General features: G+C 51.0%; 4 protein-coding genes across 6 annotated transcripts; 2 read left to right on the plus strand and 2 right to left on the minus strand.

The window, feature by feature from the left end:
• Positions 1 to 5,900: 5,900 nt before the first annotated feature.
• On the plus strand, positions 5,901 to 39,451 carry ncam3 (neural cell adhesion molecule 3). Of its 3 annotated transcripts, none has more exons than XM_067975404.1 (14): positions 5,901 to 6,057; positions 15,181 to 15,255; positions 16,904 to 17,119; positions 20,410 to 20,553; positions 21,489 to 21,626; positions 23,786 to 23,976; positions 25,768 to 25,864; positions 27,523 to 27,687; positions 29,207 to 29,326; positions 32,231 to 32,355; positions 34,445 to 34,622; positions 35,871 to 36,084; positions 37,156 to 37,266; positions 38,436 to 39,451. In XM_067975404.1, the coding sequence occupies exons 1-14, from the start codon at positions 6,003 to 6,005 to the stop codon at positions 38,491 to 38,493; spliced, it is 1,887 nt and encodes a 628-aa protein (XP_067831505.1). In that variant the 5' UTR covers positions 5,901 to 6,002; the 3' UTR covers positions 38,494 to 39,451. The 3 variants fall into 3 exon arrangements, with proteins under 3 accessions (XP_067831505.1, XP_067831507.1, XP_067831508.1); XM_067975407.1 differs by having other exon boundaries at positions 5,905 to 6,057; positions 37,156 to 37,272; XM_067975406.1 differs by lacking the exon at positions 37,156 to 37,266 and having other exon boundaries at positions 5,902 to 6,057; positions 38,436 to 39,446.
• Positions 39,452 to 49,190: 9,739 nt separating this feature from the next.
• On the minus strand, positions 49,191 to 87,426 carry LOC137306255 (uncharacterized). Its single transcript, XM_067975409.1, has 10 exons — positions 87,250 to 87,426; positions 69,166 to 69,276; positions 66,998 to 67,108; positions 62,496 to 62,606; positions 59,533 to 59,643; positions 58,260 to 58,397; positions 54,651 to 54,773; positions 52,824 to 52,940; positions 52,213 to 52,338; positions 49,191 to 49,876 (listed from the first exon to the last, which is right to left on the minus strand). Coding segments are annotated over exons 1-10 (1,008 nt in total). The 5' UTR covers positions 87,308 to 87,426; the 3' UTR covers positions 49,191 to 49,874.
• A 6,859-nt stretch (positions 87,427 to 94,285) lies between these two features.
• gapdhs (glyceraldehyde-3-phosphate dehydrogenase, spermatogenic) lies at positions 94,286 to 114,634 on the plus strand. The gene is made up of 11 exons (XM_067975408.1): positions 94,286 to 94,370; positions 98,906 to 98,962; positions 100,828 to 100,924; positions 102,435 to 102,541; positions 105,247 to 105,337; positions 107,550 to 107,668; positions 108,807 to 108,888; positions 111,155 to 111,306; positions 112,129 to 112,291; positions 113,700 to 113,797; positions 114,233 to 114,634. Exons 2-11 carry the CDS (start codon positions 98,934 to 98,936, stop codon positions 114,303 to 114,305), a joined length of 1,011 nt encoding a protein of 336 aa, XP_067831509.1. The 5' UTR covers positions 94,286 to 94,370; positions 98,906 to 98,933; the 3' UTR covers positions 114,306 to 114,634.
• Positions 114,635 to 123,070: 8,436 nt separating this feature from the next.
• LOC137306256 (TYRO protein tyrosine kinase-binding protein-like) lies at positions 123,071 to 139,696 on the minus strand. Its single transcript, XM_067975410.1, has 5 exons — positions 139,495 to 139,696; positions 135,894 to 135,914; positions 133,410 to 133,541; positions 131,793 to 131,863; positions 123,071 to 124,249 (listed from the first exon to the last, which is right to left on the minus strand). Exons 1-5 carry the CDS (start codon positions 139,547 to 139,549, stop codon positions 124,193 to 124,195), a joined length of 336 nt encoding a protein of 111 aa, XP_067831511.1. The 5' UTR covers positions 139,550 to 139,696; the 3' UTR covers positions 123,071 to 124,192.
• Between the last annotated feature and the right edge of the window lie 3,394 nt (positions 139,697 to 143,090).

Below are 143,090 nucleotides of genomic sequence, written 5' to 3' on the forward strand. Positions count from 1 at the left end.
AATACGTGGGGATTTCAGTCGCATATCCAGCTTTGGTTTGAAGCCTTATTTACCAGACAAACAGCAACTTCGAAATGATCTGTTCAGATGGGTGGCGAGGCAGGGTGAGGTGGAGAGGGAGACCCTCTGCACTGATCTCCTCCCTCTGGTCCCCTGCCTCCCTGCAAGTATTGTCTGTGTGACGTTTGGGGGAACGTACTCTCCTCGTGCTCGGCTCCACCCTGTAACTGCAAACTGCGGACAGAGCCCGGCTCTGTTGTGTCTGCCTCCAGCTCCCCATGCCCTTTCCGTGTTCCCGTTCGCACGTGACCAGGAGCGAGGAGATACCATCGGACCCTCCCCGCTCCGCTGATTAATTAGAGAAAAGCTGAAAGGGGAAAAGGTCTGTGAACTGCCCACGTTTCCAGATCACGTCACGGAGACTGTCGACTGCAGTGAGGAGTCTGCTTCCTCTGTCACGTCCCTTGCAACCCTCGGAAGAATTCTCTGTTAATCACACATTCCTTCCCAACCCGTGGAATTTGCTTCTTTAGGGGCGGGGGAGGGAATTCTGATGGTCAGTTTAAACTCCTCCACTACGAAAAAACGTTCACGTATTTCTTCCAGAAATATGGTCATCTCTCCCCTCGAATTTCCCTCCCCGCCTTTCCCGAAGGGACTGACCCTTATAACAAGGTCTGTTATTCTATATATAAACCCCCCGAACCCCTCGATTAGATTCCAGCCTGTAACTCACTCCCGGGTATCTGTTATTCTATATATAAACCCCCCGAACCCCTCGATTAGATTCCAGCCTGTAACTCACTCCCGGGTATCTGTTATTCTATATATAAACCCCCCGAACCCCTCGATTAGATTCCAGTCTGTAACTCACTCCCGGGTATCTGTTATTCTATATATAAACCCCCCCGAACCCCTCGATTAGATTCCAGTCTGTAACTCACTCCCGGGTATCTGTTATTCTATATATAAACCCCCCCGAACCCCTCGATTAGATTCCAGTCTGTAACTCACTCCCGGGTATCTGTTATTCTATATATAAACCCCCCCCCGCCGAACCCCTCGATTAGATTCCAGTCTGTAACTCACTCCCGGGTATCTGTTATTCTATATATAAACCCCCCGAACCCCTCGATTAGATTCCTGTCTGTAACTCACTCCCGGGTATCTGTTATTCTATATATAAACCCCCCGAACCCCTCGATTAGATTCCAGCCTGTAACTCACTCCCGGGTATCTGTTATTCTATATATAAACCCCCCGAACCCCTCGATTAGATTCCAGCCTGTAACTCACTCCCGGGTATCTGTTATTCTATATATAAACCCCCCCGAACCCCTCGATTAGATTCCAGCCTGTAACTCACTCCCGGGTATCTGTTATTCTATATATAAACCCCCCCGAACCCCTCGATTAGATTCCAGCCTGTAACTCACTCCCGGGTATCTGTTATTCTATATATAAACCCCCCGAACCCCTCGATTAGATTCCAGCCTGTAACTCACTCCCAGATATCTGTTATTCTATATATAAACCCCCCGAACCCCTCGATTAGATTCCAGCCTGTAACTCACTCCGGGGTATCTGTTATTCTATGTATAAACCCCCCGAACCCCTCGATTAGATTCCAGTCTGTAACTCACTCCCGGGGTATCTGTTATTCTATATATAAACCCCCCGAACCCCTCGATTAGATTCCAGCCTGTAACTCACTCCCGGGTATCTGTTATTCTATATATAAACCCCCCGAACCCCTCGATTAGATTCCAGCCTGTAACTCACTCCCGGGTATCTGTTATTCTATATATAAACCCCCCCGAACCCCTCGATTAGATTCCAGCCTGCAACTCACTCCCGGGTATCCGTTATTCTATATATAAACCCCCCCGAACCCCTCGATTAGATTCCAGCCTGCAACTCACTCCCGGGTATCTGTTATTCTATATATAAACCCCCCCGAACCCCTCGATTAGATTCCAGCCTGTAACTCACTCCCGGGTATCTGTTATTCGATATATAAACCCCCCGAACCCCTCGATTAGATTCCAGTCTGTAACTCACTCCCGGGTATCTGTTATTCTATGTATAAACCCCCCGAACCCCTCGATTAGATTCCAGCCTGTAACTCACTCCCGGGTATCTGTTATTCTGTATATAAACCCCCCCGAACCCCTCGATTAGATTCCAGTCTGTAACTCACTCCTGGGTATCTGTTATTCTATGTATAGAGTAATTGTTAGCAAAATGAAAGCCTATTGGATTAAAGGGACAGTGGCAGCGTGGATTCAAAATTGGCTAAGGGGCAGAAAGCAGAGAGTAGTGGTGAACGGTTGTTTTTCAGACTGGAGAGAACTATACAGTGGTGTCCCCCAGGGGTCAGTATTCGGACCACTGCTCTTTTTGATATATATTAATGACCTGGACTTGGGTATAGAGGGTATAATTTCAAAGCTTGCAGATGACACGAAACTGAGAAATGTAATAAACAGTGAGGAGGATAGTAACAGACTTCAGGAGGGCATAGACAGACTGGTGAAATGGGCAGACACATGGCAGATAAAATTTAACACAGAGAAGTGTGAAGTGATACTTTTTGGCAAATAGAATGAGGAGAGGCAATATAAACTAAATGGTACAATTTTAAAGGGAGTGCAGGAACAGAGGGACCCGGGGGTGGGGGAACAGAGAGACCCGGGGGTGCGGGAACAGAGAGACCCGGGGGGTGCGGGGAACATAGAGACCCGGGGGGTGCGGGAACAGAGAGACCCGGGGGTGGGGAACAGAGAGACCCGGGGGGTGGGGGAACATAGAGACCCGGGGGGTGCGGGAACAGAGAGACCCGGGGGTGGGGAACAGAGAGACCCGGGGGGTGGGGGAACATAGAGACCCGGGGGTGTGGGAACAGAGAGACCCGGGGGTGTGGGAACAGAGAGACCCGGGGGTGGGGGTACAGAGAGACCCGGGGGTGGGGGAACAGAGAGACCCGGGGGGTGGGGGAACAGAGAGACCCGGGGGGTGGGGGAACAGAGAGACCCGGGGGGTGGGGGAACAGAGAGACCCGGGGGGTGGGGGAACAGAGAGACCCGGGGGTGCGGGAACAGAGAGACCCAGGGGGTGGGGGAACAGAGAGACCCGGGGGGTGGGGGAACAGAGAGACCCGGGGGGGTGCAGAAACAGAGAGACCCGGGGGTGGGAGAACAGAGAGACCCGGGCGTGGGGGAACAGAGAGACTCGGGGGTGGGGGAACAGAGAGACCCGGGGGGTGGGGGAACAGAGAGACCCGGGGGTGGGGGAACAGAGAGACCCGGGGGGTGGGGGAACAGAGAGACCCGGGGGTGCGGGAACAGAGAGACCTGGGGGTGGGGAACAGAGAGACCCGGGGGTGCAGAAACAGAGAGACCTGGGGGTGGGGAACAGAGAGACCCGGGGGTGGGGGAACAGAGAAACCCGGGGGGTGGGGGAACAGAGAGACCCGGGGGGTGGGGGAACAGAGAGACCTGGGGGTGAATTTACACAAATCCTTGACGGTGGCAGGACAGGTTTATAGCGCTGATCAACCATGGAAATTACAGCAACTGATTGGAGAATCTCGGAGGAAATACCTGTCTCTGGTGTGTCCCTCTCCCCATCAGTGTGTGTCTCTGTGTCAATCTCTGTATATCGGTATATCTGTGAGTCTCTGTATGTGTCTGTATGTCTGAGTTTGTCTCTCTTCTGTCTGTATATCTGTGCCTGTGTCTGTCTCTGTCTCTGTATCTGGATATCTGTGTCTGTGTGTCTCTGTTCGTCTGTGTGTGTCTCTCACTATGTGTCTGTCTCTGTGTGTGCGTTTCTGAGTGTCTGTCTCTGTCCGTCTCTGTGTGTCTGTGTGTGTGTCTCTGTGTTTCTCTCTGTGTTTCTCTCTGTGTGTTTCTGTCTCTGTTTCTGTCTGTGCTTCTCTCTCTGTGTTTCTGTCTGTGTTTCTCTCTCTCTGTGTTTCTCTCTGTGTTTCTCTCTGTGTTTCTGTCTCTGTTTCTCTCTGCGTTTCTGTGTGTGTGTGTGTGTGTGTGTGTTTGTCTGTGTGTGTCTCTGTGTTTTTCTCTCTGTGTTTCTCTGTGTTTTTCTCTGTGTTTCTCTCTGTGTTTCTGTGTGTCTCTCTGTGTGTCTCTCTGTGTTTCTGTCTGTGTTTCTGTGTTTCTCTCTGTGTTTCTGTCTGTGTTTCTGTGTGTCTCTCTGTGTTTCTCTCTTTGTGTTTCTGTCTCTGTGTTTTTCTCTCTGTGTTTCTCTCTCTGTGTTTGTGTGTGTGTGTTTCTCTCTGTGTTTCTCTCTGTGTTTCTGTCTCTGTTTCTCTCTGCGTTTCTGTCTCTGTTTCTCTCTGCGTTTCTGTGTGTGTGTGTGTGTGTTTGTCTGTGTGTGTCTCTGTGTTTTTCTCTCTGTGTTTCTCTGTGTTTCTCTCTGTGTTTCTGTGTGTCTCTCTGTGTGTCTCTCTGTGTTTCTGTCTGTGTTTCTCTCTGTGTTTCTCTCTGTGTTTCTGTCTGTGTTTCTGTGTGTCTCTCTGTGTTTCTCTCTTTGTGTTTCTGTCTCTGTGTTTTTCTCTCTGTGTTTCTCTCTCTGTGTTTGTGTGTGTGTGTTTCTCTCTGTGTTTCTCTCTGTGTTTCTGTCTCTGTTTCTCTCTGCGTTTCTGTCTCTGTTTCTCTCTGCGTTTCTGTGTGTGTGTGTGTGTGTGTTTGTCTGTGTGTGTCTCTGTGTTTTTCTCTCTGTGTTTCTCTGTGTTTTTCTCTGTGTTTCTCTCTGTGTTTCTGTGTGTCTCTGTGTGTGTGTCTCTCTGTGTTTCTGTCTGTGTTTCTGTGTTTCTCTCTGTGTTTCTGTCTGTGTTTCTGTGTGTCTCTCTGTGTTTCTCTCTTTGTGTTTCTGTCTCTGTGTTTTTCTCTCTGTGTTTCTCTCTCTGTGTTTGTGTGTGTGTGTTTCTCTCTGTGTTTCTCTCTGTGTTTCTGTCTCTGTTTCTCTCTGCGTTTCTGTCTCTGTTTCTCTCTGCGTTTCTGTGTGTGTGTGTGTGTGTTTGTCTGTGTGTGTCTCTGTGTTTTTCTCTCTGTGTTTCTCTGTGTTTCTCTCTGTGTTTCTGTGTGTCTCTCTGTGTGTCTCTCTGTGTTTCTGTCTGTGTTTCTCTCTGTGTTTCTCTCTGTGTTTCTGTCTGTGTTTCTGTGTGTCTCTCTGTGTTTCTCTCTTTGTGTTTCTGTCTCTGTGTTTTTCTCTCTGTGTTTCTCTCTCTGTGTTTGTGTGTGTGTGTTTCTCTCTGTGTTTCTCTCTGTGTTTCTGTCTCTGTTTCTCTCTGCGTTTCTGTCTCTGTTTCTCTCTGCGTTTCTGTGTGTGTGTGTGTTTGTCTGTGTGTGTCTCTGTGTTTCTCTCTCTGTGTTTCTCTCTGTTTTTCTCTGTGTGTCTCTCTGTGTTTCTGTGTGTCTCTCTGTGTTTCTGTCTGTGTTTCTGTGTTTCTCTCTGTGTTTCTGTCTGTGTTTCTGTGTGTCTCTCTGTGTTTCTCTCTCTGTGTTTGTGTGTGTGTTTCTCTCTGTGTTTTTCTCTCTGTGTTTGTGTGTGTGTGTGTGTGTGTGTCTGTATCCACCTTTACCTTAACTGTTATGAGTGTTTCTGTTGTCCAGTGTTTCATTCCCTGCACTGTTTGAGACACTGAACATCTGTTTCATTGCATGCTGCTTGCTTTGTGTAAATACCAGGTCCTTTGTGGCTCGGGAGGAGGTCTGCCTGGCGCCTGCCAGGGGCAGACAGCTGGGGATGATTTGAAAGAAATGGTCCTAATGGGGGGGAGGTGGACGTGCAAGAGATGGGGAGATAAGACTGGTCCAGGATGGGCCAAGGAAGGAAATGTCATTGTCACAGGCCAGGACTGAGAGGATAAATAGAGAGGGGCTCAAATCACATCTGACACACACTCAGAACCTTTCAGTTTTGTGAAGCTTGCGCTGGAACCTGTTTCCAGGAAGACTGAGCAAGAGAAAAGAGAGACGAGCATGCTTCAAGTCAGCATCTGCACGTGTGTCCTGTTTCTGGCCAGTACCGGGACAGGTAAGATGACAATCCTGTACGATACAGAATGATGGGGATTGCATTCAAATTAATCACTTTTTTACTGGGACTCTGGTGGGAACGTCTCAGTCCTGAGCTGTTAGCCTTTGCTTAGTGGGTCTCTCCCTCTCTCTCGCCTCTGAGTCAGAAGGCCGTGGGTTCGAGACCCCACTCCAGAGACTTGAGCCCCAAAATCCAGGCTGACGCTCCCAGTGTCAGCACTGAGGGAGCGCCGCACTGTCGGAGGGTCAGTACTGAGGGAGCGCCGCACTGTCGGAGGGTCAGTACTGAGGGAGCGCTGTACTGTCGGAGGCTCAGTATTGAGGGAGCGCTGCACTGTCGGAGGGTCAGTACTGAGGGAGCGCTGCACTGTCGGAGGGTCAGTACTGAGGGAGCGCTGCACTGTCGGAGGGTCAGTACTGAGGGAGCGCTGCACTGTCGGAGGGTCAGTACTGAGGGAGTGCCGCACTGTCGGAGGGTCAGTACTAAGGGAGCGCTGCACTGTCGGAGGGTCAGTACTGAGGGAGCGCTGCACTGTCGGAGGGTCAGTACTGAGGGAGTGCTGCACTGGCAGAGGGTCAGTACTGAGGGAGCGCTGCACTGTCGGAGGTGCTGTCTTTCGGATGAGACGTTAAACCGAGGCCCCGTCTGCCCCCTCAGGTGGACGTAAAAGATCCCATGGCCAATATTTCGAAGAAGAGCAGGGGGGAGTTCTCCCCAGTGTCCTGGGGCCACTATTCATCCCTCAACCAACAGCACTAAAAAACAGATGATCTGGTCATTATCCCATTGCTGTTTGTGAGATCTTGCTGTGCGAAAATTGGCTGCCGCGTTTCCTACATTACAACAGTGACTAGACTTCAAAATAGTACTTTGGGACGTGGTGAAAGGTGTTTGTATAAATGCAAGTCTCTTTGATTTGAAGCATCTCAGGTGAGCTGTGAGCACCGTATTAACGAGCCGCCACCTCAGAGGTGAGGGTTTGGGAATCGGAAAGTCCTCACAGCTGTCAGACACGAGAGCGCTGCTTTGTGATTCGAAATGTAATTTCCCTGTTGCAGGGCGAGATTTATTTTGAATTGTAACTCAGGCGTTGGTCAAACTGTGCGTGCAGTGAATTAATGGTTCAGAATTCAGGCGGTGAACCTGGCAGTGTGGATCAGACTAAAGCGCAGTCTTGTCCTTAGCAGCAGGGAAATGCATCCCATAAACATTTTTGGTGCTCGTTGGGTGAGCCTTGGGACAGAACAACAACCTCTGGCAATCCAGTACTCGACCAGTACAGGGCTACGGGGGAAGAGCAGGGTCGGAGGGCAGAGTGGGACTAATTGGATAGTTCTACCAAAGAGCCGGCACAGGTGCGATGGGCAGAATGGCCTCCTTCCGTGCGGTTTCATTCTATGATTCTAAGCCCCCAGTGAGACTCATTCTCCAATCGCACCTCTAGCCCAGAGTCTTCACTGAGGAAGATTTCGAAGGCTCATTGCTAGCCTGCAGGAGGCCGCAAGCGCTCCTGTCCTGCGGAGCACTGCTGTCTGCTCCAGGAGGCCGTGCGCAGGAGACAGTGCGGAGCGAGTATGGAGACGTGATAGAGGGGGGCGTAAAATGGATGGTAGTGGATTGGCTGCTGGTTATACACACCCGCCCTTTGTACACACCGCCCATTGTACACACCGCCCGTTGTACACTGCCCGTTATACAGCCCGCCCGTTGTACACACCGCCCATTGTACACACCGCCCATTGTACACTGCCCACTATACAGCCCGCCCGTTGTACACACCGCCCATTGTACACACCGCCCGTTGTACACTGCCCGTTATACAGCCCATTATACACACTGCACGTTATTCTGCCCATTATACACACTGCACGTTATTCTGCCCATTATACACACTGCCCGTTATTCTGCCCATTATATACACTGCACGTTATTCTGCCCATTATACACACTGCACGTTATTCTGCCCATTATACACACTGCCCGTTATTCTGCCCATTATACACACTGCCCGTTATTCTGCCCATTATACACACTGCACGTTATTCTGCCCATTATATACACTGCCCGTTATATGCCCTGCCCGTTGAACACCCGCCCGTTATACACCCGCCTGTTACACACTCGCTCATTATACACCCCGCCCGTTGAACACCTGTCCATTTTACACCCACCTGTTACGCGCTTGTTATACACCCATTATATATCTGCCCATTATACACCCGCCCGTTGTACACCCGCCCATTGTACACCCGCCCGTTATACACCCGCCCATTGTACACCCCGCCCGTTGTACACCCGCCTGATATACACTTGTCCGTTTTACACCCTGCCCGTTATACACCCTGCCCGTTATACACTGGCCTGTTACACACTTGCCCATTATACACCTGCCTGTTACACACCCGCCCGTTAAACACTCCCCTGATCTTTCCCATTGAAGTCAACGGAAAGGTAAATCTCAGCAATAAAGACCTCAGCGGAACAAGGGGTTAAGACTCAGGTTCAACAATACAGGAAGATATTGCCACAATACGCAGGAAAAGTGCAGAGAAAGTCAACGTGCCGTTTCCTCCCTCGGGGATTGAAACTCTGTCTATTGTTGTTCCCTTGGCTTTCTGATTGCAACACAACCTTCACCAAAAGGCAGCTCCCACCTATCCTCAGCCCCACTATTTCGGGATTCACCGATGATGGACAATGTAAACAGCTTGATCCTGAAACAATGGCATGGCATTCCCCATGAAATCTGTCCTCAGTAGAGTTTGTCCCGAGTGGCACCTGCTTATTCCCATGTATCGGATGTGTTCTTTCTATATCGAGCCTATTGTATTCTGTGCGTGAGTTTGGGGGGAGGGGTTATTGCTACGAAGGGAGGCCAAGGAGGAAACACTCTCTCCTAATTGGGCTATTTTTAGTCACTCGTCGTCTTGCTCGTTGGTGAGGGATGTTTCACAGACAAAACAATGGTTCGAATCTCATTATTAAAGAAGACCCCATTTAAAGAGGGAGTCTCACCATCAGGGACCCCGTTTAAAGAGGGAGTCTCACCATCGGGGACCCCTTTTAAAGAGGGAGTCTCACCATTGGGGACCCCATTTAAAGAGAGAGTTTCACCATCAGGGACCTCTTTTAAAGAGGGAGTCTCACCATCGGGGACCCCTTTTAAAGAGGGAGTCTCACCATTGAGGACCCCATTTAAAGAGGGAGTCTCACCATCGGGGACCCCTTTTAAAGAGGGAGTCTTTCGGTCAGGGACCCCATTTAAAGAGGGAGTCTCACCATCGGGGACCTCTTTTAAAGAGGGAGTCTCACCATCAGGGACCCCTTTTAAAGAGGGAGTCTCACCATCAGTGGCCCCATTTAAAGAGGGAGTCTCACCATCGGGGACCCCTTTTAAAGAGGGAGTCTCACCATCGGGGACCCCTTTTAAAGAGGGAGTCTCACCATTGGGGACCCCTTTTAAAGAGGGAGTCTCACCATCGGGGACCCCTTTAAAAGAGGGAGTCTCACCAACAGGGACCCCATAAAGAGGGAGTCTCACCATCAAGGACCCCATTTAAAGAGGGAGTCTCACCATCGGGGACCTCTTTTAAAGAGGGAGTCTCACCATCGGGGACCCCTTTTAAAGAGGGAGTCTCACCATCAGGGACCTCTTTTAAAGAGGGAGTCTCACCATCGGGGACCCCTTTTAAAGAGGGAGTCTCACCATCAAGGACCCCATTTAAAGAGGGAGTCTCACCATCGGGGACCTCTTTTAAAGAGGGAGTCTCACCATCGGGGACCCCTTTTAAAGAGGGAGTCTCACCATCAGGGACCCCATTTAAAGAGGGAGTCTCACCATCAGGGACCCCATTTAAAGAGGGAGTCTCACCATCGGGGACCTCTTTTAAAGAGGGAGTCTCACCATCGGGGACCTCTTTTAAAGAGGGAGTCTCACCATCGGGGACCCCTTTTAAAGAGGGAGTCTCACCATCGGGGACCCCTTTTAAAGAGGGAGTCTCACCATCGGGGACCCCTTTTAAAGAGGGAGTCTCTCGGTCAGGGACCCCATTTAAAGAGGGAGTCTCACCATTGGGGACCCCATTTAAAGAGGGAGTCTCACCATCGGGGACCCCTTTTAAAGAGGGAGTCTCTCGGTCAGGGACCCCATTTAAAGAGGGAGTCTCACCATCAGGGGCCCCATTTAAAGAGGGAGTCTCACCATCGGGGACCCCTTTTAAAGAGGGAGTCTCACCATCAGGGACCTCTTTTAAAGAGGGAGTCTCACCATCAGGGACCTCTTTTAAAGAGGGAGTCTCACCATCAGGGACCTCTTTAAAAGAGGGAGTCTCACCATCGGGGACCCCTTTTAAAGAGGGAGTCTCACCATCGGGGACCCCTTTTAAAGAGGGAGTCTCACCATCAGGGACCCCTTTTAAAGAGGGAGTCTCTCGGTCAGGGACCCCATTTAAAGAGGGAGTCTCACCATCGGGGACCCCTTTTAAAGAGGGAGTCTCACCATTGGGGACCCCATTTAAAGAGGGAGTTTCACCATCAGGGACCTCTTTTAAAGAGGGAGTCTCACCATCGGGGACCCCTTTTAAAGAGGGAGTCTCACCATCAGCGACCCCATTTAAAGAGGGAGTCACACCATCGGGGACCCCTTTTAAAGAGAGAGTCTCTCGGTCAGGGACCCCATTTAAAGAGGGAGTCTCACCATCAGGGGCCCCATGTAAAGAGGGAGTCTCACCATCGGGGACCCCTTTTAAAGAGGGAGTCTCACCATTGGGGACCCCTTTTAAAGAGGGAGTCTCACCATCGGGGACCCCTTTTAAAGAGGGAGTCTCTCGGTCAGGGACTCCATTTAAAGAGGGAGTCTCACCATCAGGGGCCCCATGTAAAGAGGGAGTCTCACCATCGGGGACCCCTTTTAAAGAGGGAGTCTCACCATTGGGGACCCCTTTTAAAGAGGGAGTCTCACCATCGGGGACCCCATTTAAAGAGGGAGTCTCACCATCAGGGACCCCTTTTAAAGAGGGAGTCTCACCATCAGGGACCCCATTTAAAGAGGGAGTCTCACCATCAGGGACCCCATTTAAAGAGGGAGTCTCACCATCAGGGACCTCTTTTAAAGAGGGAGTCTCACCATCGGGGACCCCTTTTAAAGAGGGAGTCTCACCATTGGGGACCCCTTTTAAAGAGGGAGTCTCACCATCGGGGACCCCATTTAAAGAGGGAGTCTCACCATCGGGGACCCCTTTTAAAGAGGGAGTCTCACCATTGGGGACCCCATTTAAAGAGGGAGTCTCACCATCGGGGACCCCTTTTAAAGAGGGAGTCTCACCATCAGGGACCCCATTTAAAGAGGGAGTCTCACCATCAGGGACCCCATTTAAAGAGGGAGTCTCACCATCGGGGACCCCTTTTAAAGAGGGAGTCTCACCATCAGGGACCTCTTTTAAAGAGGGAGTCTCACCATCAGGGACCTCTTTAAAAGAGGGAGTCTCACCATCGGGGACCCCTTTTAAAGAGGGAGTCTCACCATCGGGGACCCCTTTTAAAGAGGGAGTCTCACCATCAGGGATCCCTTTTAAAGAGGGAGTCTCTCGGTCAGGGACCCCATTTAAAGAGGGAGTCTCACCATCAGTGGCCCCATTTAAAGAGGGAGTCTCACCATCGGGGACCCCTTTTAAAGAGGGAGTCTCACCATTGGGGACCCCTTTTAAAGAGGGAGTCTCACCATCGGGGACCCCTTTTAAAGAGGGAGTCTCACCATCAGGGACCCCATTTAAAGAGGCAGTCTCACCATCGGGGACCCCTTTTAAAGAGGGAGTCTCACCATCAGGGACCCCATTTAAAGAGGGAGTCTCACCATCGGGGACCCCTTTTAAAGAGGGAGTCTCACCATCAGGGACCCCATTTAAAGAGGGAGTCTCACCATCGGGGACCCCTTTTAAAGAGGGAGTCTCACCATCAGGGACCTCTTTTAAAGAGGGAGTCTCACCATCGGGGACCCCTTTTAAAGAGGGAGTCTCACCATCAGGGACCTCTTTTAAAGAGGGAGTCTCACCATCAGGGACCTCTTTAAAAGAGGGAGTCTCACCATCGGGGACCCCTTTTAAAGAGGGAGTCTCACCATCAGGGCCCTTTTAAAGAGGGAGTCTCACCATCAGGGACCCCTTTTAAAGAGGGAGTCTCACCATCAGGGACCCCATTTAAAGAGAGAGTCTCACCATCAGGGACGTCTTTTAAAGAGGGAGTCTCACCATCAGGGACCCCTTTTAAAGAGGGAGTCTCATCATCGGGGACCCCTTTTAAAGAGGGAGTCTCACCATCAGGGACCTCTTTTAAAGAGAGAGTCTCACCATCAGGGACCTCTTTTAAAGAGAGAGTCTCTGTTCCCTCTCTTACATCATTTTCTCTTTTGCATTTCCCTCCTCGCTCTGCTCCCCATCCTTTCCCTTCCTTCTCTCCCTCATTATCTCTCTCTCTCTCTCTCACATTTCCCTCCCTCTCTCCAACTCCAACTCTCACAATTTCAACTGCACTTTCCTGGTTCAATCTCTATCATTGTTTCAGAGTGGTTCCCGAAGGTACCTGGTACGATGAGGAGATTCACTTTCTGGACGTACTTTGGTTTTATCCTCAGCGAGTTGATTGCGCGGCTATCAGGAATCAGCAACATTTTAATGAGTTTGGAGAACTTTTACCCGCATATCCGCTGCTCCCAGTGGCTGTTCAAAGTTTATCAGGCCCAGGGGAGGCTGCAGTACAGGACATATCATGCCTGAGTTGATGGAGTATTTCCTGCCTTAATTTCCTAAGAAGTGTTCTGTATGCCAGGCGTGCTCCCTGTTTGGAACTGTTCCTGGTAACAGAGTAAGAATTGGGAGACAGCTCCACTCTCTGTCCGCGCGACTAAACACGCAGCAAGTCTGAGAGATTGATTCAATTGAGCAGAATCACCTTGTAGGAGGTTTTACTATGTAAACATAACAGCAACTCGCATTTCTACAGTGTCTTTAATGCAGTAAAACATCCCAAGGGGCTTCACAGGAGCGATTATCGGACAAAATTTGACACCGAGCCACATAAGGAGATATTAGGACAGGTGACCAAAAGCTTGGTCAAAGAGGTAGGTTTTAAGGAGCGTCTTAAAGGGGGAGAGAGAGGCGGAGAGGTTCAGGGAGGGAATTCCGGAGCTCAGGGCCCAGGCAGCTGAAGGCACGGCCGCCAATGGTGGAGCGATTAAAATCGGGGATGCGCAAGAGGCCAGAATTGGAGGAGCGCAGAGATCTCGGAGGGTTGTAGGGCTGGAGGAGGTCACAGAGATAGGGAGGGGGGCGAGGGCCATGGAGGGATTTGAACACGAGGATGAAAATTTAGTACAGAACTTCTAACTCAGCCTAACGACCGAACAATTACCCTTGTAAAATAATTCTATTGCTCAAAATAACTGGTGTATGTGGGGTATAGTAGTGTAGTAGTTTCACTAATGTCCTTTAGGGAAGGAAACCTGCCGTCCTTACCCGGTCTGGGCCTATATGTGACTCCAGTCCCCGCATCAACGTGGTTGACTCCTAACTGCCCTCTGAAGTGGGTCCTGGCAAATTACTCAGTTTGTGACAATCCACTACCAGCGGTTCAAGAAGGCGGCTCACCACCACCTTCTCAGGGGATGGGCAATAAATTCCGTCCTTGCCAGCGACGCCCACATCCCCGAGAATGAATTAAAATGAAAGAACCCTTGGGGTACAGCAGTTCAACAACACCCATTAACCCCAACTCTGTTTCCCACAATTTGACCAACTTTCTATCCAGGCGACTACGTTCCCTCTTATACCAGATGCCTGAATTTTTGTAAGAAGCCTCTTGTGAGACACCTAATCAAACACCTTCAGGAGATCCATAATCACTGCATCGACTGCATTCCTTATTAACGCAGGTTAATAAGGCCATAATAAAAGCAAACAAAGCGCTGAGGTTCGTTTCTAGAGGGATAGAATTGAAAAGCAGAGAACTTGTATCGAATTTTGGTTGGACCACACTTGGAGCACTGTGCACAGTTCTGGTCTCCATATACCTTGGTTAGACCACACTTGGAGCACTGTGCACAGTTCTGGTCTCCATATACCTTGGTTAGACCACACTTGGAGCACTGTGCACAGTTCTGGTCTCCATATACCTTGGTTAGACCCCACTTGGAGCACTGTGCACAGTTCTGGTCTCCATATACCTTGGTTAGACCACACTTGGAGCACTGTGTACAGTTCTGGTCTCCATATACCTTGGTTAGACCACACTTGGAGCACTGTGCACAGTTCTGGTCTCCATATACCTTGGTTAGACCACACTTGGAGCACTGTGCACAGTTCTGGTCTCCATATACCTTGGTTAGACCACACTTGGAGCACTGTGCACAGTTCTGGTCTCCATATACCGTGGTTAGACCACACTTGGAGCACTGTGCACAGTTCTGGTCTCTATTAGTAAAAGGATATAGAGGCACTGGAGAAGGTGGAAAAAAGAGTCACAAGGATGATACCAGAACTGAGAGGTTATAACTATCAGGAAAGACTGAACAGGCTGGGGCTCCTTTCTCTAGAAAAGAGAAGGCTGAGGGGTGACCTGATAGAGGTCTTCAAAATTATAAAAGGGTTTCGACAGGGTAGACGTAGAGAAGATGTTTCCACTTGTGGGGGAGACCAGAACTAGGGGGCATAAATATAAGATAGTCACTAATAAATCCAATAGGGAATTCAGGAGAAACTTCTTCACCCAGAGAGTGGTGAGAATGTGGAACTCGCTCCCACAAGGAGTAGTTGAGGTGAATAGTGTAGATGGATTTAAGGGGAAGCTGGATAAACACATGAGGGAGAAAGGAATAGAAGGATATGGTGATAGGGTGAGATGGAGTAGGGAGGGAGGAGGCTCGTGTGGAGCATAAACACTGGGATAGACCAGTTGGGCCGAGTGGCCTGTTTCTGTGCTGTACATTCTATTTAATTCCCTTTATCTATCTAATCAATCACTTCTTTAAAAAAAAACTCTGTCAGATGTGAAAAGCCAATGGGTTTATAGTCATGTCAAGTAAATTTGTGGGCTCAAAATATTTACATTTTGATCTTTATAATCTGACAGCTAAAGTTAAATTGAGCATCGCACCCCAATCTGGTTACATCGAGCTGGGAGACACCAAAGGGTTCATCTGTAAAGGTCAGTATTCAAACCAGAGATCGGGACACACAGACACACACCACACGTAGACACACACACACGTAGACACAGGCACACACACACAGACACACACACACGTAGACACACACACACGTAGACACACACCACACGTAGACACACACACACGTAGACACACACACACGTAGACACAGGCACACACACACAGACACACATGCGCGTAGACACAAACACACTCGCGCGCACACAGACACACACACGCGCGCACACACACACACAGACGTAGACACGCGCGTAGACACAGACACACACACATGAACATGCACACTGACACAGACACACACACACACCACACACACACAGGTGCACACAGACACACACCCACGTAGACACAGGCACATACACACACACACACACACACACACACACACGTAGACGTAGATACAGACACAGACACACACACGCACGTAGACGTAGACAGACACACACACATGAACATGCACACTGACACAGACACAGACACACACACACCCCGACACAGACACACACACACCCCGACACAGACACAGACACACAGACACAGACACACACACACAGACACAGACACACACACAGACACACACACATGTACACACAGAAACACACAAACACAAACACAAACACACACAGACACACACACACATTCAGACGCAGACACACACACAGACGCAGACACACACACAGACGCAGACACACACACAGACACAGAAACACACACGGACACACACACACGTACACACACACATGCGCACACAGACACACACGCGCGCAGACATAGACACACACACACACATGAAAATGCACACTGACACACACACAGACAGACACACACAGACACAAACACACGTACACACAGAAACACTCATAGACACACACACATACACACAGAAACACACAGACACAAACACACACACACAGAAACACAGACACAAACACACACAGACACACACAGACATGCACAGACACACACACCACATACTCACAGACACACATATACACACAGACACACACACACAGACACAAAGACACAGACACAGACCAACATACACAGACACTCACATACAAACACGTACACACAGACACACATATATACACATACACCACACACACATACACAGACAAACACACAGACAAACATACAGACACTCACACACAGACACATACACAGACACACACACTCACAAGCACAGACACACATACACAGACACACACGCATGCACAGACCACACACACACAGACACACACATGCCCACACACAAACAGACTCACATACGCAGACAGACACACAGACACTCATACACACACAAAAAGACATAGACACACACGCACACGTGTACAGATGCACACAGACAGACACACACACAATCACAGACACACATACACGCACATGCATGTACACATAGACATTAAACTCATTGTGGAACTGTGTAATGTAGCACTAAATGTTTTGATTGTAACTGATGTTGGGGCTCGGCTTCTTTCAGTCTGGGCGGGGGTGGGAGTGGTGGGGACAATGGACCTTGCCCCAGATAATTCCCCTTCCCGGAACCCTGGCCACCAAAGGACGCGGATTATAATCGAGCTGCTCCCTGGCTGCCATTCAAACCGAAGCATTGTTCTCTGCTCTTAGTGGACGGAGGTGAGGTTGACGACTTTCACTGGTACAGACCAAATGGTGAAGAGATTGAGGAAGGTGAAGATGCTGACTTTAGCGTGAAGCATTCGGAATACGATTCCCACCTGCACATCAAGGAAGCACAAACAGCAGTTGATGGAACTTATACGTGTGAGGCTCAAGCAGACGACGACGAACAAATTACCAGCAATATTAGGGTCAAGGTTATACGTAAGATTCTATCATCTGTTATTATCATTTTCTTCCCCCTTGAAGCCCCGACACAGACGAGTACCATCAATATCACCTTTTCTTTGATCGCGAGTTGGGAAAACTGTACCAACAGCAGCACTCCCGCTGAGAATTTAACTCGATTTTAAATTTCTCATCCTCGTTTTCAAATCCCTCCTCGCCCACCTCCCTATCTCTGTAACCTCCTCCAGCCCTACAACCCTCCGAGATCTCTGCGCTCCTCCAATTCTGGCCTCTTGCCCATCCCCCGATTCCCATCGCTCCACCATTGGCGGCCGTGCCTTCAGTTGCCTGGGCCCTGAGCTCTGGAATTCCCTCCCAAAACCTCTCCGCCTCTCTCTCTCCTCCTTTAAGACGCTCCTTAAAACCTACCTCTTTGACCGAGCTTTTGGTCACCTGTCCTAATATCTCCTTATGTGGCTCGGTGTCAAATTTTGTTTGATAATCGCTCCTGTGAAGTGCCTCAGGACGTTTTACTCCGTTAAAGGTGCTGTCTGCTCTGACAACCCTGCCCTTCTTAGTATTAATGCCATGGGATCTTTTACATCCACCTGAGAGGGGCAGACGGGGCTTTGGTTTAACGTCTCATCCAAAAGACGGCACCTCCGACAGTACAGCGCTCCCTCAGTACTGACCCTCCGACAGTGCGGCGCTCCCTCAGTACTGACCCTCCGACAGTACAGCGCTCCCTCAGTACTGACCCTCCGACAGTGCGGCGCTCCCTCAGTACTGACCCTCCGACAGTGCAGCGCTCCCTCAGTACCGACCCTCCGACAGTGCAGCGCTCCCTCAGTACTGACCCTCCGACAGTGCAGCGCTCCCTCAGTACCGACCCTCCGACAGTGCGGCTCTCTCTCAGTACTGACCCTCCGACAATGCGGCGCTCCCTCAGTACTGACCCTCCGACAGTGCAGCGCTCCCTCAGTACTGACCCTTCGACAGTGCAGCGCTCCCTCAGCACTGACCCTCCGACAGTGCAGCGCTCCCTCAGTACTGACCCTCCGACAGTGCAGCGATCCCTCAGCAGTGACCCTCCGACAGTGCAGCGCTCCCTCAGCACTGACCCTCCGACAGTGCAGCGCTCCCTCAGTACTGACCCTCCGACAGTGCGGCGCTCCCTCAGTACTGACCCTCCGACAGTGCGGCGCTCCCTCAGTACTGACCCTCCGACAGTGCGGCGCTCCCTCAGTACTGACCCTCCGACAGTGCGGCGCTCCCTCAGTACTGACCCTCCGACAGCGCGGTGCTCCCTCAGTACTGACCCTCCGACAGCGCTGTGCTCCCTCAGTACTGACCCTCCAACAGTGCGGCGCTCCCTCAGTACTGACCCTCCGACAGTGCAGCGCTCCCTCAGTACTGACCCTCCGATAGTGCGGCGCTCCCTCAGTACTGACCCTCTGACAGCGCGGCGCCCCCTCAGTACTGACCCTCCGACAGTGCAGCGCTCCCTCAGTACTGACCCTCCGACAGTGCGGCGCTCCCTCAGTACTGACCCTCCGACAGAGCGGCGCTCCCTCAGTACTGACCCTCCGACAGCGCAGTGCTCCCTCAGTACTGACCCTCCGACAGTGCAGCGCTCCCTCAGCACTGACCCTCCGACAGTGCAGCGCTCCCTCAGTACTGACCCTCTGACAGTGCAGCGCTCCCTCAGTACTTACCCTCCGACAGTGCGGCGCTCCCTCAGTACTGACCCTCCAACAGTGCGGCGCTCCCTCAGTACTGACCCTCCGACAGTGCAGCGCTCCCTCAGTACTGACCCTCCGATAGTGCAGCGCTCCCTCAGTACTGACCCTCTGACAGCGCGGCGCCCCCTCAGTACTGACCCTCCGACAGTGCAGCGCTCCCTCAGTACTGACCCTCCGAAAGTGCGGTGCTCCCTCAGTACTGACCCTCCAACAGTGCGGCGCTCCCTCAGTACTGACCCTCCGACAGTGCAGCGCTCCCTCAGTACTGACCCTCCGACAGTGCAGCGCTCCCTCAGTACTGACCCTCTGACAGCGCGGTGTCCCCTCAGTACTGACCCTCCGACAGTGCAGCGCTCCCTCATTACTAACCCTCCGACAGTGCGGCGCTCCCTCAGTACTGACCCTCCGACAGTGCGGCGCTCCCTCAGTACTGACCCTCCGACAGTGCGGCGCTCCCTCAGTACTGACCCTCCGACAGCGCAGTGCTCCCTCAGTACTGACCCTCCGACAGTGCAGCGCTCCCTCAGCACTGACCCTCCAACAGTGCAGCGCTCCCTCAGTACTGACCCTCTGACAGTGCAGCGCTCCCTCAGTACTTACCCTCCGACAGTGCAGCGCTCTCTCAGTATTGACCCTCTGACAGCGCAGCATTCCCTCAGTACTGACCCTCCGACAGCGCAGTGCTCCCTCAGTACTGACCCTCCGACAGCGCAGTGCTCCCTCAGTACTGACCCTCCAACAGTGCGGCGCTCCCTCAGTACTGACCCTCCAACAGTGCGGCGCTCCCTCAGTACTGACCCTCCGACAGTGCAGCGCTCCCTCAGTACTGACCCTCCGATAGTGCAGCGCTCCCTCAGTACTGACCCTCCGACAGCGCGGCGCCCCCTCAGTACTGACCCTCCGACAGTGCAGCGCTCCCTCAGTACTGACCCTCCGAAAGTGCGGTGCTCCCTCAGTACTGACCCTCCAACAGTGCGGCGCTCCCTCAGTACTGACCCTCCGACAGTGCAGCGCTCCCTCAGTACTGACCCTCCGACAGTGCAGCGCTCCCTCAGTACTGACCCTCTGACAGCGCGGTGTCCCCTCAGTACTGACCCTCCGACAGTGCAGCGCTCCCTCATTACTAACCCTCCGACAGTGCGGCGCTCCCTCAGTACTGACCCTCCGACAGTGCGGCGCTCCCTCAGTACTGACCCTCCGACAGTGCGGCGCTCCCTCAGTACTGACCCTCCGACAGTGCGGCGCTCCCTCAGTTCTGACCCTCCGACAGTGTGGCGCTCCCTCAGTACTGACCCTCCGACAGTGCGGCGCTCCCTCAGTACTGACCCTCCGACAGTGCGGCGCTCCCTCAGTACTGAAACTGGGGGAGTGTCGCCCTGGGATTTTGGGGCTCGAGTCTCTGGAGTGGCGGCTCGAACCCACGACCTTCTGACTCAGAGGCGAGAGAGAGAGAGAGAGAGAGAGACACTGAGTCAGGGCTGAGCTCTATCTCTGCAGTACGCCCATGTAGAGAAAGGAATATTAATGAAAATAAGTTATTTTTCTAATAATAACACATTTGTTCTGAATATATTTTTTCCGCAGAGAAGGCCATTTTCAAGGATGTCAACTTAATCCAGGAGTTTGATGAAGGGACAGATGCAGCTGTCCAGTGTGATGTTGTTGGCATTCCTACGCCCACAGTGTCCTGGACAAAAGATGGTAACGATGTTGCCCAGAAAGCTAATGGTAAGTCTGAGGAGATACATCAACGGCGGACCACCGAAACAGCCCGGTCCCCGCCTCCAGCCACCTTCTTCCTATCTTCGCAGCCTGTGGCTCGGTTGCTCTTTCGGGGTCTCTGGGGGTTTGTGGTGGACCTGCCATCTTGGCGGGAGAGGTATCATGACACTTTTGGCACTTATTAGCCAATTGGATCAGAATGATCAGGAGTCAGGACTGATTCGCCCCAATGGTCTCCATGGAGCAAGTGCAGATCCCGAGGTCCTTGGTGATCAAAGCTTGAGCTGTGATAGGTTCATCACTTTGTACAATCGATGTTCTGGGATTCCTCCACAACCAATGACTTTAGAGCACTGTACGGTGATGTACTGAATTGTGGTCGTTAATTGGTGTGTGCAGCCTGGATCCCGTCCAATCACACGTCAGCAATCTCACAGGAACAGGAGGAGGCCATTCAGCCCCCTCGAGCCTGCTCCACCATTCAATCAGATCATGGCTGATCTGTACCTCAACTCCATTTACCCGCCTTTGCTCCTTATCCCTCGATACCCAACAAAAATCTATCGCTCTCAGTCTTGAAAGCTCCAATTGACCCCCAGTCTCAACAGCTTTTTGGGGGAGAGAGTTCCAGATTCCCACTCCCCTTTGTGTGAGGAAGTGCTTCCCGACATCACCCCTGAACGGCCTGGCTCTAATTTTAAGGTTATGCCCCCTTGTTCTGGACTCCCCCCACCAGAGGAAATAGTTTCTCTCTATCGACCCTATCGAATCCTTTAATCATGTTAAACCCCTCGATTAGATCACCCCTTAATCTTCTACACTCGAGGGAACACAAGCCTGGCTTATTCACACTGAGACGTTGATTTGTGACTTGTGTTAGTGACTGGGATTGCAAATGTCACATCTTTTACATTCAGTCTACGTCCCGTATCTCTCCCAAGGTCTCATTGGAAGCAAGTCCAGAAACTACCTTTGGATTCCTGACATCAAGGCATCCGATGCAGGGGAGTACCAATGTGTCAGCAAAATCAGCGAGAGGAACGAGATAAATAATATCACCATCGTAGTCACAGTCAAGTGTAAGTGTCGGTCAGTTAATCTCATTTCACCTCCTTCCTCATGAAAAAGTGTTGCTTTGGTTCAATATCTCGCTTCACAGACTGAGATTAGAAAGAAAGAACGAATGTGCATTTCTACAGTGCCTTTCACCATCTCAGGACGTCCCAATGCGCTTTACACTCAATGACGTACTTTCAAAGTGTGGTCACTGTTGGAATGCAGGAAATGCAGCGGTCAATTTACGCACAGCAGGATCCCACAAGTATCGAAGAAAAGTCATAGAAGGGTTACAGCGCGGAAGGAGGCCATTCGGCCCATCGAGTCCGTGCCGTAGCCCTGCAAATTTTTTCCTTTCAAGTACTTATCCAGTTCCCTTTTGAAGGCCATGATTGAATCTGCCTCCACCCACCCCCTCGGGCAGTGCATTCCAGATCATAACCACTCGCTGCGTAAAAAAGTTTTTCCTCATGTCACCTTTGGTTCTTTTGCCAATAACCTTAAATCTGTGTCCTCTGGTTCTTGACCCTTCCGCCAATGGGAACAGTTTCTCTCTATCTACTCTGTCTAGACCCTTCATGATTTTGAACACCTCGATCAAATCTCCTCGCAACCATCTCTGTTCCAAGGAGAACAATCCCAGCTTCTCCAGTCTATCCATGTAACTAAAGTCCCTCATCCCTGGAATCATTCGAGTAAATCTCCTCTGCACCCTCTCCAAGGCCTTCACATCCTTCCTAAAGTGCGGAGCCCAGAACTGGACACAATACTCCAGTTGTGGACGAACCAGTGTTTTATAAAGGTTCATCATAACTTCCATACTTTTGTACTCTATGCCTCTATTTATAAAGCCCAGGATCCCGTATGCTTTTTTACCCTCTTTCTCAACCTGCCCTGCCACCTTCAACGATTTGTGTACATGTACCCCCAGATCTCTCTGTTCCTGTACTCCTTTTAGAATTGTGCCCTCTAGTTTATATTGCCTCTCCTCATTCTTCCTACCAAAATGTGTCACTTCACATTTTTCTGCGTTAAATTTCTGCCACGTGTCTGCCCATTCCACCAGCCTGTCTATACCCTCTTGAAGTCTATCACTATCCTGCTCACTGTTCACTACACTTCCAAGTTTTGTATCATCTGCAAATTTTGAAATTGTGCCCTGTACACCCAAGTCCAAGTCATTAATATATATCAAGAAAAGCAGTGGTCCCAGCACCGACCCCTGGGGAACACCACTGTACACCTCCCTCCAGTCCGAAAAACAACCGGTCACCACTACTCTCTGTTTCCTGTCTCTTAGCCAATTTCGTATCCATGCTGCCACTGCCCCTCTTATTCCATGGGCTTTAAATTTGATGACAAGCCTATTATGCGGCACTTTATCAAACGCCTTTTGACAGTCCATATACACAACATCAACCACATTGCCCTCATCGACCCTCTCTGTTACCTCATCAAAAAACTTATAAGTACAAGTTCTTTCTTTCTGTCTTTCTTTGTCTTTCTGTCTTTTCCCCTTTCTTTCTTTCTTTCTGTCTGTCTGTAGATCTTTCTGTCTTCGTTTAAACCATAGTTTGGTTCTGTCGCGATTGATTTCAATCTGCCTAGCACGGATCGGCCCTGGTACCAGAGGGGCACACTCTGACCCATTCAGGAACGGGTCAGTGCGGATCGGCCCTGGTACCAGAGGGGCACACTCTGACCCATTCAGGAACGGGTCAGTGCGGATCGGCCCTGGTACCAGAGGGGCACACTCTGACCCATTCAGGAACGGGTCAGTGCAGATCGGCCCTGGTGCCAGAGGGGCACACTCCGGCCCATTCAGGAACGGGTCAGTGCGGATCGGCCCTGGTACCAGAGGGGCACACTCTGGCCCATTCAGGAACGGGTCAGTGCGGATCGGCCCTGGTACCAGAGGGGCACACTCTGACCCATTCAGGAACGGGTCAGTGCGGATCGGCCCTGGTACCAGAGGGGCACACTCTGACCCATTCAGGAACGGGTCAGTGCGGATCAGCCCTGGTACCAGAGGGGCACACTCTGGCCCATTCAGGAACGCAGACTTCAGATTCTGAACGATAGACGTGCAGCCTGAAACAATGACTATCAGGTCTGGATTAAGTGCCATTTAGCGGCACCTGTCCACATCTCAATCTGTGATGCTCTTCCGTTTTTGTCTCAGATCGCCCAAGGTTTGTTTCCGCTGACCCTGGACCTCTCTACACCTGGCTGGGGAACCCCATCAATGTCTCGTGTCCAATCGAGTCTCTTCCTAAAGCGACAATCACTTGGACTCGCGATGACCTGGAGTTTCGAGGAGAACTTAACACATTCACCGTCGACAACGCACCAGAATTAACCAGCATCTTGGAGGTCAGTTTGTGGAAAAGCGGTGGGGGGGGCTGGGCGGGGGGTGCGGGGAGATTGTGTCTTTCCGACCCGACAGAAACCGTCGTTCCACTGAGAGACTAAGGATGTGATCGCTTTGGAGAGGGTGCAGAGGAGATTCACCAGGATGTTACCAGGGCTGGAGCGCTTCAGCTATGAAGAGAGACTGGGAAGATTGGGTTTGTTTTCCTTGGAGCAGAGGAGGCTGAGGGGGGACATGATTGAGGTGTACAAAATTATGAGGGGCACAGATAGGATGGATACTAAGGAGCTTTTTCCCTTCGTTGAGGGTTCTATAACAAGGGGACATAGATTCAAGGTAAAAGGCGGGAGGTTTAGAGGGGATTTGAGAAAGAACTTTTTCACCCAGAGGGTGGTTGGAGTCTGGAACTCACTGCCTGAAAGGGTTGTGGAGGCAGGAACCCTCACAACATTCAAGAAGCATTTGGATGAGCACTTGAAATGCCATAGCATACAAGGCTACGGACCAAATGCTGGAATATGGGATTAGAGTAGACAGGGCTGATGGCCGGCGCGGACACGATGGGCCGAAGGGCCTCTATCCGTGCTGTATGACTCTATGACTCTATGAGACGGGAGCAGATGTTTTCGAACCCTCCAGCGCAGAGCTGAGAAACATCTGTAAATCCCTCACCTAATGGAACGGCGACTTTCTGACACTGACTGCACAATTTACCAGACGGATAAATATAGTTTGTACGGATGCCAGTCAGACGATAGGGACAACTTTCACTCCCCCCACCGAGAGCTAGTGGTTAAAAACTTTTCTGCGAGACTCTTAGGCGCACAGACCATTTTTAAAACTTGTTCTTGGCATGTGGGCCACACTGGTAAGGCAGTAGTTATTTCCCATCTGTGGTTGCCCTGAGGGGAACGAAGAACACAGGAACAGGAGGAGGCCATTCAGCCCCTCAAGCCTGTTACGCAGGAACAGGAAGAGGCCATTCAGCCCCTCGAGTCTATCCGACCTTCAGTTCGATCCTGGCTGATCTGTATCTTAACTCCCTCTACCCGCCTTGGTTCCGTAACCCTTAATCCCCTCACCCAACAAAAATCCATCAATCTCAGTTTTGACATTTCCAATTGACCCCCGGCCTCAACAGCTTTTTGGGGGGAGAGAGTTCCAGATTCCCACTCCCCTTTGTGTGAGGAAGTGCTTCCCGACATCACCCCTGAACGGCCTGGCTCTAATTTTAAGGTTCTGCCCCCTTGTTCTGGACTCCCCCCACCAGAGGAAATAGTTTCTCTCTATCTACACTATCGAATCCTTTAAATCATGTTAAACCCCTCGATTAGATCACCCCTTAATCTTCTACACTCGAGGGAATACAAGCCCAGTCTGTGCAACCTGTCCTCGTAATTTAACCCTTTTAGCCCCGGTTATCATTCTGGTGAATCTGCGCTGCGCCCCCTCCAAGGCCGATATATCCTTCCTGAGGTGCGGTGCCCAGAACTGAACGCAGTCTCTCCATGTGGGGGTCTGACCGAGGCTCTGTACAAGAATCTTCCTAGGTGCCAGTCAGAAGGTAACAGAGCTGAAATCTGTCAGACGAACCGTAACCAATTTGCGCTTAGTGTGACTGCAAGTGTTCGGAGTAAACAAAACGCAGCAAACTATTTCCAGGCATGGTGCTAACACTCTGGAGTTTCTGTCTCTCATTACTCGGCCTCCCCTTTATTCTGAAGCCCGGCGTCACTCGTTCCAGATAATGATCCTTTGTCCAGGATTGACCTGTGACCCTTTCAATCTGATAGGTGACGGTGAACGGAGAGGCAGATTTTGCCGCCTACACGTGCGTCGCGAGCAACGAGCTGGGGAATGTGACCAGGACCATTTTGGTCAAAGAGGGAGGTAAGTTCAGAGATCAAAGCAACGACAGCAGCAACTTACGTTACCGTGCGAGAAAGAACTCCCATTTCCACAGCGCCTTTCACCACCTCAGGACGTCCCAAAGCGCTTTACAGCCGAAGAAGTACTTTTTTTTTTGAAGTGTGGTCACTGTTGTAATGTGGGAAACGCGGCAGCCAATTTGCGCACAGCAAGATCCCACAAACAGCAACGTGATAAATGACCAGATCGTCTGTTTTTTTTAGTGATGTTGGTTGAGGGATAAATATCGGCCCCAGGACACCGGGGAGAACTCCCCCCTCCTCTTCTTTGAAATAGTGGCCGTGGGATCTTTTACATCCCACCTGAGAGGGGCAGACGGGGCCTCAGCTTAACATCTCATCTGAAGGACAGCACCTCCGACAGTGCAGCACTCCCTCAGTACTGGCCCTGTGACAGTGCAGCACTCCCTCAGTACTGGCCCTGTGACAGTGCAGCACTCCCTCAGTACTGACCCTCCAACAATGCGCCACTCCCTCAGTACTGACACTCCGACAGTGCAGCGCTCCCTCAGTACTGACCCTCCGACAGTGCAGCGCTCCCTCAGTACTGACCCTCCGACAGTGCAGCGCTCCCTCAGTACTGACCCTCCGACAGTGCAGCGCTCCCTCAGTACTGACCCTCCGACAGTGCAGCGCTCCCTCAGTACTGACCCTCCGACAGTGCAGTGCTCCTGTCGAAAACTTAATTACCTACTATACACAATGCATTAACTCCAAACACTTATTTTCAGACAAGTAAGAATTTATTAAGAAACTTGTACAAGTTAGAAGGTAGCTCAAGCAACGGTTGAGACTACGCCTTCGAAAGACAAAGGAATTAACTTTCTTTTATTCACTTAATTCAGTAATGTCTGTCTATCATTGAATATGGGCGTACACGTACACTCTCAGTGGTCAAGTGGTTAGTCAATCAAAAATAGGGAACCTGCCTCCTCTGGACTCCATAGCTCATTCCTGTTTTGGCACGTCGGCTTTGCAGGCATGAGAGAACCCTGCCTCCCTAAATTCCGAAGCTAGTTGATCACAGGGATGAAGTCAGTATCAAGGCTACATGGCCTCTTCAAGAACTGTATTCTCATTATTTTATAAGCCAGCATGTCCTTATCTACAGGGGGGGAGGGAGGGAAGGCCAGACGGTACCAAGCACCTGCACAGCCAACTTAATTATCAACATACTAAGGACAATTGTGTCTTTCTGTGAGTGTGTATGAAATTGTAACTACCCCGTGTATGGGAGTCAAGGAGTTAACATTGGTCAAATCCCCATCATGCTGTTCTCTTTTATGGTCAAGTAACTGTTCACGTATTTCTACATTAATGTGGTCTTTATAGTTTTCCACATTTATAGTTTTCCACACTCCCTCAGTACTGGGCACTGGGAGTGTCGGCCTGATTTACGGGGCTCGAGCCTCTGGAGTGGGGGCTCGAACCCACGACCTTCTGACTCAGAGGCGAGAGAGAGAGAGAGAGAGAGCTCCCCACTGACCCACGGCTGACACCTAGAAAATTGGAAGGAAGAGTCACTGGTCTGTGAAGTATAAACCCCCCAAAGCTCGGAGACAGTGAACGCTGCTAAAGTACATGTGTTGCATTTTCAAACGCCTCCCTCCTCCTTTGCAGATGTTCCGACAGCCCCACAGAACATGACAGCAGTTCCACACTCCACCACCGTCAGGGTGTTCATGGACCAGCCAGCGAACAATGGGGGTATTCCCGTCCTCGGATACCATCTGGAATGGAAGAAGAACACTTCGACTGAATGGGCGACAAGCAGGACAGAATCTGGTACCCAGGGGGCAACATGCCCGTCTTCCGCTGAATTATCTTTTCATTTTGTGTTCCGTCTCTGCCACCTCCTCTCTTGGGGACAGAGGAGTCGCCAACTCCGGTTGGATGTACTCTTCACACGACCTCCTGACCCCGACAGCTCCGCTCCCCCCCCCCTCCCCACGCTCCCATCATTGGCCGCCCGACATCGTAGTATCGTAGAATCTTACAGCACAGGAGGAGGCCATTCGGCCCATCGTGCCCGTGCCGGCTCTTTGAAAGAGCTATCCGATTAGTCCCACTCCCCCACCCCCCCCCCCGCCCTTTCCCCAGAGCCCCTGAAAATTTTTTCCCTTCAAGTATTTATCCAATTCCCTTTTGAAAGTTATTATTGAATCTGCTTCCACCGCCCTTTCAGGCAGCGCATTCCAGATCAGAACAACTCGCTGCGTAAAAAAACATTCCCCTCATCTCCCCCTCTGGTTCTTTTGCCAATTACCTTAAATCTGTGACCTCTGGTTACCGACCCTCCTGCCACTGGAAACAGTTTCTCCTTATTTACTCTATCAAAACCCCTCATGATTTTGAACACCTCGATTAAATCTCCCCTTAACCTTCTCTGCTCCGAGGAGAACAATCCCAGCTTCTCCAGTCTCTCCACATAACTGAAGTCCCTCATCCCTGGTCCCATTCTGGTAAATCTCCTCCGCACCCTCTCTAAGGTCTTCACATCTTTCCTGAAGTGCGGTGCCCAGAATTGGACACAATACTCCAGCTGAGGCCCAACCAGTGTTTTATAAAGGTTCATGTCCGTCATCAAGAGGCTCCGCCTTCCAGCAATCAAAAGCCAATCGGAAAGCCAACAGACTCTTTGTGAACCCGATTGGGTGATTCTTGACTCTCAGTCAAATGGCCTTTCCCCCACCGTCTCCAATAGTTTAATAACCAATGAACGAAAGCGTTCAAAGAAACCGAAAAACAAAATGCACCATTTTTTTTGTCGCGCCCGCAGAGAGTGGTGGGAATGTGGAACTCGCTCCCACAAGGAGTGGTTGAGGTGAATAGTGTAGATGGATTTAAGGGGAAGCTGGATAAACACATGAGGGAGAAAGGAATAGAAGGATATGGTGATAGGGTGAGAGGGAGTAGGGAGGGAGGAGGCTCGTGTGGAGCATAAACACCGGGATAGACCAGTTGGGCCGAATGGCCTGTTTCTATGCTGTACATTCGTTGTAATTCTATGTAAATATTAATCTTTGCCGCACCTATGAGAGAGCATTTTAGCTGGTTGTTCCTCTCCAGATTGGCCATACTGGCATCTAACTGTGTGCCAGGTTTAACGTCTATGAATTGAGGCGATCGTGGCGAAGGCATTAGTCCGTTCGAACCCCCTCGTCACACGCGGAATGATCCAGCTCGCTCAAATGGCGGCCTTTCTGGCGTCGTTTTGGCAACAGCGAGCGATATGTCACGGCATCACCATCTTGACGTGAACCCCTCCTCGAGTTGCTAACTCGCCGTCTGCCCCTTTCTCCAGGAACCTCGCTGGTCAGCGGTCTGGAACCCTACACCTCGTACCAATTCCGCGCCGCCGCTGTCAACGGGAAAGGCCTCGGGAGTTACTCCGACCCCGTTACCGTCAGCACGCTCTCAATCCGTGAGTACAGGTTCCACTCACATCTCGCACCTCATCAGCGCTGTCGCGGTGGTTAATGTCCGGGGGTGGGGGTGGGGTGGGGGGAGGAGAGGGTTTGGGGTGGGTAGGGAGGGGTGAGTAATTCAGGTAACGGTCCAGGGTCACAAACAAATGGGAAAGGGCCCATCCAGTGACAACGGCGGTGTCAATGGCGAGCTCTTAAATGCTAACCCTAACCTTTAACCCCAAACCTTTAACCCCCAACACCAAACACTGACATAACCCTCTCCCTAACCTCGAACACTAACACCAAAATACTAACCCTAACCATTAACTCTAACACTACATACTAACTCCAACACCCTAACACTAACCCTAACCCTAACCCTAACCCTAACCCAACACACTAACCCCAACACCCTAACCCCAACACCCTAACCCCAACACCCTAACCCCAACACCCTAACCCCAACACCCTAACCCCAACACCCTAACCCCAACACCCTAACCCTAACCCCAACACCCTAACCCCAACACCCTAACCCCAACACCCTAACCCCAACACCCTAACCCCAACACCCTAACCCCAACACCCTAACCCCAACACCCTAACCCCAACACCCTAACCCCAACACCCTAACCCCAACACCCTAACCCAACACCCTAACCCCAACACCCTAACCCCAACACCCTAACCCTAACTCTAACACCCTAACCCTAACCTTAACCCTAACACACGCACCCTAACCCCAACACTCTAACCCAAAACACAGACCCCCTAATCCCAACACCCTAACCCTAACACAGACCCCTAACCCCAACCCCCTAACCCTAAAACAAACCCCAACACCGAACATTAACCCTAATCCCTGCTGCTAACCTTAAAACTAACCCCTAAATCACACGCTGTCAACCGCGAACGTGAAGTGAAGAATTTCGGGATAACAAAGATTCCCAGTTTTGCGAAACTGAAAGAAAGTCGGAGCCTCTGTCTGGACGGGTTTCTATATTCCTGGATTCTGTGACTCAGAAACGAGCTTTGTCTCTGCTTCTGGGGGGGTTCCTCGTGACAGAATCGTGGCGCTGGGTGGTATATGTAGAAATTCCCTGGGTTCGGCGGAGACCCTCGTACTGCCCCAGCTCACCTGTCTCAGCTGGGGAATTCCCCCTCGCTCCAGCTCCGCCTGGTCCTCCGGCCCCCACGTGAGAGGCCGTTTCATGCATCCCAGGGAATGCCGACCTGCTCCTCCAGCTCCCCGGCCCCCACGTGAGAGAGACTCGCTCATCTCCTGCTGGTCGATGGCAGCAGGAGGAGGCCCATTCAGCCCCTCGAGCCTGTTACGCAGGAACAGGAGGAGGCCCATTCAGCCCCTCGAGCCTGTTCCACCATTCAATTAGATCATGGCTGATCTGTATCTTAACTCCATTTACCCGCCTTGTGTGAAGTCGGTCGATCTGAGGTGAAAATGGGAAAGATGTTGGGGAATATCGGAAAAGATGGGAGCGAGGAAGGTCACTGTTTACTGATCGTAATTAATCTTTGTGATTGCAATGTAATTTAACTGTTTCATTAACATTTCCTTCTCCATGAATCATCTCCATCCTCCAATCAATGCAACCATTCCATGATCATGCGACTGATGATTTCACCTGCACCTTTCCATAGGAGGTAATGCTTTGTTCCATTCTCCGAGACAGCTTTGACCAATGCCCTTTCGCCTATCGCGAGAGATCGCGGTCCGCATTCCTTCACGGCACTCTCTTAGAAACTTGTTTTTTAACGCAGCGAGTTGTTCTGATCCGGAACGCGCTGCCCGAGAGGGCGGTGGGAGCAGATTCAATGCTAACTTTCGAAAGGGGGATCAGTGTGCTCGAAAAAGGAAAAAAAAAATTTGCAGGGCTACGGGGAAAGGGTAGGGGAGCGGGGCTAATTGGACAGCTCTTTCAAAGAGCCGGCACAGGCACGACGGGCCGAATGGCCTCCTTCTGTGCTGCACTTACGATGATAAGGAAACTGTGCTGTAACCTTTCTACACTTGCTACGACCGGTGAGCTGAGGCAGAGTGTGTGTCGTGGGCAGGAATAGGTTTTAATTGCCTCAATCAGAGGCGTTTCTGGGGGGCCTTGTATCTAATTAAACCACAGAGTGTCGATTGACGCCACTGTGTCAGCTAATGAGTTGGAGGCGGGGCGGGACTTAGGGCAGGACTCACAGCAAGCAGTCTATTTTACGCCAAACACAGTCTATTTACACAGCAAGCAGAGTCCATTTAAACAGCGCACGACAGCAAACAGTCCACAGAGTCTATTTAAAAATACTCCCTATGAACCACAGCAAACAGAACTCACGACCGAAACTACAGCAGCCTCTCCCGATAAAAGCAGGATTATTTCTCTGGCGGAATGCAGTGAGCGGAGGATTGTTGCATGATACAAATGATGTGGGTAAAATCGATCCCAGTCGCTTGCAGCAGAGTGGTCTCTAGGCGTGATTGATGGGGGAATTACCCTGTCATCCCCAGGAACTGCGGGGCCACTCAATGCAGCCCAGGTTATACAAAGCTTCTCGCAAAGTCATCGGGGGTTAATTTAACCAAACCTGCCCGGCAGGAAGCTGATGGGATCAGATTGGGCGCTTGTTTTGGGCCTCGGCCACGATTTAACTCTCCGTTGACCTCACTGGAAAGTAAAATCGGGGCTGGATGCAAAAAAAAAGCAGGTGGCCAATCCCGATCCCATCAGCTTCCCGCTGGGAGAATTGGATTAAAATGACCCCCCCCTCCCCCGTCATCCCACCGTCCATTCGCAACACATCATCGAAGGACTCAACTTAGGTCCTGCAACCCGAGTAAGGGGGCAACCAGGAATTGGAAATGGCAGAAGGTGACAAGAAGGGAAAATGTGATATTGTCATTTCCCTTTCAGGGGAGCCCGATAGTCCCACGGTGTCTGCAAGGAGCCTAAACGAAGGCAATTCATTCCGGATTTATTTTGACGATGAGGAGAGTGGAGGCAGCCCGATTACTCAGTACAACATCAAATACAAAGAGGTGGGCGCCTGCACGTCTCACACACGTAATCACGAGTCTCAAGCATTGCAGCAACGTAATGGGATCTTAGCCCGTATCTGGCTGGTAACAGAATGAATAGCCCTGTCTGCTGCTAACTCTGCTGCCCCGTATCCTAACTCACACCGAGTCCCGTTCACCCATCACCCCCTGTGCTCGCTGACCCACATCGGCTCCCGGTCCGGCAACCCCTCGATTTTAAAATTCTCATCCTCGTGTTCAAATCCCTCCGTGGACTCCTCGCCCCCCTCCCTATCTCTGTAACCTCCTCCAGCCCCACAACTCTCCGAGATCTCTGTGTTCCCTCAACTCTTGTGGATTCCCCAATTCCTTCCCGGATTCCCATCGCTCCACCATTGGCGGCCGTGCCTTCAGCTGCCTGGGCCCTAAGCTCTGGAATTCCCTCCCTAAACCTCTCCGCCTCTCTCTCTCCTCCTTTAAGACGCTCCTTAAAACCTACCTCTTTGGCCTAGCCTTTGGTCACCTGTCCTAATATCTCCTGATGTGGCTCGGTGTCAAATTCTGTCTGATTTACGCTCCTGTGATCGGCCTTGGGACGATTTACTACATTAAAGGCGCTATATAAATGCAAGCCAAGCCACATCGTGTCTCTCCCATCTCCCTCTCGTTTATCTCCCATCTCTCTCGTGTCTCTCCCATCTCTCCCTCGTGTCTCTCCCATCTCTCTCTCGTTTATCTCCCATCTCTCCCTCGCTTCTCCCTCTTCTCTCCCTCGTGTCTCTCCCATCTCTCTCTCGTTTATCTCCCATCTCTCCCTCGCTTCTCCCTCTTCTCTCCCTCGTGTCTCTCCTATCTCTCTCTCGTGCCTCTCCCATCTCTCTCTCGTGTCTCTCCCATCTCTCTCTCGTTTATCTCCCATCTCTCTCTCGTGTCTCTCCCATCTCTCTCTCGTGTCTCTCCCATCTCTCTCTCGTGTCTCTCCCATCTCTCTCTCGTGTCTCTCCCATCTCTCTCTCGTGTCTCTCCCATCTCTCTCTCGTTTATCTCCCATCTCTCTCTCGTGTCTCTCCCATCTCTCTCTCGTGCCTCTCGCATCTCTCTCTCGTGTCTCTCCCATCTCTCTCTCGTGCCTCTCCCATCTCTCTCTCGTGTCTCTCCCATCTCTCTCTCTCGTGTCTCTCCCATCTCTCCCTCGTTTCCCATCTCTCTCTCGTGCCTCTCCCATCTCTCTCTTGTGCCTCTCCCATCTCTCTCTCGTGTCTCTCCCATCTCTCTCTCGTGTCTCTCCCATCTCTCTCTCGTGTCTCTCCCATCTCTCGCTCTTGTGTCTGTCCCGTCTCTCCCATCTCTCGCTCTTGTGTCTGTCCCGTCTCTCCCTCGTGTCTCTCCCATCTCTCTCTCTCGTGTATCTTCCATCTCTCCCTCGCTTCTCCCTCTTCTCTCCCTCGTGTCTCTTCCATCTCTCCGAGCTTATCTCATTCATAAGAGTCACCTCCTGCCCCTTTGACCCCATTTCCATGAAACTGCTGACCACCCAACTACCCTTCCCGGCCCCCATGCTAACTGACATTTTAAACGGTTCTCTCTCCTCAGTTACTGACCTCCTTCCCTTTACTCTGTATCTAACCCTGTACCTGCCCTGGGAGTGTTTGATGGGACAGTGTAGAGGGAGCTTTACTCTGTATCTAACCCTGTACCTGCCCTGGGAGTGTTTGATGGGACAGTGTAGAGGGAGCTTTACTCTGTATCTAACCCTGTACCTGGCCTGGGAGTGTTTGATGGGACAGTGTAGAGGGAGCTTTACTCTGTATCTAACCCTGTACCTGCCCTGGGAGTGTTTGATGGGATATTGTAGAGGGAGCTTTACTCTGTATCTAACCCTGTACCTGCCCTGGGAGTGTTTGATGGGACAGTGTAGAGGGAGCTTTACTCTGTATCTAACGCTGTACCTGCCCTGGGAGTGTTTGATGGGACAGTGTAGGGGGAGCTTTACTCTGTATCTGCCCCATTACAAAGAAGAAATATTCACTTCTTCCTAAAGTCTAAGCTAAGTTTGTAATCGCAATGAATGTCTGTCTTGTATATTTAAATATCCTCCCCTGCTCCACAGGAAGAAGCTAAACGGTGGATTAATGACAGCGTCAATGGTACAAATTCCTACTTGCTGCAGGATCTGAAATGGGCCACTACATACAACGTCCAGGTGAAAGCAGAGAATCAGATTGATCAATCTCTGCCAACATTTTTAGATTTCAGTACCCCACAGAAACCTTCCCCCCCGGCCACTGGTGAGTTAATGAGTCAAACCAAATGATATAATCGCACTGCAACAAAGATTATTATTAGGAAGGATGTCAAGGCCTTGGAGAGGGTGCAGAGGAGATTTACCAGAATGGGACCGGGGATGAGGGACTTCAGTTATGTGGAGAGACTGGAGAAGCTGGGATTGTTCTCCTTGGAGCAGAGAAGGTTAAGGGGAGATTTAATCGAGGCGTTCGAAATCATGAGGGGTTTTGATGGAGTAAATAAGGAGAAACTGTTTCCAGTGGCAGGAGGGTCGGTAACCAGAGGACACAGATTTAAGGTAATTGGTAAAAGAACCAGAGGGGGAGATGAGGAGAATGTTTTTTTACGCAGCGAGTTGTTCTGATCTGGAATGCGCTGCCTGAAAGGGCGGTGGAAGCAGATTCAATAATAACTTTCAAAAGGGGAATTGGATAAATACTTGAAAAGGAAAAAATTACAGGGCTCTGGGGAAAGAGCAGGGGGAGTGGGACTAATTGGATAGCTCTTTCAAAGAGCCAGCACGGGAATAATGGCCTCCTCCTGTGCTGTACTATTCACCAGAATGATACCGGGGCTAAAAGGGTTAAATTACGAGGACAAGTTGCACAGACTGGGCTTGTATTCCCTCGAGTTTAGAAGATTAAGGGGTGATCTAATCGAGGGGTTTGAGATGATCCTATGACCTTGTGATCCTATGATCCTATGATCCTATGATTCTATGATCCGGTGATCCTATGATCCTGTGATCCTATGATCATGTGATCCTATGATTCTTTGATTCTTTGGTCCTGTGATCCTATGATTCTATGATCATGTGATTCTATGATCCTGTGATCTTGTGATTCTGTGATCCTGTGATCCAATGATTCTGTGATCTTGTGATTCTGTGATCCTGTGATCCTATGATTCTTTGATCCTGTGATCCTATGATCATGTGATTCTATGATCCTGTGATCCTATGATCCTGTGATTCTTTGATCCTGTGATCTTGTGATTCTGTGATCATGTGATTCTATGATCATGTGATCCTATGATTCTTTGATTCTTTGGTCCTGTGATCCTATGATTCTATGATCATGTGATTCTATGATCCTGTGATCATGTGATTCTATGATCATGTGATCCTATGATCCTGTGATCCTATGATTATTGCCACAGTGGATTTCTGTTTGCTTGGACTCTAAATATTCGGGTCCCTCCGTGACGTCCAGTAGTTGGGCCGCCCTTAACTCCGCCCTCCTGATTTACAGCGAACTCCGCCACCGGTGATAAAGCCAAGGTTGGCACAGGCGGCATCATTGGAATCATCATGGTGATCTTTCTGGTGCTCCTTATAGCAGTGGACGTCAGCTGCTACTACACCAACAGGTGTGGGATGCTCATGTGTATCGCAGTCAACCTCTTGGGCAAGCAGGAGCCAGCAGCCAAGAGACTGGACCAGGAAACGGGACTGGTCAGGGTCAGGTGAGTCAGCAACTGGGCTTCCCGTCTGGGAATTGGCGTCTTGCCGTGACTTTCTGCCGCTCCGTGAAAGACGCCAGCACAACCTGACTGGCGTCAGCCCCGGCACAGTGGGTCTCACTCTCTCTCCCGCCTCTGCGTCAGAGGTCGTGGGTTCGAGCCCCCACTCCAGAGACCCGAGCCCCTTAATCCAGGCCGACACTCCCCCAGTGACAGTACTGAGGGAGCGCCGCACTGTCGGAGGGTCAGTACTGAGGGAGTGCCGATCTGTCGGAGGGTCAGTACTGAGGGAGCGCCGCACTGTCGGAGGGTCGGTACTGAGGGAGCGCCGCACTGTCGGAGGGTCAGTACTGAGGGAGCGCCGCACTGTCGGAGGGTCAGTACTGAGGGAGCGCCGCACTGTCGGAGGGTCGGTACTGAGGGAGCGCCGCACTGTCGGAGGGTCAGTACTGAGGGAGCGCCGCACTGTCGGAGGGTCGGTACTGAGGGAGCGCCGCACTGTCAGAGGGTCAGTACTGAGGGAGCGCCGCACTGTCGGAGGGTCAGTACTGAGGGAGCGCTGCACTGTCGGAGGGTCAGTACTGAGGGAGCGCCACACTGTCGGAGGTGCCGTCTTTCGGATGAGATATTAAACCGAGGCCCCCGTCTGCCCCTCTCAGGTGGACGTAAAAGATCCCACGGCCACTATTTCGAAGAAGAGCAGAGGGAGTTCTCCCCGGTGTCCTGGGGCCGATATTTATCCCTCAACCAACCTCACTAAAAAAGAACTGATGATCTGGTCATTGTCACATTGCTGTTTGTGGGATCTTGCTGTGCGCAAATTGGTTGCCGCGTTTCCTACATTACAACAGTGACCACATTTTAAAAAAAAGTACTTGATTGGCTGTAAAGTGCGTTGTATCTCGACGCTCGATTTCCAAATCCCTCCTGAAATCTCGAATCACGACGTACAGAATCTAGTTTCAGGCGGGCACGAGGAGAAGTAAATTTGACCGAGTGGTAGGTGGGGCTGTGTGCGCCTGTGTTGAGGTTTTAACGGTCTAAGACTCTCGCTGTTCCTTTCATTTGTTAAAGTCGCAATGAGCTTAACCCAGGCATCAAAGAGGTACGTTCTGGGGAGCCAACATGGGAATCCAACGGGGCCAAGCGCTCGGGAGCATCGACTGACAAAGTAGCACTCACCAGGTCTGAGTAGGTGTGAGCCTTGTCGCTGTGTTCCCTCTGATCACTGACACAGTCTCTCTCTCTCTCTCGCTGCACCCAATCCAATCCCCCACCCCCCCGCCCTCAAAAAAAATAATCAAAGCTTGTTTGCACCAAACCCTTTTTTTTGATAAATGCACGCTCCAAAAGCTTCCTTCTCCTGCATCTCAATCGTCTCGGTGTCAGTTTGGTTAGTGTTTGTCTCGCCTCTGTGTCAGCAGGTTCAAGCAGACATGACCTGTTAGATACTTTTCTATCTGATCCTTGTATCAGATTCACCGGGATGATACCTGAACTGAGAGATTATAACTATCGGGAAAGACTGAGCAGGCTGGGGCTGTTTTCTCTGGAAAAGAGGAGGCTGAGGGGTGACCTGATCGAGGTCTTTAAAATTATGGAAGGGGTTCGATAGGGTAGACATAGAGAAGATGTTTTCACTTGTGGGGGGAGACCAGAACTAGGGGGCCATAAATATAAGATAGTCACTAATAAATCCAATAGGGAATTCAGGAGAAACTTCTTTACCCAGAGAGTGGTGAGAATGTGGAACTCGCTCCCACAAGGAGTGGTTGAGGTGAATAGTGTAGATGGATTTAAGGGGAAGCTGGATAAACACATGAGGGAGAAAGGAATAGAAGGATATGGTGATAGGGTGAGAGGAAGTAGGGAGGGAGGAGGCTCGTGTGGAGCATAAACACCGGGATAGACCAGTCGGGCCGAATGGCCTGTTTCTGTGCTGTACATTCTACGTAATCAATGATCTGTTGATGACCTTCGTTAATTGGTGCCTGATTAATCACATGGTCACGCCCATCCACTTTACCTGAGCTGGTTTGCTGCACATCACTTACTCACTCTCCTGCGTATTCTCTATCTCCTCAAATAATTTTCACCTGCTCTCTGTGTTCTGTCCATTCGGAGAGTAAAGCCTGTATGCGAGTCCGGGTGTGACCACCACAGTGGCCAGTTTAAGCCGACCCAGGCCAGAGTGCCGGGTTTTTTTGCCCCGGTGGAATTACTCAGGGGACCCAGCAAGGTTGGCGTCCCGTTTCAATCAAAGTTGCACCAAGGCCTGCCTCTGGTGCGGCCCAGCCGCGATTGACAGGCCGCCTTCCGCCAAGTAATAAGACGACTTTTGTTTTTGAAAACAGGACGGTGTCTGCACAGGACAAAGACCCACCCGGGACCGTGACTCCAAACTACCGCTAAGGTCCCCCACCAACGAGACCTCAGCGACTGGGAGATGTCAGAACATCCCACTGACAAACTGGGAAACACTGCTCAATTTCTCTCTCTCACTTTTCCTACAACTGGTTCATCCTCCCTCAAAAACCTTTGATCACCAAGGAGCCTTGGACCCTCTTGGCAGAGGGTCGTTGAGGAAAGAACTTGCCATAAAAGGACATTGGAAGCATTGGGCCTGGTCCATCCGCGGTGGCCATTTTGTTTGGGTTACTACCGACTGTCAGAAGAATTGATCTCCATCTTGCTAATTTGGAGATCAGCAGCTTGCATTTATACAGCACCTTTAACATGGTAAAAACGTCCCATGGAAATCGGGGGGATGCGCAAGAGGCCAGAATTGGAGGAGCGCAGAGATCTCGGAGGGTTGTAGGGCTGCAGGAGGTTACAGAGATAGGGAGGGGGGAGTGAGGCCGTGGAGGGATTTGAACAGGAGGTTGAGAATTTTAAATTCGAGGCGTTCCCGGACCGGGATCCAATGTAGGTCAGCGAGCACAGGGGGTAATGGATCAGTGGGCAGGACTCTCCCTCTGAGTCAGAAGGTCGTGGGTTTGAGCCCCCACTCCAGAGACTAGAACACAAAATCCAGGCCAACACTCCCACTGCAGTACTGAGGGAGTGCCGCACTGTCGGGGGGTCAGTACTGAGGGAGCGCCGCACTGTCGGGGGGTCAGTACTGAGGGAGCGCCGCACTGTCGGGGGGTCAGTACTGAGGGAGCGCCGCACTGTCGGGGGGTCAGTACTGAGGGAGCGCCGCACTGTCGGAGGGTCAGTACTGAGGGAGCGCCGCACTGTCGGAGGGTCAGTACTGAGGGAGCGCCGCACTGTCGGGGGGTCAGTACTGAGGGAGCGCCGCACTGTCGGGGGGTCAGTACTGAGGGAGCGCCGCACTGTCGGAGGGTCAGTACTGAGGGAGCGCCGCACTGTCGGAGGGTCAGTACTGAGGGAGCGCCGCACTGTCGGAGGGTCAGTACTGAGGGAGCGCCGCACTGTCGGAGGGTCAGTACTGAGGGAGCGCCGCACTGTCGGAGGGTCAGTACTGAGGGAGCGCCGCACTGTCGGAGGGTCAGTACTGAGGGAGCGCCGCACTGTCGGAGGGTCAGTACTGAGGGAGCGCCGCACTGTCGGAGGGTCAGTACTGAGGGAGCGCCGCAGTGTCGGAGGGTCAGTACTGAGGGAGCGCTGCACTGTTGGAGGTGCCGTCTTTCAGATGAGACATTAAACCGAGGTCCCCGTCTCCCCTTTCAGGTGGATGTAAAAGGTCTCCCAGCCACTATTTCGAGGAAGAGCAGGGGGAGTTCTCCCCGGTGCCCTGCGGCCGATATTTAATCCCTTAAACCAACACCACTAAAAAAACAGATGATCTGGGTCATTATCACCTCGCTGTTTGTGGGATCTTGCTGTGCGCAAATTGGCTGCTGCGTTTCCTACATTACAACAGTCCAAAAAAGTAATTCACTGGCCGTAAAGCGCTTTGGGATGTCCTGAGGTTGTGAAAGGCGTTGTAGAAATGGGAGTTCATTTTCCTCACTGGCATTTCCTTCTGTAAGTTTTAGCAAATCTGTAAACACACATTTTCAAACACACATTTTCAAACAAAGTGCAGAAGGACTATTACAAATGGCTTCTAGGACAGTATGATGTTGAGAGGATGTACAGAGAAATCTGTACCTTGATCTAAACTGGAGTTTATATATAGCTGTTATTAAACTACTGATGTATTTATTTTTTCGCTTTTTGTTTTGAAGACTAAAACGCTTTATAAATCAGATTCGCGTGAGATATATATATATATATTTTTTGGTCAGGATTTTCCTGAATTGGAATAAATCGGCCTGGATTGGCTGCTGGGACCGTCGCTTTCCGCACTTGTCCGAAATAATCAGTGCGTTTCGATCTGCAGTCACCGGGGTCTCCTCCTGGGACCGGGAGCCGGAGGGGGAGGCCTGGGAATTAATGAGCAGCTCCTCCTGACTGAGGGGGGAAATGTCCTGGACAAATTCCAGGGAACAGAGATGCCAGAAGGCGGCCATGGTGTTGCTCTCAATGGACCAGCCTAAGCTTCTGACCAAGAGTGATCCCACACCCAAAGATGTTGATGGTGATTTTGTTGTGGGTTGGAGTGAGAAAGCTGGACTTTCTCGCAGAATCATACAGCGCAGAAGGAGGCCATTCGTGCCTGGGCCGGCTCTTTGAAAGAGCTATCCAGTTAGTCCCACACCCCCCCTGCCCTGTCCCCCCTGCTAATTCTCACCCCTTCAAGTATTTAATGGTCAATGCACGGGCCAATTAACTTGGCACAAATATTACCTGTCACTGGTCAGCCCGAGTCTGGCCGTCGTCCAGATCCTGCTTTAGGCGGCCCTCACACTTGAAGGGGCGGGGGGGGGGGGGGGGAAAAGAGCTGGACCGTTCGGTGGGTGATGTCGGGAAGCACTTCTTCACACAAAGGGGAGTGGGAATCTGGAACTCTCTTCCCCCCAGAAAAGCTACGGAGGCTGGGGGTCAATTGGAAATTTCAAGACTGAGATCGATAGATTTTTGTTGGGTGAGGGGATTAAGGGTTACAGAACCAAGGCGGGTAGAGGGAGTTAAGTTACAGATCAGCCAGGATTTAATTGAATGGCGGAACTGGCTCGAGGGGATGCTTCTGTTCCTGTGAAAGGGTCCAATAAATAAATTGGGAAGAATGCCTTTATAACAATTCGGAAACCAGCAAATAGGATGTAAGAGTTCGAATGTGTTTGCTGCGGTCTGTGCCTGCCTTTTGTAATATGCACTGTGTCGGGACTGCAATTATCTCTATTTGTATAAATGAGGTATCAACACATGCATTTTGTAAGATTTATAGTCTCTCTGGTTGGCTGATGTTTAACACCGAACTTTGCCCTGACCGTACAGGGTGGACAGAATCCCCTTTGCGTTATCAGAATGTTGTAACTGGTTGACTTTGTTAAAGTGGAGACTGCACAGGATGGACTGGTGGGGGTTAAAGGCCAGGAGTTGTCCATCTCCACAATGACCAGAACAAACCACAACGTGGAGATGGATTGCGCTCAGGATTGGGAGAGACTCCCGGACAGGACCCACAGTCAGGGTCGGCCGACTCTGGTTGGGACGTGTTCCTGGAGGTTTCATCACATGACCTCCCGCCCCCTCCCCCGACACTCTCCCGCCATCGGTCGCCCAACACGTCCATCTCACGCCAACTGGCAGGAGAACAGACTCTTCGTTACCTGATTTGGATGATTTCTTGACCATCGGTCAAACAGCCATTTTCTTCCCTCCCATTTGCAATAATTTTATAAAAATGTCCAAAGGAAATGAAAAAAAACGCCATTTTCTTTAACGCCCCAGTGATTTTTTCCCCCCCTGGAGTTTAATCTTTAATTCCTGGGGATAATCCTGGATGGTTGGGCAACCCTTACGTTCATCGGCTGGCTCGTAGAATGCTTCCCGGTGCCCCCTTTGGGATTGGAGTGGATTTGTTCTGGCTCTTCCTCCGAGGCCGGGAAATTCCGGGATGTTCAGGGTTTTGAACTGTGTGCCTGTAATCTTAAAATCGTGCCGTCATATCTCCCACTGGATATATTCGCACCTGTATCTGTAAATAGATGCCCTCTGTCCCAGATTGCATGTCGTCTTTGTAAAATATTGTCCCATTTAACCTTTATATAATAAAGTACGTGAGACTGACAGTCCATGCCGAGTTATATGCACCTTGCTCCACGGTGACTGGGAACCTTCTTATTTACGATTCGTTCTCAGGATGTGGGCATCGCTGGCGAGGCTGGCATTCATCGCCCCGCCCCCTAGTTGCCCTGAGAAGGTGGTGGCGAGCCGCCTTCTTGAACCGCTGGTAGTGGGTTTGCTACAACTGAGGGACTTGCTGGACCCACTTCAGGGGGCAGTAAAAGAGTCAACCACAACAGTGTGGGGACTGGAGTCACATATAGGCCCAGACCGGGTAAGGACGGCAGGTCTCCTTCCCGAAAGGGACATCAGTGAACCCAGCTGGGTTTTCATGACAATCCGACGGTCACTTTTACTGAGACCTACTTTCCATTAAAAACTGAATTCACACTCTCAAACTGCCCACAGTGGAATATGAACTCACACAGTCTCTGGATTATGAGTCCAGCAGCAGAGCCACTACATTATCAACTGGGTTTGTCTGCCTTAACCTCACTGCACTTTTACAGCTGACGGACTTTACAGTCTTGAGTTGGATTTGAACCGACATCCCAGAAATGGAAAGTCAGCTGAACGCAGTCCCCAAGGCCTCTGCTGTTGTTCATTGATACGGTCAGCCGTGGCTCAGCTCTCTCCCTCTCTCTCTCTCTCGCCTCAGAAGGGCATGGGTTAGAGTCTCCCACTCCAGAGACTTGAGCCCCATAATCCAGGCCGACATTCCCAATGCCAGTACTGAGGGAGCGCCGCACTGTCGGAGGGTCAGTACCGAGGGAGCGCCGCGCTGTCGGAGGGTCAGTACTGAGGGAGCGCCGCACTGTCGGAGGGTCAGTACTGAGGGAGCGCTGCACTGTCGGAGGGTCAGTACTGAGGGAGCGCCGCACTGTCGGAGGGTCGGTACTGAGGGAGCGCCGCACTGTCGGAGGGTCGGTACTGAGGGAGCGCCGCGCTGTCGGAGGGTCGGTACTGAGGGAGCGCCGCACTGTCGGAGGGTCGGTACTGAGGGAGCGCCGCACTGTCGGAGGGTCGGTACTGAGGGAGCGCCGCACTGTCGGAGGGTCGGTACTGAGGGAGCGCCGCACTGTCGGAGGGTCGGTACTGAGGGAGCGCCGCACTATCGGAGGTCAGTACTGAGGGAGCGCCGCGCTGTCGGAGGGTCAGTACTGAGGGAGCGCCGCACTGTCGGAGGGTCGGTACTGAGGGAGCGCCGCACTGTCGGAGGGTCAGTACTGAGGGAGCGCCGCACTGTCGGAGGGTCAGTACCGAGGGAGCGCCGCACTGTCGGAGGGTCAGTACTGAGGGAGCGCCGCACTGTCGGAGGGTCAGTACTGAGGGAGCGCCGCACTGTTGGAGGTGCCGTCTTTCAGATGAATCGTTAAACCGAGGCCCCGTCTGCCCCTCTCAAGCGGATGTAAAAGATCCCACGGCCACCATTGGAAGAAGAGCAGGGGGGAGTTCTCCCCGGGTCCAATATTTATCCCTGAACCAACATCACTAAATCAAATGACCTGCTCATTCTCACATTGCTGTTTGTGGGATCTTGCTGTGCGCAAATTGGCTGCCGCGTTTCCTACATTACAACAGTGAGCACACTTCCAAAAAAAAAGTGCTTCGTTGGCTGTAAAGCGCTTTGGGACGTCCTGAGGTGGTGAAAGACGCTGTAGAAATGGGAGTTCTTTCTTTCGTTGGGACGGCTGCAGTACTTGGTGTCTCCCAACAGATGTTGCTGTTGCCGAGCAGAAAAACTTTCGACGCAGCATCAACTGTTGGAAGAGGAAGTGTGGTGACGAGAGGAGCAGTGGACCTGCCACGAGGTTCGATAAGGACAGGAATTTGAATGAAACCACTTGATCTCTCGCAGTGTCGCGAATGGATAAAAGTTTTTAAAAAAAGATTCCTCCTGTAATTTTCTCTATCTGCATTTATATATCGCCTTTAACACTGTAAAACGTCCCAAGGCCCTTCACAGGAGCGTAAATCAGACATAATTTGACGCCGAGCCACATGAGGAGATATTAGGACAGGTGACCAAAAGCTCGGTCAAAGAGGGAGGTTTTAAGGAGCGTCTTAAAGGAGGAGAGAGAGGCGGAGAGGTTTAGGGAGGGAATTCCAGAGCTCGGGACCCAGGCAGCTGAAGGCACGGCCGCCAATGGTGGAGCGATGGGAATCGGGGAATGGGCTAGAGAGAGGTGGGAGAGGTTTAAAGAGGGAATTCCAGAGCAAAACAGAGTCGACACGGATACATTTTAATTGAACGATTAGTAATCAAATAATCAACAATATTGCGGGGGAGACCGGAGCTAGAATCAAAATTATAGAAAGGTTACAGCACGGAAGGAGGCCATTCGGCCCATCGAGTCTGTGCCGGCTCTCTGCAAGAGCAATCCAGCTAGTCCCACTCCCCCGCCCTGTCCCCGTAACCCTGCAAATTTTTTCCCTTTCAAGTACTTATCCAGTTCCCTTTTGAAGGCCATGATTGAATCTGCCTCCACCACCCCCTCGGGCAGTGCATTCCAGATCATAACCACTCGCTGTGTAAAAAAGTTTTTCCTCATGTCGCCTTTGGTTCTTTTGCCAATTGCCTTAAATCTATGTCCTCTGGTTCTTGACCCTTCCGCCAATGGGAACAGTTTCTCTCTATCTGCTCTGTCTAGACCCTTCATGATTTTGAATACCTCGATCAAATCTCCTCGCAACCGTCTCTGTTCCAAGGAGAACAATCCCAGCTTCTCCGGTCTATCCACGTAACTAAAGCCCCTCATCCCTGGTCCCATTCTGGTAAATCTCCTCTGCACCCTCTCTAAGGCCTTCACATCCTTCCTAAAGTGCGGTGCCCAGAACTGGACACAATACTCCAGCTGTGGTCAAACCAGTGTTTTATAAAGGTTCATCATGACTTCCTTGCTTTTGTACTCTGTGCCTCTATTTATAAATGATGTGGAGATGCCGGTGATGGACTGGGGTTGACAATTGTAAACAATTTTACAACACCAAGTTATAGTCCAGCAATTTTATTTGAAATTTACAAGCTTTCGGAGGCTTCCTCCTTCCTCAGGTAAATGTCAGGAACTCCTCGAAGCCTACGCATTTATAAATCACAGAACAATACATGGCGATTACAGACAGTCTTTGCAACTGCCCGTTGCCAAGGCAATCACCGTGTTCAGACAGAGAGGTGTTACCTACAGAGCCCCCGAATATACAGTCAAAAAAAAAACACAAACAGAAAAAAAAACAGAGAGAGGCAGAAACATCCGGAAGGCAGAGAAAGCCAGCAAATGACCCGTTATATTAAAAACAGATAGCTTTTGTTCGCTGGTGGGGTAACGTGTAGCGTGACATGAACCCAAGATCCCGGTTGAGGCCGTCCTCATGGGTGCGGAACTTGGCTATCAATTTCTGCTCGACGATTTTGCGTTGTCGTGTGTCTCGAAGGCCGCCTTGGAGTACGCTTATCCGAAGGTCGGTGGCTGAATGTCCCTGACTGCTGAAGTGTTCCCCGACTGGGAGGGAACCCTCCTGTCTGGCGATTGTTGCGCGGTGTCCGTTCATCCGTTGTCGCAGCGTCTGCATGGTCTCGCCAATGTACCATGCTCTGGGGCATCCTTTCCTGCAATGAGGTAGACAACGTTGGCCGAGTCACAGGAGTATGAACCGTGCACCTGGTGGGTGGTGTCCTCTCGTGTGATGGTGGTATTTGTGTCGATGATCTGGCATGTCTCGCAGAGGTTATCGTGGCAGGGTTGTGTGGTGTCGTGGACGCTGTTCTCCTGAAAGCTAGGTAATTTGCTGCGAACGATAGTCTGTTTGAGGTTGGGTGGCTGTTTGAAGGCGAGTAGTGGAGGCGTGGGGATGGCCTTAGCGAGGTGTTCGTCGTCATTGATGACATGTTGAAGGCTGCGGAGAACATGGCGTAGTTTCTCCGCTCCGGGGAAGTACTGGACGACGAAGGGTACTCTGTTGGTTGTGTCCCGTGTTAGTCTTCTGAGGAGGTCTATGCGATTTTTCGCTGTGGCCCGTCGGAACTGTCGATCGATGAGTCGAGCGTCATATCCCGTTCTTACTAGGGCGTCTTTCAGCGTCTGTAGGTGTCCATCGCGTTCCTCCTCGTCTGAGCAGACCCTGTGTATTCGCAGGGCCTGTCCATAGGGGATGGCCTCTTTGACGTGGTTAGGGTGGAAGCTGGAAAAGTGGAGCATCGTGAGGTTGTCCGTGGGCTTGCGGTAGAGTGAGGTGCTGAGGTGCCCGTCTTTGATGGAGATTCGTGTGTCCAAGAAAGAAACTGATTCTGAGGAGTAGTCCATGGTGAGCTTGATGGTGGGATGGAACTTGCTGATGTTATCATGTAGTCTCTTTAGTGATTCTTCGCCGTGGGTCCATAGAAAGAAAATGTCGTCGATGTATCTGGTGTATAGCGTTGGTTGGAGGTCCTGTGCAGTGAAGAAGTCCTGCTCGAACTTGTGCATGAAAATGTTGGCGTATTGGGGTGCGAATTTGGTCCCCATGGCTGTTCCGTGTGTTTGGGTAAAGAACTGGTTATCGAAGGTGAAGACATTGTGATCCAGGATGAAGCGGATGAGTTGTAGGATGGCGTCCGGAGATTGGCTGTTGTTGGTGTTGAGTATTGATGCTGTCGCAGCGATTCCGTCATCGTGGGGGATACTGGTGTAGAGTGCCGAGACGTCCATCGTGGTGAGAAGTGTTCCTGGTTCAACTGATCCGTGGGTGCTGAGTTTTTGTAGGAAGTCTGCAGTGTCGCGACAGAAGCTGGGGGTTCCCTGTACGATGGGTTTCAGGATGCCCTCGATGTATCCAGAGAGGTTCTCACACAGGGTTCCGTTGCCTGATACGATAGGACGTCCGGGTGTGTTGGCTTTGTGTATCTTTGGGAGGCAGTAGAAGTCTCCCACGCGGGGAGTACGTGGGATGAGAGCGCGTAGGATGCTTTGAAGGTCTGGATCGAAGGTCTTGATCAGTTTGTTGAGCTGGTGGGTGTGTTCTTTGGTCGGATCTGCGGGTAACCGTCTGTAGTGTTCCTGGTTGTCCAGTTGTCGGTATGCTTCTTTGCAATAGTCCGTTCTGTTCTGTATGACGATGGCTCCTCCTTTGTCCGCTGGTTTGATGACGATATTTATAAAGCCCAGGATCCCGTATGCTTTTTTAACCGCTTTCTCAACCTGCCCTGGCACCTTCAACGATTTGTGCGCATATACCCCCAGATCTCTCTGTTCCTTTTAGAGTTGTGCCATCTAGTTTATATCGCCTCTCCTCGCTCTTCCTACTGAAATGTATCACTTCGCATTTTTCTGCGTTAAGTTTCATCTGCCACGTGTCCGCCCATTCCACCAGCCTGTCGATATCCTCTTGAAGTCTATCACTATCCTCCTCACTGTTCACTAGGGGCAATAAATATAAGATAGTCACTAACAAATCCAATAGGGGATTGCGGAGGGACCTCTCCACCCAGGGAGTGGTGAGAATGCTCGATTTGTTTGCCTGTTGGTGTATTTGAATTCCTGACTTGGATTTTTGAACTGATTCAGGGGTCGCTGTTGAAATTTTCTGGAGAAAGTTTCGAACCAAATGTTTAAATGCTCATTTCCCACCAATGTTTTCACCTCTCTGTGGATCTGTTCGATCACTTGTCACTTGCTCTTTCAAACTTTTCAATTGGCTTCTGATCCTGGTTTTCATCTGCCGCTGATTGGTTCATGGTATCGTCGTAGGTTCAGCGCAGAAGGTGGCCATTCGGCCCATTGTGCCTGTGCTGGCTCTTTGAAAGAGCTATCCAATTAGTCCCACTCCCTCCCCCCCCTGCTCTTTCCCCCATAATCCTGCAAATTTTTCCCCTTCAAGTATTTATCCGATTCCCCTTTTGAAAGTTATTATTGAATCTGCTTCCACCGCCCTTTCAGGCAGCGCATTCCAGATCAGAACAACTCGCTGCGTAAAAAAACATTCTCCTCATCTCCCCACTTTTGCCAATTATCTTAAATCTGTGTCCTCTGGTTACCGACCCTCCTGCCACTGGAAACAGTTTCTCCTTATTTACTCTATTAAAACCCTTCGTGATTTTGAACCCCTCGATTAAATCTCCCCTAAATCAAGTTATAGAGTCATAGAAGTTTACAACATGGAAACAGGCCCTTCGGCCCAACATGTCCATGTCGCCCAGTTTATACCACTAAGCTAGTCCCAATTGCCTGCACTTGGCCCATATCCCTCTATACCCATCTTACCCATGTAACTGTCCAAATGCTTTTTAAAAGACAAAATTGTACCCGCCTCCACTACTGCCTCTGGCAGCTCGTTCCAGACACTCACCACTCTTTGAGTGAAAAAATTGCCCCTCTGGACCCTTTTGTATCTCTCCCCTCTCACCTTAAATCTATGCCCCCTCGTTATAGACTCCCCTACCTTTGGGAAAAGATTTTGACTATCTACCTTATCTATGCCCCTCATTATTTTATAAACTTCTATAAGATCACCCCTTAACCTCCTACTCTCCAGGGAAAAAAGTCTCAGTCTAAATATCAGTCTCAGCCTTATGTGGAGAGACTGGAGAAGCTGGGGTTGTTCTCCTGAGAGCAGAGAAGGTTAAGGGGAGATTTAATAGAGGGGTTTCAGCAAGCCACCGCTCTTGGCTTGAGGAATGTTCTAGAATTTCCTGACAGCCTAATTTTTTCGTCCGAGGGCTGCCTGAATCTAGGACAAATTTCGTGCTTATGAAAGGGAGAGGAGGCCATTGTTGAGAAATGGACTTCCCATGCACTCCTAGACAAGGAATGCGATGGGTAAAGGTCCCTCTCGACTATCCCCGTGATACATCTCAACTCCAACTCCAGGGGTACAGGACTACCCCCCCGTTCCCATATCAACCATCCTTGTGTCCTCTTCAAGAAGACCAATTGGAGAGATTTTTCTTTTACTCTTGACTGCGTTTAAGGCAAACCAAATTCAATTCAACAGACAGCTTTGGTGAGGACGCTTTTATTCCAAATGATTTTGGCAAAACAACCAGAGGGGGGGAGATGAGGAGAAATCATTTTTACGCAGCGAGTTGTTCTGATCTGGGATGCGCTGCCTGAAAGGGCGGTGGAAGCAGATTCAATAATAACTTTCAAAAGGGGAATTGGATAAATACTTGAAAAGGAAAAATTTGAAGGTCTACAGGGAAAGGGCAGGGGGGAGTCGGACTAACTGGACAGCTCTCACAAAGAGCTGGCACAGGCATGATGGGCCGAATGGCCTTTTTCTGCACTGTACGATTCTATGATTTGAGCTGGAATCAAATGCTGGTCTCAGAGGTGAGAGGGCAGTGCGTTAACCCACCGCTAAACACGAATCTTCAACTGTAAACTATGGACTTGCTGCACGAAGCTTAAGGATTTCCCAGAGATATTAGTTTCTGTAATCACTCAAATAAAATTTTGGTTATTTCAGTGAACACCCCTGTGATACGTTCACCTCTGAATCCAGCGTTGGAAACATTCATCAGTGCTCTCAGACTGGACCAGTCCAGGGAAAATGGGGAGAGAAAGATCAATATAATGTTCCTCAGTTTTATATCACCATCTCAATCGTATCTAAATCTTCATCTAAGGGCCTTGGAGTTCGTCTCAAGATCTGGTCCCAGGGTTGGATCATCAGTCAGAAAATTCTGTTTTAAAATAAAAGGACAAAATGTTGGCATTAAAATTGAGGGAGGGCCATACCAATCAGATTCAGGCTCTGTATCTAACCCTGTACCTGACCCTGGGAGTGTTTGATGGGACAGTGTAGAGGGAGCCTTACTCTGTATCTAACCCTGTACCTGCCCTGGGAGTATTTGATGGGACAGTGTAGAGGGAGCTTTACTCTGTATCTAACCCGTGCTGGACCTGCCCTGGGAGTGTTTGATGGGACAGTGTCGAGGGAGCTTTACTCTGTATCTAACCCTGTACCTGCCCTGGGAGTGTTTGATGGGACAGTGTAGAGGGAGCTTTACTCTGTATCTAACCCTGTACCTGCCCTGGGAGTGTTTGACGGGACAGTGTAGAGGGAGCTTTACTCTGTATCACTGGATACAGCAAAGGTTATGGGCCCCGACAACATCCCAGCTGTAGTGCTGAAGACTTGTGCTCCAGAACTAGCTGCGCCTCTAGCCAAGCTGTTCCAGTACAGCTACAACACTGGCATCCACCCGACAATGTGGAAAATTGCCCAGGTATGTCCTGTCCACAAAAAGCAGGACAAATCCAATCCGGCCAATTACCGCCCCATCAGTCTACTCTCAATCATCAGCAAAGTGATGGAAGGTGTCGTCGACAGTGCTATCAAGCGGCACTTACTTACCAATAACCTGCTCACCGATGCTCAGTTTGGGTTCCGCCAGGACCACTCGGCTCCAGACCTCATTACAGCCTTGGTCCAAACATGGACAAAAGAGCTGAATTCCAGAGGTGAGGTGAGAGTGACTGCCCTTGACATCAAGGCAGCATTTGACCGAGTGTGGCACCAAGGAGCCCCAGTAAAATTGAAGTCAATGGGAATCAGGGAGAAAACTCTCCAGTGGCTGGAGTCATACCTAGCACAAAGGAAGATGGTAGTGGTTGTTGGAGGCCAATCATCTCAGCCCCAGGGCATTGCTGCAGGAGTTCCTCAGGGCAGTGTCCTAGGCCCAACCATCTTCAGCTGCTTCATCAATGACCTTCCCTCCATCATAAGATCAGAAATGGGGATGTTCGCTGATGACTGCACAGTGTTCAGTTCCATTCGCAACCCTTCAGATAATGAAGCAGTCCGAGCCTGCATGCAGCAAGACCTGGACAACATCCAGGCTTGGGCTCATAAGTGGCAAGTAACATTCGCGCCAGATAAGTGCCAGGCAATGACCATCTCCAACAAGAGAGAGTCTAACCACCTCCCCTTGACATTCAACGGCATTACCATCGCCGAATCCCCCACCATCAACATCCTGGGGGTCACCATTGACCAGAAACTTAACTGGACCAGCCACATAAATACTGTGGCTACAAGAGCAGGTCAGAGGCTGGGTATTCTGTGGCGAGTGACTCACCTCCTGACTCCCCAAAGCCTTTCCACCATCTACAAGGCACAAGTCAGGAGTGTGATGGAATACTCTCCACTTGCCTGGATGAGTGCAGCTCCAACAACACTCAAGAAGCTTGACACCATCCAAGATAAAGCAGCCCGCTTGATTGGCACCCCATCCACCACCCTAAACATTCACTCCCTTCACCACCGACGCACTGTGGCTGCGGTGTGCACCATCCACAGGATGCACTGCAGCAACTCGCCAAGGCTTCTTCGACAGCACCTCCCAAACCCGCGACCTCTACCACCTAGAAGGACAAGGGCAGCAGGCGCATGGGAACAACACCACCTGTACGTTCCCCTCCAAGTCACACACCATCCCGACTTGGAAATATATCGCCGTTCCTTCATCGTCGCTGGGTCAAAATCCTGGAACTCCCTTCCTAACAGCACTGTGGGAGAACCGTCACCACACGGACTGCAGCGGTTCAAGAAGGCGGCTCAACACCACCTTCTCGAGGGCAATTAGGGATGGGCAATAAATGCCGGCCTCGCCAGCGACGCCCACATCCCGTGAACGAATAAAAAAAAAAAAAAATCTAACCCTGTACCTGCCCTGGGAGTGTTTGATGGGACAGTGTAGAGGGAGCTTTACTCTGTATCTAACCCTGTACCTATCCCTGGGAGTGTTTGATGGGACAGTGTAGAGGGAGCTTTACTCTGTATCTAACCCGTGCTGTACCTGCCCTGGGAGTGTTTGATGGGACAGTGTAGAGGGAGCTTTACTCTGTATCTAACCCTGTACCTGACCCTGGGGTATAATTATTACTTATATTACACAGCTCCAATCAGACATTGGCCTGAATGGGGAGACTTTGTCTGCACACAGTCTTTGCCAAAGGGGCTATTGCAGTGAATGTTCTGTTATATGAAGTGTAAGTTACTGATAATTATACTCACACTGAATTGGTGCCTTGCACCTTTTAAGGTAAAAATGCATGGCTAATAACAGCAGCAACAGAATCCCGAGAAGGCAGATTCCGGAGATGGCTGAAGCGCTCAGTGTATTCTGATCCGAAGTTGCGTCTGGGAAAACAGGAAAACGGAACAGGTTAATGAGGGAGTCAGACTGTGAGAGGTGTCGACACTAACAGGGGGTCTTAAAGGAGGAGAGAGAGGCGGAGAGGTTTAGGGAGGGAATTCCAGAGCTCAGGGCCCAGGCAGCTGAAGGCACGGCCGCCAATGGTGGAGCGATGGGAATCGGGGGGATGGACGAGAGGCCAGAATTGGAGGAACGCAGAGATCTCGGAGGGTTGTGGGGCTGGAGGAGGTTACAGAGATAGGGAGGGGGGGCGAGGGGGCCGTGGAGGGATTTGAACACGAGGATGAGAATTTTAAAATCGAGGCGTTCCCGGACCGGGAGCCGATGTCGGTCAGCGAGCACAGGGGGTGATGGGTGAACGGGACTCGGTGCGAGTTAGGATACGGGGGGGGGGGGGCAGGGGACAGAGTTTGGGGACCCAGTGCTCCACTGTTAGATTCCCCAGGCTGCCCGGTCCCCACAGACTTACCGTCATCCCTCTGGGTGACCTTGGGACCACCACTCGCCCTGAATGTTGCAGGGGCATTGACTTCAGTGACTCCAGCTGTTCCCTGGACTGGGCAGATGTTTTGGCACCTGCGTCTCCCTGTAAAGTAAGGCAGTGAGAATGACTGGTGAATTTTGGCAGGGCTATGGTGACAGAGCAGGGGAGCGGGACTAATTGGAAAGCTCTTTCAAAGAGCCAGCACAGGTACGATGGGCCGAATGGCCTCGTTCTGTGCTGTATGATTCTATGAAAAGAAACAAATTGCATTTCTATAGTGCCTTTAATGACATCGCAAAGCGTTTTACAGCCAGTGAAATACTTATTTTTGAAGTGTGGTCACTGCTGTAATGTAGGAAACGCGGCAGCCAATTTATGCACAGCAAGATCCCACAAGTTGCAAAGTTGGTTGAGGGACAAACATTAACTAGAACACTGGAGAGAACTCCCCCTGCCCTTGTTTGAAATAGTGGCCGTGGGATCTTTTCCCTAAGAGGGCAGACGGGGCCTCGGTTTAACGTTTCATCCGAAAGACGGCACCTCCGACAGTGCAGCACTCCCTCAGTACTGACCCTCCGACAGTGCAGCACTCCCTCAGTACTGACCCTCCGACAGTGCGGCGCTCCCTCAGTACTGACCCTCCGACAGTGCAGCGCTCCCTCAGTACTGACCCTCCGACAGTGCGGCGCTCCCTCAGTACTGACCCTCCGACAGTGCAGCACTCCCTCAGTCCTGACCCTCCGACAGTGCGGCGCTCCCTCAGTACTGACCCTCCGACAGTGCGGCGCTCCCTCAGTACTGACCCTCCGACAGTGCGGCGCTCCCTCAGTACTGACCCTCCGACAGTGCGGCGCTCCCTCAGTACTGACCCTCCGACAGTGCGGCGCTCCCTCAGTACTGACCCTCCGACAGTGCGGCGCTCCCTCAGTACTGACCCTCCGACAGTGCGGCGCTCCCTCAGTACTGACCCTCCGACAGTGCAGCGCTCCCTCAGTACTGACCCTCGGACAGTGCGGCGCTCCCTCAGTACTGACCCTCCGACAGTGCAGCGCTCCCTCAGTACCGACCCTCTGACAGTGCGGCGCTCCCTCAGTACTGACCCTCGGACAGTGCGGCGCTCCCTCAGTACTGACCCTCCGACAGTGCGGCGCTCCCTCAGTACCGACCCTCTGACAGTGCGGCGCTCCCTCAGTACTGACCCTCCGACAGTGCGGCGCTCCCTCAGTACTGACCCTCCGACAGTGCGGCGCTCCCTCAGTACTGACCCTCCGACAGTGCAACGCTCCCTCAGTACTGACCCTCCGACAGTGCAGCGCTCCTACAGTACTGACCGTTCGACAGTGCGGCGCTCCCTCAGTACCGACCCTCCGACAGTGCGGCGCTCCCTCAGTACTGACCCTCCGACAGTGCAGCGCTCCCTCAGTACTGACCCTCCGACAGTGCGGCGCTCCCTCAGTACTGACCCTCCGACAGTGCGGCGCTCCCTCAGTACTGACCCTCCGACAGTGCGGTGCTCCCTCAGTACTGACCCTCCGACAGTGCGGCGCTCCCTCAGTACTGACCCTCCGACAGTGCGGCGCTCCCTCAGTACTGACCCTCCGACAGTGCGGCGCTCCCTCAGTACTGGCACTGGGAAGTGTCGGCCTGGATTATGGGGCTCAAGTCTCTGGAGTGGGGGCTCGAACCCACGACCTCCTGACTCAGAGTCGAGAGAGAGAGACAGCCACTGAGCCAGGGCTGATATTCCTGTGTGATTTGCTGAAAGGGAACCCTAACTCTATTGTACACACGGTGGAAGGAATTATTACTCACTTGGCACCTTCACACTCATCTCAGCCGAGAACCTGCCACGTCCCTTGTCACTGTAAGCTGCTACACGGAAATAGTATATTGTTCCTGGATTTAGAGATCTCTCTCTTAACGTAGTATTGGTTACTGCGTGAAATGGTGTAAATATAAAACAGTTATCAGCTTGGCTCGGCTGTGACAGACTGGCACGGTGTAGAGTACAAGAACGCAAAGCCCCTGCTCACAGCAAAAGTGGGGGGTTCTCCCAGAGCATTGGAAAATTCTCCAACCTCAACCAAAAACAGACCACCTGCCGATCCGTCTCAATCCTCTTTGTCAGACTTTGCCGGAGGAGACTGACAGTTCCGTTTGCCGAATTAACACCAGTCATTTTGTAAAACGCGAGGGATGTTAGTGCTGAGAGAACGGAACTTTAATCAGTTCAGGCCATCAAACACTCCCAGGGCAGGTACAGGGTTAGATACAGAGTAAAGCTCCCTCTACACTGTCCCATCAAACACTCCCAGGGCAGGTACAGGGTTAGATACAGAGTAAAGCTCCCTCTACACTGTCCCATCAAACACTCCCAGGGCAGGTACAGGGTTAGATACAGAGTAAAGCTCCCTCTACACTGTCCCATCAAACACTCCCAGGGCAGGTACAGGGTTAGATACAGAGTAAAGCTCCCTCTACACTGTCCCATCAAACACTCCCAGGGGCAGGTACAGGGTTCGATACAGAGTAAAGCTCCCTCTACACTGTCCCATCAAACACTCCCAGGGTCAGGTACAGGGTTAGACACAGAGTAAAGCTCCCTCTACACTGTCCCATCAAACACTCCCAGGGCAGGTAGAGCAGAGATGAACTTTGTTTCCTGTAACACGGATCTCCTCTCACTCTCTAACCTTTTCACTTTTTAAGTTTTCATTCATTTGTGGAACCAAAGCAAATTTGAAATTTAAAATCTCCCGTCCTTTCCCTATTCTTCATTTGATATTGACGACAATCTTGCCACAGAGTCCCAGGTACGGTCATGTCGTGCTTGTTTTACTGGAGCAGTCATTCACAGATTGTGCGTTCAAAGCCCACCGTGGGCTGTTTGAATTTTTGAATTGATTTTTTATTTAAAAATCTGGAAATAAAAAGCTTCTCTCTGATTGTTGAAAAAACCCAACTGATTCACTGATGTCCTTTCGGGAAGGGAACCTATCGTCCTTACCCGGTCTGGGCCTCTACGTGATTCCAGTCCCCACACTTAACTGCCCCAGGATTTGGAGAGTTTTCGAAACCAGCAAAGGATGAACAAAAAATTGATAAAGAGGGAGAAAATAGAATATGAGAGTGAACTAGCAAGAAATATAAAAACAGATTGTAAGAGCTCCTACAAGTGTGTAAAAAGGAAGAGATTAGCAAAAGTAGACGTTGGTCCCTTAGAGGCTGAGACAGGAGAAATTATAATGGGGAATAAGGAAATGGCAGAGACGTTAAACAAATATTTCGTATCTGTCTTCACAGTAGAAGACAAAAGGCCTACCAGAAATAGTGGGGAACCAAGGGTCTAATGAGAGTGAGGAACTTAAAGTAATTAATATTCGTAAAGAAAAAGTACTGGAGAAATTAATGGGACTAAAAGCCAATAAATCCCCTGGACCTGATGGCCTACATCCCAGGGTTCAAAAAGAGGAGGCTGCAGAGATAGTGGATGCATTGGTTTTGATCTTCCAGAATTCCCTAGATTCTAGAACATTCCCAGCGGATTGGAAGGTGGCAAATGTAACCCCGCTATTCAAGAAAGGAGGGAGAGAGAAAACAGGGAACTACAGACCAGTTAACCTGACATTAATAGTAGGGAAAATGCTGGAATCCATTATTAAGGAAGTGGTAACAGGGCACTTAGAAAATCATAATATGATCAGGCAGAGTCAACATGGTTTTATGAAAGGGAAATCGTGTTTGATAAATTTATTAGAGTTTTTTGAGGATGTAACTAGCAGGGTAGATAAAGGGGAACCAGTGGATGTCGTATATTTGGATTTTCAAAAGGCATTCGATAAGGTGCCACATAAAAGGTTGTTACACAAGATAAGGGCTCATGGGGTTGGGGGTAATATATTAACATGGATAGAGGATTGGTTAAAGGACAGAAAACAGAGAGTAGGGATAAACGGGTCATTCTCAGGTTGGCAGGCTGTAACTAGTGGGGTGCCGCAAGGATCAGTGCTTGGGCCTCAGCTATTTACAATCTATATTAATGACTTAGATGAAGGGACCGAGTGTAATGTATCCAAGTTTGCTGACGATACAAAGCTAGGTGGGAAAGTGAGCTGTGAGGAGGACACAAAGAGTCTGCAGAGGGATATAGACAGGTTAAGTGAGTGGGCAAGAAGGTGGCAGATGGAGTATAATGTGGGGAAATGTGAGGTTATTCACTTTGGTAGGAAGAATAGAAAAACAAAATATTTTTTAAATGATGAGAAACTATTAAATGTTGGTGTTCAGAGGGATTTGTGTGTCCTCGTACAAGAAACACAAAAAGCAATTAGGAAGGTAAATGGTATGTTGGCCTTTATTGCAAGGGGGTTGGAGTACAAGAATAAGGAAGTCTTGCTACAATTGTACAGGGTTTTGGTGAGACCACACCTGGAGTACTGTGTACAGTTTTGGTCTCCTTATGTAAGGATGGATTTTCTTGCCTGAGAGGTGGTGCAACGAAGGTTCACTAGATTAATTCCTGGGATGAGAGGGTTGTCCTATGAGGAGAGATTGAGTAGAATGGGCCCACACTCTCTGGAGTTTAGAAGAATGAGAGGTGATCTCATTGAAACATACAGAATTCTGAGGGGACTTCACACGGTAGATGCTGAGAGATTGTTTCCCCCGGCTGGAGAGTCCAGAACGAGGGGTCATAGTCTCAGGATAAGGGGTCGGCCATTTAGGACTGAGATGAGGAGGAATTTCTTCACTCAGAGGGTTGTGAATCTTTGGAATTCTCTACCCTGGAGGGCTGTGGATGCTCAGTCGTTGAGTATATTCAAGACTGAGATCGATGGATTTTTGGACTGTCGGGGAATCGAGGGATATGGGGATCGGGCGGGAAAGTGGAGTTGAGGTCGAGATCAGCCATGATCTGATTGAATGGCGGGGCAGGCTCGAGGGGCCGAATGGCCGACTCCTGCTCCTATTTCTTATGGTCTTTGAAGTGGGTCCAACCGGACACTCAGTTATATCAAAGCTCGTGCCAGCGGTTGAAGAAAAAGGCCACCTCCTCAGGGGACGGGGCGATAAACAGGAACAGGAGGAGGCCATTCAGCCCCTCGAGCTTGTTCCACCATTCAATGAGATCATGGCTGATCTGGACCCGAACTCCATTTATCTTTGACACCTTCAACTAAAATCAAATCTATCGATCTCTGTTTTGAAATTTCCAATTGATCCCAACCTCAACAGGTTTTTGTGGGAGGGAGGGAGGGGCGGGTTTTCCAAATTTCCACCTTCCCCTTGCCAGCGACGCAAAGAGAAAAGAAAGCTTGGTCAATGTGAAAGCATGTGCTGAAATTAAGGGGAGATTGGATATTCCGACATAACAAGTTCCATTCAAATTCCTTTGCACAGTTCAATGATACGGGCCCTTACTGTTCATCTGATTCCATTGGGAAGCCCCCGATCTCCACTCCAACAGATACCCAATGATACCATCACTTTCAGGGGGGGTAAAGGCATCTGGAAATGTGGTTGTAGCATTGAACAAAATGTCTGGGGAAGCTGGAGTTCCTGTGAAGAGAGAGAGAGGGAAGTCAATTTCGACGCGGCCTCTCGCAAAAATTCCCAATTCTACGGCACCTCTCACCAACTCGGGACGTCCCGAAGCGTTTTACGACCAATGAAGTACTTTTTTTTTCGAAGGGTGCTCACTGTTGTAATGCAGCAAACGCGGCAGCCAATTTGCGCACAGCAAGATCCCACAAACAGCACTGTGATAAATGAGCAGATCATCTGTTTTTTTTATTGATGTTGGTTGAGAGATAAACACGGGCCGCAGGACACCGGGGAGAACTCCCCCCTGCTCTTCTTTGAAATAGTGGCCGTGGGATCTTTAACATCCACCTGAGAGGGGCAGATAGGGCTTCACATTAACCTCACATCCAAAGAACTTCACCTCCGACAGTGCGGCGCTCCCTCAGTACTGACGCTCCGACAGTGCGGCGCTCCCTCAGTACTGACCCTCCGACAGTGCGGCGCTCCCTCAGTACTGACCCTCCGACAGTGCAGCGCTCCCTCAGTACTAACCCTCCGACAGTGCAGCGCTCCCTCAGTACTGACCCTCCGACAGTGCGGCGCTCCCTCAGTACCGACCCTCCGTCAGTGCGGCGCTCCCTCAGTACTGACCCTCCGACAGTGCAGCGCTCCCTCAGTACTGACCCTCCGACAGTGCATTATATCCCACTCCAGTCTATAACCCCACTGATATCTACACGCTGTACAGTGTCAATATCCCACTCCTGTCTATAACCCCACTGATATCTACACACTGCACAGTGTCAATATCCCACTCCTGTCTATAACCCCAGTGATATCTACACACTGTACAGTGTCAATATCCCACTCCTGTCTATAACCCCACTGATATCTACACACTGCACAGTGTCAATATCCCACTCCTGTCTATAACCCCACTGATATCTACACACTGCACAGTGTCAATATCCCACTCCTGTCTATAACCCCACTGATATCTACACACTGCACAGTGTCAATATCCCACTCCTGTCTATAACCCCACTGATATCTACACCCCATGTGATAACAGGTGCACCATTACAAGGCAAGTATGACACTTCCTGCACTCTCCAGGGTCCCTCTGACACCGTGATGGGAAATAAAGTGAGAATGAAGGAGCTGAACTTACCCTCCAGGGAAGTGTTCACATCCTCCAATGTGGCCGTGGTCTCGGACGGCCTGGGAATCGTCACTGTCTCGCTCGTATTCACAGAATGGCTCACTGGGACGGATGGTGTAACTGAAGATAGAGAGAAACAGTTCAGCAAAAACAAGTTAATCTTCACATCGGAACAGAGGAACAGGAGGAGGCCATTCTGCCCCTCGAGCCTGTTCCACCATTCAATTAGATCAAAGAAAGAAAGTCAATATTGATTTCCCAAATAAAAGATGATATCAATCAGACCGAGGATTGTGAGACTGTGGAATGTATCGGAGTTAGTGACAGGGCAGAGACCACCTCAACATTGCAGGATCGGTTAATCGGAAGGCAATGAGAGAGTCAGAACACTCCTACCTGTAGCCCCACTGATATTGACACACTCAACAGTGTCAATATCCCACTCCTGTCTATAACCCCACTGATATCTACACAATGTGCAGTGTCAATATCCCACTCCTGTCTATAATCCCACTGATATCTACACACTGTATGATTTCAATATCCCACTCCTGTCTATAACCCCACTGATATCTACACAATGTGCAGTGTCAATATCCCACTCCTGTCTATAACCCCACTGATATCTACACAATGTGCAGTGTCAATATCCCACTCCTGTCTATAATCCCACTGATATCTACACACTGTATGATTTCAATATCCCACTCCTGTCTATCACCCCACTGATATCGACACACTGCACAGTGTCAATATCCCACTCCTGTCTACACCCCCACTGATATCTACACACTGCACAGTGTCAATATCCCACTCCTGTCTATAATCCCACTGATATCTACAAACTGTACAGTGTCAATATCCCACTCCTGTCTATATCCCCACTGATATCTACACACTGTACAGTGTCAATATCCCACTCCTGTCTATATCCCCACTGATATCTACACACTGTACAGTGTCAATATCCCACTCCTCTCTATACCCCCACTGATATCTACACACTGTACAGTGTCAATATCCCACTCCTGTCTATATCCCCACTGATATTGACACACTCAACAGTGTCAATATCACACTCCTGTCTATAATCCCACTGATATCGACACACTGTACAGTGTCAATATCCCACTCCTGTCTATATCCCCACTGATATCTACACACTGTACAGTGTCAATATCCCACGCCTGTCTATATCCCCACTGATATCTACACACTGTACAGTGTCAATATCCCACTCCTGTCTATACCCCCACTGATATCTACACACTGTACAGTGTCAATATCCCACTCCTGTCTATATCCCCACTGATATCTACACACTGTACAGTGTCAATATCCCACTCCTGTCTATATCCCCACTGATATCTACACACTGTACAGTGTCAATATCCTCCTCCTGTCTATATCCCCACTGATATCTACACACTGTACAGTGTCAATATCCCACTCCTGTCTATACCCCCACTGATATCTACACACTGTACAGTGTCAATATCCTCCTCCTGTCTATATCCCCACTGATATCTACACACTGTACAGTGTCAATATCCCACTCCTGTCTATATCCCCACTGATATCTACACACTGTACAGTGTCAATATCCTCCTCCTGTCTATATCCCCACTGATATCTACACACTGTACAGTGTCAATATCCCACTCCTGTCTATACCCCCACTGATATCTACACACTGTACAGTGTCAATATCCCACTCCTGTCTATATCCCCACTGATATCTACACACTGTACAGTGTCAATATCCTCCTCCTGTCTATATCCCCACTGATATCTACACACTGTACAGTGTCAATATCCCACTCCTGTTTATACCCCCACTGATATCTACACACTGTACAGTGTCAATATCCCACTCCTGTCTATATCCCCACTGATATCTACACACTGTACAGTGTCAATATCCTCCTCCTGTCTATATCCCCACTGATATCTACACACTGTACAGTGTCAATATCCCACTCCTGTCTATACCCCCACTGATATCTACACACTGTACAGTGTCAATATCCCACTCCTGTCTATACCCCCACTGATATCTACACACTGTACAGTGTCAATATCCTCCTCCTGTCTATATCCCCACTGATAACTACACACTGTACAGTGTCAATATCCCACTCGTGTCTATACCCCCACTGATATCTACACACTGTACAGTGTCAATATCCCACTCCTGTCTATACCCCCACTGATATCTACACACTGTACAGTGTCAATATCCCACTCCTGTCTATATCCCCACTGATATCTACACACTGCACAGTGTCAATATCCTCCTCCTGTCTACATCCCCACTGATATCTACACACTGTACAGTGTCAATATCCCACTCCTGTCTATACCCCCACTGATATCTACACACTGTACAGTGTCAATATCCTCCTCCTGTCTATATCCCCACTGATATCTACACACTGCACAGTGTCAATATCCAACTCCTGTTCATACCCCCACTGATATCTACACACTGTACAGTGTCAATATCCCACTCCTGTTTATACCCCCACTGATATCGACACACTGTACAGTGTCAATATCCCACTCCTGTTTATACCCCCACTGATATCGACACACTGTACAGTGTCAATATCCCACTCCTGTCTATAACCCCACTGATATCGACACACTGTACAGTGTCAATATCCCACTCCTGTTTATACCCCCACTGATATCTACACACTGCACAGTGTCAATATCCCACTCCTGTCTATAACCCCACTGATATCTACACACTGTACAGTGTCAATATCCTCCTCCTGTCTATATCCCCACTGATATCGACACACTGTACCGTGTCAATATCCCACTCCTGTCTATAACCCCACTGATATCTACACCCCATGTGATAACAGGTGCACCATTACAAGGCAAGTATGACACTTCCTGCACTCTCCAGGGTCCCTCTGACACCGTGATGGGAAATAAAGTGAGAATGAAGGAGCTGAACTTACCCTCCAGGGAAGTGTTCACATCCTCCAATGTGGCCGTGGTCTCGGACGGCCTGGGAATCGTCACTGTCTCGCTCGTATTCACAGAATGGCTCACTGGGACGGATGGTGTAACTGAAGATCGAGAGAAACAGTTCAGTAAAAACAAGTTAATCTTCACATCGGAACAGAGGAACAGGAGGAGGCCATTCTGCCCCTCGAGCCTGTTCCACCATTCATTTATGTGAAAAGAACGAAAGTCAATATTGATTTCCCAAATAAAAGATGAAGTCTTAACGCGCATCAAGGTAGATAAATCTCCGGGACCTGATGAAATGTATCCCAGGACGTTATGGGAGGTTAGGGAGGAAATTGCGGGTCCCCTAGCAGAGATATTTGAATCATCCACCGCTATAGGTGAGGTGCCTGAAGATTGGAGGGTAGCAAATGTTGTGCCTTTGTTTAAGAAGGGCGGCAGGGAAAAGCCTGGGAACTACAGACCGGTGAGCCTGACATCTGTAGTGGGTAAGTTGTTAGAGGGTATTCTGAGGGACAGGATCTACAGGCATTTGGAGAGGCAGGGACTGATTAGGAACAGTCAGCATGGTTTTGTAAGAGGAAAATCATGTCTCATGAATTTGATTGAGTTTTTTGAAGGGGTAACCAAGAAGATAGATGAGGGCTGTGCAGTAGACGTGGTCTACATGGACTTCAGCAAAGCATTTGACAAGGTACCGCATGGTAGGTTGTTACATAAGGTTAAATCTCATGGGATCCAAGGTGAGGTAGCCAATTGGATACAAAATTGGCTTGACGACAGAAGACAGAGGGTGGTTGTAGAGGGTTGTTTTTCAAACTGGATGCCTGTGTCCAGCGGTGTGCCTCAGGGATCGGTGCTGGGTCCGCTGTTATTTGTTATTTATATTAATGATTTGGATGAGAATTTAGGAGGCATGGTTAGTAAGTTTGCAGATGACACCAAGATTGGTGGCATTGTGGACAGTGAAGAAGGTTATCTAGGATTGCAACGGGATCTTGATAAATTGGGCCAGTGGGCCGATGAATGGCAGATGGAGTTTGATTTAGATAAATGTGAGGTGATGCATTTTGGTAGATCGAATCGGGCCAGGACCTACTCCGTTAATGGTAGGGCGTTGGGGAGAGTTATAGAACAAAGAGATCTGGGAGTACAGATTCATAGCTCCTTGAAAGTGGAGTCACAGGTGGATAGGGTAGTGAAGAAGGCATTCAGCATGCTTGGTTTCATTGGTCAGAACATTGAATGCAGGAGTTGGGATGTCTTATTGAAGTTGTACAGGGCATTGGTGAGGCCACACTTGGAGTACTGTGTACAGTTCTGGTCACCCTATTATAGAAAGGATATTATTAAACTAGAAAGAGTGCAGAAAAGATTTACTAGGATGCTACCGGGACTTGATGGTTTGACTTACAGGGAGAGGTTAGACAGACTGGGACTTTTTTCCCTGGAGAGTAGGAGGTTAAGGGGTGATCTTATACAAGTCTATAAAATAATGAGGGGCATAGATAAGGTAGATAGTCAAAATCTTTTCCCAAAGGTAGGGGAGTCTATAACGAGGGGGCATAGATTTAAGGTGAGAGGGGAGAGATACAAAAGGGTCCAGAGGGGCAATTTTTTCACTCAAAGGGTGGTGAGTGTCTGGAACGAGCTGCCAGAGGCAGTAGTAGAGGCGGGTACAATTTTGTCTTTTAAAAAGCATTTGGACAGTTACATGGGTAAGATGGGTATAGAGGGATATGGGCCAAGTGCAGGCAATTGGGACTAGCTTAGTGGTATAAACTGGGCAACATGGACATGTTGGGCCGAAGGGCCTGTTTCCATGTTGTAAACTTCTATGATTCTATGATACTATGATTGTGAGACTGTGGAATGTATCGGAGTTAGTGACAGGGCAGAGACCACCTCAACATTGCAGGATCGGTTAATCGGAAGGCAATGAGAGAGTCACAACACTCCTACCTGTAACCCCACTGATATCTACACACTGTACAGTGTCAATATCCCACTCCTGTCCATAACCCCGACTGACATCTAAACACTGTACAGTGTCAATATCCCACTCCTGTCTATACCCCCACTGATATCTACACACTGTACAGTGTCAATATCCCACTCCTGTCCATAACCCCGACTGACATCTAAACACTGTACAGTGTCAATATCCCACTCCTGTCCATAACCCCGACTGACATCTAAACACTGTACAGTGTCAATATCCCACTCCTGCCTATAACCCCACTGATATCTACACACTGTACAGTGTCAATATCCCACTCCTGTCTATAACCCCGACTGATATCGACACACTGTACAGTGTCAATATCCTACTCCTGTCTACACCCCCACTGATATCTGCGCACTGTACAGTGTCAATATCCCACTCCTGTCTATACCCACACTGATATCTACACACTGTAAAGTGTCAATATCCCACTCCTGTCTATACCCCCACTGATATCGACACACTGTACAGTGTCAATATCCCACTCCTGTCTATAACGCCACTGATATCTACACACTGTACAGTGTCAATATCCCACTCCTGTCTATATCCCCACTGATATCGACACACTGTACAGTGTCAATATCCCACTCCTGTCTATACCCCCACTGATATCGACACACTGTACAGTGTCAATATCCCACTCCTGTCTGTAACCCCACTGATATGTACACACTGTACAGTGTCAATATCCCACTCCTGTCCAGAACCCCACTGATATCTACACACTCGATAGTGTCAATATCACAGTCCTGTCTATTACCCCACTGATATCTACACACTGTACAGTGTCAATAACACAATCCTGCCTGTAATCCCACTGAAATCTACACCCTGTACAGTGTCAATATCCCACTCCTGTCTATAACCCCGCTGATATTTACACACTGCACAGTGTCAATATCCCACTCCTGTCTATAGCCCCAGTGATATCGACACACTGTACAGTGTCAATATCCCACTCCTGTCTGTAACCCCACTGATATGTACACACTGTACAGTGTCAATATCCCACTCCTGTCCAGAACCCCACTGATATCTACACACTCGATAGTGTCAATATCACAGTCCTGTCCATACCCCCACTGATATCTACACACTGTACAGTGTCAATAACACAATCCTGCCTATAATCCCACTGAAATCTACACCCTGTACAGTGTCAATATCCCACTCCTGTCTATAACCCCGCTGATATTTACACACTGCACAGTGTCAATATCCCACTCCTGTCTATAACCCCACTGATATCTACACACTGTACAGTGTCAATAACACAATCCTGCCTATAACCCCACTGATATCGACACACTGTACAGTGTCAATATCCCACTCCTGTCTATAATCCCACTGATATCTACAAACTGTACAGTGTCAATATCCCACTCCTGTCTATAGCCCCAGTGATATCGACACACTGTACAGTGTCAATATCCCACTCCTGTCTATAGCCCCACTGATATCGACACACTGTACAGTGTCAATATCCCACTCCTGTCTATAACCCCACTGATATCTACACACTGTACAGTGTCAATATCCCACTCCTGTCTATAACCCCACTGATATCTAAACACTGTACAGTGTCAATATCCCACTCCTGTCTATAACCCCACTGATATCGACACACTGCACAGTGTCAATATCCCACTCCTGTCTATACCCACACTGATATCTACACTCTGTACAGTGTCAATATCCCACTCCTGTCTATAACCCCACTGATATCTACACACTGCACAGTGTCAATATCCCACTCCTGTCTATACCCCCACTGATATCTACACACTGTACAGTGTCAATATCCCACTCCTGTCTATAACCCCACTGATATCTACACACTGCACAGTGTCAATATCCCACTCCTGTCTATAACCCCACTGATATCTACACACTGCACAGTGTCAATATCTCACTCCTGTCTATAACCCCACTGATATCTACACACTGCACAGTGTCAATATCCCACTCCTGTCTATAACCCCACTGATATCTACACACTGTACAGTGTCAATATCCCACTCCTGTCTATAACCCCACTGATATCTACACACTGCACAGTGTCAATATGCCACTCCTGTCTATATCCCCACTGATATCGACACACTGCACAGTGTCAATATCCCACTCCTGTCTATACCCCCACTGATATCTACACCCTGTACAGTGTCAATATCCCACTCCTGTCTATAACCCCACTGATATCTACACCCTGTACAGTGTCAATATCCCACTCCTGTCTATAACCCCACTGATATCTACACACTGTACAGTGTCAATATCCCACTCCTGTCTATAACCCCGCTGATATCTACACACTGCACAGTGTCAATATCCCACTCCTGTCTATAACCCCACTGATATCTACACCCCATGTGATAACAGGTGCACCATTACAAGGCAAGTATGACACTTCCTGCACTCTCCAGGGTCCCTCTGACACCGTGATGGGAAATAAAGTGAGAATGAAGGAGCTGAACTTACCCTCCAGGGAAGTGTTCGCATCCTCCAATGTGGCCGTGGTCTCGGACGGCCTGGGAATCGTCACTGTCTCGCTCGTATTCACAGAATGGCTCACTGGGACGGATGGTGTAACTGAAGATAGAGAGAAACAGTTCAGTAAAAACAAGTTAATCTTCACATCGGAACAGAGGAACAGGAGGAGGCCATTCTGCCCCTCGAGCCTGTTCCACCATTCAATTAGATCAAAGAATGAAAGTCAATATTGATTTCCCAAATAAAAGATGATATCAATCAGACCGAGGATTGTGAGACTGTGGAATGTATCGGAGTTAGTGACAGGGCAGAGACCACCTCAACATTGCAGGGTCGGTTAATCGGAAGGCAATGAGAGAGTCAGAACACTCCTACCTGTAACCCCACTGATATCTACACACTCAACAGTGTCAATATCCCACTCCTACCTGTAACCCCACTGATATCGACACACTCAACAGTGTCAATATCCCACTCCGACCTGTAACCCCACTGATATCTACACACTGTACAGTGTCAATATCACACTCCTGTCTATAACCCCACTGATATCTACACACTGTACAGTGTCAATATCCCACTCCTGTCTATACCCCCACTGATATCTACATGCTGTACAGTGTCAATATCACACTCCTCTCTATAACCCCACTGATATCGACACACTGTACAGTGTCAATATCCCACTCCTGTCTATACCCCCACTGATATCTACATGCTGCACAGTGTCAATATCCCACTCCTGTCTATAACCCCACTGATATCGACACACTGTACAGTGTCAATATCCCACTCCTGTCTATACCCCCACTGATATCTACATGCTGCACAGTGTCAATATCCCACTCCTGTCTATACCCCCACTGATATCTACACACTGTACAGTGTCAATATCCCACTCCTGTCAATAACCCCACTGATATCTACACACTGTACAGTGTCAATATCCCACTCCTGTCAATAACCCCACTGATATCTACACACTGTACAGTGTCAATATCACACTCCTCTCTATACCCCCACTGATATCTACACACTCGATAGTGTCAATATCACAGTCCTGTCTATTACCCCACTGATATCTACACACTCGATAGTGTCAATATCACAGTCCTGTCCATACCCCCACTGATATCTACAAACTGTACAGTGTCAATATCCCACTCCTGTCTATAACCCCACTGATATCGACACCCTGTACAGTGTCAATATCCCACTCCTGTCCATTACCCCACTGATATCGACACACTGTACAGTGTCAATATCCCACTCATGCCTATAACCCCACTGATATCGACACACTGTACAGTATCAATAACACAATCCTGCCTATAATCCCACTGAAATCTACACCCTGTACAGTGTCAATATCCCACTCCTGTCCATTACCCCACTGATATCGACACACTGTACAGTGTCAATATCCCACTCATGCCTATAATCCCACTGATATCTACACACTGTACAGTGTCAATATCCCACTCCTGTCTATAGCCCCAGTGATATCGACACACTGTACAGTGTCAATATCCCACTCCTGTCTATAACCCCACTGATATCGACACACTGTACAGTGTCAATATCCCACTCCTGTCTATAACCCCACTGATATCTACACACTGTACAGTGTCAATATCCCACTCCTGTCTATAACCCCACTGATATCGACACACTGTACCGTGTCAATATCCCACTCCTGTCTTTTGCCCCAGTGATATCGACACACTGCACAGTGTCAATATCCCACTCCTGTCTATAACCCCACTGATATCTACACCCTGTACAGTGTCAATATCCCACTCCTGCCTATAACCCCACTGATATCTACACACTGCACAGTGTCAATATCCCACTCCTGTCTATAACCCCACTGATATCTACACACTGCACAGTGTCAATATCCCACTCCTGTCTATAACCCCACTGATATCTACACACTGCACAGTGTCAATATCCCACTCCTGTCTATAACCCCACTGATATCTACACACTGCACAGTGTCAATATCCCACTCCTGTCTATAACCCCACTGATATCTACACCCCATGTGATAACAGGTGCACCATTACAAGGCAAGTATGACACTTCCTGCACTCTCCAGGGTCCCTCTGACACCGTGATGGGAAATAAAGTGAGAATGAAGGAGCTGAACTTACCCTCCAGGGAAGTGTTCGCATCCTCCAATGTGGCCGTGGTCTCGGACGGCCTGGGAATCGTCACTGTCTCGCTCGTATTCACAGAATGGCTCACTGGGACGGATGGTGTAACTGAAGATAGAGAGAAACAGTTCAGTAAAAACAAGTTAATCTTCACATCGGAACAGAGGAACAGGAGGAGGCCATTCTGCCCCTCGAGCCTGTTCCACCATTCAATTAGATCAAAGAATGAAAGTCAATATTGATTTCCCAAATAAAAGATGATATCAATCAGACCGAGGATTGTGAGACTGTGGAATGTATCGGAGTTAGTGACAGGGCAGAGACCACCTCAACATTGCAGGGTCGGTTAATCCGAAGGCAATGAGAGAGTCAGAACACTCCTACCTGTAGCCCCACTGATATCGACACACTCAACAGTGTCAATATCCCACACCTGTCTATAACCCCACTGATATCTACACACTGTATAGTGTCAATATCCCACTCCTGCCTGTAATCCCACTGATATCTACACACTGTACAGTGTCAATGAAGGGATATTGGCTCAGGGCTCTTGGGGATTGGATTCGGCTCGTGAGGAGGATGAACAGACTCTTTGGACATTGGTCTGTTTCTGCGTGTTAATTTCGATGCGAATTCTATTGAAGATGACGAGATATTCATTTCACTCCCACAGATTGGTGAAGGTGATTGAGCCCCCAAAACCCTCGTCCTCCTGAGATATCAGCTTCTGTTTGGTTCAGGCCCCTGCTCCGTGTACAGAGTTCCTCCAAAGATGCCACGCGACCCTCGACTACCTGTCCAGGGCGAAGAAGGACCTGCTGCTCTTGCAGGGCTGCAGGACCCCACACCCCAGCAGCTACCGGCAGTGGCCAACGCACGTGGATCCACGGGCAGTCGATCTGGTCGGGAGGCAACGATAGTCCTTCCTCGGGCCTGGAGATTCTGCTGCGTGGAAGTCAATTCGCCGCCACCAAGGTTACGGAGGTGGTGGGGGGTGTGGGGGGGCCGCCTGCTCGTAGCAGACATTCTGTACAAGAAAGCCCCGCTCCGACTGATCGATGTGCATGGCCCGACCCTCGGGGGCGAGTGGCTGGAGGTCTTCGAGCATCTCCCAATACTTCTGGTGGCCTCCAGGCCGATCGTTCTCCCCGCAGACTTCAACTGCATCATCGATGCGGCTGGACGATCCAGCAGGGGCAACGGATCACTGGACACCACGTCCAAACTCCTGACCGAGGCGCTGAAGGAGGCAAAGCTTCATGATGTCCTCAGCGAACCTGGAGCAGAGATCCACCTGGTCCAGACCGGACGGTCCATCCTTTCCAGGATAGACTTCCTTTTTGTGTCCCCAACGCTGAAGGTCAGATCCACCGATGTACAGCCAGTGTTCTTCTCTGACCATTGCCTCCCACTGGCCAATCGCAGGAGGACCAGAGGGCAGCCAGGGGGATCCAGAAGCTGAACGCGAGACTGTTGACCCAGGAGAACGTTGAGGAACTAAAGGGGGATTTTACAGGTTGGAGCTCCGTGAAACCCCTCTTCGACTCCATTGTGCACCGGTGGGAAGCGATCAAGGCCAACTTCAAGAGGCCCTTCATCCTCAAAGGTGTTCAGAAGGTGAGAGAGAGCCAGAGGGAAGTGTTGCAGCTCCAGAAAAGCATGCAGGATCTGCTCCAGCTGCATTTGATGAGGGTCGATGCCGGGGACCAAATCCAAGAGGTGAAGGGCCAGCAAGCCTCGCTGTTCACCTCCGAGGCCTCAAAGATCACCTTCCGGTCCAGAGTCCGCTCCGTGGAGCTGGGCGAGAAATGCTCGCACTCCTCCCAGAAGCTGCACAGAGAGACCTCCGTGGTCAGCAGCCTGAAGGAGGAAGACCGGTCGGTGACGTCCTCGCAGGCCGACATACTGAGGATCAGCAAATCCTTTCACGCCGGGCTGAACGACGCGAAGCCCACAGACACGTCCTTCCTGCCCTCTATCACGGAGGTCTTGGAGGACAGCGAGCGGGAGAGCACGGATCGGCCACTGACCTCGGACGAGCTGACAAAGGCCGTCCGGTCCTTCGAGAAGAGTAGAACTCCCGGAAGCGATGGTTTACCGGTGGAGTTGTACTCGGCTCTGTGGGGCTGGATAGGTCCAGACATGCTGGAAGTGTTTGCTTCTGGCAGGCAGCATGTCAGACTCCGTGAGGAAAGGCATCATCGCCCTCATCTACAAGTGGGAGGGGGAGAGGGAAGAAATCAGAAATTGGCGACCCATTTCCTTGCTAAATGTCGGCTACAAGATTCTGTCTAAGGTCATCGGCAAGTCTGCTCTGGAGCGGGTGATCCACCCAATCAGACCTGTACTGTACCCGGCAGGAAGATCTCTGATAGCTTTGTGCTGCTCAGGGTTATGATCGCCTATGGGCAGGACAGGGGGGTAAACACCTGCCTCATCAGCCTGGACCAGGAGACGACCTTCGATAGACTATCCCACTTGTACATGATGGACGTGCTCTCCAAAATGGGGTCTTGGGGAGGAAATCTGAGGTAAGAGTGAGGCCATGTTCTTTGGCAGGTGGGGGTCCCAGTCCTTTGTCCCCTTCACCGTCAGGTCCGACTACCTGAAGGTGCTGGGGATCTGGTTCGGGGGGTCGGGGGGCCCAGGCCTGCACCAAGAACTGGGAGGAGCGGATCGCCAAGGCCAAACGGGGGCTTCGTATGTGGGGGCGCTCCCTCACCATAACCGGCAGGAAGCTGGTGATAAGGTGTGAGGTATCCTCGGTGTTTGTCGACATCGTCAGGGTCCGGCCCATTCCCCACAACTCCGCCGTCACATTCACCAGAGCTATCTCCCACTTTGTCTGGAGGTCCAGGGTAGAACGCGTCCGCGGGGTCACCATGTACAAGCCCCCAGACAAAGGGGGGAAGAGCATCACCAATGCTGCCCTGATCCTGATGGCCACCTTTGTGCGTGGCTGCCTCAGGATGTGCGTAGAGCCCCAGTACGCAAACACCAAGGGTCACTATGTGCTGAGTTTCTACCTGTCCAGCACACGGAGAAGGCTGGGTCTGGTCACGCTGGCCGAGCAGGCACAGGACGTCCCGTCCAGATGGACCATTCACCCCCCCCCCCCAACCTGTCCATGTGGAGAAGCTCCTGAGGAGGATCTCCTTTGACCACAAGGCCGTCAGACAGTGGTCGACACGAAACGTTCTCAGCGTCCTGCAAGGAACGGAGAGGGTGGACTCGATCGTTCCTTCCCCGACCAGACGGTCGATGCCATTTGGCAGAACGTCTCGTGGCCAGGAGTGAATTCTTTGAAGAAGTAACAGAAAGAGTAGACAAGGGTAATGTAGTAGATGTAATATATTTAGATTTTCAAAAGGCCTTCGATAAGGTACCGCATCGTAGACTCACGTGGGGTCAGGGGTCAGGTAGCAGAATGGATAGCAAGTTGGCTACAAAACAGAAAACAGAGAGTGGGGGTTAAGGGTAGTTACTCAGACTGGGAAAAGGTGGGAAGTGGTGTTCCACAGGGATCGGTGCTGGGACCACTGTGGTTCCATTTATATAAATGGTTTGGACTCTGGAATCGGCAGTACAATTTCAAAACTTGTTGACGACACCAAATTGGGGGGTGTGGTTAATACCGAGGAGGTCGGTGACAAAACACAGAGTGAACTTGCAGAAAGGGTGTGTAATTGGCAAATGAATAAGATAGTCACCAATGAATTCAATAAGGAATTCATAGGAACAGGAGGAGGCCATTCAGCCCCTCGAGCCTGTTCTGCCATTCACTGAGATCATGGCTGATCTGTGACCTAACTCCATATACCCGCCTTAGCCCCATATCCCTTAATACCTTTGGTTAACAAAAATCTATCAATCTTAGATTTAAAATAACTATTGAGCTAGTATCAATTGCCGTTTACGGAAGAGAGTTCCAAACTTCTACCACCCTTTGTGTGTAGAAATGTTTCTTAACTTCACTCCTGAAAGGTCTGGCTCTAATTTTTAGACTGTGCCCCCTACTCCTAGAATCCCCAACCAGCGGAAATAGTTTCTCTCTATCCACCCTATCTGTTCCCCTCAATATCTTGAAAACCTCAATCAAATCACCCCTTAATCTTCCAAATTCCAGGGAATACAATCCTAGTTTGTGTAATCTCTCCTCGTAACTTAACCCTTGAAGTCCGGGTATCATTCTAGTAAACCTACGCTGCACTCCCTCCAAGGCCAATATGTCCTTCCGAAGGTGCGGTGCCCAGAACTGCTCACAGTACTCCAGGTGCGGTCTAACCAGGGTTCTGTATAGCTGCAGCATAACTTCTGCCCTCTTGCATTCTAGTCCTCTCGATATAAAACCAGCATTCCATTAGCCTTTTTGATTACTTTCTGTACCCGTCCATGACATTTTAATGATCCATGTACATGGACCCCTGAGTCTCTTAGAACCCCCACTGTTTCAAGCTTTTTCTCTGATCTATCCTTTTTTGGTCCAAAGTGGATGACCTCACACTTGCCGACAGTGAAATCCATTTGCCACAGTTTTGCCCATTCATTTAATCTATTAATAGATGGCGGAGTCCAGCACGTGAGAGCAAAAGACAAGGCTGAAGCGTTTGCAGCCATCTTCAGCCAGGCCCCACGTAAAGGCCAGAGTCAGTTGGGAATCCGAGACAGACTAAAAGTCCCTCTGCTGTGTTGCGTTGCGGGATTTGTTGTATGGCATTACATGACGTAGTGAAATAATCACCTCTGACAGCGATAGTTACAAGTCAGGACCGTCATCACTGGTGGTGGACGATAAGTAGACCTCTGAGACTGAGTTATTAGCGGGGACCGGAACGTGGTACACCAATAACATTTAATACATTATGGGCGGAAGGCGGAGGCCCAGACTGGGGTCCGCCAGGATCAGTGAGTCGGCTCTATGCTGACGACCAAAAGGGCTTGATCGATAAAATGACGAGAGACGGGTGGGATCCACTAGGAAAACCAATAACACAACGGGAGTGGAGGGAAAAGCAGAAACAAAAGAAAACTAAGAAAGCAGGAGTGATTTTAATGCATCAGTTAGTAACGTTAACAAAAAGGGTTAAGACACAAACCAGTAAGATGGAAGAACAGGAAATAAGAAGAGCAGAATTAGAGACTCTAGTAGAAAGGATGGAATTGACAGGCAAGCGAAGAGTCAATGACGGGAGGCGGCCCATGTAAGAGGAGGCTCAGATAACCGAGTCTACATCGAGTCTAAGTAGCAGCATTATTAGGGGGCCAACCGTGTGAAATGTTAATTGACACAGTATCCTTGACTGATTTGCCCCTTCTGACAACCAAGGAATATATACATATATAGTAGGATTAGGGGGTATAAAAATTAAGGCTAATAAAAGTGAAGTACAAGTTTTAGAGATAACGGGAAAACTCTTCCCCGCCCAATTTTATGTGTGTCCAAATAACGAAGGTACCATATTAGGAACAGACCCGCTAAAAGAATTTAATATATTGGTGGACTCCGCGCAAAATAAAATTGTTTGGTCCAAAGGAGATGGGTCCAAGGTCAGTATAGATAAACCATGCACCAATTTGGCTAGGGTAGGGAGTGCAGCGTCTTTGAGCAGGGATTGGGAACTAGGACGAAAACCATACGGGAACATATGCAAAAATTATGAGAGGGGCTTGGGCTAAGACAAAACTGGTCACCGGACGGGTAAAGACGGAGCCAATCAGGGTTCCAGGTCCGGAACACAAGCCCCCATAAGCAATACCCTATTAAACCAGAAGCACAGGAAGTGGTACAAGAGATAGAATCATTGAATCATAGAAGTTTACAACATGGAAACAGGCCCTTCGGCCCAACATGTCCATGTCGCCCAGTTTATACCACTAAGCTAGTCCCAATTGCCTGCACTTGGCCCATATCCCTCTATACCCATCTTACCCATGTAACTGTCCAAATGCTTTTTAAAAGACAAAATTGTACCCGCCTCTACTACTGCCTCTGGCAGCTCGTTCCAGACACTCACCACCCTTTGAGTGAAAAAATTGCCCCTCTGGACCCTTTTGTATCTCTCCCCTCTCACCTTAAATCTATGTCCCCTCGTTATAGACTCCCCTACCTTTGGGAAAAGATTTTGACTGTCTACCTTATCTATGCCCCTCATTATTTTATAAACTTCTATAAGATCACCCCTTAACCTCCTACTCTCCAGGGAAAAAAGTCTCAGTCTATCCAACCTCTCCCTATAAGTCAAACCATCAAGTCCCGGTAGCATCCTAGTAAATCTTTTCTGCACTCTTTCCAGTTTAATAATATCCTTTCTATAATAGGGTGACCAGAACTGTACACAGTATTCCAAGTGTGGCTTAACTAATGTCTTGTACAACTTCAACAAGACATCCCAACTCCTGTATTCAATGTTCTGACCAATGAAACCAAGCATGCTGAATGCCTTCTTCACCACCCTATCCACCTGTGACTCCACTTTCAAGGAGCTATGAACCTGTACTCCTAGATCTCTTTGTTCTATAACTCTCCCCAACGCCCTACCATTAACGGAGTAGGTCCTGGCCCGATTCGATCTACCAAAATGCATCACCTCACATTTATCCAAATTAAACTCCATCTGCCATTCATCGGCCCACTGGCCCAATTTATCAAGATGCCCCGACCGGTCTCAGTACGAGGAATCAGGGAGGTTTTAGGTCTCTTTAATTGTAGTAGGAATTTTATGCCGAACTTTGCAGCTGTAGCGGAACCCATCGAGAAAATTGGTGAAAGGGGGATGTCCCGGGTGATACCCCGGGAGAGTGGGGACTAGAACAGGAGCAGGCATACGGGAGTTTAAAACAAGCGCTGATATCAGCCCCTGGCCTCGGTTTACCCGACATGAGGAAACCATTCCACGTTCATGGTGAGAATGAAGGGGAGTTCTACGCCGCCGTGATAACCCAACAACATGGGGACAGGCGACGGGCGGTAGCAAATTACTCCACTAAACAGTCATCGGTAGCCGCTGGATTATCACGATGTGCAGCAGCACTGGACTGCGCAGCGTGGGCGGTAAAGGTTAGCGAGCCCACAGTAACGACCGGGGACATTATCCTCCATACCAGACACACAATAGGAGAAATGTTCAATAATGAAAAGCTCCGGTCAGGATCTAACATGTGGAGGGCACCTTGGGAAACGGTCCTAATACCTAAGGACGAATCAGTGGGAATTGTTAGGGATACGGGGGAGAATCCCGCTGAAGGGATCCTGGGATCAGGGGATCCCCACGTATGTGCAGAAGTAGATGAGGAAGTAGACGGAGACCCACAGCTTACCCTATATGTGGACGGCTCCAGAAAATATGTTGACAGGTCTCCCCTAACTGGGTGGGCAGTCGTAAATGAAAAATTAGAAACAGTATTGTCCGGCAGATCGGACGGGGCATTATCAGCCCAAGTGACAGAATTAGTAGCACTCACTGAGGCCCTGACCCTGGCATAAGGAAAAACAGTAAATATTTACACAGATAGTAGATTTGCGTTTGGGGTGGTCCACGATTATATGATAGCTTGGGGAAGAAGGGGATAGGAGATCTCATCAGGCATCAACAGCGAATAGGGGCCCTCTTGGAAGCCGCAAAAGCACCAAAGCAGGCAGCAGTAGTAAAAATTAAAGCCCATCAGAAGGTAGAAACCCGCCAACAGGAGGGCAGTCGGGCCGCGGATTTGGCAGCGCAGCGGGCATTAGAACAGGAACTACCGGTAGCAAGTACACAGGTAGACCAGATAGACATCGGAAGGTTGCACTGGGATACCACGCCGGGAGAAAAGCAGGAATGGTATCGGGTAGGAGGTAGAGCGGATGATCGGGGGGTTTGGCGAAAGAACGGGAAGGTAATAGCCCTTGCTTGTATTCGACAGATGCTCTTGGAGTTACACCACGTATAGATACAAAGGGGATGGGGGGGTGGGAACACTGGACCCAACTGAAGGTCTACAAGGACTAAGATGCATCTTTGTATATTTAACAGGTGATACCTGCAATCAATCTCGATAACCCTTTGGAAAGTTGTTACTACGTCTTTAAAATGTATTTGACTACAGTATTGTTTTGTGGAATATGTGTGGCATTGGCCAGCCGGCAGGGGAAAAGCGAGAGTCACATGTTAATCCTTTTTGTATCTGAGTTATGTGTGTGTAAGGGACAAGGGAGAAAGTGCGTGTTGGGTATTTAGCCAAATCCCAATCCACTCCAATGGGGGAATCCCCCTCAGACCAATCCCATTGAACGTAATTCAAACGGCTGAATGGTTAGTCAGTAGAAACAATCCGAGCAGTAGTACTGATGGTAATGACACCAGAGCAGAAAACGGGAGGAACAAAGAGCACAGTTCAGGAGTGCAGGATATCCCTTAAACATGTTTGAAGGATGGTACAAACCCGTGCATAACATTAGCGAAAAGCCACCGTACCTCATCCTCACAAACACAACTGGGGGAGGAAGACCCGATGGGGCGAGATGTTGGATATGGAATGTAAGCGGAGGGGAAGAGAGGAATCTGGAAGCAGGAAACAGTAGATGTAAACATAATTGGACAACACTCAAACAAGGTTCACCCTTAGAAGTTTGGCGGTTTAACACAACTGGTTTAACAAACCTCACTCGTGGGGGGAAATGGAACGGAATCACAGGGAGCAACGGTGAGTCCGGCTTTTCCACATTCGCAACGAATATGAACCTAACTGCCTATAATGGGACTTATTTTATTTGTGGACATAAGGCATACCCCTGGATTCCACGAAATTGGACTGGGTCCTGCTATTTGGGATATCTGGTGTCATCCATCATTCACTTGCCCTCCCGAGCAGATCATCACCATTATCGATCCAAAAGGGCAATTACAGGAACAGAGCGGTTCTTCGCGATTTAATTCCCCGGGTATGGGACGGCTCGGGCAATAAAGGAAATTCGACTCGGAGCATCGCGATTAGAGAAAGTAGCTCATGACACAGCTGAAGCCCTGTCTGAAATCAGTACAGAAATGGTGGCTATGAGAACAATAGCTCTCCAGAATAGGATGGCCCTTGATTATCTCCGAGCTAAAGAAGGTGGCTCGTGCGCAATGATAGGCGCTGAGTGCTGCACCTACATACCGGTTACTCAGAGAATAGAACCAATTTGGCCGAACATATACAAAGGGAGGTAAAGAAATTACACCAAACCTCAGGGGAAGGTTGGTTGGACTGGCTCTTGGGAGGATCTTGGGGATCGTATTTGATGCCTGGGTTTATAATTGCCGTTGTACTGATGACAATGTGTTGTGTTATGATAACAATTTTGAAAGTATGTTGTAAATTGGCACTCGCTGGCATTCCAGTAGCATCTGGAGTTGCAATAAAACCCCTGCTATCAACGACAGACCAACTACAAGCAACGGGAGACGGCGACCAGGGCGACGAGTCTCACATGTAAAGAGTCACATGATGATCAACGAAGGACGAGCTCAGGACAATTGACAACACAGGGTGACTCCCCGGTGGAGGGCCAGAAACGGCAGTGGAAGTTGATCCCAGGGCAAAATCTAAATTTGTAACGGGACCAGCAGGAGGGACTGATGGTTTGGGATTTGAACCAGCTGAGTGTTGCAGTCAAGCGACACAGCATGACAACCTCGTTTCAGTTGAGACAAAAGTGATTACGCACACGGAGACGAGGTTAAAATTTGCAGAACAATCGGGTTACGGAGTAGCAACTGTCCCGCGGGTGTACGCAGGGTATATTTGATTAACCTTTGAGCCATGTCCAATCACTGACTCAGACTGGCCGAAGCCACGATACAGCAAAAATGGACCCTACTGTCCAGATAACTGGATAAAAGACAGAACTAAAAGAAGGGGTTTAGCTAACGATGGAAAGTTATAATTAGGTTGTTTTTGAATGTTGCCACGGAGCTGGATTGGCTAAGGAATAAGTAATGTAGTAACTGCTATCGGTGTGCTCCAGTCTTGCACTGTATATAAGCTTGTGAATTTTGTTGATCGGGGAGAAGGTGCTCGCACAGACCACGGGGGGTCAGAGACCCTTCTCCCAGAGCTCTGTTTTAATAAACTGCACCTTTTACTTTACCACAGATTAGATGTGAATTTATTTTCACCCAACAGACCACTGAGTCTCTGAGAACCTCCACTGTTGCAAGCTTTTTCTCTGATCTATCCTTTTTTGGTCCAAAGTGGATGACCTCACACTTGCCTACAGTGAAATCCATTTGCCACAGTTTTGCCCATTCATTTAATCTATTAATAGATGGCGGAGTCCAGCACGTGAGTGCAAAAGACAAGGCTGAAGCGTTTGCAACCATCTTCAGCCAGAAGTGCCGAGTGGATGATCCATCTCGGCCTCCTCCCGATATCCCCACCATCACAGAAGCCAGTCTTCAGCCAATTCGATTCACTCCACGTGATATCAAGAAACGGCTGAGTGCACTGGATACAGCAAAGGCTATGGGCCCCGACAACATCCCGGCTGTACTCCTGAAGACTTGTGCTCCAGAACTAGCTGCGCCTCTAGCCAAACTGTTCCAGTACAGCTACAACACTGGCATCTACCCGACAATGTGGAAAATTGCCCAGGTATGTCCTGTCCACAAAAAGCAGGACAAATCCAATCCGGCCAATTACCGCCCCATCAGTCTACTCTCAATCATCAGCAAAGTGATGGAAGGTGTCGTCGACAGTGATATCAAGCAACACTTACTCACCAATAACCTGCTCACCGATGCTCAGTTTGGGTTCCGCCAGGACCACTCGGCTCCAGACCTCATTACAGCCTTGGTCCAAACATGGACAAAAGAGCTGAAGTCCAGAGGTGAGGTGAGAGTGACTGCCCTTGACATCAAGGCAGCATTTGACCGAGTGTGGCACCAAGGAGCCCGAGTAAAATTGAAGTCCATGGGAATCAGGGGAAAAACTCTCCAGTGGCTGGAGTCATACCTAGCACAAAGGAAGATGATAGTGGTTGTTGGAGGCCAATCATCTCAGCCCCAGGACATTGCTGCAGGGGTTCCTCAGGGCAGTGTCCTAGGCACAACCATCTTCAGCTGCTTCATCAATGACCTTCCCTCCATCATAAGGTCAGAAATGGGGATGTTCGCTGATGATTGCACAGTGTTCAGTTCCATTCGCAACCCCTCAAATAATGAAGCAGTCCGAGCCCGCATGCAGCAAGACCTGGACAACATCCAGGCTTGGGCTCATAAGTGGCAAGTAACATTCACGCCAGATAAGTGCCAGGCAATGACCATCTCCAACAAGAGAGAGTCTAAGCACCTCCCCTTGACATTCAACGGCATTACCATCACCGAATCCCCCACCATCAACATCCTGGGGGTCACCATTGGCCAGAAACTTAACTGGACCAGCCATATAAATACTGTGGCTACAAGAGCAGGTCGGAGGCTGGGTATTCTGCGGCGAGTGACTCACCTCCTGACTCCCCAAAGCCTTTCCACCATCTACAAGGCACAAGTCAGGAGTGTGATGGAATACTCTCCACTTGCCTGGATGAGTGCAGCTCCAACAACACTCAAGAAGCTTGACACCATCCAGGACAAAGCAGCCCGCTTGATTGGCACCCCATCCACCACCCTAAACATTCACTTCCTTCACCACCGGCGCACTGTGGCTGCAGTGTGTACCATCCACAGGATGCACTGCAGCAACTCGCCAAGGCTTCTTCGACAGCACCTCCCAAACCCGCGACCTCTACCACCTCAAAGGACAAGAGCAGCAGGCACATGGGAACAACACCACCTGCACGTTCCCCTCCAAGTCACACACCATCCCGACTTGGAAATATATCGGCCGTTCCTTCATCGTCGCTGGGTCAAAATCCTGGAACTCCCTTCCTAACAGCACTGTGGGAGAACCGTCACCACACGGACTGCAGCAGTTCAAGAAGGCGGCTCACCACCACCTTCTCAAGGGGCAATTAGGGATGGGCAATAAATGCCGGCCTCGCCAGCGATGCCCACATCCCATGATCGAATATAAAAAAAAAATATCTCTCTGCTCTGCATAATTCAGGAGAAACTTCTTTACCCAGAGAGTGGTGAGAATGTGGAACTCGCTCCCACAAGGAGTAGTTGAGGTGAATAGTGTAGATGGATTTAAGGGGAAGCTGGATAAACACATGAGGGAGAAAGGAATAGAAGGATATGGTGATAGGGTGAGATGAAGTAGGGAGGGAGGAGGCTCGTGTGGAGCATAAACACCGGGATAGACCAGTTGGGCCGAATGGCCTGTTACTATGCTCGACATTCCATGTAATTCTTTGCGATGTAAGATAACGTGTATTGCATCTGTGTTGAGAGCAGTGAACACACCCTTATCATCCAACGCAGGCGGCTGGTTAATGTTTTACTGAGTGAGGCAGATGGTCTGATAACTGGACATAGAGGTAACCACAAGTTATCATTGTTGGGCAAAGGAAGGAGGGGGAAGGAAGGGGGTCAGGGGGAGGACAGGGGAGGGAGGGGGGAGAGATTGGGGAGTGAGGGGAGGGGGAGGAAGGGGGAGAGATGGATTGGGGGGTGTGGGGAAGGAGAAAGGGGGAGGCAGGGGAAGGAGCAAGAGGGAAGGAAGGGGGGGAGGAAAGGGGGGAGGGATTGGGGAGGGAGGGGGGTAGCTAGGGTCACACTGGGAGACTTGCGACTGACCAATACATGGGATTGGAGTCTTGGGGGCAAAGGTCATGGACTCTGTCCTGTCCCTGTATGTGTTTATTTGGTGAATATTTTAGTCAAAGTCCTGTCGTTAAACGAGAACTAGTTTAGCCAGACTTTCTGCTGAACTCAGATCTCAGTCTCCAGGCTCTTAACTTTAATCCACAAGACCATTCGAGATAGGAGCAGGAGTAGGCCATTCGGCCCTTCGAGCCTGGTCCGCCATTTAATGAGATCATGGCTGATCTGATTTTTACCTCAACTCCACTTTCCCGCCTTTTCCCCATATCCTTTGACTCCCTCGCTGATCAAAGATTTGTCCAACTCAGCCTTGAGTGTATTCAATGACTCAGCCTCCACAGCTTTTTGGGGTGAAGAATTCCAAAGATTCACGACCCTCTGGGAGAAGAAATTCCTCCTCATTTCCGTCTTAAACGGGCGACCCCTTATTCTGAGACTATGCCCCCTAGTTTTAGATTCCCCCATGAGGGGTAACATCCTCTCTGCATCTACCCTATCGAGTCCCCTCAGAATCTTGTATGTTTCAATAAGATCTCCTCTCATTCTTCTAAACTCCAATGAGTATAGACCCAACCTGTTCAATCTTTCCTCATAAGGCAACCCTTCCATACCCGGAATCAACCTAGTGAACCTTCTCTGAACTGCCTCCAATGCAAGTATGTCCTTCCTTAAATAAGGGCATCAGAACTGTACGCAGTACTCCAGGTGTGGTCTCACCAGCACCCTGTACAGTTGTAGCATGACTTCCCTGCTTTTATACTCCATCCCCCTAGAAATAAAGGCCAATATTCCGTTTGCCTTCCGGATTACCTGCTGCACCTGTATGTTGACTTTTTGTGTTTCATGTACGAGGACACCCAGATCCCTCTGTACTGCAGCATTTTGTAGTATTTCTCCATTCAAATAATATTTTGCTTTTTTATTTTTCCTCCCAAAGTGGATGACTTCACATTTTCCCACATTATATTCCATCTGCCAAATTTTTGCCCATTCGCTTAACCTGTCAATATCCCTTTGCAGACACTTTGTGTCCTCATTGCAACTTGCTTTTCCACCTATCTTTGTATCATCAGCAAATTTTGCCACAAGACACTCTGTTCCTTCATCCAAGTCATTGATATATATTGTAAATAGTTGAGGCCCCAGCACTGATCCCTGCGGCACCCCACTAGTTACAGATTGACATTTTGAAAATGACCTTTTTATCCCGACTCTTTGTTTTCTGTTAGTTAGCCAATCCTCTATCCATGCCAGTATATTACCCCCAACACCATGAGCTCTTATCTTGTGCAGTAATCTTTTATGTGGCACCTTATCGAATGCCTTTTGGAAATCCAAATATACTGCATCCATTGGTTCCCCTTTATCCACCCTGCCTGTTACTTCCTCAAAGAACTCTAATAAATTTGTCAGACATGATTTTCCCTTCATAAAACCATGTTGACTCTCCTTGATTGTATTATGAGTCTCCAAATGTCCTGCTACTACTTCCTTAATAATGGATTCTAGCATTTTCCCAGTGACAGATGTTAGGCTAACTGGTCTATAGTTACCTGCTTTCTGTCTCACTCCCTTCTTGAATAGGGGTGTTACGTTTGCAGTTTTCCAATCCGCTGGGACCTTTCCAGAATCGAGTGAATTCTGGAAGATTACAACCAATGCATCCACTATCTCTGTAGCCACTTCCTTTAAGACCCTCGGATGCAAGCCATCAGGTCCAGGGGACTTGTCAGCCTTTAGACCCATTAGTTTACCTAGTACTTTTTCTCTAGTGATAGTGATTGTTTTTAGTTCCTCCCTCCCCTTTGCCCCTTGATTTTCTACTATTATTGGTATATTATTGGTGTCTTCTACTGTGAAGACAGATACAAATTATCTGTTCAGTTCCTCTGCCATTTCCTTGTTTTCCATTATTATTTCCCCAGTCTCATCCTCTAAGGGACCAATGTTTACTTTAGCTACCCTCTTCCTTTTTATATACTTGGAGAAGCTTTTACTGTCAGTTTTTATATTTCTTGCTAGTTTACTCTCATAATTTATTTTCTCCCTCTTTATTATTCTTTTAGTCATCCTTTGGTGGTTTTTAAAGTTTTCCCAATCTTCGGGCTTACCAGTAATCTTTGCCATGTTGTATGCTTTTTCTTTTAACCTGATACCATCCTTGACTTCCTTAGTTAGCCATGGTTGGTTCACCCTTTTTGTGGAGTCTTTCCTCCTCACAGTGATATATTTTTGTTGCGAGTCATAAAATATCTTTTTAAATGTTTGCCAGTGTTTATCCACCATCATCCCATCTAATCTGTTTACCCAGTCCACTTTAGCCAATTCCGCCCTCATTCCTTTATAATTGCCCTTATTTAAGTTTAATACAGTAGTTTCAGACCCAAGATCCTCGCTCTCAAACTGGATGTGAAATTCTATCATGTTATGATCACTGCTTCCCAAGGGACCCTTTACTTTGAGATCATTAATTAATCCTGTTTCGTTACCCATTACCAGATCCAAAATGGCCTGTTCCCTGGTTGGTTCCCTGACGGATTGGTCGAAGAAACAGTCCCTAATACACTCGATGAACTCCTCCTCAGGGCTATTTTTGCCAATTTGATTTGTCCAATCTATGTGAAAGTTAAAATCGCCCATGATTATTGCATTACCTTTTTTACAAGCCCCCCTTATGTCCTGATTAATATTTTGCCCTACAGTGTAGCTACTGTTAGGGGGCCGAAATACTACTCCCACCAGTGATTTCTTTCCCTTGCTATTTCTTACCTCCACCCAAATTGATTCGACATTTTGATCTTCTGAGCCGAGATCATTTCTCACTATTATACCAATTTCATCCTTTATTAACAGAGCTACCCCACCACCTTTACCTTTTTTCCTATCCTTCCGAAATGTTAAATAACCCTGAATATTTAGCTCCCAACCTTGGTCACCTTGCAACCACGTCTCTGTAATGGCCTCGAGATCAGACCCATCTGTTTCTATTTGTGCCGTCAATTCATCTATCGTATTACGAATGCTGCACGCATTCAGATAAAGAACCTTTAATTTTGTCTTTTCACCATTCTTTCCTACCCCGGCCCCATTTGCTGGTGCACTCTTATGTTTGTACGCTCTGTCCCTTCCTGACACAGTGTTTATCATTACCCCATCACTTTCCTGGACTACTTCCTTGTCTTTTCTCTTTATCAATCTAAACTTCCCCCACCTTTTTTTTCATTCATTCATGGGATGTGGGCGTCGCTGGCAAGGCCGGCATTTATTGCCCATCCCTAATTGCCCCTTGAGAAGGTGGTGGTGAGCCGCCTTCTTGAACCGCTGCAGTCCGTGTGGTGACGGTTCTCCCACAGTGCTGTTAGGAAGGGAGTTCCAGGATTTTGACCCAGCGACGATGAAGGAACGGCCGATATATTTCCAAGTCGGGATGGTGTGTGACTTGGAGGGGAACGTGCAGGTGGTGTTGTTCCCATGTGCCTGCTGCTCTTGTCCTTCTAGGTGGTCGAGATCGCGGGTTTGGGAGGTGCTGTCGAAGAGCCCTCACCCCCCCCCTATTTCGTTTAAAGCCTTCTCAACTGCCCTAGTTATTCGGTTTGCCAGAACGCTGGTCCCAGCATGGTTCAGGTGAAGCCCATCCCAACGGAACAGCTCCCTCTTGCCCCAGTACTGGTACCAGTGCCCCATGAATCAAAACCCACTTCTCCCACACCAATCTTTGAGCCACGCATTCATCTCTCTGATCTGATTTACCCTGTGCCAATTTGCTCGTGGCTCAGGTAATAATCCGGAGAATATCACCTTTGTGGTTCTGCTTTTTAATTTAGTCCCTAGCCGCTCAAACTCCCTCAGCAGAACCTTTTTCTTAGTCCTACCTATGTCGTTGGTACCTACGTGGACCACGACAACTGGATCCTCCCCCTCCCACTCCAAGTTCCTCTCCAGCCCTGAGGAGATGTCCTTAACCCTGGCACCGGGTCGGCAACACAGCCTTCGGGACTCTCGCTCTTGGCTGCAGAGAAGATACAGTGCCTGGGATTTTAGCAATGACTTTCCAGGAATGCAATTCAACATTCCTGCTACCTTGTAAAGCATTCCCACATCACACACAAGGTAGTTAGCTACAGAGTAAAGCTCCCTCTACACTGTCCCATCAAACACTCCCAGGGCAGGTACAGGGTTAGATACAGAGTAAAGCTCCCTCTACACTGTCCCATCAAACACTCCCCAGGGCAGGTACAGGGTTAGATACAGAGTAAAGCTCCCTCTACACTGTCCCATCAAACACTCCCAGGGCAGGTACAGGGTTAGATACAGAGTAAAGCTCCCTCTACACTGTCCCATCAAACACTCCCAGGGTCAGGTACAGGGTTAGATACAAAGTAAAGCTCCCTCGACACTGTCCCATCAAACACTCCCAGGGCAGGTACAGGGTTAGATACAGAGTAAAGCTCCCTCGACACTGTCCCATCAAACACTCTCGGGGCAGGTACAGGGGGTTAGATACAGAGTAAAGCTCCCTCTACAATGTCCCATCAAACACTCCCAGGGCAGGTACAGGGTTAGATACAGAGTAAAGCTCCCTCCACACTGTCCCATCAAACACTCCCAGGGCAGGTACAGGGTTAGATACAGAGTAAAGCTCCCTCCACACTGTCCCATCAAACACTCCAAGGGCAGGTACAGGGTTAGATACAGAGTAAAGCTCCCTCTACACTGTCCCATCAAACACTCCCAGGGTCAGGTACAGGGTTAGATACAGAGTAAAGCTCCCTCTGCACTGTCCCATCAAACACTCCCAGGGCAGATACAGGGTTAGATACAGAGTAAAGCTCCCTCTACACTGTCCCATCAAACACTCCCAGGGTCAGGTACAGGGTTAGATACAGAGTAAAGCTCCCTCTACACTGTCCCATCAAACACTCCCAGGGCAGGTACAGGGTTAGATACAGAGTAAAGCTCCCTCTACACTGTCCCATCAAACACTCCCAGGGCAGGTACAGCACGGGTTAGATACAGAGTAAAGCTCCCTCTACACTGTCCCATCAAACACTCCCAGGGCAGGTACAGCACGGGTTAGATACAGAGTAAAGCCCCCTGTTTGATATGGGGGGGGGAGGGTTATAATTCCCCCTCATTGTGCTTAGTGATGTCCTAAATTCAAAAGCGAAACCTCTTTGCCGAGTCACTGCGACATGTCAATCGGTCCAAACCATTTTCAGGAAGTTTGAAAAATTGCTGCCAGGAATTCTAAATTGAACTTTCAAAACATCGACACCATTTTCTTAAGAGAAACCGCTCGCTGCAAATGTGACAACGAGGAGCCTGATCATCACGAAACTTGAGGGAAAAATCTTACCAGCGGCGAGGAACAGGACACAGGTGAAGGCCCACGGCGAACACATGGATTCTGGCATCGTCTCAGGCTCCGAACAGGTCTCACTCCCTCTCGTTGAGTGCAGTAGATCCTTCAAGTGACGGGCTGGACAGAGCGGGGGTGTGGGGTGGGTGTGTCTGCATGAGTGTGCGCGGGTGTGCGCGAGTGTGTGCGAGTGTGCGCATGGTTTCGATCCATCTCCCATATCAGATGTGACAGAAGCGTTTCCAGTGAAGGGTGTAACTCTTACATCACAGTCCCAAGAACAACTTTGGCCCAGTAATTCTTACTCCCGCTATCACATCTCTCCAGCCTTTGTTAAAAAATACTCAGTGGGTCTCTCTCTCACCTCCCAGTCAGGAGGTCGTGGGTTCGAGCTCCCGAACTCCAGAGGCTTGAGCCCCATAATCCAGGCCGACACTCCCGGCGTCAGTACTGAGGGAGTGCTGCACTGTCGGAGGGTCAGTACTGAGGGAGCGCCGCACTGTCGGAGGGTCGGGACTGAGGGAGCGCCGCACTGTCGGAGGGTCAGTACTGAGGGAGCGCCGCACTGTCGGAGGGTCAGTACTGAGGGAGCGCCGCACTGTCGGAGGGTCAGTACTGAGGGAGCGCCGCACTGTCGGAGGGTCAGTACTGAGGGAGCGCCGCACTGTCGGAGGGTCAGTACTGAGGGAGCGCCGCACTGTCGGAGGGTCAGTACTGAGGGAGCGCCGCACTGTCGGAGGGTCAGTACTGAGGGAGCGCCGCACTGTCGGAGGGTCAGTACTGAGGGAGCGCCGCACTGTCGGAGGGTCAGTACTGAGGGAGCGCCGCACTGTCGGAGGGTCAGTACTGAGGGAGCGCCGCACTGTCGGAGGGTCAGTACTGAGGGAGTGCTGCACTGTCAGAGGTGCCGTCCTTCGGATGAGACATTAAACCGAGGCCCCGTCTGCCCCTCTCAGGTGGGGGGTGAAAGATCCCACAGCTACTATTTTGAAGAAGAGCAGGGGGAGTTCTCCCCGGTGTCCTGGGGCCGATATTTACCCCTCAACTGACATCACAAAACTACAGATGATCTGGTCATTTATCACATTGCTGTTTGTGGGATCTTGCTGTGCGCAAATTGGCTGCTGCGTTTCCTACATTACAACAGTGACCACACTTCAAAAAAGTACTTCATTGGCTGTAAAGCGCTTTGGGACGTCCTGAGGTGGTGAAAGGTGCTGTAGAAATGGGAGTTCTTTCTTCCTGTCAATGATGGACTTTGCTGAGAGTCAGACGTTCAGTACAGTGAGTGATATTGATGACCGGCTTTTCTTGTACTATTGGAACAAGATCCAAACAATGAGATGGGTGTCCATTTCCTGGCTCCTTTAAATAATCTCTTCTCTCTTGATATTGGATCTTGCCTGAACGACTCGATTTCAAAGTGCTCGACAGTATCTGCTCTCAGGACTCTCTCCCACCCCCGGCTTTGACAATCCCGTTTTATCCCGGCTGTGTTGAAACAGATCATCTCATTGTCACTTTTCCTTTTTCTCCAGGTTCTCATCAATGGAAATTATGAGTACAACCGTCAACAACAAGTGTGTCCCCTTTATCCCTCTCTGTCCCTGTCTGTATACAGTGTGTCCCCATTATCCCTCTCTGTCCCTGTCTGTATACAGTGTGTCCCCTTTATCCCTCTCTGTCCCTGTCTGTATACAGTGTGTCCCCTTTATCCCTCTCTGTCCCTGTCTGTATACAGTGTGTCCCCATTATCCCTCTCTGTCCCTGTCCGTATACAGTGTGTCCCCATTATCCCTCTCTGTCCCTGTCCGTATACAGTGTGTCCCCATTATCCCTCTCTGTCCCTGTCCGTATACAGTGTGTCCCCATTATCCCTCTCTGTCCCTGTCCGTATACAGTGTGTCCCCATTATCCCTCTCTGTCCCTGTCTGTATACAGTGTGTCCCCATTATCCCTCTCTGTCCCTGTCTGTATACAGTGTGTCCCCATTATCCCTCTCTGTCCCTGTCTGTATACAGTGTGTCCCCATTATCCCTCTCTGTCCCTGTCTGTATACAGTGTGTCCCCATTATCCCTCTCTGTCCCTGTCTGTATACAGTGTGTCCCCATTATCCCTCTCTGTCCCTGTCTGTATACAGTGTGTCCCCTTTATCCCTCTCTGTCCCTGTCTGTATACAGTGTGTCCCCATTAGTGACTCTGTGCTTGTGTGACGGAGGGTGAGTTTATCGGGGACCGAGCTTTCACCACCGGGACCAGGTTACCTGCTGATCTATTTTTGCCTCTGTGGGCTGCTCTCGCTCGAGAGCTGGCTTTGTAATAATCTAATCACCCTTTTGGCAAACCTGCTCTATTATTTTTGCCTTTTCCTCATGAGGAGTGATTGTTCACTTCAGCAAACACTGCCCTGCCCTTTCACTGGAGTCTCATTAACACACCCCATGCCCAAACATTCACTGACATCAATCAGCACCTTATAGAAGGCCCCGAGCTTCAGACACTGCAGCACTGCTCGCTGAGGGGAGAGTAATAGCTTTAAATGCGGACGTGCAGGATCTGATCTCTCTGATGGCTGTCTCTCTCTCTCCCTCTCCGTTCACCACTGGGGCTCGCTCTATCTCTCTCTCTCTCTCTCTCTGTCTATCTCTCTATGTCTATCTCTCCGTCGCTCTCTCTCTATCTCTCTCTCTCTCTCACTCTCTCTCTCTGTCTATCTCTCACTCTCTCTCTCTGTCCATCTCTCTCTCTCACTCTCTCTCTCTGTCCATCTCTCTCTCTCCCTCTTTCTGTGTCTCTGTCTCTCTCTCTCTGTCTATCTCTCTCTCAGTCTCTCTCTCTCTGCCTTTTTCTCTCTCCCTCTCTCTCTCTCTCTCTCTCGAGAGAGAGAGAGAGAAAGAGAGACAGAGGGAGAGAGACAGAGACAGAGAGACAGAGAGAGAGAGGGAGAATGAAAGAGAGAGATGGACAGAGAGAGAGATTGAGACAGACAGAGAGAGAATGAGAGAGAGAGATGGACAGAGAGAGAGATTGAGAGAGAGAGACAGACAGAGAGAGAGACAGAGATAGAGACAGAGAGAGAGAGAGAGTGAGAGAGAGATGGACAGAGAGAGAGATTGAGACAGAGAGAGAGAATGAGAGAGAGAGATGGACAGAGAGAGAGAGATTGAGAGAGAGACAGAGATAGAGACAGAGAGAGAGAGACAGAGATAGAGACAGAGAGAGAGAGAGAGAGTGAGAGAGAGACAGAGAGAGAGAGAGGGACGGAGAGATAGACAGAGAGATAGGTGATAGAGAGAGACAGAGAACAGGATAGAGAGAGAGAGAGAGAGACAGAGAGAGAGAGAGAGAGAGAGAGGGACGGAGAGATAGACAGAGAGATAGTGATAGAGAGAGACAGAGAACAGGATAGAGAGAGAGAGAGAGAGGGGACTTCCATCTTGTGAATCTGGGCTGAAATGAAATCAGGTCCTTCAGGTGAAAAGCCAGCAACATGCAGTCCCCGGATCAGTATGGAATTTGGAAGAGTTGGTAACTTTGAAAAGGGAGGGGCAGCTGTGGTTTCTGATGTGACTTTCACAAAACTGCTCATTGCTGACACTGTCTGTCTCTCGGATCCCGCAGGGAGTGCAGCATGAGGCACGAGGGAGTTACTTGAAATGCGAGTCAGGTTTGAAGCTGCCTGGGATTCCTGATCGATGGGTTGCTCATTTCTCCTTGAAGCAGATTTTAACTCGACCGATGGTTCAGTGTTGATTTTGGTCAGTGATGTGTAAAGAAAGAACAAACTCCCAATTCTATCTCTCACCACCTCAGGACGTCCCAAAACACTTTACAGACAATGAAGTACTTTTTTGAAGTGTGGTCACTGTTGTAATGTAGGAAACGCGGCAGCCAATTTGCGCACAGCAAGATCCCACAAACAGCAATGTGATAAATGACCAGATCATCAATTTTTTTAGTGATGTTGGTTGAGGGATAAATATCGGCCCCAGGACACCGGGGAGAACTCCCCCCTGCTCTTCTTCAAAATAGTGGCCGTGGGATCTTTTACATCCACCTGAGAGGGGCAGACGGGGCCTCGGTTTAACGTCTCATCCGAAAAACGGCACCTCCGACAGTGCAGCACTCCCTCGGTACTGACCCTCCGACAGTGCGGCGCTCCCTCAGTACTGACCCTCAGACAGTGCGGCGCTCCCTCAGTACTGACCCTCCGACAGTGCAGCACTCCCTCAGTACTGACCCTCCGACAGTGCAGCACTCCCTCAGTACTGACCCTCCGACAGTGCAGCACTCCCTCAGTACTGACCCTCCGACAGTGCGGCGCGCCCTCAGTACTGACCCTCAGACAGTGCGGCGCTCCCTCAGTACTGACCCTCCGACAGTGCGGCGCTCCCTCAGTACTGACCCTCCGACAGTGCGGCGCTCCCTCAGTACTGACCCTCCGACAGTGCAGCGCTCCCTCAGTACTGACCCTCCGACAGTGCGGCGCTCCCTCAGTACTGACCCTCCGACAGTGCGGCGCTCCCTCAGTACTGACCCTCCGACAGTGCGGCGCTCCCTCAGTACTGACCCTCCGACAGTGCGGCGCTCCCTCAGTACTGACCCTCCGACAGTGCGGCGCTCCCTCAGTACTGACCCTCCGACAGTGCGGCGCTCCCTCAGTACTGACCCTCCGACAGTGCGGCGCTCCCTCAGTACTGACCCTCCGACAGTGCGGCGCTCCCTCAGCACTGACCCTCCGACAGTGCGGCGCTCCCTCAGTACTGACCCTCCGACAGTGCGGCGCTCCCTCAGTACTGACCCTCCGACAGTGCAGCGCTCCCTCAGTACTGACCCTCCGACAGTGCGGCGCTCCCTCAGTACTGACCCTCCGACAGTGCGGCGCTCCCTCAGTACTGACCCTCCGACAGTGCGGCGCTCCCTCAGTGCTGACCCTCCGACAGTGCGGCGCTCCCTCAGTACTGACCCTGGGAGTATTGGCCTGGATTTTGTGCTCAAGTCTCTGGAGCCGGACTTGAGCCCACGACCTTCTGACCCAGAGGTCAGAGTGCAACTGATAGCCAGTCGGCAGCCTGTTTTACACCCTGCCTGACCTTCGTTTCTATTGACCTCGATGGGATAGAATATTGGTCAGCTGATTGGCTATCTCCTGCTTGAAATTGGTGATTTGGCTTTCAATTGGTGACGACCACTTTGATTATTTTCTGTTGTATAATGGCCATGAAATGATTTCGGAATCAGCCCATGTTTGAATTCCCATTCGATTGGCCCTGCTACACAACACGTTATCCAATGATGAGCAGACCATCGTCCGTAGAGAGCTTCGAAAAGACAGGACATCAACTCTCAGAACTGCACTTTCTCAGTGCTGGTCGAACTTTTCACTTGTTCCTTCTTACCTCTTAGAGCAGAGAAGGTTAAGGGGAGATTTAATGGGGGTGTTCAAAATCATGAAGGGGTTTTGATAGAGTAAATAAGGAGAAACTGTTTCCAGTGGCAGGAGGGTCGGTAACCAGAGGACACAGATTTAAGATAATCGGGAAAAAAATCCAGAATGGGAAGATGAGAATAGTAACTTTCAAAAGGGAATGGGATAAATACTTCAAAAGGAGAAATGTACAGGGGAAAGAGCTGGGTTGGTGAGGGGGGAAGTGAGACCAATTGGATAGCTCTTTCAAAGAGCCGCCACAGGCACGATGGGCCAAATGGCCTCATTCTCCGCTGTACGATTCTATGATTCGTTGGAAAGGCTTCACTTACATGATTCTTCACTGGTGCCAAAGTCTATGGGATGGGCATGTTTAGCAGTACTGGTGATATGGAGATTCCAGGCCAATACTGCCTGTGGGAAGGGGTTTGGTCCATTGGGATTGTGTCCAGTGGGAGTGAATGGGAAGGGGTTTGGTCCATTGGGATTGTGTCCAGTGGGAGTGAATGGGAAGGGGTTTGGTCCATTGGGATTGTGTCCAGTGGGAGTGAATGGGAAGGGGTTTGGTCCATTGGGATTGTGTCCAGTGGGAGTGAATGGGAAGGGGTTCGGTTCCGAGGACAGGTTGCACAGACTGGGCTTGTATTCCCTCGAGTGTAGAAGATTAAGGGGTGATCTAATCGAGGGGTTTAAGATGATTAAAGGATTCGATAGGGTTGATAGAGAGAAACTATTTCCTCTGGTGGGGGGAGTCCAGAACAAGGGGGCAGAACCTTAAAATTAGAGCCAGGCCGTTCAGGGGTGATGTCGGGAAGCACTTCCTCACACAAAGGGGAGTGGGAATCTGGAACTCTCTCCCCCAAAAAGCTGTTGAGGCCGGGGGTCAATTGGAAATTTCAAAACTGAGATTTTTGTTGGGTGAGGGGATTAAGGGTCACGGAACTAAGGCGGGGGTGGGGGGGGGAACGGGGTTAAGATACAGATCGGCCGCGATCTGATTGAATGGCGGAACGGGCTGGAGGGGGCTGAACCTTCTGTCCCCGTGTTCTTCACCCCCCTCACCCCCTCCGCCCCGAACCTTTCCCCTCGGCAACCCCCCTCCCCCCACCACCGCCGTGGCCAAACAGCCCGGTGACGGGGTGCGGGGGGGGGGTTTCGAGGGTGGCGGGCGGAGGCTGGGATTTAGTTCCCCGTGTCGGGCAGCTCGTGAAGCCGGGGGGGGGGAAGTGGGGGGGGGGGCGGAGGTGCCGAGAGATGCTGCATAAATGTCTTGTTTTCGGAATAAAGGGTTTTATTGAGGGAGGATTTTTTTTTTTTCTTTCTTTCTCTTCCCTGCCCTGCTCTCCTGCTGCAGGGAGTGGGGGTGTGGAGTGAATGGGGAGTGACAGGGCCCTGGGCTCAGGCCTGCAGGGGATGGGCTGATGACATTGCAGATTGGAGCAAGATGGAGGGGAGGGGAGGGGAGGGAGGAACTACAACTCCCAGAACGCCCCGCGGCCGCGCAGGCGCAGCGCCGCCCCCGCCCCCCCCCGGAGCCCGGGTTCCAGAACCCTCGGCCGGCCGCGCGCGCGGGGGGGGGGGGGCGACGCGGTGACGTCAGCGCGCCGCTCCCTATAAAAGGGCGGGAGCTGCGGCTGGAAGACGCTAAAAGACTGCGGCAGGAGGAGAGGGAAGAGGCTGAGAGAGAGGGTGAGTGAGGGAAATGAGGAGGAGGGAGGAGAGGGAGGAGAGGGAGAGGGGGAGGGAGGGAGGGAGGGAGAGGGTGAGGAGGAAGAAGAAGGAGGGAGGGGAGGGGAGGGAGGAGGAAAAGGCTGAGAGGGGGAGGGTGAGTGAGTAAGTGAGTGAGGGTGGAGGAGGAGGGGGGAATGAGGAGAGGGTGAGGATGAGGGTGGAGGGGTGAGTGAGGGAATGAGGGTGGAGTGAGGGTGAGGAGGAGGAGGAGGAGGAAAAGGGAGAGGGTGAGCGAGGGAGGGAATGAGGAGAGGGAGGCAGAGGGTGAGAGGAGGAAGGGAGGAGGAAGAGGCTAGGAGGGAGGGAGGGAGGAGAGAGGGAGTGAGTGAGGGGGGTGCTTTAAATAGGGGAGAGTTTGAGGGCTGCAATGGGTTTGTGGGGTATGGGGGAGAGATTGAGGGGTGCAGTGGAATATTTGGGGGGGGGATTGAGGGGTGTAGTGGGATAATTGGGGGTGGGGGGGATTGAGGGGTGCAGTGGGATAATTGGGGGGGTGGGATTGAGGGGTGCAGTGGGATAATTGGGGGGGTGGGATTGAGGGGTGCAGTGGGATAATTGGGGGGGGGATTGAGGGGTGCAGTGGGATAATTGGGGGGGGGGATTGAGGGGTGCAGTGGGATAATTGGGGGTGGGGGGGATTGAGGGGTGCAGTGGGATAATTGGGGGTGGGGGGGATTGAGGGGTGCAGTGGGATAATTGGGGGTGGGGGGGATTGAGGGGTGCAGTGGGATAATTGGGGGGGTGGGATTGAGGGGTGCAGTGGGATAATTGGGGGGGTGGGATTGAGGGGTGCAGTGGGATAATTGGGGGGGTGGGATTGAGGGGTGCAGTGGGATAATTGGGGGGGTGGGATTGAGGGGTGCAGTGGGATAATTGGGGGGGTGGGATTGAGGGGTGCAGTGGGGATACTGGGGGGGGGTGCAGTGGGGATACTCGGGGGTGGGGGGGGGTGCAGTGGGGATACTCGGGGGGGGGGGGGTGCAGTGGGGATACTCGGGGGGGGGGGGGTGGTGCAGTGGGGATATTCGGGGGGGGGATTTAGGGGTGCCATGGGGATACTCGGGGGGGGGGTGCAGTGGGGATATTCGGGGGGGAGGATTGAGGGGTGTAGTGGGGATACTCGGGGGGGGGGGGGGGGGGGGGTGGTGCAGTGGGGATACTCGGGGGGGGGGGGGGGGTGGGGGTACGCGGTGAAACAAGGCATGTTGAAGAGTGAGATAGTTTGAAGCGCTGGGTTTGCCCAGTGTGCGCTCGAGCTCTGTCGATGCCATTTATGGGCTATTAATAGCCGGTATAAATCTGAGGATCAGATTTTGCTGCCTCTCATGCACCTGCGAGCTGACTGTAAATATTTAACAAGGGGATGCAGCTTTCTGTGCAGCTGCTGTGGGGATTTGGGGGGTGAGGGGTACAGATGTTGCCCGCAACAGCAGCTGCAGAGATTGCAATCCTCAAATTTTTCACTCCAAATGTAAGCAGGTCCCTGGGGCTGGGGGAGGAGAGACGGGGCTGTGAGATCGGTATGGTAGAATGTGAATCTGGGTCAGTTTGCAGTCTAAATCCCCACAGCAGACTAGAGGTGACCTGCCAGACAAGCCCTCCATCCTGTGTCTCCTATCGAGGATTTCTGCATCGGGGGGGGGGGGGTTAATCGCAGCAGTGCGAGGATCCAGGACGATCGGCAGCCCCTAAATTTAAATAGACCTATAAACTATATTAAAAAAATTACTCTGTTTAAGGAGGCCATTGGGCCCGTCGAGCCTGTGTCGGCTCTTTGAAAGAGCTATCCAATTAGTCCCTCTCCCTCCCCTTCCGTTCCCACAAATTTAAGGTTAATTATTTTTTAATCGTTTAACAATGTTGAATATATAATTAATTGTAAAAATAAAGAGATGGGTCTCCCAGGTACACGTGCCTGGTTTAATTTTCCTGTCTGAAGGTCAGACTCTCTCGTGCCTCCAGGGGAGGTGTCACTGGATGGGATGGAATGGAATGATTAAACTCGCTGCTTCCTTCGGGGCAACTGCTGGCTCTGGGGGTGGGGGAATATTGCGGGTGCCCTGCCTGCTCTTGGGGAGCGGGGTGGGGTGTTACGTAATACCCTTAACCAGGCCTTTTGTAATGAACTGGTGCAGAGGCCGGTCGATGGGGCCCGCCTTGGATCCACGTTAAAGGGACGAGCCAGAAGCAGTCGTGCGCTTTACTTTTTCTGTTCGTTTTACCAACGCACGCGCACAAGTTAAAGTTCACAGGCAAATGAGTGTTGAGATCACATGGCCAACGACCGTATTATTTAGTTACAGGACTAAATTAGCCACATCTGGCTCCACATGTGGCTAATGTATTGGGACGCCACTGGACTGTGCCATTAACATTTATCCTACTGATGTACTTGGCGTTATCTGCATGGAATTTCATCTGTTCATTTGCCATTTGAGGGTTTTATCTGACACTGGCTGCTCTGTCTTGACTTCCTCCTTCCTCCATAGTATTGTTTGCAGACGGAAATAGTTTGCATTTGGGTTTCTGTTTCTCTGGGTGGGAGCAGTAAAGGCCACAACCTGGCCGTCGCTCCCCCGACAGGCACCTGCTGCTCCCTTCTTGCCCTTCTACCCGTTCCCATCCAGCATCCATGTCTTATCCCGAATTCCCAGTGCCTTTCAGTCTCGGGAGCAGCCCTAAGGAATTTTATCCAAGGTCCTTAAAGAAAGACGTGCGTTTATAATCCTGCCTTCTGGGACGTCCCAAAGCGCTTTACAGCCAATGAAGAACTTTTTATTTTGAAGTGTGTGGTCACTGTTGTAATGTAGGAGACGCGGCTGCCAATTTGCGCACAGCAAGATCCCACAAGCAGCAACCAGATCATCTGTTTTAATCCGCCCGGTTTTCAGGGTTAAAGCCACACAGGACTGTAAAAGTGGCCTCCTGTGCACATTGCAGACTCGCAGATTGCTGTTTTGAGGTAGTGTTTCTGTGATGCTGCTGCTTATGAACACTTCGATGCTTGGTGGCCATTTTGTGAAGTGCAGATGCTGCCACTGGCTGAGGGCAAAATGGCAGGACGCACTCTGACCTCTGGCTACAGCTGTGCACTGGGGGGAGGGGGGAAATCAGCCCACCCCGTTGAACTGGTGAGGGCCTTGTTTTTAAAGCAAGGTGTTGTTTGCCGACTCTGTTGGCATCTTAAAGCCCCACCAAGTTGTAAATTTCCAGAGTTTGAGTTTAGAAAGTCTCTCCTGAATCCCATCGTATTCACGTGTGTGGTCCTGTTTAATACAAGTCCCATTTATACAGAGTAAAATGTCCCAAGGAGCTTCACAGGAGCGTAAATCAGACAATGATTGACACCGAGCCACATCAGGAGATGTTAGGACAGGTGACCAAAAGCTCGGTCAAAGAGGTAGGTTTTAAGGAGCGTCTTAAAGGAGGAGAGAGAGAGGCGGAGAGGTTTAGGGAGGGAATTCCAGAGCTCAGGGCCCAGGCAGCTGAAGGCACGGCCGCCAATGGTGGAGCGATGGGAATCGGGGGATGCGCAAGAGTCATGGATCAATGTTGTCCAGTACGTTAGCCACCAGCCAGATGTGGCTAATTGGGAATCCAGATGTGCCTAATTGCATTTGTGATTAGTAAATAAAAAGTAGTACTCTCCATACTCCACTCAGTGTGAACTTTATTTAACTGGTGTTGGGAAAATGATGATGGAAAGCAGTGTTTGTGTTTATTGATCATTGAGTGACTTACTACTTTTGTTACTGGATGATGGTAGATGTTTAAATAAATATAAAGAACTTGCATTTATATAGCACCTTTCACCACCTCAGGACGTCGCCGAGTACTTCAGCCAATGAAATCCTTTCACGTATGATCACTGTGTAATGTAGGGATCGGGGGCAGGTTAACACCCGGGGGTCCGTGGTTATTGGGGTCCGTGTGTCTGCGGCCCAGTCACTGCCCGTGTTTGAGCAGATTCCAGCGTAGACATGCAGCCCAGTACAAAACTGCCTGAGTGGCGATGTTGGACTCCCGTCAACGTTCAGCCTTTCGGTGATTTGCTCGTTTGTAACCGGAGGTTGTTTTGGCGAGGTGGGAGGGAGAGTGGAGGAGGTGTTTTGGTAACCTGTGGGGATTGGTGTTTGTAACCTGGGTTTGGGGGGAGATTTGATGAGCTGTGGGTCTGGGTGGTCCGCTGATGTTTGAGCCTAGAATGGCCCTGCTCGGCAGAGACCCTTCTGCCTTGTGGGTCATGAGAGACGAGCTACTCCTTGTGCCAGACTCCCAGTCACCACTTACCCAGTTCCCCACCTGCTCTGGATCAAGGTTGAGCTCCATAATATCTGGCTGCACTTCCAGTGATTCACTGGAATCCAGTGAATCACTTTGGGATGCCCGAAGGCCAAGGTGAGGTGCTCTTATAAATGCAAATTCATTCTCGTCCTGCTCTTTCAGAGATGCTCGATTAACTCTCAACTCTTTATTTTTAATTTTCCCGCCAGATCTGTGAATCACCCGAAGAAATCGACAATGGGAGAATTAGCGGTTGGCATCAATGGGTGAGTTGTGTCTACAAGAGTTGTTACTCGACGTCGAGGAGCATCAAATCGCACAGGAGGAGGCCGTTTGGCCCATCGTGCCTGTGCCGGCTCTTTTGAAAGAGCTATCCAATCAGACCCACTTCTCCCCCTTGCTCTTTCCTCACAGCCCTGCAAATTTACAGTTAATTAATTTTTGATTGCAAGAATAAAACTGGAATGAGATGGGTCTCGCAGGTACACGTGCCTGGTTTAACTTTAATTTTCTTGTCTGAATCGCTCATGTCCCTCCAGGGGAGGTGTCACCGGATGGAATGAAATGATTATCGATCTAATCCCTCACTTTGTATCCAGCGCCCAGTATTGCGTCTCCCAGATTAAACTCGCTGCTTCCTTCGGGGCAGTTGCCGGCTCTGGGCGGGGGCGGGCGCCCTGCAGGCTCCGGGGGGAGTGGGGGAGGCGCGTGCAGGCGCCCGGCCGGCTCAGGGTGGCCTGGCGGGCGCCCTGCATGTCCTCTGGTTACCAACCCTTCTGCCTGTGGAAACGGTTTCTCCTTATTTACTCCATCGAAACCCTCCTGATTTTTGAAGAGGAGGGGTGAGAGTGCAGCTCCTGAACTGTGAGGGGAGGGGAGGGCTGCCCCTCAATTTTTGATTTCTCTTTATGGGGCAGCTTGATTCTTGCTTTGACTCTAAACGAGACTCGTTAATGTGGTAAATCCTAGACACTGAGGGTTACATAAATGGTCAGCACAAAAACAGGCCATTCGGCCCAACAGGTCCATGCCGGTGTTTATGCTCCACACGAGCCTCCTCCCTCCCTACTTCATCTTGACTATCCGGATTCTTTCCCCTCAGTCTGGTTCAGTAATAACTGAAGTCGAATACATTTTAAAGTTCAGCACACCTTTAATAGCAGGGTTCTTAGTCTGCAGCATTGATTTGGACTCCTGATAGAGTCCCTCTATGCTGGCAGAGCAAGAACAAGAACATACAGAAATCCACACGTTTTTATACAGATGAATAGGGTTGGAACATACTTAACGAGGGTCAACACCAATCATAAGCCGGGCATAGGTTGCCATGCGAGGTTACATTATTCCCGGCCAATCATAAATCGTCCATGTGCTGATCATGCTGCTGTTAGACATCAAAGGGGATAACTTCCTCACTTTCCAACTTGGAATGTTCTTCCCTGTTCCTTCTGTTCCTTATCTCCCAACCTGGAATGTCTTTCAACTTTGGCTAAGCTCGTTACCTATATTGATCTGCCATAAACATGGAGACATTCAGACCAGTCCTTGACTCACATCAAAGACCTATCATTGATAAGACAATGCAGGCCTGCTGACTAAGCAAACATATGGCCCAGCAGGAGGGCCAGGCCACTTGTATCAATCTCAGTTACTAACTAATTAACCCTTTCTAACCATTTTGCATTCTGCTTCTTTGCCACGTAGGCATTTTAATATTTTACTGAAAACTGACCACGTAGGGATTCTCAATCTCACCCTATCACCATGTCCTTCTATTCCTTTCTCCCTCATGTGTTTATCCAGCTTCCCCTTAAATCCATCTACACTATTCACCTCAACTACTCCTTGTGGGAGCGAGTTCCACATTCTCACCACTCTCTGGGTAAAGAAGTTTCTCCTGAATTCCCTATTGGATTTATTAGTGACTCTCTTATATTTATGGTCCCCGAGTTCTGGTCTCCCCCACAAGTGGAAACATCTTCTCTGCGTCTACCCTATCGAACCCCTTTCATAATATTAAAGACCTCCATCAGGTCACCCCTCGGGTCACGGGCTCTGTGGGGTAGAGGTTAAAGTTCAGCGTGAGATGCCGATGTTTGTTTGGGTCACTCTCCCGACTTGTGTCTTGCAGCTTTGGCCGTATTGGTCGACTGGTCCTCCGTGCCTGTCTGGAGAAAGGCATCAGCGTTGTGGCCATCAATGATCCCTTCATTGACCTGAACTACATGGTGAGTGGAGCCAAACTGGCGGGCAAGGGTGGCGATGGCGGGCAGCGACCGGTATGATGGGAGGTGAGACAGTCACGTGGTACTTCTGCAACCCCAGAGAATCTCCCGTGGGCCAATCTGGGAGATTTGCCACCTGTGACCGATTGCTGGGCAGCTGAAGTTCTACCCTTTGGAAGGTGCTTGTTCGTAGGTCAACTTGTGTCCTGGAACCGTTCCACTCCAAGTATCCTCTCGAGCCTAGAAGGCGTCTTCCAACCAGGCCCATCGCCCGGGGTGTGCCCTATAGCGTGTGTTGGCCTTTGGTAACAATGAAATTGACCTCCCTTCCGCGGTCCCTGATTGGCCTCCGTGGATCTCCTCCAGTGGCTACGGCAGAGAACGTAAGAAATAGGAGCAGGAGCAGGAGTAGGCCATTCGGCCCCTCGAGCCTGCTCCGCCATTCAATAAGATCATGGCTGATCTTCGACCTCAACTCCTTTCCTGCCCGATCCCCATATCCCTTGATTCCCCCAGAGTCTCAAAATCCATTGATCTCAGTCTTGAATATACTCAACGACTGAGCATCCACAGCCCTCTGGGGTAGAGAATTCCAAAGATTCACAACCCTGAGTGAAGAAATTCCTCCTCACTCAGTCTTAAATGGCTGACCCCTTATCCTGAGACTGTGCCCCCTAGTTTTAGACTCTCAGCCTCTACCCTGTCAAGCCCCTCAGAATTTTATATGTTTCAATGAGATCACCTCTCATTCTTCTAAACTCCAGAGAGTATCGGCCCATTCTACTCAATCTCTCCTCATAGGACAACCCTCTCATCCCAGGAATTAATCTAGTGAACCTTCGTTGCACTGCCTCCAAGGCAAGTATATCCTTCCTTAGATAAGGAGATCAAAACTGTACACAGTACTCCAGGTGAGGTCTCACCGAAGCCCTGTACAATTGTAGTAAGACTTCCTTACTCTTGTACTCCAACCCCCTTGTAATGAAGGCTGACATACCATTTGCTTTCCCAATTGCCTGCTGTACCTGCATACTAACTTTTTGAGTTTCTTGTATGAGGGCACCCAAATCCCTCTGAACACCAACATTGAATAGTTTCTCACCATTTGCTTCGTACAAGACTTGAGGTGGTTCCAATCTGGTCGGGGTGATGGGAGGGACTCTGAGGGTGAGCAGTGAACTTGGTGTTAGTGAGGCTAGCCTCTGTGGGCCATCCAGCCAGGAGCCAGTGTCTGACTTTGTTCCTGGAGTAACTCATGATGCTGTGATGGTAGCAGGCTTTGGTGTTTCGTGGTCTGCCTCAGGAGGCCCCAGCTGCCACCATTTAACCAGACGTTGTTACCTTGGTGCCACTGACTGTGAGGAAGCCGTGCGTTGGTAGCCAGCGATCTGCCGGTACCGTGGGGCTTGTGTTGGTCGGTGGGCAAGTTGTAGCCGAGTGTGGGGGGTGTTTTATCGAGTCACTGGTACTCGCCAGGCGCTGAGCTCTGACCCCTGACCTGTTGTTGTTTCAGGCCTACATGTTCAAGTACGATTCGACCCACGGCCGGTACCGTGGGGAAGTGGAGGCCGAGGACGGCAAACTGGTGGTGGACGGGAACCCCATCTCAGTCTTCCAGTGGTAGGTATTCAGGGGGAGGGAGGCCATCTGGGGTCTGACTGTTCCTGGAGGGTTGAAAGAACACATTCCCGTTTATACATTTATCACGTTGCTGCTTGTGGGATCTTGCTGTGCGCAAATTGGCTGCCGCGTTTCCTACATTACAACAGTGAGCACACTTAAAAAAAAAAAACAGTCTTTCATTGGCTGTAAAGCTGTTTGGGTCATCCTGAGGTGGTGAAAGGGGCTGTAGAAATGTGAGTTCTTCCTGTTGAAACTGCTGTCTGTGGGAACCTGCCAAGGGGTCTCTGAATGTGCTGAGGTCTATTGTTGGCCTATTGTGTTTGATGCTTTGACCTCTTTTTGCTCTGATGAAGAACAAAAGTAGTTGCTTTAAATTCCTTTCAAGCTGTTAATAGACCAGCTCAAAGCACAATGGCCTCGTTTCAACAAAGGGATTCAGAGCGATGGGGGGCGGAGGGAGCGGCCAGTGATGGGTGAAAAGACCCTTTGGACAGCCGCGAGCTTTCTTCCCTGGAGCCTTTGCTCTTGTCGGGCTCTCTGCCTCCCATCAACCCCACGGCTCTTTTCCCAGAGGGGTGGGGGGGTGGTGAGCAGAGGCGGGGGTGACTGTATCTGAGTGTGGCCGATATCCTTCACCGTCTCCCAACGTTGGTTCAGTAATTAGTCGATTCCATCCTCTCCTCGACTCTGCTTCTTGTGGGTTTTACACCCCTCCCGGCCCCTGTGACCCCCCCCCCTCCTCCTCCTCCGGCCGCCCCGGCGCCCCTCCCGGCCCCTGTGACCCCCTCCTCCTCCGGCCGCCCCTCCCGGGCCCTGTGACCCCCTCCTCCTCCGGCCGCCCCTCCCGGGCCCTGTGACCCCCTCCTCCTCCGGCCGCCCCTCCCGGGCCCTGTGACCCCCTCCTCCTCCGGCCGCCCCTCCCGGGCCCTGTGACCCCCTCCTCCTCCGGCCGCCCCTCCCGGGCCCTGTGACCCCCTCCTCCTCCGGCCGCCCCTCCCGGGCCCTGTGACCCCCTCCTCCTCCGGCCGCCCCTCCCGGGCCCTGTGACCCCCTCCTCCTCCGGCCGCCCCTCCCGGGCCCTGTGACCCCCTCCTCCTCCGGCCGCCCCTCCCGGGCCCTGTGACCCCCTCCTCCTCCGGCCGCCCCTCCCGGGCCCTGTGACCCCCTCCTCCTCCGGCCGCCCCTCCCGGGCCCTGTGACCCCCTCCTCCTCCGGCCGCCCCTCCCGGGCCCTGTGACCCCCTCCTCCTCCGGCCGCCCCTCCCGGGCCCTGTGACCCCCTCCTCCTCCGGCCGCCCCTCCCGGGCCCTGTGACCCCCTCCTCCTCCGGCCGCCCCTCCCGGGCCCTGTGACCCCCTCCTCCTCCGGCCGCCCCTCCCGGGCCCTGTGACCCCCTCCTCCTCCGGCCGCCCCTCCCGGGCCCTGTGACCCCCTCCTCCTCCGGCCGCCCCTCCCGGGCCCTGTGACCCCCTCCTCCTCCGGCCGCCCCTCCCGGGCCCTGTGACCCCCTCCTCCTCCGGCCGCCCCTCCCGGGCCCTGTGACCCCCTCCTCCTCCGGCCGCCCCTCCCGGGCCCTGTGACCCCCTCCTCCTCCGGCCGCCCCTCCCGGGCCCTGTGACCCCCTCCTCCTCCGGCCGCCCCTCCCGGGCCCTGTGACCCCCTCCTCCTCCGGCCGCCCCTCCCGGGCCCTGTGACCCCCTCCTCCTCCGGCCGCCCCTCCCGGGCCCTGTGACCCCCTCCTCCTCCGGCCGCCCCTCCCGGGCCCTGTGACCCCCTCCTCCTCCGGCCGCCCCTCCCGGGCCCTGTGACCCCCTCCTCCTCCGGCCGCCCCTCCCGGGCCCTGTGACCCCCTCCTCCTCCGGCCGCCCCTCCCGGGCCCTGTGACCCCCTCCTCCTCCGGCCGCCCCTCCCGGGCCCTGTGACCCCCTCCTCCTCCGGCCGCCCCTCCCGGGCCCTGTGACCCCCTCCTCCTCCGGCCGCCCCTCCCGGGCCCTGTGACCCCCTCCTCCTCCGGCCGCCCCTCCCGGGCCCTGTGACCCCCTCCTCCTCCGGCCGCCCCTCCCGGGCCCTGTGACCCCCTCCTCCTCCGGCCGCCCCTCCCGGGCCCTGTGACCCCCTCCTCCTCCGGCCGCCCCTCCCGGGCCCTGTGACCCCCTCCTCCTCCGGCCGCCCCTCCCGGTCCCTGTGACCCCCTCCTCCTCCGGCCGCCCCTCCCGGTCCCTGTGACCCCCTCCTCCTCCTCTGGCCGCCCCGCCTTTAAGACGCTCCTTATGTGGCTCGGTGTCAGATTTTGCCTGATTCACGCTCCTGTGAAGCGCCTCGGGGACGCTAACACCTCTATATAAATGCAAGTTCCTCGTATGTCGTCTTGTACGGCTTGCTGTAGGTTGATGGCAGTGTGACTGACGCAGACCCGCGGGGCTGGAGGGGGTGGCCGTTACCGGGCGCTGTTCCCTTTACATTGGTCCAATGTTTTTTTTTCCATCTCTTGTTGCCATCTGCTCCTGTTGAGGGATGCTGGTTGCCTGGGTTATGGGTCCTGAGTCCCAGTCAGCCTTTAGCACCTTATCCAAGTGGGCTGGAGTGAGCCTGGGTGGTATTGATGGGTTGCCTAATGGTGTCTTCCCCTCTCCCTGGCTTGTGAACTGGGGGTGAGGCTCCGCCTTGTCCCACCTTGTAACCATGGCTTCTTCTCCCTTGCAGCATGAAACCCGGGGACATCCCCTGGGGTGACTCCGGCGCCTTGTATGTCGTAGAGTCGACTGGTGTGTTCCTGAGTGTGGAGAAGGCTTCGGTAAGTCGGTGGCCTGTGTGTGGACAACTGGTATTGAGTATCTTGGAGGGAGGTGCTGGGAAGGGGCCTTTAGGAGGTGAGGCAGTAACCTCCCAGAACTTGGATGTGGCGTTTGTTAATGGAGCTGAAACTTCGACCACCTCACTCCCCAATGGGAAAAGACCAACTGCGTCTTGATTGGTGACCAGTGTCACTGTGACTTTGCAGCTCTCAAAGGGTTAAATTACGAGGACAGGTTGCACAGACTAGGCTTGTATTCCCTCGAGTTTAGAAGATTAAGGGGTGATCTAATCGAGGTGTTTAAGATGATTAAAGGATTCGATAGGGTCGATAGAGAGAAACTATTTCCTCTGGTGGGGGGAGTCCAGAACAAGGGGGAAGTACCTTAAAATTAGAGCCAGGGCGTTCAGGGGTGATGTCGGGAAGCACTTCGTCACACAAAGGGGAGTGGGAATCTGGAACTCTCTCCCCCAAAAAGCTGTGGAGGCCGGGGGTCAATTGGAGCTTTCAAGATTGATGGATTTTTGTTGGGTGAGGGGATTAAGGGTTACAGAACCAAGGCGGGTAGAGGGAGTTAAGATACAGATCAGCCATGATCTAATTGAATGGTGGAACAGGCTCGAGGGGCTGAATGGCCTCCTATGTTTCAGAGCTGAGTGTGTTGTGGTCACGTCCCCTGATGCCCCCACGTTTGTAATGGGGGGGGTTGAATGAGAGGTATGGCCCATCCAGCATGGCATGAGCTTTGGGCCCCAATCTGCTGACCCCCCTCTCCCAGGTGGTGGAAGGAGCTGATGGGGGTAAATTGACCCCTCCCTCTGGTTGATACTGGGCTGTGTTCCTGTTGAGGCCGATAGGTTTTTATTGGGCGAGGGACTGGAGTCACACAGGCCAGAGCGGATAAGGACCAGTAGGTTTCCTTCCCTAAAGGACATTCGTAAATCCAACTGGGAATATTTACACTAGAGCAGGCTCGCGGAGATCTTGCTGAATAATTGAAGACTCCAAAGTCGGAGATGTAGTTTTTTTTTCCGTTGTTGGGTGGGGGTGTCGAGGGCCATGGCGCCAAGGCGGATAAATGGAGTTGAGGTGCAGATCAGCCGTGATCTGATTGAATGGTGGAACAGGCTCGAGGGGCTGAATGGCCTCCTCCTGCTCCTGTGTATACACTTACACAACCAGCTTCTGCAGCCTCAACAATATAATTGTGGCAAATATGTCTCCTGTGATTCTGGGTGCAGACCTTGTGTGGGTGTTTGGGGGGAGACCGCAGGGCAACGGGGTACATTACAAGTCAGGCCCAAACCGCGAGGACCCACAGGACTGTTCTGAAGTCCCTCCAAGTATTCCCATTGGGGCAGTACAGCGCACTGGTACTGAGGTCAACGATTAACTCACAGCAGGTGGAGACCTCACCCTCTAAGAATTGTTGAGCGGAGGCTGGAGATTTCTCTCCTTTCCTCACCAAGTCTACTTTTTTGGGGAAATCCAGTCGAGCTGAGTGTAGAAATACCTGCTGTTCTCCTCGTGCGGGGATTAATGAAGGATCACTTTAGGGGCCAGCCTCTGGGACATTTGGCCCGCGGTCTCTTAATTCACTTCCTTTTTTTTATATGGAGCATTGTGTCCAATTCTGGGCTCCGCACTTTAGGAAGGATGTGAAGGCCTTGGAGAGGGTGCGGAGGAGATTTACCGGAATGGTTCCAGGGATGAGGGACGTGGAAAGTCTGGAGAAGCTGGGGCTGTTCTCCTTGGAACAGGGAAGGTTGAGATTTGATCGAGGTGTTCAAAATCACGGGTTTAGATAAAGTAAATGAAGAGAAACCGCTCCCATTGGCGGAAGGGTCGAGGACCAGAGGACACAGGTTTAAGGTGATTGGCAGAGGAACCAAAGGCGACATGAGGAGAAACTTTTTTACGCAGCGAGAGGTTAGGATCTGGAATGCACTGCCCGAGGGGGTGGTGGAGGCAGATTCAATCATGGCCTTCAAAAGGGAACTGGATAATTACTTGAAGGAGGAAAAAAATTTGCAGGGCTACGGGGAAAGAGCGGGGGAGTGGGACTAACTGGATTGCTCTAACTGGATTGCTGTTAAGGAGCTGGCACGGACTCGATGGGCCGAATGGTTACAGCACAGAAGGAGGCCATTCTATGATTCGAGTCCAGGATGTTTCTCCGTTGTGTCAGAGTGACTTTTTGCTGTTGTTTCAGTTCCATTTACAGGGTGGAGCTAAACGTGTTGTGGTTACTGCCCCTTCTCCTGATGCCCCCATGTTTGTGATGGGGGTGAACGAGGATAAGTATGACCCATCCAGCATGAGCATTGTGAGGTGAGGAGCAGGGTTCGGGCCGACAGACTTCATGCTGAGGGGGAGGAGGGGGGGGGGGAAATGAGGTTTGTGCTGAGCGGAGGAGGGGGGAGGAGGGATGCTGAATGACCTTTAAAACTGGACGATGAGGGGGCTGGGTCACAGATCAGTTTCATTGGAAAACCATCCGTCAGACCGATGGGCACATGAGTATTCCTGGACTTGGGATTGTCGAGGCTGGTGACGTCAACCTCTCCTCTGGACGAGAGTCCTGGGCAGTTTGGAGACTGCACTGGGCTGGAGCACTGGGTTGGGAGTTGTCTGTCTTCATTATTCATTCTGGGGATGTGGGTGTCACTGGCAAGGCTGGCATTTATTGCCCATCCCTAGTTGCCCTGAGAAGGTGGTGCTGGGCCTTCTTGCACCACTGGCAGCAGGTTTGATACATCTGAGTAACTTGCCAGGACCCACTTCAGGGGGCAGTTAAACGTCAACCACGTTGGTGCAGGGTCTGGAGTCACGTATAGGCCCAGACCGGGCAGGTTTCCTTCCCTGAAGGATGTTAGTGGAACCAGGTTGGGTTTTTATGACAATCCGACAGCTTCGTGGTCACTTTTACTGAGACCAGATTTTTATTTACAGAACGAATTCAAATTCTCAAACTGCCCAGGGTGGGAGTTGAACGCCTGTTCTCTGGATTTATTAGTCCTGTAACACAACCACTGCACCTCCCGTGCCCCACGTGGCCGATTAAATGAGCTGACTTTCTCCACCGGCCTGAATCTGGGTTAAGGTTGGGTGACCTGAATAGCCAGGCAGAGGGCAGCGACTCCTTGTCGGCCGCTCCTTCCAGCTGTGTAACTTTGCACAAGTGATCAGCACAGCTGGATGTGGCTGTGGGCATAACCTCGGTGCAAGGAACTCGAATTAAGGTTTGGCTCGGTGCTGGGAGCAGAGTCCTGCCCGTTGCAGGCTGCCTCTTGTGACTGAACGCTTGGAGAGATTGGAGTCGAGAGACTTGGGCAAGGATGAATTTGGTGCAAGAGTTTGTTAACTATATATTTTGGGAAGTGGGTGGGGGAAGAGGATATAAGAGAGGAACTAATGTAAGGCCTGCTCGGAAGTTACAGCACTCAAACCTCTCTCCGTCTCTCTGCAGCAATGCGTCCTGTACTACTAACTGTCTGGCACCTCTTGCTAAAGTCATTGAGGACAACTTTGGAATTGTGGAGGGTTTGATGGTAAGATCCAGTAGCATCGGGACTCCTGTGTTACTTGCCGCACTGAGTTAATTAAACCAGAAATGTTTAAAGGTGGCTGCTTCAGGCAATGACACCAGCAGATATTTCGAAATGTAGTCTGCTCATCACACACTGTTTTAGTGTTGAGTAACAAGCCAGAATTAGTCAAGTCTAACCGTAAAGAGAGATTAAAATGAAACCGAGGAAGGCTCATGACTAATGTAAGGTTCATAATACAGCAGAGAACCAGGCTGAATACAGAAAGTACAGGGGGAGAACTAAAAACGGGAATGTGAGTGAGTGTAGATTAGCGGCTAACATAAAAGAACCTGAAAGTCTTTTATAAACACATAAATAGTGGAAGGGTAATCAAAGGAAGGGTGGGGCCGATTAGATCATCTTGTGGAGGCAGAGGGCATGTCTGAGGTACTGACTGAATACCTCGCTGGAGAAGAGGATGCTGCCATTGTAACAGTAAAGGAGGAGGTGGTAGTGATATTGGAGAGGATAAAAATAGATAGAGGAGGTACCTAAAAGATTGGCAGAGCTCAAAGTAGAAAAGTCACCCGGTCCGGATGGGCTGCATCCGAGGTTACTGAGGGGAGTAAGGGTGGAAATTGCGGAGGCTCCGGCCACAATCTTCCAATCCTCCTTAGATACGGGGACGGTGTCGGAGGACTGGAGATTTGAAAATGTTACACCCCTGTTCAAAGAATGGGTGTAAAGATAAACCCGACCAGCTACAGGCCGGTCAGCATAACCTCTGTGGTGGGAAAACTTCGAGACAATAATCCGGGACAAAATTAATTGGCAATTGGAAAAGTAAAAATATAAACGAAAGGCAGCACTGATTTGTTCAAGGAAAATAGTGTTTGACTAACTTGCTGGGAGTTCATTGATGAAGTAACAGAGGGGGTTGATGAGGGCAGTGTGGGTGATGTGTGAATGGACTTTCAAAAGTGGCACATAATAGACTTGTTAGCAAAATGAAAGCCAGTGGGATTAAAGGGACAGTGGCAGTGTGGATACAAAATTGGCTAAGGGGCAGAAAGCAGAGAGTAGTGGTGAACGGTTGTTTTTCAGACTGGAGGGAAGTATACAGTGGTGTCCCCCAGGGGTCAGTATTAGGACCACTGCTCTTTTTGATGTATATTAATGACCTTGGGTATAATTTGAAAGTTTGCAGACAACACAAAACTCTGAAATGTCGTAAACAATGAGGAGGATAGTAACAGACTTCAGGAGGACAGAGACAGACTGGTGAAATGGGCAGACACATGGCAGATGGAATTTAACGCAGAGAAGTGTGAAGTGAAACATTTCAATAGGAAGAATGAGGAGAGGCAAAATAAACTAAATGGCACCATTTTAAAGGGGGTGCAGGAACAGAGACCCGGGGGTGTATGCACACAAATCTTTGAAGGTGACAGGACAAGTTGAGACGGCTGTTTTTAAAAAAAAAAAAGCAGATGGGATCCTGGGCTTTATTAGTTACGTGGAGAGACTGGAGAAGCTGGGATTGTTCTCCGAGCAGAGAAGGTTAAGGGGAGATTTAATCGAGGGGTTCAAAATCATGAGGGGTTTTGATAGAGTAAATAAGGAGAAACTGTTTCCAGTGGCAGGAGGGTCGGTAACCAGAGGACACAGATTTAAGGTAATTGGCAAAAGAACCAGAGGGGGAGATGAGGAGAATGTTTTTTACGCAGCGAGTTGTGATGATCTGGAATGCGCTGCCTGAAAGGGCGGTGGAAGCAGATTCAATAATAACTTTCAAAAGGGGAATTGGATAAATATTTGAAGGGGAAAAATTTTCAGGGCTCTGGGGAAAGAGCAGGGGGGAGTGGGACTAATCGGATAGATCTTTCAAAGAGCCAGCACAGGCACGATGGGCCGAATGGCCTCCTGTGCTGTATCTACAAGGGGGCAGAACCTTAAAATTAGAGCCAGGCCGTTCAGGGGTGATGTCAGGAAGCACTTCTTCACACAAAGGGGAGTGGGAATCTGGAACTCTCTTCCCCCAAAAAGCTGTTGAGGCCGGGGGTCAATTGGAAATTTCAAAACTGAGATTGATAGATTTTTGTTGAGTGAGGGGGTTAAGGGTTACAGAACCAAGGCGGGTAAATGGGGTTAAGATACAGACCAGCCATGATCTGATTGAATGGCGGGACAGGCTCGAGGGGCTGAATGGCCTCCTCCTTTTGCTGTTGAGTGCTGGGCTATTTGCAGTGGGCTCTGTGTAATCAATGATTCTGCTGCCTCACGACAGACGACTGTGCATGCCTACACTGCTACCCAGAAAACTGTCGACGGCCCCTCTGCCAAGGCATGGCGTGATGGACGAGGTGCCCACCAGAACATCATCCCGGCATCCACTGGCGCTGCCAAGGCTGTGGGCAAAGTCATCCCAGAGCTGAACGGGTAGGTAACCAGCAGTTTAAACCCATGAGGTGTCAAAGCATAATGTTCATGTACCGGTCAAGGTTTGAGCTTATGGGGTACTCGTTGGGTTGGATTGTGGTCCCCTCTTCCCCCCCCCTTCCCCCCCGTTGAAGCAACCTTTGAGTTGTGGCTGGTCTAGTACTGTGTTCGTGGGATGTGGGCGTCGCTGGCGAGGCCGGCATTTAACGCCCATCCCTAATTGCCCCTTGAGAAGGTGGTGGTGAGCCGCCTTCTTGAACTGCTGCAGTCTGTGTGGTGACGGTTCTCCCACAGTGCTGTTAGGAAGGGAGTTCCAGGATTTTGACCCAGCGACGATGAAGGAACGGCCGATATATCTCCAAGTCGGGATGGTGTGTGACTTGGAGGGGAACGTGCAGGTGGTGGTGTTCCCATGTACCTGCTGCCCTTGTCCTAGGTGGTAGAGGTCGCGGGTTTGGGAGGTGCTGTCGAAGAAGCCTTGGCGAGTTGCTGCAGTGCATCCTGTGGATGGTACACACTGCAGCCACAGTGCGCCGGTGGTGAAGGGAGTGAATGTTTAGGGTGGTGGATGGGGTGCCAATCAAGCGGGCTGCTTTATCTTGGATGGTGTTTGCTCCGAGGTGTCCGAATGTTCACGTCCCCAGTGTGGCGCTGACCCCTGGCGATGAGGAATTGCCCATCCTTTGAACTAGCTGAGCTGGTGGGGCTGGGCTCCATCTCTTTGGGGGTAGGGAGGGGCGAGAATTGGGGGCGTTCCCACTGCTCGAAGGCTTCGGCGGGTTTCCGACGCTGACCTCCCTCCTGGTTTTCCCCCTCCCACAGGAAGTTGACCGGGATGGCGTTCCGTGTGCCCGTTGCCGATGTGTCGGTGGTGGATCTGACTTGCCGTTTGGCCAAACCTGCCTCTTACGCGGAGATTAAAGAAGCAGTGAAGAAAGCATCAGAAGGGCCGCTGAAGGGAATCCTGGGATACACAGAGAGCCAGGTACTAAAGCCTTAACCTTGAGGTGCCTCGATTCCTGAGGTACAGGGGTGGGGTTGGGTAGAAGTTTCTAACCACCTTGTCATTGTATCACCAACTCAGTAAGGAAGAATGAGGAGAGGCAATATAAACCTGGGAGTGCAGGAACAGAGACCTTGGGGGGGTGTGTACACAAATCTTCGAAGGTGGCAGGACAAGTTGAGAAGGCTGTTAAAGCAAATGGGATCCTGGGCTTTATTAATAGAGGCACAGAGTACAAAAGCAAGGAAGTTATGCTAAACCTTTATAAATCACTGGTTAGGCCTCAGCTGGAGTATTGTGTCCAATTCTGGGCACCGCACTTTAGGAAGGATGTCAAGGCCTTGGAGAGGGTGCGGAGGAGATTTACCAGAATGGTCCCAGGGATGAGGGACTTCAGTTATGTGGAGAGACTGGAGAAGCTGGGATTGTTCTCCTTAGAGCAGAGAAGGTTAAGGGGAGGTTTAATAGTGGGGTTCAAAATCATGAGGGGTTTTGATAGAGTAAATAAGGAGAAACTGTTTCCAGTGGCAGGAGGGTCGGTAACCAGAGGACACAGATTTAAGATAATTGGTAGAAGAACCAGAGGGGGAGATGTGAAATTTTTGCCCAGAGAATCACCTGGGAGGAGGGAGGAAAGGCTGTTCCTCGTTCAGCTCACAAGCCCTGACTCAGTGGGTCTCTCACTCGAGTCCATAGTCCAGGCTGACATTCTCAGTGTCAGTGCTGAGGGAGCGCCGCACTGTGGGAGGGTCGGTGCTGAGGGAGCGCCGCACTGTGGGAGGGTCGGTGCTGAGGGAGCGCCGCACTGTGGGAGGGTCGGTGCTGAGGGAGCGCCGCACTGTGGGAGGGTCGGTGCTGAGGGAGCGCCGCACTGTGGGAGGGTCGGTGCTGAGGGAGCGCCGCACTGTGGGAGGGTCAGTGCTGAGGGAGCGCCGCACTGTGGGAGGGTCGGTGCTGAGGGAGCGCCGCACTGTGGGAGGGTCAGTACTGAGGGAGCGCCGCACTGTGGGAGGGTCGGTGCTGAGGGAGCGCCGCACTCAGATGCCGTCTTTTATTTGATGAGCAGTCTGCCCTCTTGTGGGTGTAAAAGATCCCACAGCCACTATTTTGAAGAAGAGCAGGGGGAGTTCTCCCCGGTGTCCTGGGGCCAATATTTATCCCTCAACCAACATCACTTAAAAGAACAGATAATCTGGTCATTTATCACATTGCTTTTTGTGGGATCTTGCTGTGTGCAAATTGGCTGCTGTGTTTCCTTCATTATAACGCTTCATAGGTGCTTCGTTGGCTGTAAAGTGCTTTGGGACGTCCTGAGGTGGTGAAAGGTGCTGTAGAAATGTAGCTCACTCTTTCTGTGATGCTCAGTTTCCAAATACTCTTCTTTCTGCAGGTGGTCTCCAGTGACTTTGTGGGAGATACACATTCCTCCATCTTTGATGCTGGTGCTGGCATCTCACTCAACGACACCTTTGTGAAGCTGATATCCTGGTGAGTCCCTGCTGGTGTTTGGAAGTTTACTGTGGGTCTCCCCACCACCACGTAGAGTGTCAGTATGGACAGGGAAAGACCCTCTGGTCCGTCCAGCCTGTCCCCCACAACTGGGGTACCTCTTATCACAATGCACAGACGCCCCGCCCGAAACCGTGAGATCTCCCGGGAGAGGCGCAAAAAAACAGATTTAAAACCCCAGGCCAATTACGGGGGAGTGAAACATCTGGGAAATTGCACTCCGACTCTCGGTCATTGAGTCTGACCCAGAGAATGTTGGCTAAGAAGTGCTGGCGATTAGTTAAGTTACAGCTTAGCCGTGATTTAATTGAATGGCGGAACAGGCTCGAGGGGCCGAATGGCGGCCTCCGGTTGCTGTGTTCCCCTCTGGTGATATATTGGTGTTGTGATCTCACCCTCTTGTCTCTCCCTCAGGTATGATAACGAGTTTGCCTACAGCAATCGTGTGGCCGATCTCCTGAGCTACATGTTTGCGAAGGAGCCTTGAACTGGAGGCTTTGCAGAATCGAGGGCGGACATCCCATAGAGAGAGAGAGAGAGAGAAAGAGAGAGAGAGAAAGAGTGGAAAAAGAGCACGTCATACATTCCAGGCTGGCGTGTGTGTAGCATTCGATTAGAAGCCGTTCACTGCCGATTTTAAACACTTTATCCTGTCTTGTTCCAGCACCTGGTCCCATGTAGTTTGTGTTGAGTGTGTGTGTGGATCTCACTAGTCAACTGGAAAAAGTTAATGAGGAAATTGTATTCCTTGAAAGTCATTCCTGCAGTAGTGAATCGGTTGTATCCGTGTTCAAATAAAATTCCGCCATTAACTCACCCACTTGTCATTTCATTAAATGGGGGTCTTTCTTCACCTTAAGAACCATGTTTTTTTTTTCGGGGATGTGGGCGTCGCTGGCGAGGCCGGCATTTATTGCCCATCCCTAATTGCCCTTGAGAAGGTGGTGGTGAGCCGCCGCCTTGAACCGCTGCAGTCCGTGTGGTGACGGTTCTCCCACAGTGCTGTTAGGAAGGGAGTTCCAGGATTTTGACCCAGCGACGATGAAGGAACGGCCAATATATTTCCAGGTCGGGATGGTGTGTGACTTGGAGGGGAACGTGCAGGTGGTGTTGTTCCCATGTACCTGCTGCTCTTGTCCTTCTAGGTGGTAGAGGTCGCGGGTTTGGGAGGTGCTGTCGAAGAAGCCTTGGGGAGTTGCTGCAGTGCATCCTGTGGATGGTACACACTGCAGCCACAGTGGGGGAGGGAGTTGGGGTTTAAGACTTTGGGGGAGGGAGTGAGAAGTAAGGAAAGCTTCTCCTTGGTAAGAATTGATGGTGTTGACTTTTTAACTTTGACCATTGAGTCATTGCAACATTAGACAGGCAAATCCATCAAACACACTCGTCCTAATTTAGGGTCCTTGTTACTCCAGTCTATCGCAGCCTGAGTGGCCAAATTTCCAGGAATTAGAGATTATCTTCAGAACAATTCAGTTTATTAGAAAAATAACAGGGAGGGTAAGTTTATTTGGGTGAGGCAGGAGGTGAACTGATGAAACCTCCAGGAATACGTCCAACTAGAGTTGGCAGATAGCGACCCCACTGAGTCATTCACATTGTGGGAGGAGGTGAGGAGGGGGAAAGGGAAGGGGGTGTGTGGCCTTTTTAACCTGGTAACCTCTCCTTTAACCACACTTGGCTCTTGTACATTCACCTCAGGGCAGATCCACTGTGGTATCAGCCCTGGTTCAGAGGGTAACTCTTGAGTTAGGCGTCGGCCTCGATTTTGGGGCTTGAACCCAATGCTCTGGGTCGGGGCTGAGGGATTGCCGCCCCGTCGGGGGGTCGGTGCTGAGGGAGGGCCGCCCCCCCTCGGAGGGTCCGTCTTTCGTACATTAAACCGAGGCCCCGTCAGGTGGATGTAAAAGAACCCACGGCCACTATCGGACGAGGAACCGGGGAGCTCTCCTGCAGCAGCCGGTTTGAGACGGGGCGATGAGATAATGACCCAATCATCAGCTTGTGATGGTTATGGGAACTATCTGGACTCTGACCCCTGACCCCCGTCACATACCCTCTAACCTAGGTGCCCTGTCCCGATTGGCCGAGAATCTAGTGCCAATCTGAATAGTCGCCATCTGCTGGCGACTCGGTGCAGTTGCAGGTCGCGGTCTGCACCAATCAGCAATCAGCGCCTCTCGGCCTCTTGCAGATCTGATTGGTTCCCATACAGAGGTCAATATCGCCACCTAGTGGTATTTTCCAGTACAACATCATTGTAGGTTCAGGACAGGAGGCCATTCGGTCCATCGGCCCCATGCCGGCTCTTTGAAAGATCTATCCAATTAGAAGAGCATGCCAGGAGCAGCACCAGGCGTACCTAAAAATGAGGTGCCAACCTGGTGAAGCTACAACTCAGGACTACATGCATGCTAAACAGCAGAAGCAACATGCTATAGACAGAGCGAAGCGATTCCACAACCAACGGATCAGATCAAAGCTCTGCAGTCCTGCCACATCCAGTCGTGAATGGTGGTGGACAATTAAACAACTAACGGGAGGAGGAGGCTCTGCAAACATCCCCATTCTCAATGATGGCGGAGTCCAGCACGTGAGTGCAAAAGACAAGGCTGAAGCGTTTGCAACCATCTTCAGCCAGAAGTGCCGAGTGGATGATCCATCTCTGCCTCCTCCCGATATCCCCACCATCACGGAAGCCAGTCTTCGGCCAATTCGATTCACTCCACGTGATATCAAGAAACGGCTGAGTGCACTGGATACAGCAAAGGCTATGGGCCCCAATAACATCCCAGCTGTAGTGCTGAAGACTTGTGCTCCAGAACTAGCTGCGCCTCTAGCCAAACTGTTCCAGTGCAGCTACAACACTGGCATCTACCCGACAATGTGGAAAATTGCCCAGGTATGTCCTGTCCACAAAAAGCAGGACAAATCCAATCCGGCCAATTACCGTCCCATCAGCCTACTCTCAATCATCAGCAAAGTGATGGAAGGTGTCGTCGACAGTGCTATCAAGCGGCACTTACTCACCAATAACCTGCTCACCGATGCTCAGTTTGGGTTCCGCCAGGACCACTCGGCTCCAGACCTCATTACAGCCTTGGTCCAAACATGGACAAAAGAGCTGAATTCCAGAGGTGAGGTGAGAGTGACTGCCCTTGATACAAGGCAGCATTTGACTGAGTGTGGCACCAAGGAGCCCGAGTAAAATTGAAGTCAATGGGAATCAGGGGGAAAACTCTCCAGTGGCTGGAGTCATACCTAGCACAAAGGAAGATGGTAGTGATTGTTGGAGGCCAATCTTCTCAGCCCCAGGACATTGCTGCAGGAGTTCCTCAGGGCAGTGTCCTAGGCCCAACCATCTTCAGCTGCTTCATCAATGACCTTCCCTCCATCATAAGGTCAGAAATGGGGATGTTCGCTGATGATTGCACAGTGTTCAGTTCCATTCGCAACCCCTCAAATAATGAAGCAGTCCGAGCCTGCATGCAGCAAGACCTGGACAACATCCAGGCTTGGGCTCATAAGTGGCAAATAACATTCGTGCCAGACAAGTGCCAGGCAATGACCATCTCCAACAAGAGAGAGTCTAACCACCTCCCCTTGACATTCAACAGCATTACCATCGCCGAATCCCCCACCATCAACATCCTGGGGGTCACCATTGACCAGAAACTTAACTGGACCAGCCACATAAATACTGTGGCTACAAGAGCAGGCCAGAGGCTGGGTATTCTGCGACGAGTGAATCACCTCCTGACTCCCCAAAGCCTTTCCACCATCTACAAGGCACAAGTCAGGAGTGTGATGGAATACTCTCCACTTGCCTGGATGAGTGCAGCTCCAACAACACTCAAGAAGCTCGACACCATCCAGGACAAAGCAGCCCGCTTGATTGACACCCCATCCACCACCCTAAACATTCACTCCCTTCACCACCGGCGCACTGTGACTGCAGTGTGTACCATCCACAGGATGCACTGCAGCAACTCGCCAAGGCTTCTTCGACAGCACCTCCCAAACCCGCGACCTCTACCACCTAGAAGGACAAGGGCAGCAGGCGCATGGGAACAACACCACCTGCACGTTCCCCTCCAAGTCACACACCATCCCGACTTGGAAATATATCGGCCGTTCCTTCATCGTCGCTGGGTCAAAATCCTGGAACTCCCTTCCTAACAGCACTGTGGGAGAACCGTCACCACACGGACTGCAGCGGTTCAAGAAGGCGGCTCACCACCACCTTCTCAAGGGGCAATTAGGGATGGGCAATAAATGCCGGCCTCGCCAGCGACGCCCACATCCCATGAACGAATAATTTTTTAAAAGTCCCACTCCCCTCTGCTCTTCCCCCACAGTCCTGCAAATTTTTCCCCTTCAAGTATTTATCCAATTCCCCTTTTGAAAGTTATTATTGAATCTGCTCCCACCGCCCTTTCAGGCAGCGCATTCCAGATCAGAACAACTCGCTGCGTAAAAAAACATTCTCCTCATCTCCCCCTCTGGCTCTTTTGCCAATTACCTTAAATCTGTGTCCTCTGGTTACCGACCCTCCTGCCACTGGAAACAGTTTCTCCTTATTTACTCTATCAAAACCCCTCATGATTTTGAACACCTCGATTAAATCTCCCCTTAACCTTCTCTGCTCTGAGGAGAACAATCCCAGCTTCTCCAGTCTCTCCACATCACTGAAGTCCCTCATCCCTGGTCCCATTCTGGTAAATCCCCTCTGCACCCTCTCCAAGGCCTTGACATCCTTCCTAAAGTGCGGTGCCCAGAATTGGACACAATACTCCAGCTGAGGCCTAACCAGTGTTTTATAAAGAGTTTAGCGTAACTTCCTTGCTTTGTGCCTCTATTAATAAATCTCAGGATCCCATATGTTTTTTTAACAGCCTTCTCAACTTGTCCTGTCACCTTCGAAGATTTGTGTACATTCACCCCCAGGTCTCTCTGTTCCTGAACCCCCTTTAAAATTGTACCATTTAGTTTATATTGCCTCTCCTCATTCTTCCTATTGAGATGTATCACTTCAGACTTCTGTGTTAAATTCCATCTGCCATGTGTCTGCCCATTTCACCAGTCTGTCTGTGTCCTCCTGAAGTCTGTTACTATCCTCCACATTGTTTACTACATTCCCGAGTTTTGTGTTGTCTGCAAACTTTCAAATTATACCCAAGTCCAGGTTATTAATATATATCAAAAAGAGCAGTGGTCCTAATACTGACCCCTGGGGATCACCACTGTATACTTCCCTCCAGTCTGAATCATAATTAATCTACGGTACCAGACAGGAGTGAATCGTTCCCTTTTACCCACTGTGTACTGTACATGTACAGGAGACACTGAGACACACACGGGCCGTACAGTCCCAGACAGAAGTGAATCGTTCCCTTTTACCCACTGTGTACTGTACGGGTACAGGAGCTGACACTGAGACACACACGGGGCCGTACAGACCCAGACAGGAGTGCATCGTTCCCTTTTACCCACTGTGAGCTGTACGGGTACAGGAGCTGACACTGAGACACACACGGGCCGTACAGTCCCAGACAGGAGTGAATCGTTCCCTTTTACCCACTGTGAGCTGTACGGGTACAGGAGCTGACACTGAGACACACACGGGGCCGTACAGTCCCAGACGGGAGTGAATCGTTCCCTTTTGCCCGCTGTGTACTGTACATGTACAGGAGACACTGAGACACACACGGGGCCGTACAGTCCCAGACAGGAGTGAATCGTTCCCTTTTACCCACTGTGAGCTGTACGGGTACAGGAGCTGACACTGAGACACACACGTACATTACTGGTACGAGTATGTGTGCGGGCGAGAGTTGGTTTAGTTTGCTTTGACCCCTGGTACCTATGTCGAGTGTATTTTATTGATTTGTTCTCAGGATGTGGCCGACACTGGCTGGGCTGTGTATTTTATTGCCCATCCCTAGTTGCCGCTGTGGTCATTAAGCCAACCGCTTATTGTAAGGCAGGAGTCACGTGTTGGCCAGTTGGGGTTTTGAGAACTTGGTTGCTATTCTTGGCCATTTTCCGGTGTGAATTCCCCAGTTTCACAACTTGCTGCACTAAGGTTTGAATTCACAATCTCTAGGTTGCTGGACCACCAGCAGAAGCTCTCAACTCCCATTACCCTTTTGTTAATTCTACATTGTGTGTCCCCAGGCAGAAAGTCCCAGAGCTGATAAACTGCTCACCTTTGACCTTGTAAAAAGGGGCAGGCTGGATAAGGGGGGCATGATTAATTTTGCTAAAGACCCCCCCCCCCAGGCAGGCTCTGGAGTTAATTCTCACCTTGCAAAGGACGGAATTTTCAGAAATGCTAAATGTCAGCTGTACCGAGAATGATAATTAGGTCACAACAACACTCGAGTTTCAGATCTGCTCCTTCCTGTCACCAGACCAGGGCTTGACCACAGGAAAGGGCTGGGCCGCAGAAAATGATCCACGGGCAGTTTCTGTTTCAGGAGAGAAGTCAGTTCATTACAGGGCAGGCAGACTGAGAGAGGGGGGGAGAGAGAGAGAGACACAGGGAGAGAGAGACAGGGAGAGAGACACAGGGAGGGAGAGAAACACAGGGAGAGAGAGAGAGACAGACAGACACAGGGAGGGAGAGAAACACAGGGAGAGATAGAGACACGGAGAGAGAGAAACACAGGGAGAGAGAGAAACACAGGGAGAGAGAGAAACACAGGGAGAGAGACAGGGAGAGAGACACAGGGAGAGAGAGAGACACGGAGAGAGAGAAACACAGGGAGAGAGACACAGGGAGAGAGAGAGACACAGGGAGAGAGAGACACAGGGAGAGAGAGAGACACAGGGAGGGAGAGAAACACAGGGAGAGAGAGAAACACAGGGAGAGAGAGAAACACAGGGAGAGAGACAGGGAGAGAGACACAGGGAGAGAGAGAAACACAGGGAGAGAGAGAGACACGGAGAGAGAGAAACACAGGGAGAGAGAGAAACACAGGGAGAGAGAGAGACACAGGGAGAGAGAGAGACACAGGGAGGGAGAGAAACACAGGGAGAGAGAGACAGAGGGAGGGAGAGACAGACAGACACAGGGAGGGAGAGAGAGAGAGACAGGGAGAGAGAGAGAGAGGGAGGGAGACAGAGGGAGGGAGAGAGACAGAGGGAGGGAGAGAGACACAGGGAGAGAGAGAGACACAGGGAGAGAGAGACAGAGGGAGGGAGAGACAGAGGGAGGGAGAGACAGACAGACACAGGGAGGGAGAGAGAGAGAGACAGGGAGAGAGAGAGAGAGAGGGAGGGAGAGAGACAGAGGGAGAGAGACAGAGGGAGGGAGAGAGACACAGGGAGAGAGAGACACACAGGGAGGGAGAGAGAGAGACACAGGGAGGGAGAGACACTGGGAGAGAGAGACAGATGGAGGGAGAGACAGACAGACACAGGGAGGGAGAGAGAGACACAGGGAGAGAGAGACACAAAGAGAGAGAGACACACAGGGAGAGAGAGACACACAGGGAGAGAGAGACACAGAGAGAGAGACACACAGGGAGAGAGAGACACAGGGAGAGAGAGACAGAGGGAGGGAGAGAGAGAGAGACACACAGGGAGAGAGAGACACACAGGGAGAGAGAGACACACAGGGAGAGAGAGACACAGGGAGAGAGAGACAGGGGGAGGGAGAGAGAGAGACACACACAGGGAGAGAGAGACACACACAGAGACACACAGGGAGAGAGAGACACAGGGAGAGAGAGAGAGACACACAGGGAGAGAGACACAGGGAGAGAGAGACACAGGGAGGGAGAGAGACACAGGGAGAGAGACAGAGGGAGGGAGAGACAGACAGACACAGGGAGGGAGAGAGAGAGACAGAAGGAGAGAGATACAGGGAGAGAGAGAGACACAGGGAGAGAGACATAGGGAGAGAGAGAGACAGAGAAACAGGGAGAGAGAGACAGAGGGAGGGAGACAGAGGGAGGGAGAGAAACACAGGGAGAGAGAGACAGAGGGAGGGAGAGACAGACAGACACAGGGAGGGAGAGACAGAGGGAGGGAGACACAGGGAGAGAGAGACAGAGGGAGGGAGAGACAGAGGGAAGGAGAGAGACACAGGGAGAGAGAGAGACAGAGGGAGGGAGAGAGACACAGGGAGAGAGAGACAGGGAGAGAGAGACAGAGGGAGGGAGACAGAGGGAGGGAGAGAGACAGAGGGAGGGAGAGAGACACAGGGAGAGAGAGAAACACAGGGAGAGAGAGACAGAGGGAGGGAGAGACAGACAGACACAGGGAGGGAGAGACAGAGGGAGGGAGACACAGGGAGAGAGAGACAGAGGGAGGGAGAGACAGAGGGAAGGAGAGAGACACAGGGAGAGAGAGAGACAGAGGGAGGGAGAGAGACACAGGGAGGGAAAGACAGACAGACACAAGGAGGGAGAGAGACAGAGGGAGGGAGAGAGACAGAGGGAGGGAGAGACAGACAGAGGGAGAGAGACAGACAGCTAGAGGGGGAGAGAGAGGGAGAGACAGAGAGAGACACACAGGGAGAAAGAGAGAGATGGAGAGACACAGAGGGAGAGAGACAGAGGGGGAGAGAGAGACACAGACAGAGAGAGGGAGAAGGAGAGAGAGAGATACAGGGCCTGACAGAGAGAGAGAGAGAGCAAGGGAGACACAGGGGAGAGAGAGAGAGAGAAAATGAGAGAGACACAGGTGAGAGAGAGAGAGAGAAAGTGAGAGAGACACAGGGGAGAGAGAGAGAAAATGAGAGAGACAAAGGGGAGAGAGAGAGAAAGTGAGAGAGACACAGGGGAGAGAGAGAAAGTGAGAGAGACACAGGGGAGAGAGAGAAAGTGAGAGAGACACAGGGGAGAGAGAGAGTGAGAAAGTGAGAGAGACAGGGGAGAGAGAGAGAGAAAGTGAGAGAGACAGGGGAGAGAGAGAGAGAGAAAGTGAGAGAGACACAGGGGAGAGAGAGAGAGAGAAAGTGAGAGAGACACAGGGGAGAGAGAGAGAGAGGGAGAGGAATTTGCAGTGTCCCCAGGGAAGGGGACTCTGGGATGGTGATGGAGGAGGTCCAAGAGCTGGTGTTCGACTGCCCAGTCTCGCTGCGTTGATTCAGGGTGTGGGGGGAGACAAAGAAAGGGGAACAGCGGAAAACTGATGTGGAATAAAGATTTCAGGGAGGAGCGCGGGGTCCAGGAGCATCCCTCACAACGAGGAAATGCGGAAAATCCCGAGCACGGGAAGTTAATGCTCAGAAACTAGCGGGAATTGGACAGCAAAGAAAACAAAGGTGTTTTATTGGCACAGGATATCGCATCACTAGAAGTGCGTTACACACAGGATATCGCATCACTAGAAGTGCGTTACACACAGGATATTACATCACTAGAAGTGCGTTACACACAGGATATTACATCACTAGAAGTGCGTTACACACAGGATATTACATCACTAGGAGTGCATTACACACAGGATATTACATCACTAGGAGTGCGTTACACACAGGATATTACATCACTAGGAGTGCGTTACACACAGGAAATCGCATCACTAGAAGCAAGTTACACACAGGATATCACATCACTAGGAGCAAATTACACACAGGATATTGGATCACTAGGAACAAGTTACACACAGGATATTACATCACTAGGAGTGCGTTACACACAGGATATCGCTTCACTAGGAGTGCATTACACACGGGATATTACATCACTAGGAGTGCATTACACACAGGATATTACATCACTAGGAGTGCGTTACACACAGGATATCGCATCACTAGGAGCAAGTTACACACAGGATATTACATCACTAGGAGTGCGTTACACACGGGATATTACATCACTAGGAGTGCGTTACACACGGGATATCGCATCACTAGGAGTGCATTACACACAGGATATTACATCACTAGGAGTGCATTACACACAGGATATTACATCACTAGGAGTGCGTTACACACAGGATATCGCATCACTAGGAGCAAGTTACACACAGGATATTACATCACTAGGAGTGCGTTACACACGGGATATCGCATCACTAGGAGTGCATTACACACGGGATATTACATCACTAGGAGTGCATTACACACGGGATATCGCATCACTAGGAGTGCGTTACACACGGGATATCGCATCACTAGGAGTGCATTACACACAGGATATTACATCACTAGGAGTGCGTTACACACAGGATATTACATCACTAGGAGTGCGTTACACACGGATAACGCCTGTGTTAAATGTAAATAAAATACCACAAGCCATACATTCAACGGGTGAAAACAGCCACATTTTAAAGTCCAGTGTGTGCTCGTGGGGATGGGGGAGAGGAGAGATCAGGAGGCGGGGAGGGTGGTCTCCTGCGGGACCTGATCGATCAGTCTTATTTCTTGTTTGTCTTCAATGTGCTGTACACACCTTGTTCCTGCCCACGCAGCACCTGTGGGGAACGAGATATCACTTAAAGAGATGCAAAGATCTCTCCACATGACAAGAAAGAAACAAAGACTCCCATTTTTATCGCGTCTTTCACCAGCTCAGGATGTCCTAAAGCGCTTTACAGCCGATGGGGTACTTTTCTTTTTGAAGTCTGGTCACTGTTGTAATGTAGGAAACGCATCAGCCAATTTGCGCACAGCAAGATCCCACAAACAGCAATGTGATAAATGACCAGATCATCTGTTTTTTTGGTGATGTTGGTTGAGGGATAAATATTGGCCCCAGGACACCGGGGAGAACTCCCCCCTGCTCTTCTTCAAAATAGTGGCCGTGGGATCTTTTACATCCACCCGAGAGGGGCAGACGGGGCCTCGGTTTAACGTCTCATCCGAAAGACGGCACCTCCGACAGTGCGGCGCTCCCTCAGTACTGACCCTCCGACAGTGCAGAACTCCCTCAGTACTGACCTTCCAACAATGTAGCGCTCCCTCAGTACTGACCCTCCGACAATGCAGCGCTCCCTCAGTACTGACCCTCCGACTGCGGCGCTCCCTCAGTACTGACCCTCCGACTGTGCGGCGCTCCCTCAGTACTGACCCTCTCACAGTGCAGCGCTCCCTCAGTACTGACCCTCCGACAGTGCGGCGCTCCCTCAGTACTGACCCTCCGACTGCGGCGCTCCCTCAGTACTGACCCTCCGACAGTGCGGCGCTCCCTCAGTACTGACCCTCCGACAGTGCGGCGCTCCCTCAGTACTGACCCTCCGACAGTGCAGCGCTCCCTCAGTACTGACCCTCCCACAGTGCAGCGCTCCCTCAGTACTGACCCTCCGACAGTGCAGCGCTCCCTCAGTACTGGCACTGGGGAGTGTCGGCCTGGATTATGGGGCTCGAGTCTCTGGAGTGGGGGCTCGAACCCACGACCTTCTGACTCAGAGGTGAGAGTGCATCCCAGTGAGCCAGGGCTGATGTGTTTGCACAACAGCTGGTGCCTGGATGGGTAATTGCTTTGCCACGAGCTTTAGTGAGCCCCAGAGAGTCTCAGGTTTAGGGATGGAATTCCAGAACTTAGGGCCCAGGCACGGCCGCCAATGGTGGAGCGATGGGAATCGGGGGATGGACAAGAGGCCAGAATTGGAGGAGCGCAGAGATCTCGGAGGGTTGTAGGGGCTGGAGGAGGTTACAGAGATAGGGAGAGAGGGCGAGGGCCATGGAGGGATTTGAAAACAAAGATCGAGGTGTTGCTGGACCGGGAGCCAATGCTTCTTGCAAGGATTCGATTCCCTTCTTCCAGTTTCTCTGTCTCCGTTGCATCTTTTCTGACGATGCCACCTTCCACACCAGTGCTTTTGATATGTCTTCCTTTTTCCCCAACCGAGGATTCCCCCCCCCACTGTAGTTGACAGGGCCGTCGACCGTGTCTGTCCAATTTCCCCGCACTTCTGCCCTCAACCCTTCCCCTCCCTCCCAGAACTATGATAGGGTCCCCCAGCCCTGTCCTCACCTTCCATCCCACCAGCCTCCACATTCAATGTATCATCCACTGCCATTTCCGCCATCTCCAGCGCGATCCCACCACCAAACACATAAGAACATAAGAAATTGGAGCAGGAGTAGGCCATTCGGCCCCTCGAGCCTGCTCCGCCATTCAATAAGATCATGCCTGATCTTCGACCTCAACTCCACTTTCCCGCCCGATCCCCATATCCCTCGATTCCCCGAGTCCAAAAATCTATCGATCTCAGTCTTGAATATACTCAATGACTGAGCATCCACAGCCCTCTGGGGTAGAGAATTCCAAAGATTCACAACCCTCTGAGTGAAGAAATTCCTCCTCATCTCAGTCCTAAATGGCCGACCCCTTATCCTGAGACTATGCCCCCTAGTTCTAGACTCTCCAGCCGGGGGAAACAGTCTCTCAGCATCTACCCTGTCGAGCCCTCTCCTAATCTTATATGTTTCAATGAGATCACCTCTCATTCTTTTAAACTCCAGAGAGTATCGGCCCATTCTACTCACCCTCTCATCCCAGGAATCAATCGAGTGAACCTTCATTGCACCCCCTCAAAACTGTACGCAGTACTCCAGGTGAGGTCTCACCAAAGCCCTGTACAATTGTAGTAAGACTTCCTTACTCTTGTACTCCAACCCCCTTGCAATAAAGGTCAACATGCCATTTACCTTCCTAATTGCTTTTTGTGTTTCTTGTACGAGGACACCCAAATCCCTCTGGACACCAACATTTAATAGTTTCTCATCATTTAAAAAATATTCTGTTTTTCTAGTCTTCCTACCAAAGTGAATAACCTCACATTTCCCCACATTATACTCCATCTGCCACCTTCTTGCCCTCTCACTTAACCTGTCTATATCCCTCTGCAGACTCTTTGTGACCTCCTCACTGCTCACTTTCCCACCTAGCTTTGTATCGTCAGCAAACTTGGATACATTACACTCGGTCCCTTCATCTAAGTCATTAATATAGATTGTAAATAGTTGAGGCCCGAGCACTGATCCCTGCGGCACCCCACTAGTTACAACCTGACAACCTGAGAATGACCCGTTTATCCCTACTCTCTGTTTTCTGTCTGTTAACCAATCCTCTATCCATGTTAATACGTTACCCCCAACCCCATGAGCCCTTATCTTGTGTAACCACCTTTTATGTGGCACCTTATCGAATGCCTTTTGAAAATCCAAAAATACTCCATCCACTGGTTCCCCTTTATCTACCCTGCTAGTTACATCCTCAAAAAACTTTAATAAATTTGTCAAACACTATTTCCCTTTCATAAAACCGCGTTGACTCTACCTAATCATATTATGATTTTCTAAGTGCCCTGTTACCACTTCCTTAATAATGGTGGTGGACAATTAAACAACTAACGGGAGGAGGAGGCTCTGTGAACATCCCCATTCTCAATGATGGCGGAGTCCAGCACGTGAGTGCAAAAGACAAGGCTGAAGCGTTTGCAACCATCTTCAGCCAGAAGTGCCGAGTGGATGATCCATCTCGGCCTCCTCCCGATATCCCCACCATCACAGAAGCCAGTCTTCGGCCAATTCGATTCACTCCACGTGATATCAAGAAACGGCTGAGTGCACTGGATACAGCAAAGGCTATGGGCCCCGACAACATCCCAGCTGTAGTGCTGAAGACTTGTGCTCCAGAACTAGCTGCGCCTCTAGCCAAGCTGTTCCAGTACAGCTACAACACTGGCATCTACCCGACAATGTGGAAAATTGTCCAGGTATGTCCTGTCCACAAAAAGCAGGACAAATCCAATCCGGCCAATTACCGCCCCATCAGTCTACTCTCAATCATCAGCAAAGTGATGGAAGGTGTCGTCGACAGTGCTATCAAGCGGCACTTACTCACCAATAACCTGCTCACCGATGCTCAGTTTGGGTTCCGCCAGGACCTCTCGGCTCCAGACCTCATTACAGCCTTGGTCCAAACATGGACAAAAGAGCTGAATTCCAGAGGTGAGGTGAGAGTGACTGCCCTTGACATCAAGGCAGCATTTGACTGAATGTGGCACCAAGGAGCCCTAGTAAAATTGAAGTCAATGGGAATCAGGGGGAAAACTCTCCAGTGGCTGGAGTCATACCTAGTACAAAGGAAGATGGTAGTGGTTGTTGGAGGCCAATCATCTCAGCCCCAGGACATTGCTGCAGGGGTTCCTCAGGGCAGTGTCCCAGGCCCAACCATCTTTAGCTGCTTCATCAATGACCTTCCCTCCATCATAAGGTCAGAAATGGGGATGTTCGCTGATGATTGCACAGTGTTCAGTTCCATTTTCAATCCCTCAGATAATGAAGCAGTCCGAGCCCGCATGCAGCAAGACCTGGACAACATCCAGGCTTGGGCTCAGAAGTGGCAAGTAACATTCATGCCAGACAAGTGCCAGGCAATGACCATCTCCAACAAGAGAAAGTCTAACCACCTCCCCTTGACATTCAACGGCATTACCATCGCCGAATCCCCCACCATCAACATCCTGGGGGTCACCATTGACCGGAAACTTAACTGGACCAGCCATATAAATACTGTGGCTACGAGAGCAGGCCAGAGGCTGGGTATTCTGCGGCGAGTGACTCACCTCCTGACTCCCCAAAGCCTTTCCTCCATCTACAAGGCACAAGTCAGGAGTGTGATGGAATACTCTCCACTTGCCTGGATGAGTGCAGCTCCAACAACACTCAAGAAGCTCGACACCATCCAGGACAAGGCAGCCCACTTGATTGGCACCCCATCTACCACCCTAAACATTCACTCCCTTCACCACCGGCGTACAGTGGCTGCAGTGTGTACCATCCACAGGATGCTTCCAAGTTTTGTGTCATCTGCAAATTTTGAAATTATGCCCTGTACTCCCAAGTCCAAGTCATTAATATATATCAAGAAAAGCAGTGGTCCCAGCACCGACCCCTGGGGAACACCACTGTACACCTCCCTCCAGTCCGAAAAACAACCGTTCACCACTACTCTCTGTTTCCTGTCATTTCGCCAATTCTGTATCCATGTTGCTACTGCCCCTTTTATTCCATGGGACGCAATCTTGATGATAAGCCTACCATGCGGCAGTTTATCAAAACCTTTTGAAAGTCCATATACACCACATCAACCACATTGCCCTCATCGACCCTCTCTGTTACCTCATCAAAAAACTCTATCAGGTTAGTTAAACACGATTTGCCTTTAACAAATCCGTGCTGACTTTCCCTAATCAATCCACATTTGTCCAAGTGACAATTAACTCTGTCCCGGATTATCGTTTCTAAAAGTTTCCCCACCACCGAGGTTAAACTGACTGGCCTGTAGTTGCTGGGTTTATCCTTACACCCTTTTTTGAACAAGGGTGTAACATTTACAATTCTCCAGCCCTCTGGCACCACCCCCATATCTACGGATGTTTGGAAGATTATGGCCAGTCACTCCGCAATTTCCACCCTTACTTCCCTCACCAACCGAGGATGCATCCCATCCGGACCTGGTGATTTATCTACTTTAAGTACAGCCAGCCTTTCTAGTACCTCCTCGATCAATTTTTACCCCATCCAGTATCTCAACTACCTCCTCTTTTACTGAGACTCTGGCAGCATCTTCTTCCTTGGTAAAGACAGATGCAAAGTTCTCATTTAGTACCTCGGCCATGCCCTCTGTCTCCATGCGTAGATCTCCTTTTTGGTCCCTAATCGGCCCCACCCCTCCTCTTACTACCCGTTTATTGTTAACATGTCTGTAGAAGACTTTTGAATTCCCTTTTATGTTGGCCGCCAGTCTATTCTCATACTCTCTCTTTGTCCCTCTTATTTCCTTTTTCACTTCTCCTCTGGACTTTCTATATTCAGCCTGGTTCTCACTTGTGTTTTCAATCTGACATCTGTCATACGCCCCCTTTTTTCAGTTTCATCTTACTCTCTATCTCCTGTGTCATCCAGGGGGCTCTGGCTTTAGTTGCCCTACCTTTCCCCCTCGTGGGAATGTCCCTGGACTGTACCCGAACCATCTCCTCATCAAAGGCCGCCCATTGTTCGATTACAGTTTTGCCAATCTAAGGTTCCAATTTCCCCGGGCCAGATCCGTTCTCATCCCATTGAAATTGGCCCTCCTCCAATTGAGTGTTTTTACTTTTGAGTGGTCCGTGTCCTTTTCCAGAGCTATTCTAACACACGATGCGGTCTCCTCTACACTGGAGAGACCAAACGCAGACTGGGTCATCGCTTTACTGAACACCTCCGCTCTGTCCGCCAGCGAGGCCCTGACCTGCCGGTCGCTCGCCATTTTAATTCCCCGTCCCACTCCCTCTCTGATCTCTCTGTCCTCGGCCTCTTCCAGTGAAGCTCAATGGAAGCTCGAGGGACAGCTCCTCATCTTTCAATCAGGCCCTTTACAACCTCCCGGACTCAACACTGTTTTCAATAACTTCAGATCAGAACCACTGCTCCCATTTTCTCAGACAGTGGGTGCTGGTAATGGTTCTGCTGTTGCCTTTTACATCTCCTCTAGACCCATCTTTTGTTTCTCTACCTGCCCCGTTCCCACCCTCCTTGCCTCGCACCATCACCCCCTTTTGTCATTTAATCTCTCCTGCCCCCCACCCGATCCACAAACCTTCCCTTTTCTTCTTTCCCCCTCTCCCTCCCCCTTCCCCCACCTTTCCCCCGGCTCTGTACTTGCTTAAAAACTGCTTAATCTTCAACTTCTTCCAGTTCTGACCAAGGGTCTTCGACCTGAAACGTTAACTCTGTTTCTCTCTCCACAGATGGTGCCTGACTCGCTGAGCGTTTCCAGCATTTTCCGTTTTTATTTCAGATTTCCAGCTTTTGAGCCAATGTCGGTCAGCGAGCAACAGGGGGTGATGGGTGAACGGGACTTGGTGCGAGTTAGGATACGGGGGCAGCAGAGTTTTGGATGAGCTGATGTTTATGGAGGTTGGGAGATGGGAGGCCGGCCAGGAGAGCATTGGAATAGTCGAGTCCGGAGTAACAAAGGCACGGATGAGGGTTTCAGCAGCGGATGAGCTGAGGCGGGGGCGGAGACGGGCGATGTTACGGAGGTGGAAGTAGGCGGTCTTGGTGATGGAGCGGATATGGGGTCAGAAGCTCAGCTCAGGGTCAAACAGGACACCAAGGTTGTGAATGGTCTGGTTCAGCCTCAAACAGTGGCCGGGGAGAGGGATGGAGTCGGTGGCCGGGGAGAGGGATGGAGTCGGTGGCCGGGGAGAGGGATGGAGTCGGTGACCAGGGAGAGGGATGGAGTCGGTGGCCGGGGAGAGGGATGGAGTCGGTGACCAGGGAGAGGGATGGGGTCGGTGGCCGGGGAGAGGGATGGGGTCGGTGGCCGGGGAGAGGGATGGGGTCGGTGGCCGGGGAGAGGGATGGAGTCGGTGGCCGGGGAGAGGGATGGAGTCGGTGGCCGGGGAGAGGGATGGGGTCGGTGGCCGGGGAGAGGGATGGAGTCGGTGGCCGGGGAGAGGGATGGAGTCGGTGGCCGGGGAGAGGGATGGAGTCGGTGGCCGGGGAGAGGGATGGAGTCGGTGGATGGGGAGAGGGATGGGGTCGGTGGATGGGGAGAGGGATGGGGTCGGTGGCCGGGGAGAGGGATGGAGTCGGTGACCAGGGAGAGGGATGGGGTCGGTGGCCGGGGAGAGGGATGGGGTCGGTGGCCGGGGAGAGGGATGGAGTCGGTGGCCGGGGAGAGGGATGGGGTCGGTGGCCGGGGAGAGGGATGGGGTCGGTGGCCGGGGAGAGGGATGGAGTCGGTGGCCGGGGAGAGGGATGGAGTCGGTGGCCGGGGAGAGGGATGGAGTCGGTGGCCGGGGAGAGGGATGGAGTCGGTGACCAGGGAACGGAGTTTGTGACGAGGGACCGGAGACAATGGGTTCGGTCTTCCCAATATTTAATTGGAGGACATTTCTGCTCATCCAGGACTGGCTGTCAGACAAGCAGCGTAACAAATGAGAGAGAGTGGAGGGGTCGAGAGAGATGTGTGAGCCCAATGGGAGTTTAATTCATGGCTGAGTTCGGCCTGATACTCACCTCATAGGGAGATTCAGTCTCCAATGCATCAGCTTTAGCTTTCTTGGTCATTTGCACAGGCAATGTACTTCCTGAAAAAAAAGACACAAGATTAAATCTCTCACTCTCCTTCTCCTTTCTCTCTCTCTCTCTTTCACTCCCTCTCTCTGTTTCTGTACCTCATTCTCTATCTCTATCCCTCTCTACTTCTCATTCTTTCTCTCCCTCTCTATCTCTCTGTACCTCACTCTCTCTGTCACTCTCTCTGTGTCCCACACTATCTCTCTTTCCCTGTTCCTCATTCTCTTTTCTCCCTCTTTTTCCTTCTTTCTCTCTCTGTCCCTCTCCCTCTCTCTCTGTCCTTCTCTCTCTCTCTGTCTCTCTCTGCCTCTCTCTCTCTTTCACTTTCTATCCTTCTTTCCCTCACTGTCACTCATTCACTTTCTTTCTCTCAGTCTTTCATTCTCTGTCTCACTCTATCTTGTTCCTTCTTGTCCTCCCTATTTCTCCCACTCTATCTCTCATTCTGTGCCTATCTCTCTCTCACTTTCTTCTGAGACTCTGTTGGGAAAACTCTAAGAATTCTGTCTCACTGGGACTTTGATTCCAAAAGTCCAGCTTCATCCAGGAGTTCCCCAGAATGAGAATGAATGGGAAGGAGTTTGGTCCATTGGGATTGTGTCCAGTGGGGGTGAATGGGAAGGAGTTTGGTCCATTGGGATTGTGTCCAGTGGGAGTGAATGGGAAGGAGTTTGGTCCATTGGGATTGTGTCCAGTGGGAGTGAATGGGAAGGGGTTTGGTCCATTGGGATTGTGTCCAGTGGGGGTGAATGGGAAGGGGTTTGGTCCACTGGGAATGTGTCCAGTGGGAGTGAATGGGAGGGGGTTTGGTCCATTGGGATTGTGTCCAGTGGGAGTGAATGGGAAGGGGTTTGGTCCATTGGGATTGTGTCCAGTGGGAGTGAATGGGAAGGGGTTTGGTCCATTGGGATTGTGTCCAGTGGGAGTGAATGGGAAGGGGTTTGGTCCATTGGGATTGTGTACAATGGGAGTGAATGGGAAGGGGTTTGGTCCATTGTGATTGTGTCCAGTGGGGGTGAATGGGAAGGGGTTTGGTCCACTGGGAATGTGTCCAGTGGGAGTGAATGGGAGGGGGTTTGGTCCATTGGGATTGTGTCCAGTGGGAGTGAATGGGAAGGGGTTTGGTCCATTGGGATTGTGTCCAGTGGGAGTGAATGGGAAGGGGTTTGGTCCATTGGGATTGTGTCCAGTGGGAGTGAATGGGAGGGGGTTTGGTCCATTGGGATTGTGTCCAGTGGGAGTGAATGGGAAGGGGTTTGGTCCATTGGGAATGTGTACAGTGGGAGTGAATGGGAGGGGGTTTGGTCCATTGGGATTGTGTCCAGCAATGTGATAATGATCAAATAATCTGTTTTTTAGTGATGTTGGTTGAGGGATAAATATCGGCCCCAGGACACCGGGGAGAACTCCCCCCTGCTCTTCTTCCAATTGCGGCCGTGGGATCCTTTACGTCCGCCTGAGAGGGCAGATGGGGCCTGGGTTTAAGGTCTGTTGTGGGGAGTGGGCCCTCACGCTGGAGTGTTGGGGAAATGTAAAAGACAATAAAGGGGTTCACACCGCTGTTCGATTTCCTCGCCCCTCGTCTGGCGAAGTAGTAGATAGTCACTGCGATCATTACGGTGATGGCCAGGTCACCGATTACAATTCCAGCAATGACACCTCCGTCAATCCGGTAACATTCCTCGCAACCTGAGGGAGGAATAACCACTGGTTAGAGCTCAGGGCAGGACCAAGGACCAGGGATCAGGGTTCAGGGATCGGGGATTGGGGATCAGGGGTTGAGGATCAGAGATCAGAGATCAGGGTTCAGGGATCAGGGATTGGGGATCAGAGATCAGGGATTGGGGATCAGGGATTGGGGATGATCAGAGATCAGGGATTGGGGATCAGGGATTGGGGATGATCAGAGATCAGGGATCGGGGATCAGAGATCAGGGATTGAGGATCAGGGATCAGAGTTCAGGGATCAGGGATTGGAGATCAGAGATCAGGATTGGGGATCAGGGATCAGGGATTGGGGATGATCAGAGATCAGGGATCAGAGATCAGGGATCAGAGATCAGAGATCAGGGATCAGGGATCGGGGATCAGAGATCAGGGATCAGGCATCGGAGATCAGAGATCAGGGATCAGGGATCAGGGATCGGGGATCAGAGACCACCATTAAACATATAACACTTTAGGAACAGGAGGAGGCCATTCTGTCCCTCAAGCCCGTTCCACCATTCAGTTAGATCATGGCTGATCTGTGTCTCAGCTCCATTTACCCGCCTTGGTTCCATGTCTCTTCTTACCCAACAAATAATCTATCAATCTCAGTATTTGGTATCTCAGGATTAATTGTATTCAGGTGGTGGGTATCAGTTGGGGACTCTCTCTCTTGTATATTTGAAGGACTCAGTAAGATTATCCCAAACCTTCTCATCTGCAGTGTGAACATTCCCAACTGGTCTCACTAATGTCCTTTAGGGAAGGAAACCTGCCGTCCTTACCCGGTCTGGGACTATACGTGACTCCAGACCCCACACCAACGCGGTTGACTCTTAACTGCCCTCTGAAGTAGGTCCTAGCAAGTCCCTCAGTTGTTTCAAACCTGTTAATTGTATGATTTATATCAATGAGTGTTAATTGTATTCAGGTGGTGGGTATAAATTGGGGACTCTCGTATCCTTTTTATAGGAGAGCCTATCTCGGGTGTGGTGTGTGTGTTGGGGGAATCTCTGTGAATAAAGGCTTGGAAGCAACTGAAGACCAGGCTCTAGTGTTCCATCCTTCACCACCTGGCTATCCAATTTTAACAAATCCTGCTACCAGCAGTTCAAGAAGGCGGCTCACCACCACCTTCTCGGGGCAACTAGGGATGGGCAATAAATGCCGGCCTCGCCAGCGACGCCCACATCCCCAGAATGAATTAGAAATGGATTCTGCGGCCTCTCCCCATAACTGAGGTGCCCAATCCCAGCTATCAGTGCTGTCACCCTTCACGCACCCACTCCGCTGCCTGGACAACTTTCTCAATCTACAGTGACCAGAACAACAACTCCCATTTATCCAGTGCCTTTAACGCAGTAAAATGTCCCAAGGCGCTTCACAGGAGCGATTATCAAACAGAATTTGACACCGAGCCACATAAGGAGATATTAGGGCAGGTGACCAAAAGCTTGGTCAAAGAGGGAGGTTTTAAGGAGCGTCTTAAAGGAGGAGAGAGAGAGGCGGAGAGGTTTAGGGAGGGAATTCCAGAGCTTAGGGCCCAGGCAGCTGAAGGCACGGCCGCCAATGGTGGAGCGATGGAAATCGGGGGGATGCGCAAGAGGCCAGAATTGTAGGAGGGCAGAGATCTCGGAGGGTCGTAGGGGCTGGAGGAGGTTACAGAGATAGGGAGGGGGGCGAGGGCCATGGAGGGATTTGAAAACAAAGATGAGAATTTTAAAATCGAGGCATTGCTGGACCAGGAGCCAGTGTAGGTCAGCGAGCACAGGGGGTGATGGGTGAACGGGACTTGGTGCGAGTTAGGATACGGGGGGGCAGCAGAGTTTTGGATGAGGATAATTTATCAAGGGTGCAAAGTGGGCATCGGAATAGTGGAGTCTGGGGGTAACAAAGGCACGGATGAGGGTTTCAGTGGCAGATGAGCTGAGGCGGGGGCGGAGACGGGCGATGTCACGGAGGTGGAAGTGGGCGATCTTGGTGATGGAGAAAATCTGGGGGTCAGAAGCTCATCTCAGGGTCAAATAGGACGCCAAGGTAGCGAACAGTCTGGTTCAGCCTCAGGCAGTCAGACTCTCGCTGTCAAAGTTTGTACGAGAGTCACGGCCGGGGCAGCAGCCTTAACCTTCAGGAGAAGGAAGAAGACTGAGAAGGTGGGAAGAACAAAATGGGTCCCAGGCAGCGGAAGAGACACCTTCTCTTGCCTTGAGAAACATCCGTGAAAATTAAGGGGCAGAAACGGAACGCAGGAGGTCGCAGGGCACAGGGCAAAGGTCAGGCAGGCCGAAACTATCCTGGTTGCCGTCGGTTAACTGTAAAAACATCGACACTCACCATTCTGTCCACTGACTGCACCTGTGGGACAATCAAACGTCAATGGTTAGTAGCAGCAATCTCATCACATCAACGACCTCCCTCGTGGGGAAGTGATCCGGGTAATTGTAAGTTTCTGGCTGCATTTCAGAAGGATAGAGCTTCAGATAATTGAACATAGGGACAGGAGGAGGCCATTCAGCCCCTCGAGCCTGTTCCGCCATCCAATTAGATCATGGCTGATCTGTATCTTCACTCCCTCTACCCGCCTTGGTTCTGTAACCCTTAATCCCCTCACCCAACTAAAATCTACCAATCTCAGTTTTGAAATTTCCAATTGACCCCCGGCCTCCACAGCTTTTTGGGGGAGAGAGTTCCAGATTCCCACTCCCCTTTGTGTGAGGAAGTGCTTCCCGACATCACCCCTGAACGGCCTGGCTCTGATTTTAAGGTTCTGCCCCCTTGTTCTGGACTCCCCCCACCAGAGGAAATAGTTTCTCTCTATCGACCCTATCGAATCCTTCAATCATCTTAAACATTGAGTTTCCCCTTTTGGGGTAGTTTTTGCATCTGTATTGAATTGTGACATCTGGAGTTTGTGCATCTCCCGAGCTTGCTGTTTATACAGCGGTGGATGGCCCACATTTCCTGTCCTCAAGGTAACGTCAGCTGATGCTCTGTTTTGTGAGGAGAACAGCGTAGATTTTAGCCTTTAACCGTCTAATTGGACAGCAGGGAGGAAAATAGAATCATACAGTTCAGACGGAGGCCATTTGGCCCATCGCGCCTGTGCTGGCTCTTTGAAAGGGCTATCCAACTAGTCCCACTCCCCCCTTCCCTCCATGCTCTTTCCCCACAGCTCAGGACTCCAGAAAAAGATTTCTGCAATTCATTGACGGAACGAAAAAGGGTATTTTTTTTTAAAAAGTGGAAGTCCCACAAACTCAACCAGCCTTAGTTTCAAAATATCCTGTTCGCTCAAGTTTGTAACATGAACTGCAGCGAAATCTTTCCTTAACGCTGCCAGCTGCCCGAGCTTCTCGCTGCAATCAGAAGATTCCGGGACAAACATTCAGGAATCTGACAGAATCTATGGGACCGTGTACGAGAGGCAGTGTCCAATCTGCAAGATTCAGGCCCCAAGGATGCAGCAAGGCTGAATTCAGTAAGAATGAAATAACAACAACCACCTGCATTTATATAGCGCCTTTAACGTAGTAAGACGTCCCCAAGGCCCTTCACAGGAGCGTAAATCAGACAGAATTTGACACCGAGCCACAAAAGGAGATATTAGGACAGGTGACCAAAAGCTTGGTCAAAGAGGGAGGTTTTAAGGAGCGTCTTAAAGGAGGAGAGAGAGGCGGAGAGGTTTAGGGAGGGAATTCCAGAGCTTGGGGCCCAGGCAGCTGAAGGCACGGCCGCCAATGGTGGAGCGATGGGAATCGGGGATGCGCAAGAGGCCAGAATTGGTTTACCTATCTATAATATACTAAAAATCTAATATATCTAAATAGGACATATATAAATCTAATAATCTTCCGATCTACAAAACCTTACTTCCTATCATCACATATTTGTCACACCCAGGTATCAATTGTTTCCCATTATAAATTCCTAGGTCCAAATTTATAATGGGAACTGTCTATGTAAACTGTCACGCTGTAATTGGATCCTCCCGCCAGTGGTGGCGATGTAGCGCCTCGGTTTTGTGTCCTGAGCCTGCACTGCAAAGAAACTCCTCCATTCCAAAAAATCAACTCGAAGTATTATGTAAAAATAAGGATGGCCTGTGTGTGTTTGAAATGGGATTGTTCTGGTGCAGTCATCTCTCGCCCTCTAACCCCACTTCACCTGAAGACCACACGTGTGTGAAGCCCATGGAATAATGTCGGCCGTGACTCAGTGGGTCTCTCCCTCTCTCTCATCTCTGAGTCAGAAGGTCATGGGTTCAAGCCCCATTCCAGAGACTCGAGCCCTATTATCGAGGCCGACACTGCCAGTGCCAGTACCGAGGGAGCACTGCACCGTCGGAGGGTCAGTGCTGAGGGAGCACTGCACCGTCGGAGGGTCAGTACTGAGGGAGCACTGCACCGTCGGAGGGTCAGTACTGAGGGAGCGCTGCACTGTCGGAGGGTCAGTACTGAGGGAGCGCTGCACTGTCGGAGGGTCAGTACTGAGGGAGCGCCGCTCTGTCGGAGGGTCAGTACTGAGGGAGAGCTGCACTGTCGGAGGGTCAGTACTGAGGGAATGCTGCACTGTCGGAGGGTCAGCACTGAGGGAACGCTGCACTGTCGGAGGGTCAGTACTGAGGGAGCGCTGCACTGTCGGAGGTGCCGGCTTTCAGATGAGACATTAAACCGAGGCCCCGTCTGCCCCTCTCAGGTGGATGTAAAAGATCCCACGGCCACTATTTTGAAGAAGAGCAGGGGGAGTTCTCCCCGGTGTCCTGGGGCCGATATTTATCCCTCGACCAACATCACTAAAAAAATCAGATGATCTGGTCATTTATCACATTGCTGTTTGTGGGATCTTGCTGTGCGCAAATGTGGCTGCCGCGTTTCCTACATTACAACAGTGACCACACTTCAAAAAAAAAAGTACTTCATTGGCTGTAAAGCGCTTTGGGACGTCCTGAGGTGGTGAAAGGCCCGATAGAAATGGGAGTTCTTTCTTTTACTTTTTTCTAATCTAAAGTCGCTTAATTCAAATGATGATTTTTTTTTTCACCCAGAGGGTGGTGGGGGTCTGGAACTCACTGCCTGAGAGGGTGGGAGAGGCAGAAACCCTCAACTCATTTAAAAACTACCTGGATGTGCCCCTGAAGTGCCGTAACCTACAGGGCTACGGACCAAGTGCTGGAGAGTGGGATTAGGCTGGGTGGCTCTTTTTCGGCCGGCACGGACACGATGGGCCGAACGGCCTCCTTCTGTGCCCTAACTTTCTATGATGCCACGAAATGATCTGATCAGATAGTGTTCGCCACGAAATTCACTCACGCACACTGCTTGTTTCAAACGATCGAATAATTCAAACTTTTCGGGCAACGTTTGACTTGAAATGACCAGAAGCAAAGGCTGCATTGAACAGTAAGAGATAACCAACACTCACATTATTTGAAACTTGAATCGGAACACAGGGACAGGAGGAGGCCATTCAGCCCCTCGAGCCTGTACTGCCATTCAATTAGATCACGACTGATCTGTATCTAATTTTAAGGCTCTGCCCCCTTGTTCTGGACTCACCCCACCAGAGGAAATAGTTTCTCTCTATCGACCCTATCAAATCCTTTAATCATCTCAAACCCCTCGATTAGATCACCCCTCAATCTTCTACACTCGAGGGAACACGAGCCTCAGGAGGAGACTAGTTGTGGGATATTTTTAGAATCACCAGTTCGCGAGTCACTGATCACAGTTTGACGATGGGGATGGGGAGAGTTTGTTCCTTTTAAAGGGTTCCTTTTAATTAAGTGTTGCCAAGGGATGGAGTCCGTGAGACACTGTGGATGGTTTCGGCCTCCAGGAACAGGACCGGCACAGGGCAACGATATAGACCCACGCGATGTGACACACAGAGGGGAACGAGACATTCGTGTAGAGAGGTCCCCTTCACAGGTTCTTACCCAGAGCCAGACAGGAGAGCAGCAGGAGGATGGTGGGTAGTTCTGTCTTCTCCATACTGATGGTTAATCTCCAATCCCTTGGGGCTGGAGGCCGTTCAGCCGCCTCTGCAGTGAGTTATAGGGAAGCTGGAGTCAGCATACAGTTAAGTGAGATTAGAGAGGCGCCTGCCTGGCACTGAGCCGTTCGATTAGTGAGTCCAGTGAGGAAGTGTCAGAGAGAAAGCAACTGCCTCTGACGCCCTACTTTGTCCATTTCGTCAGAAGTGTTGTGGTAAACACTCAGAGCCCAGAGACACTGAGACCCAGAGACACTGAGGCCCAGAGACCCAGAGCCCAGAGACACTGAGGCCCAGAGACCCAGAGCCCAGAGACACTGAGACCCGAGACCCTGAGACCCTGAGACCCGAGGCCCTGAGACCCAGAGAGCCAGAGACCCAGAGAGCCAGAGACACTGAGACCCGAGTCCCAGAGACCCAGAGACACTGAGACCCGAGACCCTGAGGCCCGAGACCCTGAGACCCGAGACCCTGAGACCCAGAGACCCTGAGACCCGAGACCCTGAGACCCAGAGACACTGAGACCCAGAGACCCTGAGACCCGAGACACTGAGACCCGAGGCCCTGAGACCCTGAGACCCAGAGACACTGAGACCCAGAGAACCTGAGACACTGAGACCGGAGACCCAGAGAGCCAGAGAGCCAGAGACACTGAGACCCGAGACCCGAGACCCGAGACCCAGAGAGCCAGAGACCCTGAGACCCGAGACCCTGAGACCCAGAGACACTGAGACCCAGAGACCCTGAGACCCGAGACACTGAGACCCGAGGCCCTGAGACCCTGAGACCCAGAGACACTGAGACCCAGAGAACCTGAGACACTGAGACCGGAGACCCAGAGAGCCAGAGAGCCAGAGACACTGAGACCCGAGACCCGAGACCCAGAGAGCCAGAGACTCAGAGACCCAGAGTCACTGAGACCCGAGACCCTGAGACCCAGAGACCCAGAGACACTGAGACCCAGAGACCCAGAGACCCTGAGACCCAGAGACCCTGAGACCCGAGACCCAGAGACACTGAGAGCCGAGACCCAGAGACACTGAGACCCAGAGACACTGAGACCCGAGACCCAGAGACCTGAGACCCTGAGACACTCAGAGCCCATAGTCACTGAGACCCAGAGACACTGAGACCCAGGGACACTGAGACCCGAGACCCTGAGACCCGAGACCCTGAGACCTGAGACCCTGAGACCCAGAGACACTGAGACCCAGAGACACTGAGACACTGAGACCCGAGACACTGAGACACTGAGACCCGAGACCCTGAGACCCAGAGACACTCAGAGCCCAGAGACACTCAGAGCCCAGAGACCCAGAGACCCAGAGACACTGAGAGCCGAGACCCAGAGACCCAGAGACACTCAGAGCCGAGACCCAGAGACCCAGAGACCCAGAGACACTGAGACACTGAGAGCCGAGACCCAGTGACCCAGAGACACTGAGACACTGAGAGCCGAGACCCAGAGACCCAGAGACACTGAGAGCCGAGACCCAGTGACCCAGAGACACTGAGACACTGAGAGCCGAGACCCAGAGACCCAGAGACCCTGAGACCCTGAGGCCCGAGACCCAGAGACCCAGAGACACTCAGAGCCCAGAGACCCAGAGACCCTGAGACCCTGAGACCCGAGTCCCTGAGACCCAGAGACCCAGAGACCCAGAGACCCGAGACCCTGAGACCCAGAGACACTGAGACCCAGAGACACTGAGACTCGAGTCCCTGAGACCCAGAGACCCAGAGACACTGAGACCCAGAGACCCAGAGACACTGAGACCCAGAGACACTGAGAGCTGAGACCCAGAGACACTGAGACCCGAGACCCAGAGACAGAGATCCAGAGACCCGAGACCCTGAGACCCAGAGACCCAGAGACCCGAGACCCAGAGACCCAGAGACCCGAGACCCAGAGACCCCGAGACACTGAGACCCGAGACCCAGAGACACTGAGAACCAGAGACCCAGAGAGACTGAGACCCAGAGACCCAGAGACCCAGAGACCCAGAGACACTGAGACCCGAGACCTGAGACCCAGAGACCCAGAGACACAGAGACCCAGAGACCCGAGACCCAGAGACCCAGAGACACTGAGAATCGAGACCCAGAGACCCAGAGACCCAGAGACACTGAGACCCAGAGACACTGAGAGCCGAGACCCTGAGACCCAGAGACCCAGAGACACTGAGAGCCTGAGACCCTGAGACCCAGAGACACTGAGAACCAGAGACACTGAGAGCCAGAGACACTGAGACTCGAGTCCCTGAGACCCAGAGACCCAGAGACACTGAGACCCAGAGACCCAGAGACACTGAGACCCAGAGACACTGAGAGCTGAGACCCAGAGACACTGAGACCCGAGACCCAGAGACAGAGACCCAGAGATCCGAGACCCTGAGACCCAGAGACCCGAGACCCAGAGACCCGAGACCCAGAGACCCAGAGACCCAGAGACCCAGAGACCCAGAGACACTGAGACCCAGAGACCCAGAGACCCAGAGACCCAGAGACCCAGAGACACTGAGACCCGAGACCCAGAGACCCAGAGACCCAGAGACACTCAGAGCCCAGAGACACTGAGAACCAGAGACCCAGAGACACTGAGACCAGAGACCCTGAGACCCGAGACCCTGAGACCAGAGACCCTGAGACCCGAGACCCTGAGACCCAGGGACCCTGAGACACTGAGACCCGAGACCCTGAGACCCGAGGCCCTGAGACCCAGAGACCCAGAGACCCAGAGACACTGAGACCTGAGACCCTGAGACCAGAGACCCAGAGACACTGAGACACTGAGACCCAGAGACACTCAGAGCCCAGAGACACTGAGACCCGAGACCCTGAGACCCGAGACCCAGAGACCCAGAGACACTGAGACCCGAGACCCAGAGACCCAGAGACCCAGAGACACTCAGAGCCCAGAGACACTGAGAACCAGAGACCCAGAGACACTGAGACCAGAGACCCTGAGACCCGAGACCCTGAGACCAGAGACCCTGAGACCCGAGACCCTGAGACCAGAGACCCAGAGACCCAGAGACCCAGAGACACTCAGAGCCCAGAGACACGGAGAACCAGAGACCCAGAGACACTGAGACCCAGAGACCCAGGGAGACTGAGACCCAGAGACCCAGAGACCCAGAGAACCGGAGACACTGAAACCCGAGACCCTGAGACCCAGAGACACAGAGACACTGAGACCCGAGACCCTGAGACCCTGAGACCCAGAGAACCAGAGACACTGAGACCCGAGACCCTGAGGCACTGAGACCCAGAGACCCAGAGACCCAGAGACCCAGAGAGACTGAGACCCGAGACCCTGAGACACTGAGACCCAGAGACCCAGAGAACCAGAGACACTGAGACCCGAGACCCTGAGACACTGATATCCAGAGACACAGAGACACTGAGACCCAGAGACCCAGAGACCCAGAGACCCAGAGACCCAAAGACACTGAGACCCAAAGACCCAGAGACACTGAGACCCAGAGACACTGAGACCCAGAGAGCCGAGACCCTGAGACCCAGAGACCCTGAGACCCA

The sequence above is a fragment of the Heptranchias perlo genome, chromosome 42 (genome assembly GCF_035084215.1).
Source record: "Heptranchias perlo isolate sHepPer1 chromosome 42, sHepPer1.hap1, whole genome shotgun sequence".
NCBI lineage: Eukaryota > Metazoa > Chordata > Chondrichthyes > Hexanchiformes > Hexanchidae > Heptranchias > Heptranchias perlo.

What these genes read in the sequence shown, in the direction of transcription:
- gapdhs (XM_067975408.1), top strand. Translation starts at nt 98,934, where the DNA reads ATGGGAGAATTAGCGGTTGGCATCAATGG. An exon ending in TTAGCGGTTGGCATCAATGG is followed by an intron (nt 98,963 to 100,827) that starts GTGAGTTGTGTC and finishes TGTGTCTTGCAG; the next exon opens with CTTTGGCCGTATTGGTCGAC. An exon ending in TTTGTGAAGCTGATATCCTG is followed by an intron (nt 113,798 to 114,232) that starts GTGAGTCCCTGC and finishes TCTCTCCCTCAG; the next exon opens with GTATGATAACGAGTTTGCCT.
- LOC137306255 (XM_067975409.1), bottom strand. Translation starts at nt 87,307, where the DNA reads ATGCCAGAATCCATGTGTTCGCCGTGGGCCTTCACCTGTGTCCTGTTC. An exon ending in TGTCCTGTTCCTCGCCGCTG is followed by an intron (nt 69,277 to 87,249) that starts GTAAGATTTTTC and finishes CTCTATCTTCAG; the next exon opens with TTACACCATCCGTCCCAGTG. An exon ending in TGTGAACACTTCCCTGGAGG is followed by an intron (nt 58,398 to 59,532) that starts GTAAGTTCAGCT and finishes CTCTCTTCACAG; the next exon opens with GAACTCCAGCTTCCCCAGAC.
- ncam3 (XM_067975407.1), top strand. Translation starts at nt 6,003, where the DNA reads ATGCTTCAAGTCAGCATCTGCACGTGTGTCCTGTTTCTGGCCAGTACC. An exon ending in TGTTGCCCAGAAAGCTAATG is followed by an intron (nt 20,554 to 21,488) that starts GTAAGTCTGAGG and finishes ATCTCTCCCAAG; the next exon opens with GTCTCATTGGAAGCAAGTCC. An exon ending in CGTCAGCACGCTCTCAATCC is followed by an intron (nt 29,327 to 32,230) that starts GTGAGTACAGGT and finishes TTTCCCTTTCAG; the next exon opens with GGGAGCCCGATAGTCCCACG.
- LOC137306256 (XM_067975410.1), bottom strand. Translation starts at nt 139,549, where the DNA reads ATGGAGAAGACAGAACTACCCACCATCCTCCTGCTGCTCTCCTGTCTG. An exon ending in TGCAGTCAGTGGACAGAATG is followed by an intron (nt 133,542 to 135,893) that starts GTGAGTGTCGAT and finishes TTCCTCCCTCAG; the next exon opens with GTTGCGAGGAATGTTACCGG. An exon ending in AGACTGAATCTCCCTATGAG is followed by an intron (nt 124,250 to 131,792) that starts GTGAGTATCAGG and finishes CGTTCCCCACAG; the next exon opens with GTGCTGCGTGGGCAGGAACA.